Raw genomic sequence first — 144,179 nt, forward strand, 5'->3', positions numbered from 1 at the left:
GCTTTAGGAAAACATCTGGTAGTTTTAAGCACCTTAGTTCAGTAAATTTTAATTTTCATCGTGTGGGAGTGTGGCATGCACACTTTGATTCTGTAGCCATGAGCAGCATGGGAAGCAGGCAAATAATTTTGCTGAGTCAGAGTTAGGAATTAATACAATATACAACAGGAATCGAGCTCTGACAGGGACTTTCAGCTGAAGGAAAACTGGACAGAACAGCAAGGAGTCATGCAGTCAGTTATCTCTAACTGGTAGAGGATGACTGCTGCTAAACACTACAGCAATTCCTGCTTCACCATGTCCAACCACAGCTGAAGTAGCACTGTGCAACCTCCCAGAGTAAGACCACTCCCCACAAAGACACCTCAGAACAACAACGAGAACTGAACTCCTCAGCTGCAAGTCAAAGCACTGTCCTATCAACTGAGGAAAGCACTGAGTGAAGCAGAGAGGAAGACAGAAAAAAAAAATAATAATTTGAAGGGCAACCTATAAAAGCTTCTTCCACTGAATACCCAGAAAAGTTTAACAGGCTGACAGCATAGTGCCAGCTTCTCAAATCTTGATGGTTTGGTAAGGGTACTTTAGGCACATGCTGACACAGCACAGTGAGTGACTTGGCTTTTCGTCTGGTTAAAAAGTGCAGCTCTAGTAACAGAAAGTGTTAGTGAATCCTATTCCTCTTGTGCAGTTCCGCTGTAACATTAGCCCATGCATACTTTCAACACCTTCACCTGTATTCCAGCCCTTATGCTTTGGAAAATAAACAGAGCAGCCCCAGAAGGCCCTACAGGCCCCGTACGCTTGTGTGAGATTCCTCCCACACGAGAACCATGGGGCAGCCATCAAGTCTCACAGCTGGGACCAGAAGACATCGGTGGCTGGAAGTCACCACAGGACCTGTCCCAGGGAGCTGCACAGGGTTGGCTTCACCTCTTAAGGGGGCAAGTAAAAGTGTCGCTCCTGGAATTTCACCATCACTATCAGGAAACAGCATTTCCCCTTCAAAAACAAACCAACCAAACAAAAAAATGCCCCAAAAAACCAAAACCAAGAAAGACAACACCACTGATAAAATTAGACCCTTACTTTGCAAGCTTATGAACACAACTTTATATGCTGTTAACAATGAGCCATTCACAGAGCCAAGGTATTTTGTTTTGTTTTTGACTCCAGGATAAGGGATTGACATCTCCTTCAGTATTGTGTACTGGTCTGGTTTAGGTTTTTTTTCCCCCCTCACCTTCATCACTGATTCCTTTCACCTCCAGAAACTTGTAAGGACATCTGCAAGTGCCAGAGAGGGATTATCTTGCAGCCACATCTGGTCTGAAGGGCAGCAGATATTTTACATAGCAGGGAGATTAAATTAATTTCTATTAAAAAATAGAAGCAGAATCTCTTAAGAAAAGTGCCAGTAGACCTTTAATGGTGCTGGGAACCAGCCAAGACTGTGGGTTATATTTCTCTTGAAAGAATCCTGTATAATGAAGCACACTGAAAAATATGCAGAGAGACTGACAGCAGTGTTTATTTTATTCATGGCATTACATTTATTCGGAGAACAGAGCGGGGAAAAAAGCCCTAAACTGAGAAAAAAGGTAGTCGTCTTCTAATAAAAACAGAAAAACACACAGGCCAAAACCAGAAGATCAGAAAACGTGAGTTCCCTCTGACTGCCTAGGCACGGCTGTGCTGCCTCTGCGATATCCAGTATTTTTATAGCAAGAGTTGGAGCCTGTAGCATACAGCAGGCCTTTGGAGAGAAAGAGCTGATTTTTTGAGGAGGTGGGAAGCTGAAGGAGAGGATGAAAAATTGTATAAACCATGTTTTATAAGCAAAGTTTTAAAGGTCCCTTAGCAGGCTTAAAAAGAAAGATGAAGTACAGTCACCACATTCCTTCTTTCCATGGACGAAATGGGCCAGCGAAAACAACTGACCTCAACTGTTCTAATACTGTGTTTGTTGTTACGTAACCAAACCAATCCCCTGCGCTTCTGGTGGGGAACTGCACGTGTTAAAAAGGTTCGTTTTTTCATTATCCTTCTGAATTTGCTTTATTTACAGCTATTGCTAACATCAGCTAACATGACAACAGTTCCAAGAATTAAACCCTTTCTTCCAACAGCACTTAATTCCTCCATACGACAGAACTCTATATGCAGCTAATTTGGCTTATTCCCTTGAGAGTATTTCTTTAGTTACATGGGTCTTCTGCATGCAAGGGAAAGTTTTGGCTTTTTTCTTTCTTTCTTTTTTTAACAGGAAAAATAATTTCAAGTCTTCCTTCACTAGCTGTAAACTCAAGGCAGGCATATGGTCCCAACTCTACAAAGCCATACACAGCGGAACTAATAAATCCCGATTCCTTGCAGACTTAGCCTTCTCTTCCTACCTTTCCCACCTCACCCCTCCCACGGAGCCCAATGACCCAGCACCCTCCCGAGGGTCCCTTTTCACACCAGCAGGCTTAGCTCCTATTTATGTCCTCGAACTACTGCTTGAGCAAAAGGAAGCAAGTGCTATGCCAGGTTCCATGTGTGCAGACCGACAGATTTTTGTTTGGCCTGTCTCGCCTATGAACTAGCCAAACTTCCTTGGCAATCCCTACCTAAAGCAGAGGAAATCTTTGGATTTAATGTCTCCAGCAAGCCACTAATTTTCATGCAACTGGTATTAAGTCAGCTATCTGTGGGATCTTTCTTGTTACTTGAAGCTAGCCAAAAGATTTAAGTTATTTTTGAGGAGGGGAGAATAGGAGAGAGCACAAATGAAAAAGCAGAGGAAACTATGCTAAAAATATTTTAAATATGACAGCATTCTCTTAATAGTTGTGTTGTACTTCTGTTCAGTTAAAAGGTGACTTGCAGAGAGTTTGACAGGCTTTTGCTACATTTGAAATACTTCAGATCCTGCCAATTTCTCAGCCCAGCAAAACAGGATTGCGAAGTTATCAGTCAAAACATCCTAATACAGCTAGTTACACAGTTGCTAATTATAGTTGCCTACTGACAATCCACTAATTTTCTGGGGAATGTCTGCTTTTCCCAGGACAATAAACCTGTGTGTAACAATTACCGTTTATAACATATGCAAATGTCAGTATTAATTCAGTAACCCCAACCTCTCACATATACCAATGGCTAATATACCACTTGCTTGTTCCAAAACCAGACCATTACAACAGGAAGTAACACTTATTACCAAAGGATATTGTCAGCTGACTGCTGTCAAGTATTTATGAGTTGGGTCACAGTGAGATTACAGCACAGATGATACGTGTCTCTAACACCCTCCTTATCACCTGAACTAGATAAATCCAGTTCTGGGTTTGGCTAGAAGTACCAAAAGTTCATCTGTAGCCTTTTGCCTTTGTTTTGGATTCCAGAGATTTTCTGTGCAGCATCTGATCTTTAATAAAATGGAAGTTTGTCTACTTCTCCCTCTCTGCCTATGTGCACAGCAACTTAGTCTTTTAGACTATCTGAAAATTTTTAACATCTTCATGTTCTAATAATCTCCAAAGCACAGTCAGTATACCAAGTCCTTCATGGATAATCATTTGATTCCTCTGGAAAAGAGAGGTTTTAATTTGATAGTACTCATTTAGTGATTTACTATCCAGGTAAAACAGTTTTTGTTAACCAACCAAGCAAACAACATTCATCTCCACCTTTATCCTACCATTTAAGACACGACCAAGATGGTCAGTTAAACTTGAGTGCAACATCCAAGTTTGCTCTGCAACCAAAGTGTGTGTTAAGTCTGTGTTGAGATACAGACTTTAATTATTGGGCCTCTGCCTAGGTGTGTACGACCGTCCCAGAACACGTGCCCACATTGTGAATTCACTGTACCTGGCTCAGGGTTTTACCACCTATCCCAGACTGCCTTGCAGGATAGTCAAAAGGCTGGTGTCAGACCAAAAACTGGGCTGGGCTCTTTCACAGAGTAAATGGACAACCCAAGGCAATACAAAAATTGCAGGTGGTCACTGGGGCTAATGCATGCAAGTCACAGCAGTCTGTCCTCTAGTTCTTCAGACTGCAAGTCTGAAGAGTCGATCTGGTCCAAGCTTCAGTAGCCATCTCCATCATAAACTTTTCAGTGGTCTTATTCCCTCTCTTCTGTCAATTAACTCAATTCTAATGCTGTCATTTCAGTCCCTCTCAAAAAGCAAAGTCCCTGTTTTATTGAATGTTGTCAATCCAGTAAGCTGAGTGCCAGAGATTTACAGTTGCAGGCTTCCTTTTCTCAAAAACTTGAAATATTTTACTGCACATTCTTGCAAATATTCATGCCAGATTATTCCTAGCACTTTTTAGTTGCAACCACCTTTCTGGCATATTTTGAGGGGGTTTGCGTATTTTCAAGTATTTGGCAAGTCCGAGACAAGGATGATATTTTTACATGTGTCTTAAAGCTACCTTGAGTGTTACACACAAACAAGTACCAACAGTTTCATCGGTGAATATTCATACTGAAAAATCAAACACTTTTTAAAGGCAGCTTGTGCACTCTAAATCAGCTTTCTTGTGCACAGATACAATTGTTTTCTTTTAGTGCTGGACATTGCTATTTCAGCTTTTGCTCTGAAAGAAAGGAACCAGAGTGGAACACAGCAGACAACTCAAAATTAGAAAGAAAGAAAACTTAACCAACATGAACAAAATTCTTAGAACTAAATTAAACTGCAATTCACTCTTTGAAAGATACCTAGCCTAAAAAAAAAAAATCTGCCAAACAAGAATTATTAAGGGAACATCACAAGCAATGCATATACCATCTTGCAATGGCACATTAAGCAGCATTACCTAGAGGCATCGATCCCAAGTCTGCCACCTTCTGGACTTGGAACATTTCATCTCCAGAAACCTTCAGCAAAACAGAATTATAATTAGTTGCCAGGGAGAGGGGAGTCAAGGATCTTTTTCTTCAGATAAAATGTTACAACTAGTAATGTTGATTCTGCCACATGGAAAGTCTGCAAACAAAGGCAATGGAGAAAATTAATGGCTTCCCTTGTGTACATTATCTTAACAGACCTCTTGCATGTAACTATGAGCATGGTTTCAATATAACCCCTCCAGTAACTCGAAGGCTGTGACTATGAAAACTGGAACACAAACCGAAGTAGTTACGTACCCATTTCAGAGGGCAACACTGCTACGTATCAGCTTACACTGACAAGTTGCATCAGTCATTTCTAAAAAATGTCAGCACCACACTCAGGTGCATTGCCATATTTGGCAAAATAAATGTCTAAGGTACTAATACTACTCTTTTTTTAAAAACAGAATTAGGTGCCCTATACCTAAAATTTACGGAGACATGCATGATTTTGAAGCATTGTAACACATTTATACTACCACTTGTAAAGCACTTCATTTGAGAAAATTAACTTCCTTGAGCTCTTTTTTAAGCATTTGAATTTCAAGAGGCATTGATGTACATATGCAAGTCAGAGCTTGCTTCATTCTACTTGTCCAGAGAAAAGAAAGCATGCTAGATCAGATGCTTCCCTCACCTGCACTTCTGCAGCTCCCATTACATGGAATGGCTGTTTATGAACTAGTTACATTTGACTGCAGAAATCTCAGATGTCTGTGAAACCAGAGCCATGTAGCCTCCCACAGCGCTAGTTCAGACTGCTGGCTTTCTTAATTATTTGTGCTCACATTGTCTTCTCCACACAATCTGAGTGGATCAGAGAAGTAGTAATTATTATGAAAGCTGAGGTAGAACAGGCTGGAAGTATTATGCCAATGCTTCCTTGAAAGGAAGAACACATTTCAGTAAAAGTGTGCTTTTGGAATTAAACTGCCTCTATCCTAAGAATACATTATTTATTTTTTAATTAAAAAGACCAAATAACAGACAAGTTCTGCTTTTGGTACTAAATATTCAATTTAGATATTTCATGCAGCTCTACATATAGATTCAGACAACCAGAGTCGGTTTACATCATCAGTAACCTAATAATCTACAGCCTTTCCCTTGTATGTATTTGAACTACAAAGGCTCAGAAACTGATTATTTTATTCAAGCAAAGGTTCTTATCCAAGAAGTTCATTCCCTAACAATATCCTGCCGTTGCTGAAAAGCCAAAGGAGTTGGCTACACCATCTGGAGTAGTATAGGCAGTGAAAGATTCATCTTGTAAGATTAGCTCAGAGGCTCCAGCAAGATGTTTTCCACATGAAACCTTATTATCTCTTTTTTTTTTTTTTTTTTTAATTTGGAGACATTTTCCTTTCAAAAAAAACCCAAATGACAGTTGAACAACAGCAAAGTAAGAGTTACACGGGTGTTCTTCCATTTCAATCCACTGTTACAGTCTTTCTGAAGAAAGTCACTTTCAACTTCAGCATGTCTGAAGATGAAGTCGTTTCCTCCCACATTAGTATCATAGATAATTATCTTAATATGTTAAAAATGTTCTAAATCTCATCTTAAAGGACTAAAATTAATTCTTTACATTAATGAAGTCATTAAAATGTAAAGCATTATGGCAATTCTAAAATGGTAATTGTTTCATGGCCTCACAAGGATTCACCTCTAGAGAAACTATCTACTTTAGAAATCAAAAGCTTAGTTGATTAGTATTTCAGAAGCAAGGTGACTCAAGAAACATTAATAACTAGAACTTTGATCTATGCAGGGAAATATATATGCATCCAGTGAAAGTAACAACGAAGTAAACAAGTAGAATCCTAATTAAATCAGTCTACTCTTTCTATGCATGCTAGGAAAAACCTGTTGCACCCACTGAAGGGAGAAAACACAGCTTTGCTATTGGCAGAGAAGAGGTATTGGCACCACTCAAGAAATTTACCCCTTGAACTTCTCATAACTTGAATTTTAATCCTGTAAATTTAGGACCAGTGCTCCGCTTGGATACAGTATTCCAGAAAATATATTAGAAGGTATACATTTTAATCAGGGAAAATATACAACTGTTTCCTCATTCTCATGAAATATATTACTGTGTACCAAAACCAGTTCTGCTGACATAACTGTTTATGTCTAAGTTATCCCAAGCACATCTCTCTGCAAACGTAGCTACACCAACTTACACAATGCGCGTGCTCTAAACTCCACAGGGGAGCTACATTAGCAAAGGCTGGTACAAAAATTCCCAAGAAAGAAGTTGTCATTAAGGTACACAACTGAACAAGCCAACTTATTTTTCCTATTAACAGAAATCACTAGTATTCTGCTCCCACAGAAACAGTTCTAGAAGGATGATCTTAAAAACCAAAAAAAGCACAGCATAAAGCAGTCTGGATTCGTGTTTATTGAAGCCAGTAATTAAAGACGTCCTCATTTCGCCAGCACTAGAAAGCAAGGTTCCACATGACTGCATACTGCACCTGGTTAAAGCCATACAAGTGGACTAAGGTTTTTTCATACATTTGCAGTCCTAATTGTAAGTTGGAAAAGAAACCAATAAACTTAGTATACAGGACAGTGAACTTTCATTTACAGCATGTATATTGTTAAGTTCATGATGTACAGAGCAGTCACTTTCAACGTAGTTAAATTAAATAAAATACGAAATTCTGTTCAGTTTAAACAGTTTTTTAAAATGCCAATAAAAAAAAGTGCAAACTTAAAATCAAGCAGCATACCACAGCATTTTTATGGAGGGCCAATCTTTAAACTTTTCTATTTGCTTCAAGTTGAATGCTTTTATCTTTCGTTTTCTTAGTTTAAACATGAACAGTAGATGCAGTCACTATAATGCATATAAATATAGTCATATAATAGTTTAAACAGTCTACCATACAAGTGTATCTGCAAATAAAACAAAGTTTCACTTGAAAATGTAAAGGCTGTTTGCAATTTGGCCTTTGGTTCCAATGCTTGAAGACACCAGAATAACAACTGTGCAGCTCACCAAAGTTGACAGACTTTGGCAACCACAGGATGCTACATTACTTACAACTTTCAATAAACTAGGAGCATTCACTTGCAATTAGAAACCGGAAATCTGTTTGTTTTGTCAGAAGCATCTTTCTGCAAAGCTGGTAAGTTATCATACATGATCAGTTTTGACCCATTTTAGCATATTTAACATTTTTATGGAAGTGGAAAGTACTTCAATTTTAAGTTTTAGCCATATAGCTAGAGAAAGTGCTTATCAGGTTAGATGGAAAAAAAATGCAGTTTCAGACTGAGGTTTTCAAACTATATTCCGTTACAATCAGACACTTTTTAATTTTCCTGTCGAGTTGTTGATGTTTTAGCCTCCAATCTCAATTCTCAGTGTCAGAAGGACAGTGTGTAATTACTTCTTCTAGTGTGGTAACTTGCAACTGGCACCCATTACACCAGGAAGTACATCCACGTTCCTCATCAAACATCCACAGTCTTAGTCTAACTGTTACCTAGACAACTGTATAACTTCAGGTCATACCATTTATTTAAAAAAGTAAAAAACAAAGAAAAATATAATATTTTCAACAAAAAAACTGGCACAAATAACATACTCGTGTTAATGTTTGTCAAAGAGGCAAGTAAATACTCTTAGCTTTCTAGATCATGTTTTGACAGACTTACAAGAACAGCCTCTTGAAGTAACATAGGACTTGAAGTTAACATCCAGTACTGTGTTAGTGGTCAATCTAATTATATTTAAGTAACAATATATATTAGGGAAGTTATATCCAGACATCAGATTTAGTACAACAAGTTCATATCAATAAAAAGTAAACTCTGCATAATTCAAATTGTGGTTTTTCCCTTCAACGTTAAGAGCACAGAATATGCTTGGTATTTTTAATTTATGGTAGTGTGTACATGTAAAACAAGCATACCGTATATAAAATCAAAGTGCCATTTCAGTAACCATAGCAGTTTTGTTTGTTTTTACAGAATGATGGTTTTATGTGACCATGGACAGAGCTCTGTTAGAGCAATGGGGACAACCATGACCCATCTTTCCAAATGAAATGCTACATTAAAGAAAATACAAACCAAGTTATTCAGTATGTTCATCATGTACACATTCATACTTTTTAGGTTACCTTCAGAATTGGAGTTGGCTGCACCTGCAGCAGATGTGGTTGGAACTAGGGCCTTGAAAGTTTTTTTTAAAAACCTCCATAGGTGTAAGGCAGGAATCAATTTTAGCTTGGTAGCTAATATTTAGTTACAAAAAGTAAGGAAAAAAAATATATACTGAGAGTGTTCTGTAGCACATTTCATTATGGGAAAATGATACGTCACCCACCATTCTCCATAGGCTAGCCTCTTGGCATAAAAAAAAAAGGCAGAAGCTATCAGAAAACAGGATTTAAAATTAAATACAAATCGCCAAACTACCGATTTTAAAATAAAACCAAACAGTGACTGTTTGTACTACAGTGCACAATAAGTTCAAGCACCTTCTAAAGACACATCACACACTGTGCCAGGCACTTGGATCTAAACAAGTTATAGTTTCTCCCTTTGTCAGCTACACCAGAAAGGGCATCCACACTCTTAGACTTTTTTAAAAACTAAAACAAGATTTATAATAAGAGTAAATTCCCATGATGCTTAGTGTTTGGCCTAGAATTCTCCCATGTAAAGTAGTCTTTTTAAAACAGTGATTATTTACCCTATGTGAAACACAGGGTTTAACAACATTGCTCCTCTCCAGTCAATCCAACATTCTAGTTTCGCACTGATCCAAATCTGTTTCACCTTTTAGGGCTCCATTCCCTGCCTAGGCTTCTTTCACCCAATTAACGCTCTGTTACACCACCACCACCTTTTCCAAGTATATAATGCATTTGCAAACATACAAGTAGCCAATTCCAGTAACTCTGAAAGAGGATTTCATTTCTCTTTCTTGCCTTGTGTGCAGTCAGTAGTAGTATTTTAATAAGAATTCTCCGTTTTGCTTCTCTGTGTTCTTCACAATAGGAAACGCAGCTGCACCCGCTTACCTCCAAAACCAAAAGAATTGCCCTATATAAACTCTAAATGGTTATCTTATACAGAGGGATTTTTATATGCAAACTTCCTGAATGTGCACTTTTTACTGGGACAAGGCAATGATGTAGTAAGCTCATTTCCCCTGCCCCAAGAAAACTGATAGCATCTGCCATAGCAGAAAATTCCTGGTCTTATCAGATCACTATACATAGTTATTTGGTCATTTACATATGCATTTTTTATGTGCTATCAAGCTTCGTTCTCTGTTGGAGGAGAGTTTGTTGTTACCATAGAGTCTGGCTTGCGAGTCATCCTATCCAATTCCTCTTGAACATTTGTCAAAACTGTTTTTTGTCCTAAAAACAAAAAGGACAAGGTTAAAGCAATCTAATTTCAACAAAATGGTTTAACTGATCAGTACAAGTATTCATAAAATCCCTTTTATATGACAATATATTATTTAATTTCTTATTATTTCGCCACCTACCCAAGAACACAAGACCTGACACAATGCAAGGTAATGTCTCTGAAAGGACTGATAAATACTAAGGTTTGATTCACTTCAAGGAGATGAAATGCTGAATTACACAGCAGCCTAAAGCACTAAAATATCCATTATGTATTTTACAGCATCTAACATTAAAAAAACCCCATGTTTAGAATTTTCTATAAAAATCAACTGTACACAATTCTATTACTAGTACTGATAGCAAGGATTTTATTTAAAGCCAGATTTTAACCACAAGTTTTCCAGTGTACATAGGACACCTGCTACAAAAGTCACATTTGTTATACTTGCTGCGTTTTAATATTAAACAACTAACAGGAAGAACTTCTGTATCTGCAGACAATGTTTCCCTTAAAAAAAAAGGGTACATGAATTGCATATTCATGTAGTATCTCAGAGCAGTCATTTCAAAGGACTTCTTCAATTGGAAACAGACACACTGAAGTATTTCATGGAAAGGTGTATCTTACATTTTTATATTAGACTCAAAACTTTTTAACAATTCTCCAACTGAATCATCAGTTTAATTCCCTTATTCTGAAAATTATAAACCCAGAGATAAATTAATAGCTAAAATTGGAACAACATATTCTAATGCTTAGAGCATACAAGCATTTAAGATTAAAAAGCTATATTTTTAGACAAAAAGTAGATTATATAACCATGTACAGCTTCCTTACATAGCCAAAGAATTTAACAAGCATCTGTTTTCCAGCTCAAATGTGTGTGAAATATTAGGTGGATTTTTTCCAGGGTACATGCTGAAAACATTAAGAAGGCAAGACTTGACTGTTTGAGATTTAAGTGTTTTTTTCCGACGTACAAAGACATAACCAAGTTAAAAGGTTAATCACTATAAAGGTTTTAGATTTAAGCACTAGTCATAAGCCACAGTACTCTCCATTGCATTTGTTCAAAGCATGAGTATTTAAACAAAATTTAAAAGTTAGTACATTAATTGTAATATAACTTACAATATGAAACACTTTACATGTAGATTAATGGTACCTTGCAGTTAAAAAAACCCCACCTAAACCCTAAACCAATAAAAAGCACACAAAATTCTTTCTCAAACAAAAGTAGGTCTAAACAAAAACTGTGGCTTTTTTTCTGTGCTAGATGAACTGGATCCTTAATCCTCCAAAATAATACCAAGCAGCTGTCTCCTGCAACTACCTCATACTGGACAGGAAAACCATTGCCAAGCTGCTCAACAATATGTAGGTTTACGTACTCCCCTAACCACCATCATAGGTGAGCACCTATCAAAAGAGAAGAAATATAAGGAGCTGTTAAGAAAATAAAAACTTCCGCTCCGTTATAAATTAAATTGATACTTGCTTTCAGTTTCCCTTGACAAAAATATTGTCAAGGACTGTAATAGCCTTAGTCACCGTACGCTATACAATTTCATGTATTCTCCTTTCCAGATGAGAGTGAGAGTAGGGAACCCTAGTCCTTTATCTATTGCACAGGAACAAAAGGATGAAGGCAAATATTAGAATTTGGAAAAATCTTATTGTGGATATAAATGAAATAACTTTTTAAGTCTAGAAGCTCATGCAAAGAAAAAAAAAAAATCCACCACAGAAACCATGAATTGAAGTTGTTTGAGATATCATGGTCTACACAGGGAAGAAAGACAGCCCAGAAATATAAAGGCAAATAAGACGGGTGAGAAATTACACATTGCGGTCAGTAATAGCATGATGCTGCACTTGATGAAACAGCAGGCACCTTTCAGTATTTAACTGAAGATGACATTCTGGATTAAGAAAGAATGAAATATTTTTATAATGTAGATACAATAATATGTAAATAACACATAATACAAATCATTATTTCATTGTTATCTTCATAATAAATTTAATAAAGATGAATTATGTAATTCATCATGCTAAAACAAACAAAAACCTCAACAAAATACTGATTTGCCATAAGTCAAATTCTAACCATTTTTGAGCTCTCAGAGCACAGAATGTCATATAAAACCCTTCCCCCCAAAAAAACCGTTACTTCCCCTCTCTAGAAATACTTTCAGTTCAAACACCCACACTCCAGCAACTCCTCTGGTTCTCTTACTGGCAATATCATCACTGTGGCTGGCATCAACTATTTTTCATTTCCAGAATTAACTATTTTTCATTTCCAGAATGACTGAGCCTTACACTCTCCTCTAAACATCAAAAACCATTAGTTTGGCATCACCATTAAATTTTACAGGATTTCACAAGTCTGGGATCGGAGGAAGAATAACTATCAATAATTTAATAGTGAAGTAACTCTGGAAGGAAAGCTCCTGAATATGTGATGGGAATGCCATTATCAAAAAGAAACAGTTAAATAACCAAAGCAGTAAATTTCTAAAATCGGGTGGAACAACCATGCATTCTGCAAGACTGAGTTTTGTATAGGTACCAAGCATTCTGATGGGTTTCTTTTATTTTCACCTAAACTAGTGCAATTACTTATCAGCAAATATCTCATACGATGCAGTCATAGGCATACACACAGAACAAACCCACCTGGTCACAATCAAATACTAAATAATTAGTGAGAGAATACCTTCAAGATATCATAAGAAGTAATTCATTTAAACTTGAACTCTGTAGAGATTTCAATAGCTTCACTGGAAACTCTAGTCCAAACTAAATAAACTGCATTTCCTTCAAGCAACAGTTAAGTGTCAAGAAAGGAAGGAATTGTTAGGTAAAAAAAAAAAAAAAATTAAAAAAAAAAAAATCAGCACTTTCTGAATATTACCAAGATTCAAATGTTACTTATATCCCAGCAGTATAACTCCACTCAAAAAATCAAGTTATAACAGGCTTAATAGAAGCCCTGGAGCTGTGAAGTTGCAGTGGTTTAGTTCTTTTATAAAGACCGCACATTTTGGCACTGTCATCTGTCAAAATCTGTCACTTTACTGAGGAGTTTAAAAGATATATGCAGTTAGACCAACGTCAGCCAAATAAAATATTAAAAATATGCAAAACAGGCTGCAATAACAAGTCCAATACCTGATTTCTTGGCTGTACTTTGCACTCCTCCAGCACCGGGACTCCCAGGAGAGCCAGTCTTTTTGCTCAAGAGACTGTTAAAGAAACTAGCCAAGACACCTTCACTTGCAGCATTATCTAAATAAAAAACAAACACATACAGATCACAGAACAGTTACTGCTGGTAAATGACAGAACTTACTTTTTACATACATACATAAGTCTCTTAACAATCAAGCAAATAAACCTCAAATACAAAAGACTCCTTGCTCAATTTAAAAACACTAGTCCTTTGCATTCTTTGGCAAAGTCAGAGATGACTAAAAGCACATTACTGCTCTTCTGGAATGGGGAGAGGGGTCACAAAATTTTAATCTAAATATTTGTCTGCTTTTGTTTTTTCTAAAGTAGAAGCCAAGAAGCAAAGTATTAAATATGGATGTGCAATTCAAAGGTTTCTAAGTCCATTAACAAACTGCACAGACGTTTCCATGCCTTTCATGCCACACTACTTTCCATAAATCAGAACTTGGATATACAGCAACAAGACATGATCCAGAAGTGCAAGAGTATTTATTCCACTGTAAGTGAGGTATGGCACCGCAGTGCATAACTAAAAACAATACTGGCCCTACCAACTTTCTTAATGCACAGAGAGGAAAGAAACCACTCAACAACCTGGAGCTGCATCTTAGGGCTGAGGGAGGGGAAAGGATGTAATTTCCAAGTTACTTCACGTACTATAGAAAATTACATTCAAGACAGCATTTAGTAGAAGAACAGGTTTCACTGGGGATTCCAGAATAAGTGACATGAAGTATAAAACTGCATGCAGTTTAAAGCAGTCCCCACTCTACTAATCCAATTGCTGCATAATAAATATATTTAAGCAACTTATGGAAATAATTAACTCTGTCTGACTGCTTGGCAGTAACAGAACTCTACTTCAACTCATATGAATGACTCAAGAAAAAAAAAAAAGACAACCAAACCTAAAGCTATGTCATACATTCACTCCTGTTATTAAACTAACAATACTATTAGTGAATAAATTCCAAAATCTTTCTACAAATGAGGAGTTTCTTTTTAAGGGAAGTAACACAATAAAAACAGTAAAATACTTATTCATACTTTTAATATTTGGATCTGGTTTCTTAACTGATGTTATTGGTGAGGCACTGGGTACATTGGTGGGACCAGCTCTGCCTTGAGTTCTTGGGGATCCTGCAGGGCCTCTTGCAGGAGACTCCTGAAAAAAAGTCCAAATCACACAAATGAGAGAAGAACTTAAATGCATCAGTTACATACAAATTACTTTTAAAACCTTTATATTGGCACCGTAGTGTATGCACATTGGGGAAAAAAAAAAAACCCAAACAAAACACCACCAGTTATTCTGGGCATGTGCCTCCACTACAAGGATGAATCACTGCAGGAAATTTTTAGTTCAATAATCATCAGATATTTCCATGCTTCCACAATGAATTAGAATGAACTAATTTGTAAGAAATATTTTAAAATATTGCCACTTTTTTTTTATAATTTACTTTCTGCAGTTTGGGGAGATTATGTATTTTACATTTACTTTTACAAAATGACACTCTACAGGTTGGAATCATTCCCTCTTCCCTAGAAGGAAAAAAAAAACCCAAAACACCTCCTACTCTTCTCTTGGATCTACTTACTGATGCTCTTGTAGGCGTTGCTGGCTGTTTGGCAAGGAATGACTGAAAAATCAACATATTAAGAATATTAAATATATTTCAGAAAATATAAAAGAATAAAATGTAGTGAAGCTGACGAACTATTAACTTATTTGATAATTTTTTCTGGTATTTACATGCTTCCTCTTTGATATTTATGTACTTCCAGACTTTCCACTAGAGGATAGAATTAAAGTGAGTAAATAAGCTTCAAGTCTTTTGTCTCACATAGCCGTTCCAGAACTACAAGCCAGAACCAGAGACACCCAAGTTTGTAACCTCTATGATATTTATAATCAACTATACAGGACAGTATTAATAGTTTTTTTTAAACAATAGAGAAGTAAAATAACAAGATACAGCATAGTCATATTTGACACCTTGAAGTCTTTCAAGGCGCTGGCTGGAAGAAAACTGCAATGCTAAGACATTATGTCTAAGAATATTTATATTTTATAGATCAACACATCTATGTTGTGAAATTTCAAATTATCGTCTTGTTCTTCTCCCTTGAAATTTAAATTATTTCTGTTCTCAGCATATTTTCTTTTCAACTTGACAAGACAAGTGGCTGTATTTTCTACTCATATTTGTTAAAATAAAGAAAAGTCTTATTTCACAATTATATGTGAATTTGCATAGCCACTGTAAAGTGGTTATCTAGTGATTTAAATGAGGAATAAGAACTGAAGGCAATAACAACGGAGAGCTTAAAGTAAGATATTATTTAGTAAGGACTTATTTTCATTCTTCCATTCTTACCTGCTGCTTCATAAGAAATACTTGTTCATCTTCTGCTGCCAGCTCTTTATCATGGACTAACTGGTGAACAAAATATTTTGTTATTAGAAGTAAAAACTGAAATTACTGTAATTGTTTTTATGTTTTCGTGATCTAAAGAGAGGCAAGAGAAATCTTTAATACAATTCTTTACTTAAAAAAAAAAATTCTTTTACATTTAAAAGAGTAGTAACACTAAAGAAGTTGTCATTAAAAAAAAAATATTATAAGCTAATTGAGTAAACTAGCATTGATGTCAGCCTGTGGGTATATTCCTAGGAAGATGGGTACTTGGTAAGTAGTCACACTCATCTTTTTAAGTATTAATCTCACCAGCGTCTCTTCGAAGACCTGAAACTACCTTACTCCATGAGACCCCACACTCAAGCGCTCAACCACCAAAAGCATTACGTTTGCTCTTATCAATGGTAACACTGCTATTAGGCAATTATTATTTCCTACCAGTGCCATGAGTTACAAACAAAAGGATTAAACCCTCCCCTTACATGAAAGCTTCAAACAGCTCTTCCCTTTTCCAAATACTGGGGCTCGAGCTAGAAATGTTAAGTGTGTAAGAAAGTCGTAAAAGAAGCTGATACAGACAAGAATACGATCTCATTTACAATTTTTCATATTCCCCATTTTACACATAACCTACTTCTGTGTGCTTATACTCACAAAATTAGCGCTATACAAAATTTATATGGATTTACTGCTCTTGAGAAATGTCATTAACATGAAGAAATCTGTCATTAATAGTATGTTAATGCAATAGTGATATACTGCCATTTTTTACAAGATTTGCCTTTACAAGTTAACCTCAATGCCACGTGTGCACATATGTAAACTGCTGAAGCCCTACAACAGCATTCCCCATTTTCACACATGCAAGAAGGTTCAAAAGAACTAGTTACTTTTGGACTGCTGTTCATTCACTAAGCTGAATGATTTCTGTGTTTGCTTGCAGCATTTTAAACTGGAAAATGAAAGCCTGATGTTTCACACATTTGGATTTTTAAAAAATAAATAAAATCACATTTAGATTTGGAGTTCTTCACTATTAATAGTTCTTAGTAGCCATTCAAGCAAACTGCAGTTATACATCAGGGCGCAGGGAAGAGTTTACCCTTTTTTACCTTTCTTACAGGAGGTTTTACAATGAAGTCCTCATACGCATCTTCTGGTTTCACTGTTGTGAAGTTTTCATGTAAAATTGCAATTTTCTTTTCATTGTCCCAACCAGCAGGTCTATAAAAAAGAAGGAAATCTTTGCCTTTTCAGCCACAAAAAACATTTCTACAGAGACCATTTATTCAATGCCCCCTACTTGAATAAAGCAATTTTATTATAGGTCAGTCCTAATTCTCAGCTAAATTACAAAGATACTAATACACTGGTGTGGTATACTCTGAGTCTAATAACCCAAGTAATATGCACCAAGTTGTTTTTTTTTTAATTCAGGATTTCAGAATATGCACATACTGAGCTTTTGAACAACACAAACCATTCAAGTTATTTTTTTATATACGGTATATGAAGTGTAGCGCTTAATAGACAATAATCTGAAACCATGCTGCTTATACAATTGACTTACATAAAAACTGCATCTTTTTCTACCACTAAGGCAGGTGTGGTAAACTGAAAACCATATGTTTTATGTACAATGTACTTATACAACAGATCAAGGTTCTTTTCCTCCTTAACTGATGTATATATCAAGGCAGCCCCATCTGATTATTTATTTAAGGAAAATTATGTAAGATACAGTTTCTAAATTATAGTCAGAATTTCAAAACAAAATGGACATTTATCTACCAGACCTAATTTTGAGAAGTAGTTCAAGGCAAAAGCTAAAGCCATTTAGTATTCAGGGAGAGGAAGAAGGTACCACAGGAGAAGAGTCATGATACTTTTCTTTGGCATACACAGAAGTTACCTACCCTCCCAGGCACTTAACTCTGAAAAAGTCAAAAACTTAAGAGATAGCAGAGATCTCAGGTTTATGTGAGAATTGCAAGTTCTGATGTGAAAACCAAGAAAAAAAAAAAAAAAAACACTCATAAAAGCGCAAAACATATCCTTTGTAAAGGAACAAAAGCTCCAAATCCCATGTACAATTTAAAAACTATTAAAAAGTTTTATACATCTCTCAACCTTTTCCAAACAACAAATGCTACATAGTAAATAATTAAGTGCCAAGCAATCTTGAAGTGCTATTTCTCAGATTAACTTCATGTGCAATTCAACACTAAAACATATTTCCTTGCTTCCAGATTACAGCAAATCTCTTCTGAGCAGGAAAGGATACATTGTAAGCAGAATCTACGAATGTGTGACTGAATGAAGTCAAAGTGTTCTTCTCTGTAATCATGCTCCTTCTCTAGTACGCTCACTGCATCACACTGGAAGGGGGGGGGGGGTGGAACAAAACAAACCCACAAAACCAGAAAGACAGAGTCATTTAATCCCAGCATATCTTAAAAGGTTTTCCTTAATATTACATACACATATTTACTTTGAGCCTTTAGTTTTAAAATGCCACCAATAAATCACAAGATAAAAGTAATTAATGTATAATTGATAAGGTTATGACTCTTCTGCAAAATTAAAAATTGACACTGATGGCAGAAGTTTACTTTTAAAATAAATTCCTTTACTATTAATCAGAATTCATTTTGCGTGTGTGTATAAAGCATGCCTTCTAGAAGTAAAGTAATTAAACTTTTCCATCGTAGCAAACAGAACTAGAAACTCACTTTTGTACAAACTACCAGCACAGGAATACCAAGGTTGTGAGTCAGCACATTTTCTCCAAGTGGCAAAGAAACATGTTCATCCTCTTGGCCAGAAGAAGGGCCTCTTCTCTGTGGTGAGCCTTGGTAGCCTTCTTCAGGTTCTACGTACTCTTGAAACTCCTTTATAACTATTAAGACAAAGATCTCCTTAAGGTACAACAAAGAAACTAGTTCTTCTGTTTAAGCCATAATTAATCTATGACTGACTGGAAATCTCAACTTTTTTTTTTTTTCCTTTTATAATGAGTCACCCCTTCACACATAATAATTCTCCTCCAACAAAATTTACAGCAAGCTAAATCAAGTGCAATTTGGAGCTACTACAAATAATCAAAGCTAGCTGCAAGAGCTATAATATGAACAAATGCACATTCCTCAACTCAATACATTTCATTATAGGGGAGTTGATAACAGAAGACGTAAGTGTAGTTGATCAACCTAGCCCAAACTCAGAGCAATTTGTACCTATTTTTGGAAGAAATAATGGTGAAAATATAAATGAACACAGAAAACATCAAGCTGAAACAGCCACTCATTCTTATAAAATGTTACTCAATTTAAGTTTCTATTACTCTACATTTCTGTTGCAGGAGTCCAATACTAGAAATATAAAAAATACACTGCATAAATACAGACTCAAGGATTTCTAAATGTTGTCTGAAGAAACTCAGTTATACTCTGGAAAACTACAATGGAGTCCAGAGGAAACTAGATGCTTTCTCTGTTTTCAGTGTTTTAATTTTATGGCAACGATGAGTCTTCCAATAATATTAAACACTATCAAATACTGAAGTGCCTAAGAAATAGTACTAACACCATTTTGGAAGTGCACTCTGACCCCACACATGCTTTATCCAAACTGGGCTGCAACCTACAGCTGTTATGTCTTTTTTCAGGATGAAAGCCACAGACCCCGTACATCTGCCTACTGATGTCTCTGCTCTCAGGCACAGCACCTTCCAAAGGCCCAGGGCTCTCCCTCACATGACAATCCCACCTGAAGCCTCCTCCTCTCTCAGTCACGAGGATCCCTCAGGAAAGAGGCAAGCAAAGCTCCATGATTTGTTCCCACTAAGCCATCTTTATTTTAGAAACAGTGGGAGCAGGCTTACTGTACATATAGTAAGGAAAATTCTCTGAAAAAGCTCTCAATCTCCAGCACATTCACAAAGACAGAGTTGTTCAGTACATCCATCTGCGTGACAGGGAAGGAACTGCAACTGTACTGCAGGCGACCTGATACTTCTGAGGTTTAGGAAGTGGTAAAACTTCAGAGAAGTTTATAATACAAATCCTGCAAGATCAAGTCATTGTACCTTTTCAAAATAGGAACCATTCTTGCAATAGAATTGGCATGTGGAAAGAAGAATAAATCAGAAAAATGCTTCTGTTCAAAGTTGCACAATCTACAATTTTTTATTCAAATATAAAATCATGTGACTCTTGGGGAAAACAAGAGCTCTAGTCCAGAGAAAAGCTTTAAAAAAATCCATCAAATAGACCATAAGACTTTAAACCTCCAATTCAACTTATCCCAAGGTCCAAGAAAATTAAAAAAAAATAAATAATTCAAACATAGTTGCTTTCAAACTTGGGGAGGCAGTGCCTTCTGGTGGAAACAACAATGCTTTCAAAGAGATGCTTTCATCTAGTACTGTTTCATGTTTAGCAACTGGAAATCAAAATTCCATTATACATTCTGCACAGTAAATAGGTTTACTGACTATCTCACAGAAAGTAAATTAATTCCAGAGCATTTAACTAGAAAAGGGTCTAAAAAAAAAAAAAAAACCACCTTATTTTGTTACTCAAGACTCTTCTCAACTCAGGATAGGAAAAAAAAAAAAACAAAAACCTAATGACAAGTGTGTTACAGCAGTTAAAAGAATACCATTTACATCCACTACAATCATTCACATAAGCCTCTCTGATTTAATGATATCTAAAAGAATATTTGACAGTAACTGCTCTCAGCATTATAATCAGACAATATCAGTTTCCTAGGTTTTGTTCATATCTAAATAGAAAATATTTTCTTTACTAAGATATCTATTAGTATAATACCCCTTAAATTTGGGCAAGAAAAGCCTCTCTTGAAAACGAGAAGACTCTGACAACATGATACAAATCATTATCCAAAATACCCCGAGAACTTTACTGATACAAATAACAGCAAATGCAACATAGAAACTTCAGAAATCTGATGGCACATCCTCATGAATTTCTGCTGCATGGGAATGAAGACCATAACCCTGGAGAGCTGAGACTGCCAACTCTTCCCTCTCCCCAAGAGTAAGCAGTACCAAACACCAGGCATCACAGACCACGATCAACACGGCTGTATCTCGCTCTGGCTGATCCATGCACGGAGGGAGAAAACACTTCACTGTGGAGATGAACGGTTGTTGTGGATTGTTAACAACACATATGGTTTGGCATTAATCCCTGACTAGCGACTGAGAAATGCTACAGAATACACTCAGCTTTAGTTAACAAGGGCATACGCTGAATAAGTAACTGCTAGAGTTAAGAGAAGGTAAAAGCTATACCAAGAACCTCTAGCTACTGTATCTTGAATGCAGATACACTTGTTTCTGAATTAAAGTGGTTTAAATATCTGTTAGTGATAGGCTCTTAAACATTTTGTAAAGCTCTCAGTCAGTCAATATCCATTCCTATTCAAAATTTAGTCTTGTTAAATCCAAGTCAACCTGTATCACGAGTGCTGTCAGACTGCCTCCTATGAACAAGCTGCATTCTAAGCAACTAATAAAGAAGCTCACTTCAGTTAAAATGTTTATTTGACACATAGCGATTTAATACTTTTTCCTTACCTCCCGTATCTATTTCTCACTTGATCTCCACTCTCAAACATAAGTTCATCATGCACCCAAATAGCTTGCATAAATGTTTTCTTTTTCCTTTTTTGCTAGTCAGCTATGAATAGTTTCTCTTCCACGTAATTCATATTAAGGAATCACATTCCATAAAGTACAGGGAGTACTTTTTTCTTTATTAAGAAGTAAAGGAAAATTACTTTGGTTTAAATTTTTTTTGAATAGGAAATATAGATACGATGATGCACATAAAATAGGAAGCCAGAAAAACAACTGCTCATCTGACAAATCAGTAATATTCTGCTACCTATCAGTAAGGTTAAGTACTAGGCATTCCCTATTACGTTTGAAAAATGATCACCAGGCAATGTTATGCCATATAAATCACCTATGCCACAGTGTGCTAATTTATCTACCAAACTTATGGCTTGTCTAGGTGAAAAGCCTTTTATTTAGACTTTTGCATTTAACACAGCAAACAAATGCAGGTTTCCAGTGAACTGTTTTGTTCTCATATTACTACTTACTTATGTACGCTACTGAAAGCTAAGTATAACAACAACATTCATGTCACAGGAACAACTGACTCAAAGTACCACCAAGAAAGCAATCTACAATTATTCTCTAGTTTGATTGTCCTAGTAGCAGTAGGAAGCAGTCTTGAAGCACTGTTTAACTGCAATAGGGAAATGACAAACACTACCACTTACTTAACTAGATAGATCACAAAAGCACTGAACAGCAGAACAAGAAAAAAGCAGAAAAATTTTCTAATACAATCATTCCATGTTTACACTCTACAGAGAACCTGAAACTAATTCAGCTTGAAAAGGACATTACTTAATTTTCAGAAAAATACATTGTTATGTTTCAAATCTTTAGCTTCAAACACTCCAGAGGACATTAAGATAATAGCCATTTTACCAGTATACTTCCTTTCTGCATTTCTTGATTGCTGATAGTCTTCTTCTCTGCTTTGCTGTCATAAACAGGGAGGCAAAATTTAGATCTTCCCTGAAATAATTATTCAGTTGTGTGTTATTTAAACAATTATTTATCATAATTGAGCCTGAATTAAATTAGAACATTTGAACTGACATTATTTATCTGAAATCACACTAGCCAAGCTTTTAACAAGGAACTTCCAGAGCAGCTCAGTGATAGCACTGAGTGTAGACAAACAATGATCTGAATAATTCAATTTCTTTCAAGGCAGCTTGCTGCTTCCATATGTGTGTCCCGCCTCCCATTCTGGAAGCTCTTTAACACAAAAGGAAAGCTTCTCATATACCAGATGGAGCCTGGCCGTCATCCACCCAGTAAAGCCAAGAGTCAGTATCTCAAACAACAAACACAAGAGAAAAGGTTGGGTGGAGAAAGGCCACAAAAACCTTGAAAGCAAAGACAAGCAGTTCAAAGTTCAATTCCATTGAGAATGGTGAGCTAACAAAAGGATTTCTGGAAACTGGTAATAAGATCTTAGTAAGGGGAGAAAGAACAACCTAGCAGCACCTTAAATGGATGCTAACGGGATAACACTAGAAAATGTTTCCTTGGGGTCAACAAGAACTACTGGTTACTGGGGCTGAGCGTAATAGCTCAGGAAAGCACTGCAGACATTCAGCTTGGTCCACATGCCCCAGCTTACATCTAGAAGCAAGCGTAAGGCAATATGGTTCTGCAAGCTGAAGTCAAAAGACATATATATCCACGTGGCGTTGTGCTGCAGTGCCAAAATTGTGAGCACAGATCTGGCCTTAGCGACAGTCTGCAAGAACTCAGGAGACAAGCATCTGAGAGGACTTAAGTGTCCTACACATTGACTGAGAAAAGGAGCGAGACGGAAGTTTCGGAGCAGAGAGATTAATGCCCTCATATTACCTGCATGCTCATATTGGACCGAAGTTCACCGCTCAGCCATAGGAGGGCAGCAGAGTCCTGCAAGCGTGTGAATTCGGCAGCTCTCAAATTTTCCTTTTCCCTCGACGCTATTAAAGTGCATGAGAAACTAGGAATTTCTACAATATTTTCATTTAGAAATCTCCAAAACAATACTATTGGAATATCTTCCAAGTTTCCCAAACACGGTGCTAAAGCTTTGCCATAGCTGTAGCTAGCTCCTCCACACACTACACTCTTAGTGAAGGCTGAAAACATTTCTCTTTTTGAAAGCAAAATTTAAATGCACAAACGTCACATTTATTTGGATTGCCATAGAATTTGGTGTGTCTCAGAAAAGCGCAGATCAGGTTAGCTGCTGTATTTTGAGACTAGAACAGCCTTTCTATCTCCCATTTCCAAAAACTGTCTCACACATAAAGGAAACAAAAAAGTTTTTTTCCCTTATAAATTGTCAAAATTTTCTCATTTTTAAAAATATAACCAGTAATCCAACCCAGGTGGCTTCAGTCTAAGCTTAAACTCTAGCTAGTACGCTGCAGGCACAAGCCTTTTGGGAAAGTAATATTTAACATTCAGAAAGGAGATCAGCTATACAAATACATTTGAATGCTCACATGCCAAACAGATTACACTGCTCCCTAAAGTGAAGCTAAGGAAGCTACTAGACAGTATTTGCAAGGTTTAAACACTCCAGTACAGCTAGCCACCAGCCCTAAGCCAAAACAGCAACCAGCAAGGATCAGTCTGAATCTATACTTCAGCTGAAAAGGAATGCATGTTGCTAAGGTCTTTTCCACCGACGGAATTTATTTTGGAGTAACTCAATATGAAAACAGAAAAAAAACTCTCAAGAAACATTCAAAACTATTTTAGGAAGGAAAAGAAGATGCAGGAAACAATACTGCAGTGATGACTGCTTGCCAGTGCCAGATTCTTTCCTGCCACAGATATGCCAGGCAAGAAAGTTAATTTATACAGCATTCCTTAAGTCACAGGGTAGGAATGGCTGCCGTGAGAAACAAGTAGACGTACCAGGATCACAGACTGAGGCTCATGAAAAACAAGGGCAAAGAGACCTACTGGAAGACACACACAGTACAGGAATGGGACCTGGCTTAGATACCAAAGGAAAGCACACAGCTCACTTCATTACTGAATTTTGTCACTCTTAAGAAATGTTACTTTGGATTGAGTTATTTTTTTTAATAAAAAATATTAAGATTTTATTAAAATGGCCTTTTAAAAAGCAAATTATGAAAATCTTATTATTGCAAGATATTTAAACCATTAATTCACCTGATGTTTTGTTAGCATAGCAAAATTGGAAGAGGAGTTTTAAAACCTAATAAAGTCTACTTGAATTAAGAGTTGTAATCACAACTTCAAAGTAATTCTTATCCAACCTATTCTCAAAACACTAATCTGAAGAAATTTATCATTACAAAAGAAAGTCGCACAAGCTACTTGGAAAAAAAAAAAAAAAAGGACAAAAATGTTTAGATGCACAAAGACTTACACTTCTGTTCCATGTCTCTCATCTCTTCTGGAGGAATTTTCATCTTATCAATATGTTCTTGCAAGACACTGGCCCATTTCTGTAAAGACTCCATAACAGTCCAAGGTCTAGACATATCTGCCACAAAGACTACAATGGTGTCTTGCAGGGATTCTGCAGAAACTGCAAACTTCAATAGCCCTTTATGGTATAAGTCTCCATCCAGAATCCAAACGTTACAGCGAGTATGATCTGAAAGGAAAATGTACAGTTGTAACTCAACAGATATCAAGATTTTTATTTGCTAGTCTACAAGTAAACAGATGAGTACATCAATGTTAAATGGAAGACAAAAGCCCAGCTACCAGCAGATCTTGCCTGTTTATTTTTAAGACAGGTGCATGTGTAAATGCCTACAGCACTCAGACAATGCTTTCACTTAACAGAATTTTCTTGGTTCAGAAACTTTTAGTCTAAAAAAAAAATAATTTCTGTTCTTTGGCTTTTACTAAGGACAGGTGACACAACAGTTTTTTTGATACTGCAGAACCTTCCTGAATTTTAAATATGGGTATTCCACATATCCCAAACCAGAATATGTGTGACACATACGTAACTCCAAGTTCAAAAGGGGGCGGTTACAGCCGAGTCCAGTACGAAAGCCTCAGGTGTCCCCCAGGCACTTAAGCTGGTTTAACGTACTAAAGACATCTCACAACAGAAATAAGCTGCAAACAAGATACTAACAGTAAGCAGCTTAGGTTTCTAGCACAGGAATAGGAGGAGCAAACACAGGATAAACTTAAAACCTACCAAAATTTCAAGTTGTGCTACCTGCTTTTAACTCACACTGACTTAACACTGGCTCCTACTTGCAGGCTCCTTACCGAATGAGCACTGGGCAAATTATTTGCTTTTTTGTGTTTCTCCCTCCTAGTGTTTTGATAGCAACTTGACATTTTTTGTTGAAATGCAAGGCAAGAGGGGTGGGAAAAACCAGCTGGGACAGACAGCTGGCATGAGAAGTTTTACCCCAGACTTGAACTCTGGCAAGAATAGAAGAAACTGAAAATGGAGCATCATCCAGGAATGACTTATCAGGTACTCTGAACAACCAATTCTGTTCAAATTTAAAAAAAAAAAAAAAAATTGAAAATAATTACATTATCCTCAGAACATGCTCCTGAAAAGGAACAACTCCATTTGTTTCTATGTTCCAGAGTGTTCCTAGTACCTCTTCCAGAGTATTCCCTTTTCTACTACAGCTGTCCAGAAGGAACAATGGGTCTCCATAGATATTACACACAACAACATGAATTCTGAAATACATGGAACAGCAAACCAATCACAGCAGAGCCCAGATTTTCAAAACAGCTACTGAGCTTCGTAATTGCTCTGCCTCACGATACTTCCCTGCCCTGTGCTTCAAATCTTTTAACTGCACAAAATAAATGCAGTTGCTGTAGCTATCATAACTTCACTCTAAGAAAGAATCCATCAGGATCAAAAACACCAGCTCTAGAAAAAGGCAAAAACTTGACTAAGGAAACTAGAAGGAGAAAAGAGTACAGAGATATATATACTACCCTTCTAATCAGGTCTTAGATAAATTACTGAACAGCTGAGTTACAGACAGATTACATCAAGATGCTGTACGTGGGCAGTCTTCATTTAGCATTTGTTATGCTCCTACTTTAGTGCTGTCAGGCTGTCACAAGACATTCAAACATCAGTTATCACACAAATAGGCCAACAGTTATACTTATAACTTAAAGTCTTCCTTAATTCCAACTGTTCATCTCAGATCTATCCTTTGCAGTAAAGTTATAATAATTGTTACGTATCTAAGAAATGCATCTTTGCATACTCATCAATTGTTTTCCCTCCTCCCTCTCCTCCACTTCAGAAAACTGTCTCATTGATATCACACAGGATTCTTGCAGCACTGGATGTACGAACCTCAAGCTATTGGAGCTATTTCCTCTAAGGACAGAGGAAAAGTCTGGTAGAAGTTTGAAAAAACAGAAAGGAAGCTAGGGCATAACATGAACACATTCACTCATTTACTATTACACAATAGTAAATGAAACATCTATGCAGGACTCTTATCCTCTGCATCCCAGAAGCATCCTTTGTATATTCCCCAAAGCAGAAATCTGCTAGCGAATAAAAACTTTGCAAGCTTTGTATGAGTTAAAGGTTATTAATAGACGTTAACTATGCCTATGCACAACTTTCTCCTTGAAGCAAACATGAACATTTTAAAAAGCTAACTGAAATCTACTTATAGTCTATGAAAGTTTACAACTCTCATCAGCATTTTCATAGATTCTGCCGTGGTGAGCGCTTTGATCACAGAAAAGGCTTTCACACTTTAGCGAGTAACAAAAAATAACAAATATCCTAATTCACTGCTTCTAAGTCACTTTTTAAAGACAATATCTAAAAGTTACAAAGGTTTTGTTTGCTAAACACCTTTGTCCTACGTAAGGATTTCATTTCTGCTAAACATCTAGGATACAGACTGTAACTGGAATACAGTTGGAACTATCACTCAAAAATAAATCAATCTGCTAGGAAGACTGGAAGCCTAGCACTCACATTAAAATGTACTTTTTCAAAAAAAAGATAACATTGTGTGAAAATGAAAGCTCCTTTCTTAAAGAGGTATGACTTCTGATTTACATTTACTACAACTATAAAACTTAAAAATACAGTACTGGTTGTTCACAATTTGGCAAGGACTTGATGGCAAATTCAACTTTGTCAGCACCACATCAAGCTCCTACTTAGTCACACGATGTGAATGCTAACTAGGTCTTTCACAGTGGCGATGACGAGACACCGAAACAGAGCAGACAATCACCAGATTCTACTGGAAAAGCAGGTGATACTTACTAAAGACTATTAGAACAGCTGCTAAAACTACATTTCTAAATCCTGTCAATATTTCATTATCCCTTTAGCCATGAAAAAGATTTTCCAGCTTTGATAAATTTTACTGTAGATGGTTGATTCTGTGAACTGCAACTACATCTCCTGCATTTATTCAAAAGGTATCAGTGGTAATTTGATATCTCTTGTCCAAGCTATGGAGAGAAGCAAAACAGGGAAAAATAATTTTCAAGAGAACTACTTCAAAGATGTTAGCAAAAAAAACTTTTCCCATTAGAAACCAGTGTACCAGCAGCACTTGGCTCAATCCAGAACAACCAGTTCAACTGGAATATGCATATAATATGACTGAGACCAGCACAAACCCAAGGCAAAAAAACAAGACTACTTGATTTTGTTACAAGTAAGAATGCAACAAGAATGCACAAGAATGGCTCTATTTCATGGCACATTTGGCTCAGCCACGACAGCTGTATTGCATTTGTAATCTGAGACAGTTCAACAGAAAGTTCTCTATGGTGTCTGTAACTGCCAGCTAACCCACACAGTATCACCGCAACACCAGTCAATGCAGTTTGTCTCACTTTCTTGCTGTGCATCCTAACTTTAACTCTACCACACCATTGCAAGAGACTATGAAAGCTACTCCAGAAACACATATCCTTTAACCAAATTATGCAGAGTCTCTCTTCTACCTCCAACAAATTAAGATTCTCAGCTCTCAAAAGCAGATTAACCAGCATAGATGCAAAACATCAGCTCATCATGAAGAAAGGCAAAAAATGAAAACTGGCCACACTCCCTGAAAAATTCTGCTAATAGAGGACTGCAGGGCCTGAGCTCCACGGTTGTTTAATATTCTGAGTTAACTTAACAGCTGTTGCTACAAGTGCTTTCATCTAGATGAACTAAAGTGTCAGGTATGCAGAAGCCACCATATGCTCCAAGGATGTTGTACCTGCGGCTAATGATCTGGGAGAATGCTCTCTCTCTCAGGATTGCTTCTCAGGTGTCCCTAAACCTCCTCTTCAAGGAGGAGGCCTCAGCCTAGGTAGAATTTGGGATAGTACCCTAGGAAGGAGATTTTTCAGGTAGACATTCAGTAGCTGACTTCTTGTAAGTTATCCTGAGATCTAGGGAGCAAGGTACTGCATATTACATTGAACGACTAACATCTAACAGAACAGAACCAGCTAATTACCAACACAGTGGTGATGTGTATCTTGCCATCCAAGCTAGCTATGAGCCACTGACAAGAAACAAGCAGACGACAGTGAAAACCAAAAAGTTAGTGGGGACCTGTATTACCCAAAGCAGTCCTTCGAAAAGAGGTGTTTTAGGTGTTTTCTATGCATTTGTTTAACTTTACTATTAAAGAAAAGAACAATTTAATCACTGATTTAATCTTTAAGGGAAAAGACAAAAGTAACTGTAAACTAAGATATGCACCTAGCAATGTAGAGTAGTTCTACTTCAAATGTAGAAGGAACCAGATTCAAATAGGAGAAGACAGGGGACGATAAGAAGCAACACCAAAGGTTTTCCAGTAGATTTCCAAAGGGAGGTGGGAGGTAGACGATGACTCGGCACTATGACCAAAATACTTCTCCTGGACAGAATAAACTCTTCTGAAGTGAAGAAGAAAAAGGCAAAGAGAGCAATGATATCTAATGAAATGAACCTAGGAAAGAAGCTGAAAAGATCTTCTCACTCCACTACTGAGTTTCAGTTACCAGTACAGATTTGACATCCTTGGAAATTCTTGTGGTTTGCTGGTCTTAAACAGGTTGGGGTATAATAAAAAGCAGATACCCTCAAAAATGACTCTAGGATAGTGAGCTCCTGAACGCCTATCTTCAGTTTCTTTATGGCTTCCAAAAATCACAAGTCAATTACAAAGGCTTTGTTCCCAAATCTGTATCTGACCATGTACACATCTCAAGCACACAGAGTTTAAAGAAACAACCCCAAACCTGTCCTAGAGAAGAGTGTTATCTTTGCCTGCTGGGAGGTCCTGACCCACTTTGCTATTTATTTTGCTTGCTCATGACACTAATGAGACAGAAAGGAAAAAAGCATGTATTATTAGATCCTAACACATCCATTAAAGGGGTGCATGAAGACCTGAATTCTCTGGTAGTCCAAAAGGTCTCTTTTTTTCCTGCTACTGCTGCCTGAGTTCTCATGACAGGCTTCTCCTAATCACGTCAAATACTTATCACTTCCAGATACTTAGGAATAGCTCCAAAATATTTCCAAAGTAGGGACATACTTGAGGTTTGATACACAGCACCAGGAAAAATAGCACACCAAACATTTTTCTGCTTATAATATCACCTCCTTTGATGTTGCAAGAAGACTGATGTCACAGTCTGTGTCACTACTCCTATTCGTAGGGTTTGTTTTTCCCCTAAAGTATTTACTTTAAAGTACTAAAGAAGAATGTGCACAGTGAGAAAGCACTTACACCAAGACCCTCAAGAAGCCAGGAACGGCTCAGTAGTTAATATTACAGCACAAAAGATTTCTAGGAACTGCAGGATTAGGTGGCCATTGAAGACACAGGCAATGTACTCATCCTTTAATGGTGCCTAACTTAGTATCTAAAGACAGTTTATTACCATGTAAGCGCAGGACCAATCTCCATAACAACCAGTCACATATGGTACTTAATCACTCGTGCAAGATTTCAGTACATTTCCATTTCCAAAATACCATTATAGGATCTTCCTAGTTCATCTGTTTTCAGGAACACACATGAAGCACCCTCATTGCTTCCCTCTTCTGAACTGAAAACTCAGAAGGAAGTAATGAACAGGAAGACTGTCATTCCCTGTTTCTGAAGTGGGAAACTAAAACAAAGAAGTCCAGCAGTTTGCCCAAAATGAGACAAAATGAAACAAATTTAGAAGCAATGATAACAAACTCACTCCTCATCTCTTTCTGTCCCTAACCTTCCTAAAAACAGGAGTATTCTGACCATCAGACCTGCTTTTAAACCATCTCTTATAGTCATCTCCTCCCATATAGCAGAGAATAGTAATCAACAGCAACAAAGACATGGGGCAAAGACACAAGCTTAAATCCGAGAAAAGGAAATACTGACTTTAAGTTCTGTTCTTCACTCATTCAGCTCTTAACAATACACCTTAGTTACAGTTAACCAAAATTCTGCACACAACCCCTACAAGAAAACATCAAAACCCCACATCCAAAAATCCATACTGAGAATTAAATTCTCATAGATGTATCACTCACTTTCTACAGTCATCAAGTAGTCATATCAAATGACAACATATCTGCTAGTAAGTCAGCATCAGCAAATATATCTACCCAAAAAGTAAACAGATCCTGAGCGCTGCTCAGGTGCACTTTTTCCTCATACACAGGTCAAGCTGGAAGAAGGGCAAGAGGGAAAATGTACACTGAATGTAAAATGCATTCTGCTTCTAAGAAATTGATAGAGCTTCTGAAACACACAGAACAATGCTGGAACCAGCTACCTGGGCATAACCCAAAATACACTGATGAAGCCACAGTTATAAAAAAGCATGTCAGCTACTTAATTACAGTAAAGAGATTACATATAAAATGAACTTACCATCTCTGTCTTCGTCATGAATATTCAGATACAAGTATTCCAGCCCTCTTCCTTTCTTGCCATGCTCTGCTCCCTGTATTTTAGCCATAAGTGTGGTTTTACCTGAACCATCATCACCTACCAGTAAGGTTTTATGAGAAAAAAAATACATTTTCAGAATTAATTTTAAATTTGTAGAAAAGATTTTTCAAAACATACTTAAGTAACCAGAAGTATCCTTGTACGTTCTCGGACCATATTTATTTGTTGGTTTTTTCAAGCATTCCAACGGCTTATACCATGACAATAAGAACTAAGCACTTAATTATTCTGTATTACACTCCATTTGTCTAAATACATGTTACAAATCTAACAGTGTAAACCAAAAAGAAAGTAAACCTACCAGCCTGAAGACAATAATACCATAGATCATATTACATAACCTAATTTTAGCAAACTGATGTATCAGTTTGTTCACATCATTGTTTTAAATACGCTTGCTTTCTACAAAAAAAAAACCAAAACCTCAGCCACCCAACTGCTTACATATGCTACTTACCGAAAACAAGAATATTCTTGCCCGATGGCAATTTAGATCTTGACCGGGTAGAAACTTCACTCAGTATGGAAGACCTAGAAAAACAGCACCATTCCTGTTAGACTGACAGGCAGAGGGACGCGCACGCAGGCAGGCACACACCCCAACACAGCCCACACGCTGCCCGTTTGACAGCGCGGATGAGCTCAGCAGATCTGCACGGACCAATCCAGCTACATTCTCTCTATTTACAAACTAGACATGATGCTACAGTTAAACACTCACGTTCCTTCGAAAAGATCCAAAGTATGACACTTTTCTGAGAAAAGCTTTTCCAATTTATAAAACACAGGCAGCAACACTTTCTTAAGTTTTTCTCCTTTAGAATAGGCCACGCTACTGCAAAGCATTGCTTTTCAACTGATGACTAACTCTTCCCACAATCCATTACTGTATTTTATACACAACTTTTTCTGCCATTATCAGTATTTTTAAAAGCGTTACTCAGCAATAAGCGACGGGAAATCAACAGACGGACTCGCCCGGAGCCCAGCCCGCAGATCTCCCGCAGAGCTGAACCTGCAGCGGGCTCCGCACACCCGCGCAGCGATGCTGCCCTCACGCAGGCGGGTGCGGGGCTTCCCGCACGCACCTCACGAGCCCCTCCGCAGCCGGGAAGGACGGCGTTACTCACCGGCCCCGCCGCAGGCAGCTGCGTGCCACCCCCCGCCGCTCCCGTCCGCAGGGCCAGACCGCCGCCCCACAGCCAGCGCCCATCGCCGCCCCTACCCCAGCTGAGGCAGGGGCTCACGCTCCGCTCCGGCCCGGCCCGGCCCAGCCGAGGCAGGGCTCACGCTCCGCTCCGGCCCGGCCCAGCCGAGGCAGGGCTCACGCTCCGCTCCGGCTCGGCCCAGCTCACGCCCGCCGCGGGAGGGCTGAGGCGGGTCGGCAGAGCAGGCAGACCCCCACCATGACAGGCACGGGACGCCCGAGAGGCGCCTCCAGGATGTCGCGGCCCGGGAGGCGCTCCCCCCTCGCCCACCCCCCGCTCACCAGAGATTCTGCCCCTCCTCCTCCTCGCTGGGGAGCTCGGCGCCGCCGGGCCCGTCCGGCCCCAGCAGCTTCTTCTCCACCAGCACCGGCGCCATCTTGCCAACCGCAGCCACAAAGAGTGACCTCACCCGGGCCCGCCGAGGACCCCGCTCCTTCCTCTCCCGGGCCCGCCTGTGCGGGCACCCCGCGCTGCCGGCCCCGGCCGCGGCTCGCTCCCGCCTCCCACCCCCGGCGGCCACGCCGCCGCTCCCCGCCGCTTTCCGCTCAGGCGGCGCCCGGGCAGCCCCGGCAGCGCTCCCCGCCCTGGGCAGTGCCTCCCGCGGCGGGTGGGGCCGCCGCCGGCAGCGCCCCCTGGCGCCGGCGGGGCCTGCGCAGCGCTCCCCGCCCCAGGCGCTCGGCTCCGCCTCCTGCAGCGAGGCCCGGCCCGCGGCTGCCGGGCAGCCCCCGGTAGCGGCACAGGGCTCTGTGGGCGCTGCCGGCGGGGATCGGTCTGCCGGCGGGCTGCGGGTGGCGCGGAAGCGGAGTGAATGGATGAGTTTGGAGGAAACGGCCTGCTTTCAGTGATTTCCCACTAAAGCAAGCTTTAATTGCCACCCAAATTCTTACACCCCACCGGTAATTTTTGTTCTCCCAATAGAGCAAAAAAGGAAGTTGAAGGGGTTTTTTTTTTCTGTAAAATCACGAAGCAAATCATGTTATCAGGCCATTCAGTTTTTCAAAGTGCCAAAATACTGTGCGAGGTAGCTTAAGCAGCCTAAAAATGGCATTACTTTGTCTTACACAATTATATTTTTATGATGCCCATTCTGTGTGGATTTCAAAGCATTTTATGCAAGAAAATTAATATGATTATCAAGATTGTACATTCAAGAGTCAAAAGGGGAGAAAAAGATTAATTGACTTGCACAAATTCACACAACAGGCTTCTGCTTGCTTCTAGTCCGTGACTCTTCCCTTTTGGATTACACAAGAATGTTTTAATGATGCTTTTCAGCAACTTGCATTAGGAGAGTAGTTAAGCACCAGAAGAGGTTTCCCAAAGAGGCTGTGGGAATTTCATCCTTGAAGATCTTCAGAACTTGGCAAGGCACTGAGCAACTTGACTAACTTTGAAATGAGCCCTGCTCCGAGGAGATTAGGTTCTGCACTCCAGAGGTCCTTTCCGACCTAAATTATACCTAAGACTAGGTAAATTGTCAGTGTTGTGATATTCTAACTTTGTGTCAAGTAAAGATTTATGCCTCACATATTTTCTCCTCTTGAAGTATATTTAGGCCAGAGTAAGACAGTTTACTAATATACACTCAGTCAAAAGTCGAAACAGCAGCTTGTCTAGACTGGCTTTTGAGTCCTTGGAAAACACTTTGTAGAGTCTGCAGTAGACCAAAATCTCCCTGTGGTGTGCAGCGGACTAAAGTATTCTGCGAATACTTGTGCTGATATTTAACTACGTCCTTGAATGGAGCTATTCAAAGCAGCATCTTTTACAGACGCTTGTACATTTTAATAATATAAAAAACAAAGTGCAACAGCCGAAAATATTAGAAGATCTACTTATCATTGGCATAATCTGCAAGTCTTTCAGGTTTTGGCTATCTTGCATTTTAGCATATTTTAAGCATTTAACAAGGTGAAAACCTAGTGCTAATAATTTATTATGGAAAAAGTTTAGTTATCTTAACTACCAATGAATCACTCCTTTATCAGAGTAGATTAAAAATACAAATGAAATACTAAGGCTATCACTGAAAAATCAAGTTACTAAGGCTTTCACTAAAGCCTTCTATTAAAATTGTGTAATTAGTAGAAATGGCTGTTCTGCTTGCTTATTTGAATAATACACCAAAAAATGTCAAAGTGTAAACAGAAGCCAGACTTTTAAGTACCTGCATTCTACTTAGTTCAACACCGAAGTGTTTTATGTAGGTCCAGGAATGTTATCCCAGTCATTAATACCAGTCAAGAAATACTGCAGCTGAGCCACACCCTAAATCTCCTGCCCAAAAGTTCTGAGATTTCCACAGCCCTTCTGCTTCAATTTACTTACTGTACCTATGCAACATTTGCCTAGTATATGAAGCAGTGTTTAACCATACACTTGGTGTTTTCTGTCATAGATATCTATTTTTCTGCACATACAGCACATTAAACACATGACAAAATATAAACATGTCACTGATTCAGAGGAAACAAATTCAGACACAACTTTCACACTTATCAGTTGCTGACATAAAAGATGGATTTTAGCAATATAGCCTTTTCTTACAAATGGTAAAACAAACTATAAAAGATTCAAACAGAAAGCCAAATCGAATGTTAAATAAATCAAATGTTCAAGAAGGTTAAATTTAAAAAACTCCACATTTTACTGATAAAGATGTTAGCTATTTTAGTATTATTTAATAAAAAACTTATCAAATTACATGCAATTTAAATGTACAAAGCATAACAACTCTGTCAGTGAATGTTATCGCTGAAAAACATGAGTCCAAGCCAATCTAAATTCTCTCCGGACTCGTATTGTTGTGACACTACCTCACTGTTAATAATGCTGTTCTTCAACATTCTGCAACAAAATCCAAAATACTCTTGAAAGACATTATTGATGGTCTTTGTTTTTTTCTTGCCTCTATATAATGGAGATAAAAGAGAAAATATCAAAACAAATGTTGACACAAAACACTGCACAACTTCAGAAAACTTTTCAGTAACGAAAAACGCTTGCCCTTAAACACTCCCACACATTTCCAAAGCACAGCAGAAATGCTCTGTTCTCCATCCATAGATAGCATCTCTGTGCAAGGAGCATACATATTAAACACGGTGAAAACTGCCAGAGAAAATACCAGCTTCCTAACAAACATAGCGATTAATGTAAAGTCCTTAACTGAAATTCCTGTCCTCTGTATCCTGTCAGGTGGCACTGGAAGGTTCCAAGGCTCTCTAATATGTTCCCAGTGTAGTTCTCTCTCTCCAAGCACAAGCCCTGATTGAATTACACTGGAGACCATTCTAATGCTTAGCATGCATAAAACTGAACTGACACAGAGCTCAGTCCCACAGATTGCAAAGTCTGATAGCCTGTCCTTTTTTGCCAAGTCAGTTCAGGGTCAAAAGCTGAAAACTGAGTTGACAGCATATATGATTAGTATAAATATAAATTATAATTACTTGCAACTGTAACCTGTAGTATTTCTTGGAAAGATCAACACTTGTCCGTCCTTTCTGAAATGGATAAGACCACAAAATTGAATTCCAGTGATTACCCATTTTTTTTACTCCATTCAAAAGACAGTTAATTTCTTCAGCTGTGAAATCCTTTCTGGTTCTTCTTCTCTTGTTTAAAGTCCTTCTTTTCATGTCCAGGGAACACATTTTATTGTTCTGCAAATATTTATTTAGGTGTAATTAAAAATTATGTAAATTAACATACTATTTAACATTTGGAAGTAACGCATTATTACTGGCAATACAACCTTAACTAGTTCTAAATAAATTATCACTTTGTCAAGATAATAACGGTTCAAGATTTCTTCACTGTCATCCACCTACTGACATACAGTATTTTTCCATGACCTTTACCTTTATTTCTGTCATGCCTACACAGTTTATACCCTTAGTATGTTTCTTCCTTTAGGCTTCTGTTAGTTCTATATAATGCAAATTTTCATTAGTTCAGGAAAAAGCATACCTCCATATTCATTATTCAGAAAGGACACTCAGTTGAAAAATGCTGAACTCATTTCAGGGATAAATCAGTATGACTGGAGTAGAATTAAGAGGGAGGAATAGCTTTTAAATAAGGTTCACTTTGCTACTGGGCTCCTGTTAAAGGCGACTTAAAAAGAAATGATGCAATTCCTAGTGATTTTACTTGGACATTTATAAATACTTGAGTGGATGATTAGGTTTTGCATAACTAACCTCATCTTTGTCAAGTGAATAGATGCAATTTTCTTTTAAGCGCTGCCATTGCTGATTGCACATTTCTTTGACTCTTTGTCTCTTCAAGTTAGCATCTCGGTTTTTCTGGAAAGCTATGAAATTGTAAACAAGGCCACCTCTTAGTTATTTTAACTGAAATCTACTGTAAAACTGAATATAGTGTTGTAAAGGAACATGTATTTTAATGAACTTGAATATGAAAATGTTGCTTTATTAGCAATATCTCATTTTCATTAGACTTTTTTCTCATCATTGACATTAACACATAAGGATTATCCATTGGAAGCAACTAACAAATAATAGGAATTAACTCAAACATCAATACTACTATGATTGAAGGTACAAGAACATATCTATTTAAATTCTGAGCCATTTGTCTCCAAAAGCAAGCACAGGTGCTTTTCTCAATGCCCTGACCTAAATGCAAAACTTGATCTTTAAGTTATGCTTATTACAGAATTAACTTTCCAGTAATACTCACACTTTTCATACGTAGGTATCAAGTTATAATCATCAGTCAACCTATTTTTACTATGTTCATCTCTGTTTGAAGTATCAGATTTGTTTTTCCTAATTGGAGTCAAAAGGATACCTTAAAAAAAATCCAAACAATAAGACATTATACATCTTTCTTTTAAAAGCCCACAACACAGAGGTAACATTTTAGGAATTAAAATTTAAGAGAGAACCATCTTTTGAGCCATATTACTATCTGGTCTTGGGAGGAAAGACTGGAAAATTCAGTTTACTTCAGAAAATATTCACTTTCTAAAGGTACCATATTAGTGTAATGGGCTCTTGAGATGAAATAAAGTTGTTGGGTTTTTTTGCTTTCGGAAATAGGAAACTAAAAATAAATTCCTGATGGGTGGTCTGATTTTTGAAAAGAGAATGTTTTTTAAAGTAATATTAATGTTTTAGAATTTAAGTACTGATTTAGAAAGTTGCTTCAGCCTACTTTAAAATTTCTGGTCATCAATCATAAGAAACAGTATTGGTAACTAGTTGATGAATGTAGTAATGTATGACTGTGGTTGTAGTTCTGCAAGATGTACCCACAAACACCACATTCTGAAGAAAATTCCTTGTGAATTATGTAAAAATATGTATCTGCAGAGTAAGGAAAAAATTATAATCATTAACTTTTTTGCAACATTACAGAGTAAAATACTGTAAAAGATATGTACTCTGCTATTTACAAATGGACAAGTATTGTGTATTATAAAGAATACCAGTTTTTATGGGCAACTGATGGTTCTACAAACACAGGGCTCCTAAACCGCACTGCAGAAACTGATGGAACTTCCCTTCGCTTTTCTACCTCTGCCACGTTAATAACATCTCATTCAACACCTCATAATACAGGGCAGGTAAACAGATCTCTTCTACTTAATTTTCGGGGAGAGTGTTTTCAGTTATTTGCTCTAGTATTTTTGGATACATCAAGGTTTATCCTTTTAGCTCTTTAGCACACAGAGACCCAAGTCCTTAGCAGAGCTCCAAGCAGGAACAGAGACAGGTATAGTAGGATAACATGGCTATAACTGCATAATAGAGTGATGCTGAATCCAGGAACAGGCAACTGTATTGCATTCTGACTTTACCTCTCCATTTTAAAACTTAATACCACAAAACTGGAAAACAGCAGATGGCATGGAAGTAACCCTGACAGGATTCAAAGCAGTATCTACAAAGCAAGTGCCAGATCCTTGTGAACTAATATGCATAACACAATTTCATGATCCTAGAATGTGCATTTTCTGGCCTGTTAATACACAAATTTTTCACAGAATTCATAGGAAAAAAAAACCATAATTCCCTATCCGTAGCCTTCCATGGTAAAGTTCTGCAGAAGAATTACTTAGACAGTACGGGCTTTTTGCACTAATTTCCCAGCCAAGCTCTTACTTTGGAAATTATCCTTTTTGCTCCTAAAAGTTGGCATTTCTGTGTGCAGTCTGTCTTTCTTCACTGGGGTCAGCAGTATTTCTGGAAAATATAAGATGGACACCAGTACAAATGCCAATAAGTAATAACTGTTTAATTTTCAAAATATCTCCTTTAAATCAGAAAAATATAGGGCATTTCATTATTTAATTCTTGCATCCCTAAGTATGTAATATTAGAATGAAATGGCCTTGTGATGTCATCCATTCACACTTATTTCAATTTAGTATATTTCTTTGACTAACTCTGGCAAACAGGACAGAGGGTCATGAAAGTCTATAATGAGCATACATCACTATTGCCAAGAAATACATAAGATCCTCAAAACAAAAGTGGCTAGTTCTGATCTCACTTAGTACAAATAACTGGTAAATCATATCAAATTAGTCAGTTTACAAGAGCAGGGCAATCAGAATCAGACCAAAAAAGTTCAGAACTGTAATTACAATTTAATACAATAGTTACAACTGCTAAAAAAAAAAATCATAATTACTCTCATAAGTTGTGTATCTACTGTTGTTACAAATAGCCAATTTGTGAAGTTCCTTTTTATATCTTTCTTCAGCTTCCAGAATGACTTTGTGACGGTCACACTGGTATGGACAATTTTGCAACATCTTGGTAAAGGTTTTACTATTTAAGGACAGTCCTGCTGTACAACCTGGGAAAAAAATATAAGATATTGTAGGAACAGGAAGAATTAATATAGAAGCCATCACAAATCCCAGCATTTTATTTTGCTCACTGAGATCTACAATTTGACCTCCAGTTTTCCATATACACATCTCAAAAGAGGTTACACTTATGTGTCTTTTTGAAAATACTTCTTGTTTTGTTCTCTCTAAAAAAAAAAAAAAAAAAAAAGTGTTTTCTACATGACCTATGGGACCAAGTTATACTGTACTTCAACTGCAAAAGTACTAAATGAGGCACAGATCCTCTACAGAAGTAAAAATATTAGTGAGATGAGAAGAAAGGGGACTCAGTTGCCTTTGCACATTTATCCAGGAGCCAAAGATGTCTTTGCTATACTTTGACGCTTTCCCTGTGTTGTAACGGTTATCTGTATTAATCTGAATAAATGAGAAGTCCAGCTTAGGTATGAACCTCCTCAAACAAAGCCTTCCTGTTCATTTTTGAGGACAGTCCTAGGGTAATTTATGGTTTGGTTATTCTTGGATGTTTTCACAGTTCATTTTGTCAGCTGAAGGAGAACTTCTGCATTGTGAGAAACTGTAAGAAGGAAACTGGTACATATCTGCAGTATTGTAGCCTAACATAAAGCAGTGATAAAGCTCAGGTTTAATTTAGTTTGACAACTTGGGTTCATATGCCTAAATTATGGGGCTGCTTTTTTTTTTTTTTTTTTTGCTTTTGGTGGTTTTTTTGTTTTGTTTTGTTTTTAATAAAGAGACACAGGCTTGATTACAAAATTCACTTATGATTCTGAGTAATAGAAGCATTCTTATAACCTACTGATAGACCATGTTCAGAAAGTAGAAGATAGGGTAATTGAGGGCTGCAAGCATGGATTACTATAAAACTGACTGCCTGTACTTAATAGCAGTAAGGCAGAGAAAACAGAAGAGCTGAGAATAGTTAGGAGGCTTAGCAGAGGAATACATGAGGGAACTGAGCAGGGCTACATGTTTTTCCTCCCTCTTCCCTATCAGAGAAAGGAGGACAACACCCGCTCTTAAGTATTCTTGTAAGCAGTGTGTCATCTTTTAAGCTGTTGTATATTCTGTTTATTAGTAAGCCTACATTAAGAAAAGATACATAGACCAACACTGGATTATGTAAGCTTTATTTCAATATTTATGTTTTATTTTAGGAGCCGAAAAAGGAAAGGAAGCAGTTAAGAATTACTGAGAGAGTTGGGGCTGTTCAGCCTGAAGAAGAGAAGGCTCCAGGGAGACCTTATAGCACATAAAGGGGGCTTACAGGAAAGATGGGGAGAAACACTTCAGTGGGGCCTGTTGTGATAGGACATGGAGTAATGGTTTTAAAGTAGAAGGAAGCAGATTCAGACTGGACATAAGGAAGAAATTTTTTACAATGAGGGTGGGGAAACACTGGCATAGGTTGTTCAAAGAGGTGGTTTATGCACCATCCCTGGAAACGTTCAAGGCCAGGTTGGACAGGGCTCTGAGCAACCTGATCTGGCTGGGGATGTCCCTGCTCCTTGCAGGGGGTTGGACTGGATGGCCTTTAAAGGTCCCTTTTGACCCAAACTATTCTGTGATTCTATGATAATAGGTAATCAAATAGATGTGTTAAAATCTCAGTAATGTCAGTTCACTTACTGCATTGCTGACTCTTTCTTTTATGGACTCAGGAAAGAAAGATCTAAGATAATATTTACCTAAACACCTTAAATCTGCCATTTTATGGGATGCAGATGCAGCTGAAGTACTTTTTTCTTCCTTTGTTATCTCTGTGTAGAATGAATGTTGATCTAAATTAGGAAGGAAAAAAAAAATTTTAAAAATGCAGCTTATCCTTTGCTGTGGTTATCATGCATCAGCATACTTAAATTGTATTTTCTATTTGTAGATTATTAAAATTTAATTTACATAACAGCAGAAAATCCAAATGAAATTCCTGAAGTTAAATGGATTACATATACATTTTTGTAAATCCAGAATAATTACATTTAATTCAGTACTTTTTCATCACTCTCACAAAGTATATTACTTTAACTTGAACATGGCAAAATAACCCTGTAAACTTACATTGCTTAACTAAGCCCTATAAACTTTATTTCTATTTGGAATCAGATGCTGAAACGTGTGACATACTGGAATAATACTTCTTCTCCATTTAAATAGGTATAACCTGCAGATCAGCTTGGTCACCTGTAAAGCCACCATTCTGGCAAATACTAATCTAATGAAAATTATTAATTTTATAAATTAACAGGAAAGTAAATTATTAATAAAAATTTTATTGAACAGATCCCAGTTCTGTAATAAATATATCAGACTAAGAAGATCAATGTAAATCTGAAAAACATTTATCTTAAATACAGATTCAATATGTTGGAATAGCTTCAGGCAAAAGTCACTCTCATCGGTAGGTTCTATCCCCAATCTTACAAGTACAGAACAAAACCAGCATCCTTACACATTTTCTATTAATGGCTTTAATTGTTCAGTATGGATTGCATTCAGACTAAATTTAAAACATTTATGTGTGATACATTCATTTGAATAGTTTAAAATAAATTTTAATAAGAAAGCTAAAATATATATTAGAATAAAAGTAGAATAAATATTCTCCTGGTATAATGGTATACAATATAAAATTCCAAAACTATGCAAACAGTTAAAAGACATTATACATATTATACATAATATCATCTAGTGATCTATGACATCTGATAAAAAGTAGTGATAAAAGTACAAAAAACTAATTAAAAATCTCATTAAGAACAAAATTACTTAAGAAAGGAATATTTTTAGCTATTTGTACCTGATGTGCATGTCTGTTTCATATTTTTAACAATCTCTGCTGGTTGTTTAAATAAGTGTTCACTGGGAAGATCAAAATGTGAACAAATTAAAAAAAAAAAAAAATCAAACTTCTCAACATACATTTACCTGTAAATTTACACACACACTCCAAAGGCAAAACAAAAAACACATTAAAGATATAAAACTCTAAAAATTTTATTCTAATTATCCAAAGTTACTGGGCTTGTAGTATCCAGCATATAATCACTGTGTGTTAGAAATCTGTTTACCAGAGATGTGATTAGCATTCCTGGCAGTGCTGTTCAGCATGTCTGTTCCAGCATTTGGAATGCAGTGCTTTCAAGGGATGCTGGTTTCCAGGGTCATTTGCAATTCTGGATCATGTAAAGATTACTTAGTGCATATAAAACTTTCACAAAGTCTTCAAAAATACTGTAGCCTTCACCAGGTGTAGCAATTGTAATTGATTTTCTTCTTTTCTTACACCGATTAACTTTTAGGCAACCAACATGCTGCTTTGATATGGTGATCATGCATTTTTCTATGCCACTGACTACCAAATGCTGCAGGAGCAAGGAGCCTAATCCATAGTTATGTTTGAATAACTCTTGTTTTCACAAAAATACATATGCAAGGAGAGAGCATTCCCCCCCCCCAAAAAAAAAAATTCTTAATAATTTTGTGCTTCAGAAGTCAGAACAACAAATAAAGAAGCTGTGTGAAATTATGCTAAATCAGTAGCGAAGCAAAATTTACCTGAATGTACCATGGAAAATATCCTAAGCTCTTGATAATTTCTGTGGTAGTTGCAAAGTTACAATATAATGCATGCAAGAAAATCACATAGGAGCAGGGTCCAGCCAGCCACATTAAAAAAGCACAATAAAAATGTGGAACTCAAAAAAAGAAAAACGTAGTATTGTTCTTATTCTCTCACTGCCTGTCTTGAGGGATATTCCAGATATAAATTGAAGATAATAGAATCCTTGCAAGTTGCCTATTTTTTTTTGTTTGTTTTTCAATAGGAAAGATAACCATAAGAAGTAAAAGAAAAAGAGGAAAATAAGCATTTGTGTGGGAGCAACAAGCAAGAGAACAATGAATGACTGAACAAGGCTGTATCTTTCTCTTTCCGTGCAGTAAAGCAATTGAATATGAGGGGAGAGAAAGGCGGATGGGGGACAAGGGTTTTTTTTTCCCTAGTTTGTAGGCACTCCAGTTTCAATTTTTTGCAGAGCAGTTCTGTAACTGCTGTTTTCCTAGTAAGTGCATACTACAGAAGTCTTTGTGACCAATGGGTCAAATCTTGATCTACTGAATCAGTGAGAATTTTGAGGCAAAAACTACAGATGCTTTTTCATCGCTATGTTGAAGGCATTATAACATGGCCTGTAACAGGCTCTCTATACAATGTCAGAAGCCTACCATTCAGAGAAAAGAATCAGAAGCTTTTATTACTACAATGTCTATCATGTTTGATCTGTGATGTCAAGAACACTTCCACAGAATATTCTCTAGTGAGCCACCAAAAGGCTATGTATTTTTACTAGAAGAAAAAGACATAGTTAGAAAATTTAAAATGGTGACATTCAATCTGGAAATTACTGAAGAAAAGCAAATTAGTATTTCTGCTTAGGTATAAGATACTTACCTTGCTTGAAGAACAGACTGATCTTTTACACAAGCAGTTTTTCCATTTTTGTTGTAACTTTGAAGTACACTCTGTGTTTGCAGTTCATTAACTGAACACGGAATAGTACTCTGTTCACATTGTCTAGTAGAAGCATTTACTGGATCCATAGTGTTTACTATTTCATTTTTCAGTGGAGAATAATTTACAGATGGAGCAAGAACCTGATTATTCAACTTAGAGGTCAACTGTGGACAATGTACTACTTTATGTGTTCTTTCAATATAAATTTTTGGATCAGCAGGATTCACTTCATGGTATTTTGATGCTTCAATATTAGCTTCTGAAGATCTCTCTACAAGTACTGTTCCTTGCACTCTTTCCTGTATTGAACAATACTAGTTAGTGACTATACAAGCTCTATAAGAATACTAATTAAATCTAGTTACAAGATTAACTAGGATAGACCAGTCTAACTCTGAAGGTAAAACAAATTCCAGAGAAGCTTCAAAAACCCCTGACTGAGTTGAGAGCCAACAAAACAGCAGTGCTGCTGAGGTGTTGAACGGATAGTTATTAAGTGATAGTTCCAGGCTGATGCAATGGATTTGCTACTGGTAGAGTCACAGAATCGTTTAGGTTGAAAAAAATCATTAAGATCATCAAGTCCAACCGTTAACAGCCAAGTCCACCCCTAAACCCATGTCCCTAAGCACTACACCTACACATCACCTCCAGGGATGGTGACTCAACCACTTCCCTGGGCAGCCTGTTCCAATGCTTGACAACCCTTTACAAAGCACTTCTAGAAGTGAAAAGATTTAATTAACTTAAGATTCAGCTACATAACTCAAAAACTTCCTTTTCCACCTCCAGAGATATCAAGTAGTTATACAGCACAAGGAAAATACGAAACAACTTTATTTCAGCTTATGTTCACATTTTCCATTATCATCTACCCCATCATACTCCACAATCATGGGCATTTTATGCATGCAAATATTAGAATTATAGATTCAAATGATCAGCAATTAAAAAGAAATCCAACTGTCGTTTCTCAAACCTAAATTATCTCAGTTTTGTAGAAAAACTGGTTTTATAATAAACTGCTTCATAAAAATACAGATGCCTGCATTCTCCTATTGCCCTACATACTTCTAACTTTGTACATTATATACTAACGGTAAAAGTTGCAGGTTGTAGTCTCACACACATCCAGTGTTTTCCCTACTTTTCTAGCCCACACTGAAATTATCTTAAGGGTCTACTTTCTATTTCTCCCTAAACTCTGGAAAGATTTGCTTAGTTTTATCCTACTTTGGTAAACAGGCCAACCTCATTGTGTTCTTTTTCAATCAAGTTTATTCTGTGTAAAATTTCTTTTGCTTTCTTCCAGTAGTCTTGTAAACCTCTTTTTCTGACTTGCATGTCCAACTCTTCTGCATTGTTCAGCTTTAATGAATTATCATTTATTTTCAGGGACAATTGTTCAGCTTTATAAAATATAAAACAATATTAATATTCCAAATTGTATGAAATTAACACCTTAGTAAGTATTTACTATATTTTATTACGCTGAGGGACAGCCCCAATAATTTAATGCAAAATATAACCTCTGAATAATAACTTTTATATAACTTAAATTTACACATAAATGTTAATACACTTCAAATAGAAACTGCAGTTACAAGAGGTGAGCTTGCAATTATAGTTACTATAAGCTGTTTACACAATGATGTTGTGTTCTAAAAAATGACCTTATCATGTACTTAATCCTAACTCTCTAAGTCCTTTACCAGTATGGGTCTCTGTTTTGTTTTTTTTCTTAAAAAAAAAAGAAACTCCATATTAATGGACACAGAAAATCACCACAATCTCTCAGTCTTAAACAAAACTCTCAGTCATGTCTTCAGTGCAAAAATGTAAATACATGCTTTTTACTAATTATCAATTGCGTAATACCTTCCATGCTTTAGAGATTAAACGACAAGGTGTCTTTCTGTTTCATTGGTAGTAATATACAGGTAATTTAAAAAAAACTTAAGCAGGATACTTCAAAATACATCTTACTTCAAAAATAAAGATAGATTAAAAAAACTTTTTTAATATTGCAAAATAATTGTAGTCATGGTGATTTTGTGCTTAATTGCTGGTTTAGTCTCTATATACAATGGCACATACCCAGGAATAGAGTACCAACTGCATAATAAATGACAATGTTAATATTTTGCAGATATGGGAAAGCTTTTAAGAACTGGCCTACATATGTAGATTTCACCGATACATTACTGCAACATCATTGGAACTTCTACTTCTTTTTTCTGCCTAAATGCCATAATCAGTCTATGGCACAACTTTTTTTTCAGAAAACAAACATCTCTTGGAGTACACAGAATTACAAAGCTGCTACAGTCAAAATAATTTAGAAAGTCAACAGAAGTGAAAGATGGAAATAACCTCTGTAATTTTTAAAGCAATAACAGTAAGCTTACTCATTTGTTTGCAGTTTTGCAGCACAAAAGTAGCAGCTTTGTTTAGTTCCTCATCCTGAGACTCCGTCAATACTTGAATCATAAGTGGAAGACCACTGTTCTGGAGCAGTTCACACTGGTTTTCTTCTAAAAAGGACATGAAATATTACTATTTTGTCAGTGTTGACATTTTAAAAGAAACTTTTATTCTGTTGGTTTAATCATATTTCTATTTGAAAGACATTTTCCATTAAGCTTTGTTTCAATTAATTTTTCATTAAAAACTGTCTTTTAAAATATCAGATCTATGACGCACTGAGCTAATTATTGAACTTGTTATTGACATTTAGAGGATGATAATAAATCAGGTTTTTTGAACATAATCCCTTTTTCTTGTGTTTCTGAACACACATGAGAAAAAACAGTAGTATAAATAAACAAAGATCAGTATCTGACAACTCTCCATTCTGTTTGTTTGTACTACCATAAAATACCAAGTCAAGTGTTAAGTTTTCACCAGATATACTTGGGAAAGCCCTGAGGAGCCTAGGAAAAACATTTCAGAGTTACCTACTGCTTACGTTACTTCAAGAACAATACTGCTACATAGCTTTTTAATAACTACGTAAACAGTGGACAGAAGCTGTATATATCAAGGGCCATTAAAATAGAGCTCAAAAAGACTTATTTGGTATGTACATATTGTAGTAGTTTTCGGGGCTGGATGAATTTTACCCGTGACATCTAAGCCCAACTCTGAATTCTTACATAATAGTCTATTTTTTTCTAAACTCTTAAAGATACTGCTAACAGGTTTTAAATTTTAAAGATGGAACATTACAGCAAACATTTTTTTCTGAATATTAATATTACATTATTTAATAGAACTTTCCCTCATGTTCCAGTCTTAAGGAAATGACACCATTCAAGTAGTGTATGATAATTTAGTAGAAACTGATAGAAAAAAAAAAAAGAAAGATCTTACCACAAACTTCAGTACAGTGTCCAATTGTTAGAATGATACTAATCTTTTCTCCTGTATCCAGAGTGTCATTCGACAGCAGCTTCAGTAGCTCTGACACAGTGTGATACTTTGTCAAGACAACACCCATGGCAGCTATTATGTTAAAAATAATTTGAAGAAAAATAAACTGGAGAGTAAGTATATAGGCATCATCCAAGTATAAAATGCTGTTTTTCAAGGGAACTCTAGAGACCTCTAAAAGCCTTGGGCCTGCACAGTTCTTCTCTTGTCTCTCTTTCATTTTAACACTTCAAACTACCACATCCTTCCTCGTGCAGTTATTCTGCCCAGGCTACTCCCCATATCCAGCACTGCCTTTTCTCCTAGATTGTGCTCTATAGAGATGTCGTAGAAGATCCGATAAACAGGGGCTTTGCAAAGTGCAAGCTTTGTAGACCTTTGCTGAGTTTCTCTACATCCTTTTTCAGCTCCAGAATAGAGCAAGAAAGAGTAGAATAAGGTTTGACACATAGACTATCTGCGACAAAAACAGCTAGGAATGTTTCTGGTAGAGGGCAACCTCTGCATGAAAGTGGGAACACTACTACTAGTACATACACACTGAAATCTAATCCTTTCACATACCAGCTTCTTCAAAACTAGGCTCAAAACTAGTGCAGGTATATACTTTTAAACTTTTTTTTAACTTCCATTGGCGAGCATTTATGACAGAAGTGTCAGATATAATAACCACGGCCAACAGCACAGATTTATCATGCTCACAGGTTTCTCAAAATGTTCTGATGGAATACACAAAGACCTCAATAGGATAGCACTATCCAGACAAGAAATGAGAGTAAAGATGTGTTATGCAGGCATACCACATTTGTTCAGCTCCATGCCTGAGTTAAAGCCTCTTAAAGCTTACAAAGCTTATTAGCTTAGGCAGAGGCCTACAGAAACACAGCTCTAACTCCAGGGTCCAAGATGACTGCCACACTCAGCTCTCAGCTTTATTTACATGTAACTAGCGCTAGTATCTTATTTTTACATTTCATTACAGTTTAAGTTTCACTGTGTTTATTTTAGCAACAACGGAAAAGTAACCTATGTCAGGTGAAAGGAATCATTCCCCATATACACATTTGAATTTTAAAAAATCTGCAATATCAGCTGGGATGTATGTAACGTAATTGCCTTTTAGCATCCACTCATATCACTTCTCCATCAAAACCAGGCTTTAAAAATTGCATTTTAAAATTAGCGTATATAAAAAATGGTAGTGGTCTTTTCACTTACAGTCATTAGCAATGCAGGCATCCAAAGTCTTTGTTACTACTACTGCAAGTTTTATGCTTGAGTGACTCATACAGGAATCATGCATAAGCTTGAGGAGAACTTTAGCTAATGTATCCAATCCGCCAACAGAAACAAAATATTTCTGCACATATGCTTAGTGAAAAAAGAAAAAATGTTTCTTAAATAATACAAGTTGCAAATTGTTTTAGCATTTTATCAGTTAGGCACATCACAATTTTTCTGTGCATGTATCATTACATTTCCACCTATGCAACAGAAGTTGGATATGTATTAATCTCCAGAAATGTAGTAATTGTCTTATAAAATAGTTAAGGGAAACACATGGCCGTAGTACATGCATAAAAAAGGCAAACGTTATGTTCAAGTGTTACCTAAGTCATTGTTTTCAGAGATGTAATAAGGACTTGTATTTGCAAAGTACTTTTAATCAAAACAGCTTCTAAATAGTTTTTACTGACCTTACTAAATGTAGGCAGTTTGTGGTTACTGGAAGATTTAAGCAAAATGCAGTGTAAGTAAAGATGTGGAGTATAGTTTTCAGAGGAAAAGTTGTAAGAACATCAAATTAATTTGTAGATATTGACAAAAAGAAATAAAACATTTAACTATTGAATTAAACTTACTTTTACAAAAGAAAAAGGCATTTAAAGCTTGAGCTGCACTTACAATTATTTGCAACTGTGAGACCAACAAATGAACAAATAGGACGAACTATCTCAGGCTGTGTGCAACTTTCAAGCCACTCTCTGGCATATGGAAAAACTGAACAGCAAATGTTTTGATTATCTTCTGTAAAAGTAAAAACAAACTCCAAATCAAAATGCAATGTGAAATTTCAGTTGAACAGTAAAAATGAAAACAAACTGTTGTTACTTTGGAGAAATATTTTAAACTTTTTTTACAACTTTAACAGTAAAACTTACCATTCTGAGGATTGTTAACACAGGCACAGAGAGTACTGCAGATGGAAGACCACAGCTGATAGCACTGGTTAGTATTTTCATCTGACAGATCCATTTCAGATGTGGAAAGAGTTGTTCTGTTCAGAACAATGCAAGCAAGTCACAAATAGTCAAGCAAACCTAAGTCCTAGGTAGTCTGTCATTTTTCTGTTTGAATTGCAACTGTTTACCTGAATAACTGCAGCAGAAGACTAATGCAGCCTGTATCTCTGACATAGGTTTGCCCACTTTCTAAAAAAGAACACATACAAGACTCCGAAGACACATGCAACTTGAGACAAGATCTTGATGTCGAGTTTAATTTACATATACACATTTTATTTCCATTTCTTAAGCATATACCCCTCCAAAAAAACAAAAATCACACCAACACATTGGCAAAAATGTTCAATTTCTTTCTATGTCTATATTTTTTTCTATATATTGTCAGAAAATACTGGTTTGCATTACTTTTTTTTAAACTATAATTTCATTTTTAGAACTAAACCACTTTTCTACTTAAGGAAACCCCAGTGAGCAATGATCTACTTACACAATTCAGGTTCAGTTACATTCAACCATTCATCTTTATAAATCAGTTTTACCAAAACATTACTTACTGAATGTTCCAAATTTCTGTACTGCAGATTGGCAAATAGCAAAAAATGGTGTTATAACGAAGAAATAAAAAACAACAAAAAACTTACTATTATTTGAAACCAGTACTAAGATGACATAAACAGACATTCTTTTCAAGTTCACAGCAGAATCCTTATTAATTAAAAATACCATGAGGTCTTCAAAGAGTGCAGAAGTACACAGAGCTTGTTGACAATAAACTGAAACCAGAAGATAACCATGAAGTCCTAAAGCAAGCCATTCATAATCCTAAATTATTTTTGTAATATAGTAACTAGAATCTCAGTTGCATCCAGTATGTGGTGAGTGGAGACAAAACAGGATTATAAAGCGACTGAGGGCTTCCCCCTGTAGTCAGTTCTAAACCAACCCGGACCTAGGCAAACTTTGAAACAATCTAGGAGTCATTTAACAGTTGCTGCTCAGGAAGAAAAGTAGTACAGATGTCTGGTATCATAAAGACAAGCTGTCTACACAAATCAACAAGGTATTTCTCCAAATCTGGGGATGGACAGTGAAACAGTAGCACCTTTACTGCCCCTTGCTCAAGCTGATTATCTTGTAATCCGATTTTTGAGACAAAAAAAAAAAAAGGAGACAAACCACAGGCAGCAACATGAGATCATATCTCATTCAGAAATAGAAATAACATTACTTATTGTTACCATTACTCTCAATTATAATTCCTAACGTAAATAAAGCTGCTTCCTTTACTATGCAGTGAACACTTGACTTTGCAAGATCATTTATAAACATCAAACCACCAATTTCTCGAAAATATTCGCTTGCTTCACCTATAACAGAAAAAAAAGAACAAAAATTAGAAGTTTTTCTTTTGTTTCTTTGTAGAATGAAAACTTTCCAAAATTTTATAACTTCTCAAGCCTTATATCCTTTAGATAACTTTTTACAGTGACAACCAGCTTCTTAACATATATTGTGAACATAAATTATTGCATTGTTTCTAAGGAAAAATTCTTCTTACTGTTTTGTTGACAAATTGAATAAATAGTGATTAAAGCCTCTTTCTGAGATACAGGGCAATCCATCTGATATTTAAGGCATTCAAGCAGTAAGTTCAGATCTGTTTTCATATCTAAGAGCAAACACAAACAATTTCATGAAAATTGTTATATTTTCTTTATATTATCTATTTAGCATTTCAACAAACCTAGCCAAAAATGTAGTATGTATTTTAAAGCAAAAAAAAAAGTAAGCAAAAATGGAGCTACGCTACTTCTATCCATCTATAAATAACTAACATTCTTAACCTAAAAATATTCCTCTCTATAGTTTGTTATTTCATTTGCATTATTTCATTTGCTAAGCAACAGCCTCCTTTTAATATTTCTGGCCTTTAATTACTAGTAACTATTAGTAAATGTGATGTAAATGACTAAATAATAAATTTGCAATTGCAAGGTGCATTAAGTGTATTTAACTGAATAATAGAGAACCATTAAAATATTCAGAGTGAAAATACAATTGAAAATCTACAGAGTGAATAGGGAAAGAATCCAACAAAGCAAGGCTTGCTATGTGATATTTAGTTACAGAAGGCTTAATAACTTACCACAGCACCTAGAATCTTGAATCAGGTTGTTAGGTTAGTAAGTTAACAGAACGCATTTTCTGGGCACCTACATACAACCCTAGGTAGGTAAACGGCTTTGGAAATCTGTTTCTTAGTCCTTTGGGTATACTAAAAGGACTTAGTTGATAATTATTTGCAACAGTAACAGCAGATATTGTACATTTTAAAAAACTTGAAAGGTTTGGGGTTTCTTAAAGAAGTTAGAAATATAATAAAAATGTGGGTAAATGTTAACCAAAAAAAAAGGTGACTCTGTAGTGGTATTATTTACTATTTGAAGGTTTGTCATTAGATTTGCCCTTTAGCTAGCCAATACAGAATGCAAGTGTTTGTCAGCAAGGAAAATGAACATTTCCCTAACAGCTCACCACTCCATGACAGATCTACCACAGTCTACTAAGACTTGGTAAAACTGGTGCAGATAATAAATGACAAATTACATTGGGTATCTTACCACACTGTTTCTTCTGCACCTTTTGAGTTTCCATTTTTGGTTCTATCTCTGTTCTTGTTCTACAATAGCAAGGAAAAAGTGTTTTCTTTTCTGTTCAGATTAGCAGTGTTTATAATATCATATGAAGTATAAATTAAATAATTTTTCTTAAAATACAATCTTTCTAATTTTCTGGCTTTACTCTATCATCTGACATACACAGTTTAACATGCTCTTGCATGGCAAAGATTTCCTTAGGAAATACAGTATGTTATAGTAACACTGCATTTGTAACTATTATGTTGTTATCTTTTGAAAGTTAACATTTTGCAGAAATCAGGTAATTCCATGTTACCATTGTGGGGCACCAAAAATTTCCCTGTCGTTAAAAATATACCTAGCTCTGTGTCATTTATTAGAATAAATCTGATCCAATTTTCCTTACAATAGGCTGCCACCTTTGTAATCAGGCAACAATGGGCAGTAAGACCACCAAATAATATTATGTAGAAGATCAAGTGTGTCTGACATCCACTATGAAACATTCAGCCTCCTATTGCTACTCACCGAGCCACTAAACCATAACTATGTTGTTTCATCCATATTGATCAAAATTTAAAAAAAATTAGTATGAACTGAGACATTATTTTTTAAACTTTTAGTTCACCAAAGGAATTATCACATTACATGAACTACATAAACCAGAAAAACCCACAACATCAATTCTACATAAATCTAATGTGTCCACATCTGAGAGTTAGTTGAGCAGCAGAGTGAAATTCAGATTTGGAAGCAGAAAGATGGTCCCTTAGCCATGCCCCAAGTACTAAACACAAAAGGTTGATGCAAGCATTACAGCAATCTGTTTCAATCTCTCAGAAATTATTTAGCTCCAGGTAGAAACTTTAAATCCATGATAAATCCAGCTTAATAATGGATGAGTTATCCTTCTCAAAGTAGGCTCTAAGAAATACCAGTGTCATCTTAATGATGACAGCCGGTCCTGCTTTCCATTTAGAGTTACCGATTGTCCCCATTCCTTTGCTGCTTCCCTTAGTTCAAATGCTCCATATGCATCCTTATAGTAGCACTGCTGAAGCACGTGTTTTGAGAGGGAAAGTTGAAAAAGAGTTCATCTTCCTTTACTCTTCCAGAAGTGATAATACATATTTTTTTTTAATGTAAGAAGATTTAATATAAGAAGCACTATAGAAAGATATGTCTTGACCTTTACGGGATCTTTTTCTTTTGCAACATACAGAAGGTACACAAAATAATATTTATAAGCCAGCCTACATTAAAATGCAAATAGCTTGACTCTGTTGTTGCATCACAAGGCAAAGACGAAAAGATAAATAACAGCATTTGCTGCAACAAACTTCTGACAAATGTTGCATATAAAAGAAAGTAATTACCTCTTCCCCATCAGCTATGGAAAATAATCCAGTAACATCCTTTCAAACCTCAAAAAACCCACTCTCAAAAAAGTAGAGATATATTAATCTGTTCGTTCAGCAGCATTAGAGCACACGCCCTGAACACGCAGGGAGGCCGGCACAGGAGGCTGGAGGCCGACGGGAGCGTCCCCAGTCAGTCAGGGCCTGGGCTGCGGGACTCGCCCTGCACAGCCACACCAGGAGACAAACTGCCAGGCTCAGGGGGATTTTTCCTTTTTAAAAACCCAGTGGTCAAATCCCGTATAGTGGAAGATGCCCAGAGTGCTGGGGTCCTATTGAAACCAAAATTCACACCAGCAGCTGAGAATGAATCTAATTTTTGAGAAACACTGCTCAGTGTAACAGACCTTTGAAATCTTCCACTGCTACTTTAGCGTTCATCCCATCCCTCCTCCCTCTCAAATGAGCCATGTATGATTTATACCTCATTATCAGAGTTTGACTTTGAAGTAGAAGTCTTAACAGGTACTCCAGATCACCCCAAATACAAAAAGGAAAGGACATATAAAAGATTTAAAAAGAAAAAATGAGGGGCAACAGCCTAAAGATGAAATAGCAAAAGCATTCTCCTGCCAGCTCTCAGGAGGGGCGGTGAATATCAGGAGGCTGGGAAACAGGGCGAGCATTAGCTACCTGTGGATGCGGCAGTGGCGGTGGCTCTGGTCGGCCACCAAGGCGCCGCCGGGCCCTTCCCGCCGCGCGAGGCAAGACGGAGGCCGCAGCCCCGCCCTCAGCCGCGCGCCCTTCCCGCCTCGCCGCGGCGCGCGCGGCCGCTCGGCCCGCCGCCGTCCCGCCTCGGGAGCCGGTTACAGCCAGCGCCGCGGGCAGGGGGCAGCCGGAGATCGACTTGCAGCCCTCTCCCAGCCTTAGCGCGGCTGCGGGCCCAGGCCAGCGCGAAATCGCTTAGGTTTCAGTGCAGCTCAGTTTGCACGCTCGGCCTTTTGGAAACTAAACAATGCCACAGAACACAGTTAGTCACCACCTCACACCTGCCAGGCACAAAAGGGTACAGGAAAAAGAATCTCCCCTTGCATAAATGAAGCTGAAAGAACCAAGCTTTCAGGCACGCAATCCCTTTCCCTGATGCCCCTGAACAAAATAACACCTATGACAGCATTCCCTTGCTCTTGTCACAGTTAGATCCTTGGACCATCAATGCTATGTTAGCCTCTTCCAACCTCTTGTGACTCTTCCCCCCTCAGTATGAAGAGGGGCACTGATTTGTAAATGCAACTTACCCTACCAAAGAATAGCTGCTGCTTTTTTCTTTCAAAGGTGCATCGGAAAAGTCTAGATGAGGATTTGGTATAATTTTATTTGTCCTCAGGGAAAAAAAAAAAAAAAAAAAAAAAGAAGATAAAATTGTTACAAATAAAGGAACTTTAATTTGCAGGTAATACAGAACAGTCCAGTCAGTGGCAGAACACCTCAGTATTTACAGAATGCAGCAGCAGTGGCCGGCAGCAACATACAAGATCGTTATCCTACAGCTGGAAAGTTGCTGAAGTCTGTGACATTCCACTGTAAATATAGGTATTATTAAAAATTACAAACTGCCCTGTAATGACTTTGATAACCTCCTGTGCAGCAGCTCCTGTAAAAGAAGGAAAAAAAAAAAAAAAAGAAAATATAAAACAGAAGGTAGTTAGCAGGTCATATTTAAAAAACAGTAAAAGAATGTTATTTATCTAGAACTGACTACACTGGAATTATTCCGGAAGCACCTGATACAACTCCTAGGATGAAAAAATGCGTTTTAGTACTTCCCAGTATAGAAGAGGCTCAGAAAGCTATTGCTTCAAAGGTAGCTTTACATATACTTTGCTGTATATACTTTCCATGAACACACAGAGTAAAAATGTGTGAGCAGACACACCCGTGCAAGCTGTGATCTCTCTAAATTAAATTGAGAAGTTCAATTAAAATCATAGAGTCATGGAATGGTTAGGGTTGGAAGGGACCTTCAAAGGCCATCCAGTCCAACCGCCCTGCAAGGAGCAGGGACATCTCCAACCAGATCAGGTCACTCAGAGCCTCATCCAGCCTGGCCTTGAACATTTCCAGGGACATGGGACTTCCACCACCTCTCTGGGCAACCTGTTCCAGTGTCCCACCACCCTCATTGTAAAAATTTTTTTCATAATATCTAATTAAATCTACCTCCCTCTATTTTGAAACCGTTACCCCTTGTCCTGTCACAACAGGCCCTACTGAACAGTCTCTCCCCATCTTTCTTGTAGGCCCCCTTGAGGTACTGGAAGACTGCTATCAGGTCTCTCCGGAGCCTCCTCTTCTCCAGGCTGAACAGCCCCAACTCCCTCAAGCCTGTCCTCATAAGAGAGGTGCTCCAGCCCTTTTATCATCTTCATAGCCCTCCTCTGGACCTTCTCCAGCTGGTCCATGTCCTTCTTATGTTGGGGACTCCAGAACTGGACGCAGTACTCCAGGTGGGATCTCACCAGGGCAGAGTGAGAACCACCTCCCTCGACCTGCAGGCCACACTCCTCTTGATGCAGCACAGTAGATACTTAATATAAGTGTATTGTGTTAATGTAAATGAAGATGTGTACTGTGTTAATTTTTATATGAATACAATTATTCCTTTCCTTTTTTTTTTTTAACTCAAACGCTCTTTAAAGTACTTTATTTTTAAATACATTTTAAAGCTACTAGAATTGATCTGCTGAGATGATTTAAGTTTATTTGGTTTCTTTTACTGACTTCAAACCCTTGCTGTCTCCACTTTTTCTGTATACCACAGGAAGTCACACCTGGAGAATGAAGGGGAAGATTTTGTCCTAATACTATCTTTGACTACAGTCTGTGATTGCAGTCTTGGCTCTGACAACAGAAAATAATTAAAGCAGCGGAGATTCTGACTCAAATATGTGCTACAGCAGGTTGGTTAGTTTGTATGAACCTCCTGGTTTGTATGACATTCTTACCTCCCATGAAGGCAGCAATCGCATGTGGCTCAGCAGCTCCATAGCGACAACTGGACAGCAAAGTAACAGTTAGTATTTTCAGGTCAGCTTTACCAACAAAGTGACACTTAAGATACAATACTTACAACTCATGAACGTAGTCATCTTTTACCACTACAGACAACCCATGTTCTTGTAAGAAACCAATAAGGCATGATTTTAGTTTTCCAATATCATCTTCTACCTGATAGTTGTAGACACCTGGAAAATTAAGTTAACTGTTTCATCACAAAACTGTAACACCACATGCAAAGTTAATGGGTTTAAATGGCAGTGTAAGTATTTCATTTTTCTGAAAAGTTTCTAAGCCAATTAATATATCAAATTATGAATACTACTGATAATTTAATATTCTGTTGATGCTACTCATGGTAATGACAAATTACTGCAAGTTGAACCGATTCATAATCCATGCAACCCATTTCAGTGGTATCAATTCAGATAAATTCCTTAAGTTCCCAAAAAGAAAAAAATTTTCACTTTAATAAAACCACAACTAATGCTGTATTTGTAGTTTATGACTAGTATTATAGCAACTACTGAATCTTTGTATTTCTTTTGATGACATTAAGAAACTTGGGTATTAACATACCTGGATATCTACCATGCTGCTTATAAAATCTATCTACAGCCCGTAGCATTAAGTACAGCACTAGTTCACTGTCTGGGTTATCCATATGGGAAACTGAAAATAGCAAGAGAGCTGGTTAGTTAGTGCAGATTAAATGGACAAATACACGTTTTGCATTACTTGAAAGCAAGATATTTCCCATGTGCTTAAACTGTAAAATCTGCAGTAAAAAGAAATCTTAATGAAAACAGCCGGCAACTGAGAATGTCAATGACTCAACTGTCAGATACACGATTCTGACTCCAGTGTATGATAAAATCATATTGTATGTATTTGATATAAACTGTTCAGTGAAGATATTTACATTTCAACTCTGACAGCTGCTGTAACATTAAATTGGATGTTCCTTAGTTATAATTTTGGGATTCAAAATGCATGCTTCATATATTTAACTGTAATGGCTGTAATTATAAAACAAGTCTTAAATCCCTTAATGTACACCTCAGTAGTCTTTCTAAATACTAACTACTACTTGTATCACATTGCATATTATCAACTAATTCAAGGAGCTTTCACTTAAATTATAAATATTACAAAACATATATATACAACGAAATGTATGCATTTTGTCCAAAACATTCAGGAGTTGTATAAGCTTAATTTAAATTATCTTAAAAACGTATTTCCAGCTTTTTGATTTTTTTTTTTTTTTAGTTTATGTAGGTTCAAAAAATAAAAAGCAATAATAAGTTTGCTAGTTCACATACTGAAAAGATAAGCTGAGAGGGGTCAAGACAAATTATTCTCATGTCTTTGGTCAGCTGAAAGCACCTTTCCAGCTCTGTCAGAAATAACTGAGGTCCACAAAAGAGAAGTTTGAAGAAAATAATGTTTTACTTTTGTGCTACCAAAGATAAAATCTGCAAGGGAAGAAAAAACCCTGAAGCATGCATCAGTCTGTAAGATCATTTTTGAACGTTCAAAATCAAATTGAACTCAACATGCTAGACTTAACCCACACTTCTAGTTGATGTCAAATTATAAAACTGCATAATGAAACAGAACATGTAACATACAATTATTGAAAATACAGTTAAAGTACAGGCCAAAAAGGAGCACTTACTGATTTCATCCTTGTTAAAAGTATTTAAACCATATTCTTCAGACAGAGATCTACATCGTACTACTCGGAGAAAAGCTGAGTTGCTGCCTAAGCAGAAGATGCAGAAAGGAGAGCATCACCTACTTGAATGTGTCACCAATTACTACATCTCTTTACGTCTGTATCTCTAATGTTTTAAACACGAAAGACAAAGTTACCATAATTTCATTTAACACCTCACTGTTTCTTTTGGTAGCGTGCAGTAACAGAATCTATTAAACTACATTTAGGTCTATTATCTGAAGTATTTTAGTGAAATACTTTGTGATTATTACTACTAGAATCTAAACGTGTCCGCCATGTTAATGTAACAGCTCATGCGTGTAGCTCTTCTAGAGCAATTCATCAATCACAGCTATCAGCTTCATGTTTTCTGCTGCAAATGAACATGGGTTCTTTCCATCTTCTGCTACATCTATCGCTGTCTCACATATTCTCAATTAATATTCTAACAGTACAGCTACGAGCGGGAAAAGGTTATTCTCCAGTATCACTGCTATGAAACAACCCAATGTGCAGCTACTTCCTAACACTGAAAAATGAGGAACTGCGAGGTTCTTCAAACTCCCAGTGAATGATATATCAATACATGGGTGCTGTGCTCTTGGCAATGTGCTTACAGGCAGATTTTTCCAGTTGCAAGGAGACTTAGCCAGGCTGCTGTGTGGACACATATACTTATCCAGAACAGACATAACCTAAAATGCCACCAATAGTACTACACACTGCATCCCTGTTTTACCCTTTCAGACTACCGGAAGTTTACAGAGCCTGCACTCTGAAGTCGGTATCACAGAATGGGCATTAGATGCTAATCACAGACAGTAGAGAACATCTGCTACCTGTTGTTTGGACCTGAAAAAATAGCATATATTTTCAAAGCCAACCTTTATAGACTCACTATTGAGACAGACTGAAGATCTGCTACTTCCACTGAAGACGAGGGATGCAACTGCTAAGCACTTACTTGAAAAGCTCAAATATTGAGTTACTGATTAAGAAATGCATTATCATTCAAAAATTTTTTATTATTTCATCATTGCATAAACACAGCTACAGAATCCAAGCATACTCACAAAGTAATTTTAATTCTCTTTCCGAAATGGACTCGGGTGCCTAAAAGAGACAACATACTCATTCCAGTACATACAATAACCAGATAATTTTTTTTTCAGAGATATTAATATATTGTGAAATAACCAGTCGTTCTTGTAAAAAAAAAAGTAATCTTAAATTGTAAATAATATATGCTTGTATGCCTTTTACTTTTATTATGACCAAACCAAAAGTGACAAATAAAACAGACCACAGATATTAAATGTCATTAGAACTTATTTAAGCATTTTGAAGAGAATGAGGTAATTAAGCATTATCTTTTCATACCTGCCTCCTTTGACTTAATTCTGTATAGAATACCAAGGAAAAGATGTTTCTAACAGGATAGAAGGGCCATACATTTGTAATTACCTTGCCTAGGGATTGTAACAATTTAGCAGCATGGTTACCCACAGCAGCGATATCCTTCTTTGCTTTTTCACGGTATCTGTTAATAACAAAGAAGTCTTAATAATTACAGCATAAAGCCATCAACTTCACAGGGAAGATAATTTATTTTTATTCTATATTATAAAGACAAAACACAAGCCACATGAATGCAAGTGAGCTACCTCAAGGACATGAATGCACTTATTACCTCCCTGTATGACACTGACATGGCTGAGCTGTTCACTGAATGTGTGGCTTAAAAACTACATGCATAACGGTTTTCTAGAAACTGGTTAAAATCAAAATTAATATTATTACAAACAGTCAAAGGAAGAATAGCTGTATGTCCTTCATTTGGCTTCTAATATTTTATTAATTCATTCATTTTAATATTTGTAGCCATAGTATATTTGTTCTGTTAAGAACTATGACAATGCAAACATCTCAACAACACAGCATTTAATACAACTCAATTTCAGAGTTAATTTTAAAGAACTGTAATTTTTTCATCTGCAATTAAAACCCTGTAACACTTATTGGAATTGAGAATTGAAGTACATAATGATCTGCAAATTCAGGACTGATACTTATGAAATTCAGATTTACAAATTAGGGTATCTGTGCAAATTCAAGCAATTATGGTTTCGTTTAGCAAAACAGTGATACAGGTTCTTGGCTTTACTGTCATTACATCGAGTAACTTGCATGAAGCAAGATCAATCAGTTATTTTAGACATGTAACAGATTTATATTTTATATCCATCTTTTTAATGCAATTTATCACAGTTCTGAGGAATGTACTTCTAAAATTAAGATTTTGTTTTGATTAGTAAACACTAAGGCACGCAATCCTTTCTCTGGTAGAGGTTTGTTTCAGAATCCATGGAGAAAGTAAAAATATATTAGAAATTACACTTTCCTATTTGAACAATTCAACAGTCCAACTGCACAGACAATATATTTAACAAAGTCTTCACCAAATTACTGTTTGATTTTTAAAGAGGAGGAAGAAGCAATCAATTGCAAAGAAAATGTGGTAACACACTAAGGAAGTCTTTTGTGCCAACAATTTGCGTCATGTCCAAGATGCACAGGAATAGAAAGTTCCTGTTGAGGATATGTGCATTCAAAGGCCTTCCTAAAATCTTGATCCACATTGATGCGGTTTAGAACTTGCAGTTAGTGTTTATTCATACCCTTCCTTATCTACCAAGTAATCCCTTCAAAGGGCATTAATTAGAATTAAGTCTTTAGAATTAAATACCTAGGAAACTAGTGTTTCTGTAACCAGGCTGACACATATGGAGGAGAAAAAACAAAGGCTGTGTTTAAGCAACAATTTGCTTTGGACAGCAGCAACTGGGCTATGGGATCTACTATCTATAGGAAGGTCTTTACTAAAACTGAAACTAAGGAAAGTGATGACTTGCTACCCAACCTTCAGAAACTGGGATGCACTGAAGGCTTAGGCCCTGGTTCCGAACAGCAGGTAGCATCTGTACGGGGAGCAGACAGCCCCAGGCTGCCATACTTCCCACACACCTCCTCACCCTTGTCCCATATACACTTTTTTTTTTTTTAATACAGGAATTCATGCACTTTGTGAGAACTGAAGTCATCACCATTTACTACCATTAGCAACTATTAAATTTCAAAAATGTATACTTACACATTTTGCAATTTGATAAATTTATTGGAGTCTGCTATCATATCAGGAATAGTGCCCCGGACAGGCAAACTCCCTTGCCCCTCATTTGCCACAAATTCCTTTACAGCTCGAGCCAAAATCCAGAAGGAGGGTGACTGCAAACGCACAAGAGACAGTCAGATACACAAACGTTAGTTATGATGCTTTTTCTACATTTAACTTTTACCCTTAATTACTCATTACCTGCTCTGTGAGATTTATGCAGCAATCATCATTAAAAATATCTTGAATGCATCTTGGAATCTATGAAAAAAAAAAAAATGGTTTGTATTTACTTGACTTTAAATTTCCTGAATTATCTCAACACTCACTACATAGGTGAGCAAACTCTAAGTAACCTCAGAGTTTCATATCAAAATCTCTTCTGCATCTTACATAGTCAGTGCTTCTCAGACATATTTCAAATAGCAGCACTGCCCAAGAACTTGCTTCTGATCAAGATGAACGTTACTAACAAAATCTCACCTTATTTCCATCTTCTACATGGAAGACTTAAAACTGGTAGCAACATCAGCAAAAGGTATTATCAGTCCCAGCTGCCCATCCTACCTGCTAGAGGCAGAACAGCAAAAAGACCAGGGAAGCGAAGAGGGGCTGCAAAAGTGAGAGTGTTTGGACTCCTTAACCGCTGCGGTTTAGTCTGGCACACAAACTAAAATAAATCACTAATATCCTGGGACATGGCTTGTACTGGCTCAGATGTCAGCACTAAGTTTTATCTGCTACTTTCCTGGGAGACTTAACGTGACTGTCCAAGCAAGGATCAGCACAGCTCAAATAAAAATGCAATGTAATCTAGAAAGAATTACAGAATGTGCTTTTACCCCATGTAGCTTTTGCAATTTACCATGGATGAGAGATTAAGGAAATTAGAGGTCAATTCTAAACTATGAGTTACTACTTCAAGATTATTTAAAATCAACAAAAACATCACTTCTAATGTTTTTAAGCTTGATCAGTTTATTAAAGGAATTTTGTAACATGTTTCTTCAAGAGGAAAGTACTGAATTTGCCAAGTCAAAGGTCCCTTGCAGCACTTCATTGCTATACAGAATAAATACTACAGCAAGTGGCTTCAGTATAGCACAATATCAACAAACGCCTACTGAGTCTCTCTCCTAGCAATGTGTTTAAATCGGACATCATCCACACCAGTGACTGCTAATTCTTTCTAACTGTACCAAGCACTTCACAGTTTAATCTGTAAAAGAAAGTCTGATAAAGTCTAAGACAAGAATACACTACTAATGAGCTCTGGTTACTGACTTATTCTGTACTTGAATTCCAGTCTTCAGGAAGGAAATGTAGCTTGCTTGCATAAGCAAGGAAATAAAAGAATTTCCATAAGCAATTTCCATAAGCTACAGTGCCACCTAGTCCAGGTCTATTTTACTACACAATTTGAATTTTAAAAATTGTACTAATCCTGTTTTACCTTAATATAAATGATGCAAATGGAATTCCTGTCCTAAAAGTGCACAATATGTTCTGAAAAAATGAGGTAGTTAAAATTTCTTAAATTTTGTCATACAGATGTTTATTTTACCTCTGTAGTATTTAATGCTGTGTTCACATTTTTAATAGCTTCTTCAAAGTTTTCCTCATCTTCTAGGGTCCCATTTTCATTCTTTAAGATACCTTATTGAAAACAAAACAAAACCAAACATAATCCCCTGAATTACATTTCATCATTTAGGTCTTACTAACAGAGCAGACTGGCTTTGGATGTATTTGTAGCATAATAACCAAGCAGCCAAAAACGGAATTACCAGTAAAAGGTACTGATAAAATTAGCTACATATACATTCTGCATACGACTCATTTTCCTGTGATGTTAAATAGAAGTTACTTATGACAAAATTACCAGTTTATTTGTGAGAGAAAGAGAGTAAAGTTTCAGAACTACTAAATTAATGTAGATGGCAGTAAAAAGGTAATTTAACTCTCCTTCCCATCCCCAGTCATGTTTTGTTGGGTTTTTTTTTAGTCAAATTTGGCAAACACTTATGAACCCACATGGCAAGTCAGACCAAGAAATGGACTGCACTGAGAACCCAATTTAACCAAAGGTAATCACTACAGATCAGATTAGTTCCCTGGCCCAACCTGAGGATAAGGATGACAGAACCCCACAGCAATATGCACATAGGCCAGCTTTCAATGAGGAAATACCAAAAATTCTGTTAACGTTTTTATTCTATAATCATTTAAGACAATGTATTTCTAGATCTTAAAAATGCCTCATTAATTTTAGAACCCAGAAAAGGTATTAGACTGAAACATCTGTAAAAATGAAGTCTGTTCACACAGTAGTTACAGTGTATTCAGTAGCTACATAATCTTTCTCTCTATATACTATTTATGTAGAGCCAAAATGATTACCAACAGTTTGGTGGGTCAACTGACCAATCAAATAGTTGCAGTTAAAACAATTTCAGTGTCAAAAGCCACTTTCTTTCTTCTTTGTCACATTTTCCACATTAAAGATCAACATTTTCTACAAGATTTTCTCTTAAGGCCTCTCCTCCCACCCAAATCAAAACATACTCTTGATCTTAAACAGCAAACAGTACGAAGCACTGACAAACTGCATTTAAAAGCAAATCTGGGATCTTAAGATCCACCTGTATAAAACAATCATTTAGAAGATTTGTTCTGTATAAGCCAGCAGTTTTTAATAAATTAACTCTGATACAACTTCTGATTATTTTTCAGATATTGCCGTATATATTTCTGCCAGTATGAGTAAGTGACTCCTAGGACATACATTACCTTGCCGAATCAGCTGTCTGAATGCTTCTTTTTCTTTGTAGCTCTTAGGCAACTGATCACTTTTCTAAATTTAAAAACAGAAAAAAAACATTTTGTCTTTAACATATCTACTACTAATCTCACTGTGTTCAGACTGCTGAACTCTAGAGTCTGTCACTGTTTACATACATTCACTTTATTTCAACTAGTAACCTTTATTACAATTTTCTTTTTTTTTTTACATGTTATCAAAATAATAATCTAGTTTAGAAAAGACATATCTGAAGTAGTAATAATAATAATAGCAATGACATGCAGTTTTGCAATATACCTCATTAAACCATTTTGTAAGATACTTGGCTACAATCACAATCCATGGAGTGTGGCTATGGTCCTGTAATTGAACAGCAGAGAAATCTTTGTCAAGTTGTGAAAAGACAAAAACTGGAGACAAATTTAAAATTCGTTTTAAATGTAAACTCCTAAGATCCCTTCCATTATTGTAAAAACACAGGACATGTTCCAGATTTTGATTCAGAAATAACATTCTCTAACTAGTATAAAACAATTTAAATTATTATTCCTTTACTTAAAAGAAAGGCGGGTAAGTCAAGTTCTCCAATATTTCTCTGGAGTGGAACTTCAGTAATGCACCAATACCCACACTGCAAAGCTCTGCAGCAGTACGTAAGCGTAAAAATAATTCTAAAAGAGACACTGAGGGGGAATCAGTCTAACAAAAGATCAAGTTGTCCAGGAGTATTCCTTACTTCCCAAGACCCTCACTTGCTTAAGATTTAAACACAGACTGTAACATTTGGGGCAGAGGCTAAAAATAGCATCTCGTGCCTCTGCTGAGATGAGACTCGGCACCAAGAAAAGGCACCTGCCAAGAGTTATTTTCGTAGAATCCCTGTTCTATGTCTGCATCCATCATAGCGCAAAACACGTACCAACCTTTTTGGCCATATGATCCAAGTCATAAGACTGAATGTGTTCCTTCAGTTCTGGAAACGGTTTGTCCAGTCTCAGATCTTCTAACGTATTGTCAGGATGAGATTCAACAACTGTGAAAAAAATTACACAGTATATTTTCAGAGTTTTACATCCAGCCTTCAAGACAGAGGTATACAGTGCATCATCTGCTCATTTAGCTGCTTGATTCTCAACTGTTTTGCGTACGGTAACTTTAATGTCAGGATAATCGCCAACGTTACTATTTGTTGCAGTCCGTAATTTCTACGCATTCCTCAAAGAATGCTGCTGGTCATGAACTGCAAACTGCATTAAACAATAGACTAAATACATCACAAGGTAAAGATGGAAATAAAAAAAAAAACAAACCAAAGTGATATTACATATTGAAGCTTTAAACCTTTTAGAAAAGTCTTTATCCCAGAAAACCCTCTAACCTGTATGTTCTTTAATAATGACTCTCATATAACCAACCAGTCCATAAGTCCTGCAGACCAGCAGAGGAATGCTGGCATTCCAAAGAAGCTCAGCCAAGCGCAGCAATGTACTATAAGGAAAAACATTTTTCTTTTTCAGATGTACAAGAGGACAAACAGTTAACTATAAAGTTAACTCTTATACAAGTAACTTGTGAAAGAGAACTTTTCTATGAGAGAATTCTAATATTATCATGATTCTAAGCACATATAAGGTGATTAATTTTATATGTGAATTTACACTAGGTAAGAAATACATTTATCATTAGCTTACTTATATTTAACTCCATCCTCCCAAATACTCCAAGTTATCAATTAAACTTCAATGAGTTGTGAAAGAAAGAAAAAAAAAATTATATCTTGCATTGCACATATGCCTGCAGTTGAAACATGCTTTTACAACTGAATGAAAACAAGCAACTTCAGATGATTCTTTACCTTTCTGGTAGCTGTGTTGCTACCACCACGTTAAACCGATTAAAAAAGGATGGGTCATTGTCTAGAAGTTTTTCTGGACTCTAAATAGCAAGAAAAAAACAACTTCATCAGGAAACACTGAAAATTTCTGAATACACAGCAAATCTGTTCAACATTCAATGTAAAGTATTAAGTGAAACCTATAAAATTACAGTGAAGTTATAAAATAATGTTTAAAATACATAAATTGACTTATGGCAAATAACTTAAGATCTTCTCCCGCAAATGTTGTTTCATCACGAAGCTACTTAAACTGCAACATTACAAAGACAATATACAGCTATGACTTCAGGCTTTTATCACATTGTATAACAAGAAATGTAGAACTAATTTAGGAAAACAAACCTCTTCAACAAAGTTTCCAGAAACATCATTATTCAATTCTTGCAAGAGCTCGGTAGCACTCTGGGCACGACTCTGTTTCAGAACAATCAAAACAACGTTTAATCTCTTGAAATGTAATTTATATAGTATATCAGTACTACATATGCTACATGCTAAAAAAATTTCTTGCTTATAATGAAGTCCTTACTCCAAGCCTTGCTTATCTGAAGAAAAAAAAAAAAAATCCTTTACCAGCAGGCACTTGGTTGAGACTATTTTTAGTAACGTAATTTTAAAAACAAAAATTACATGACAGACATTTATTAATTTCCAGGAGTTACCTATGCCTCTTGTACTCTTGTTTTTGTGATTTTCCCCCCTCATCCACCTCTCTGCTCTTAGCTTTACTCCTTCAACCACAATTCTCTTCCACCTTATCCTTCCAAAGATTTTCTTAGCCATATCTCGTTCATTTTTTCCATTCAATCTTGCCAAAACTGAGCTTATCTTCTCACTTAAGAGCAACTACAAAGTAATCACGGGGAATGCTGTCAAATAATATATATATTTTAACCTATACATACATGTTTTCAGCATTACTTATAATACTACATTTGAGTATTTACTCAATACTTTCACACTTTTAATACACCTAAACTGACATTTGTTATCTCCTTACCTGACCAATATGGCTTTTCTGTAGAAAGAAACTGAAAAGGAAACAAGAGAAAAAGTTTTTTTGAAGAAAAACATTAAAGTTACATTTTATAGTGCAGAATATGTTGCTGACTCTCATATACAAACTGAGTTCCCCCTTAAACTTGCTTTTCTTCTCCCCACCATTGTAAGATTTTCCTCATAATCAGCTTCTTAAGGAAATTTTCCAACAACTAAGCCACAAATCTGAAAAATAACACATGCCAAACTCCTCTGGAAGCCAGGATCATACTGCAGATTCTTTTCTATTAGGCTAATTAAAGACAGATTATTACTCATGTAATGGAATATACTTCCCTCATACGTAACCCCGGGAAGTAGGCAGATATTTGTAGGTATCTACCCGAACCATAAGAAACTGTGATCTAGAATTAGTAAACAAATTATTTTTTTATAGGATTTGTGAAGAGTTTATTATCCTTTCCCCTGCTGCACACAGCCTTTCAAAGCTGTGAAAGATAATAAATGGCTATTAGTCACAGTTTCACAATGATAAAGTAATGAAAAGTAAGTTATTTTCAACACCAAAATTACAGAAAATACATTTAGCCATGCTGAAACACAAGCAAATTTTGCATTGTCCTATCTCAAAATAACAGCAAACAAGTTATTTGTAAATATTTTTATAAAGTAGACCATTGTCTTTATAAACTTGATTTGTGAAGCAAATAGACCTGTAAGATACAAAAAAAGGCAGCTAAAAAACTATGTAAAATTTAGCAGCTAATATCAAAATGATCATGCACGCTGTATATGTCACAAAGGGTCATAACCACAAAACACTTGAAGAAACATATAGAGGCTTTTTAAATTACTAAGAATTTTTAAGGACTTCTTAACAAGTATAGAGATGGAACTACTTATGAAACTCTATTACTTCTCAATTTGTATCAGAAACTAGTAACAAACCTACTTATTTCCAACATCTTCTCCAGACACCTGATTCCCATCGACAATTGTAAATGACCCAATACCTTGGGGGGAAAAAAATGACTATGAATAACGAGGCATTATGAAATTATCAGATACATTGCAATGACAACACAGATGAGAGATCTACTTACCTGGTAGCACTAAGTTTTTGAGTATTTCTGTTCCTGTCGCTGTTGCATTTATCACACATACATGGGCAGATTCTAATGCTTCTTGTCCATGGTCACCCCACAGTCTATAACAGGATGGAAACAGGAATTTTGTGAAATTATATCATTTCAGGTTGTAAAGCCAACACAATTTTAAAAAATAAATAATCACAAATGGAGACTAGCATACTAGTTTCCATTTACTGTTAAAAGGGGCTAAAAAGGACTAACTAATATAAGTTTTCCTTAGGAAAGGTTACTCTGACAAACTCGAAACTTTTTAAAAAGCAACCCAATTTTACTGTCATTTCATTTTCTCCATAGTTATACTCTACACCATATGAAAGCACACACCTTTTTCTGCTGTAACATATTCGACTTTTTTAAAATCATCATGGGTCAAAACATTCCTTACACAAATTCTGTCCTAAAATTGAGTGCTTGCTTTTTCATAAGTTTTATTGTAGGTAATATATTTTAGTGCTTTTTATAATACAAGATGCTGAAACGTACAAGCAGATGGAAATCACTCTGGAAATGTATTTAAGACATCTATAAAATAATATTTAGGCTGAAATCGGGACTTGACAGTACCCAACTGATTTCACACAGGCAGTAACTTTACTTTCTTCAGCTGCAGAAAAGAAAATTACCGAAGAGACTTAGCAAAGCATTTTAACTACTACTAGGAGCTCCAAATGTACGCAAGCATGGAAAAAATTAACCCCTGCCATGCTCTAGACACCGGCTGGCTCCAGCAGAAGCCGCCCTTCCCTCATTTAACTTCGCTCTTTCTGCCTTTCCCATCTATGCCTGCACAGACGTGGGCTTCGGCCAGCAGCTGCGGGAACAAGGGACCGGGCCGCAACAGCCCGCCGAGCTCGGACACGGCCGCCCCTCTCCGCGAAGGGGAGCCCCGGGGGGCTCAGCGAGCGACGACGAGCAGCCCTGTCCGCCCAGCGCGGCCTCAGGCAGGCAGGCCGGCCGCCCGCCGCGCCTCCCCTGGGGCAGGCCCACCGCTTGAACGGGAGCGCGGCCCGTGGGCTGCGGCCCCTGGCTCGGCCTGCAGCGAGAGGAGAGCAAGGCGGGGCAGGGCCAGGCGCGGCGGCGGCAGCCCGCTCTCCGCCCGGCCAGGACGACGGCGGTGGCCCCGCAGAGCCCGTAGCACCGCGGAGCCGAACCGGGCCAGCCCCCGCCGCGCTACCTCAGCTGCCGGTCGTATCGCTGCTCCTTCAGGCTGGCCCGGCCCGCCTGCGCCATTGCCGCACGCTGCTCCGCGCCGAGCGCTGCGCAGGCCCGGGCGGGAGCATGCGCGAGGGGAGCGAGGGGAGCGCCAGGCCGCTGGGGGGCGCTGTGGGGCTGGGCGCGGTGGCGCCCCGCAGGCTCGTGTAGGCCCCGCCCCGGGCGGAGCTGGCCGGTACCTGCGGGCCGCGCCCCGAGCGGCGCTGTCCAGCACCGGCCCCCCTCGCCCTGCGCGGCTCCCGGCGCCGCTGAAAGCGTCCCGCGGCTGCCAGCCCGGTCCCGGCCGGGGGCATCGGGCCCGGGGTTCCCTCAGGCTGCGCCGCCGGGCTGCGGGCTCCGTCCCGTGGCTGCCTTTGTGAGTCACGGGCCTTGCTGAAATCTTGCGTCAACAGGTGAAGGCGTTCCTGCCGAGACGGAGATTTCGCCAAATCCGGTGGGGACAGCAGAAGAGCGGCCGTGGCTGCTCAATGAAAGTGAGGGGGCAATTTGGAAACAGCAGACAAAAAAATGGTGCTGAGAAAGCGGGGCTTGGTGTTCTCAGGGGACACCGAAGCTGATGGGAGTCACAAGCGTAGAAACACGGGACTATGCGATTTCCTTCAGGAATGTATCTCTAAAAATAAGGTGCCGTTCATGGAATTTATGTTCAAAATGGGTACTCCTCTTCAGCTCTCCACCCACTTTCTGGTATGGAGTTTTGAAGCATTTTACAGCAGTCTGAGTCAGAAGTCCTGCAGACACCTGCATTTGGAAAAAATAGGTTCAGAAGTATTTTGCAGAGGTGGTGTACCTTATTAAAGTTATTTCCATTTAGTATTGAGATAATAACATCTGATACCTGCTGCGTCTGTACTTGTGTTATGAAAATCTTTCAATATAAGATCAACATAGTTTGTACTATGAAAATGTATTTTTAAAAAAGATAAAACTTTCACATCTTTAAAAATTTCAACCAACAGCTCTGCCACTACGTTTCAAAACCAAAAGAGAGATTCTAAAATGTGTGTGCATGATTCCAGCTGATTTGTTAGCCCATACGCAGGTATTCTGTTATCCTTTTAACCTGGTTCTCTTTCGTAAATTGAATATGCTATATATCTGCTGGAATAAATTATACAACAGGGCAATTACAATTTAGTGGTTTATACCTTGCAGATGATGTAATACAGCATAGTGCTTCCTCTTTTGTTTTCCCATACACAGTATCTCCTCCAAAGTTCATTTTTCTCAGGCTTTCTGTTTGCTTTGTCACAGTAAATCCTTCCTTCTGTTGAAATTTCAGTGACTGTTGCAATATTTATATGAATGTTCTGTTTACCAAAATCAAAACGTTTTCTCGTTCTGTTCTTGCTATCTGCTACAATTATACAGCTTGAACTCAACAAACTTGAGTTTTATTACCTCAGACTTAGTTCCAAAATACAATCCCCATTTCAGGTATATAGCAGCCAAGCATGCATAGCTTTAAAAGTCAATGACAAGTAATAATAAAAATGGCATGTGGAGGTTGGGAAATTCCTAGGGAGCCAGGTGCCCTGTTCCTCTTTTTCTGCCCCACTTTCACAAGAATGTTCCAAATAAATTCCTTCTTTCCTCTTGGCCCTCTTGGCCCGTATTTTATTCAAGATTTTTCTCTTGCAAAATTGTCTCATATGCACATTTTTTTTTGTGCTCTTCTTCTCAGTCTCTTCTTTACTTAGGGACCCTTTGTTTGTTTTCTGCCTTATGCCAGGAAGAGATTCTCAGTAAATAAATGTTGACTTCTTTCCCTTAGAAATCTCATGAATCTCACTATGTAGCTGTGGGAGAAGGATTACCACTTTCCACTCCCAATTTACACTGGATGCATGAGAATCTCAATATACAGTCATGTTTGCAAAGGAAAACTTGAGAATATAATATTTGAAATTTCTATTGTCAAACAATTGTAGGCAGTCACTTTTTAAAATAAAATACAAAAAAAAAAAGAAAAAATCTGGAATGATTCTCCTTTTTAATGTTTAGTGTTGGCAGTACACCCTCCTGTTTATATTTACATTGTGAAGTATTTTTGTGTAGTTTCTGGATTCATTATAAATTGTTTTAATTCACACATAAAGAACAGATGTCACCTTAGTGTAACTCCCATGTGGAAACTGCCACCATTAGCAATGGCAATGTAAGAAGAGAGATGAGCTGCCTGGATAAACAAGATACTCTTTCAAGAACCTGAGGTGTAGGCAAGCTCTGGAGTGATGAATGTTTTAACATTTAATCTGCTCCTGCCAATGTACTTCAAAGGCTCTAGAGTGAGCAGCCTGTACCCAAACAGACTGTATTTCTGCCATATTTTTTTAATAGGCAATAACACATCAGACACACTCTTATGCACTAAGTAAAGAAGGCACATGACACCTCATTCAAATGTGTATTGCCATTATTAAAGATGCTCAGCAAAGAGAGTTGCCAAGTTACGTAAGCAAATACTCTCAGAGTGCCTTTTAGCCATTCACCTCGGAACCAAAGAACTACTTTCATTTTATATCTCCTAAAATCCAGCTCTGCCCCTCTGTGGTGACGCAGTAATGTACACCAAAAGCATTATCCTCAAGTGACATGATGTCCTTGTGCGAATACCTCCCAATGACTCCTGATCTGTGTTAAAAGACAACTTGCCTTAGAGATTCAAAAATCCAATTTCCTCAAACCTGCAAAGCTAAATATGGTCAACTTCCATTTGGCATTCCAACTTACTTGGAGGTTTCTAACTGTAATGGTTTGTTCATATATAGCAATGTTAATAAAGGGAGCTCAAATTAAATCATAAAGATAATTATTCCATATACAGGCATGGGAAAACTGAAGTGTTTGTTGTTAGTCCAGTATCACAACATAGTGACAGGTTCAGAAGAAGAACCCCTATATTTGTCCTAGGCTGCTGCTCTGTTCTCTCATCATTGCTGTCAAAGAGGAATAAAAGTGTTAAGTATGAAGACCGGGGAAAGCAGAATTATTCTTTAAGGCAGCTTGAAACATTTCACTGTATTGGATGGAACTACATCTGCCTGTCATTCACTGCTAAGAAGACACTGTTGAGATGTAGTCAAGGCCCGTGAAAAATTTGTGGAAATCAGGATTGCTTCACTTTTAGTTCAGCATTGGAGAAATCTACCCCTTACGCACCTACCGCTCTGTTCTTCTCACTTCTATAAGCTTGGCTTCATGAGTGTGATGTACTTCTCCCCGATTCAAGTTAGTAAATTTGAGATCACAATTAGGTTACTATCGCAACTTTTGAAGCAATAAATGGTAATTAGATGACAGAATCAGTGAAAATCCATCCTCAGAGGCAGCCAATATCAAGAGGCATCAGGGTTACAGAACAATGTGATATTTGTATAAGCAGCAGTAGTACCCTGGCTTTAAGGAAAACTTAGTATTTTCCTCAAACAGACAGAAGGCTGATTGGATGGGGGAGGACGTTAAACTGTCATATACACACTGGCTATCATTATAACTAGAATCTTATTCAAGCTATTTTTGTCTTTCCTCTCAGGTACTGTCACTGCCCCTTTTCACTTTTTCTAAATCCAACCATTCAAACCTCCATTTTGTGGAGTCCACTTCCTGCCACGTCTTCAGTACGTTCACTCTTGTCTCAGAAGCCGTCCTCTGCCCTGCCTTTGTAGTCCACATGTGTAGGCATCTATGTGTTTTCAAATGTGAGAAGATAGAAGCTAAAGTGGTGAATGTATGCAGACCTTGGGCCAGCTCAATGGCACTGTGTCCTGTGAGCAAGATCTCAGCCCCAGTTTTCAAGATTCTTTTGAAAATAGTTGCTCTGTATTCTCTATCTTCCATACGGTTTCCTTAATCTGTAGTCTGCTTTTTTTTTTTTTTTTTTTTTTTTTTTTTTTAATGTACAAGATTCCTCTTCCATTTCTTCTTTGCACCAGTAAGTTTGTATTTTTTGTACTTTTTTTTTCTATGGTCTATAATAGCTTCCCTGACTATTTGCATCTGACTGTCTCAAACACAGCACAGAGCCACACAAGAATAAGAACCAAGGCGTCACAACTTCTCGCGGCTGATTTGTCCTACTAAGCAGCAAAGTAAATGGCAGCGCTGCTGTACTACTGCCAGCCCCTGAGCCACCCTGAAGACCCGCGTGTGCGGACCGTGTGGCCCCAGACACACCGGCAGTACCAGCGCCCGGTACCCGTGCCAGGCCTGTGCAGGCACCTGGGTAGATCACAGTTGTTTAACAGAAGCAAACAGAGAAGTTGACCTGAGCAAGTCATTGCAGAACTGCTCTGTGGACACCTTTACAGCAGTTTACATCCCTTATTGAGTGATTTAACTTGCATCAGTGAATCTCAAAGGTTTTATAGCTGAACCCTACGGAAAGCTCTTGAAAAAGGAAATGAATTCTTACAAGGCAGTACCACAACATAAAAGTTGCATAAAATACTTTCATTGATTTTTTTCTTGCATTTTCTTGATTGCATAATAGAAGAATCTCTATTTCTGTATGCCATTGTCTTTGTGAAAATCAATATGTTTATAAAATGTAGCTGTGGCAGATGGCATTTCCTCAGATCTAACAAAATCACTACCAAGGAGCCATTTTTTCTTGCCACAAAGATGTCTTAAGACATTTTACACTTGCAGATTGGGTGTCTCATTGTAGCCTCTTCGTGGGTTTAGCAGAGTGCAGGCAGCTCCTGGCTCATAGCAGATAACAGGCTTCACAGATCAGCTCCTTTCTCTAGAGCCTGCTGTGTTCTGTTCCTTAATATAACCACATTTTTGTATTTTTAAAAAGTTTATTTAGAGTTACAAAGAAAAAAAAAAAGCCAATTTATCCTTAATTGGTGTGATTTTTACCTTGTTTAAAAGTAGCACAAGTAGTTTTTTTTCTGAGATGAGCATGCTCTCCATCTCATCTGAGCACTGACTCCGAAGTATTAATTACAAATCAGGTGGGAACATCATTCAGGCTTGGCGTCTCTCTGAGTCCTGGGACTCCGGTCAGCGCAGCTTCTCCACGCCGCTTCTCCGGCGCTGAGCCGGGAAATAGAGGGGGCAGGAGCCGTGCGCGGGAGGGAGGCGGGGGCCAGCCCTGCCCCGCCGGCGCCGCTTTGGCTGCCCTGTGTCATAAAGGCGGGCGAGCGGCGGCGCCGCAGCGGCGAGCGGCGCGGCCACAGCCCCCGCGATGACCGGCCCGCACGGCTGGGGCTACGGGCGGGATGACGGTAGGTGCCAGCCGTAGCTCGGGGCGATCCGTGCCGCCTTCCCCCCGCCCCTCCCCTCCCCTTTGCTTTCCGGAGCCGGTGCCTCAGCCCTACCGAGCTGCCGCCGGTTCGATGTCTGCGAGCATCAAGTGCGTACAGCAGGTAACCAATTCCTTCATCGAGGGCAAACTGCACCCGGAGAGTGCCACCAAAAGATGCACAAACTTACGCCTGCTGCTTTTCACAGTTGTGATTGACGGCCCAAAACTGAGGGAAGCGGTACTGTGTGGGGTTTTTTCAGGCTACAGATATTACAGATGGGTCCCTTTCCAAAAAGCTGTTACGAAAAGGATTAACTGTGTCTGTTTCTTCAAAAACAAACCTTTTAAGTAAAGAAGATTTAGCAGAGCAGTAATAGATTTTTCTGATCATGTGTGGCTGCTGAAATGGGATATCTAGGCTTCCATAGAAGTGAATAAAATAAGGTATCTGCTATATATTTCTAGAACATCAATAAATTGTACAGATTGGTATAAGAGATCTCTTATAGAATAATTGATGTTTTCTGATTTGACATTTTTTTAATTTAGTCATCCTCCCTTGCTTCCCGCCTCCAAGAACGTGTGTCAGAGGGAGAGGATATGTGAAGCTACTGAAAGATTCCTGCAATAGTGTTTTATAGCACCAGTATCCTTTGCAGAGAAGGATGGATGAGTGACTGCTCTTGTCCCATAAGACAATATTTTGCATAACTTCCAGGAGTTCTCTCTCTTTTTAACAGTAATTGTTTTAGCTGCTGAGTGTCCAACAAGAGTCTTTTGCATAACCTTCAGTGCCAGTCTCTCTCTCTCTTCACAGCAATTATTTTAGTTTCTATGGGTCCAAAAGCAACCTTGAATGCTAAGTGAAGCTGGTTAGTGCTAGTAGATGGTGGATGTTACATGTCTGAGCATCTAGGCAGTAGTAATAAAGCCATATATATTCTTACAAAGCTCCTAAGAGACAACCTATATTGGCTAAGCTTGCGTAACAGCATTTACACCCTAAATCTTCTTTATAGGCAGGCTGAGAAAACATATTATTGTGAAAGTTTAGCTTTTCAGAAAATGCTGAAGACAAATAAGAGTGTAGTAGATAACTGATTTGTTACATAAACTCAAGAAGGGTGAATACCTGTGCTTGATTAAAAAAAAAGTTTCCACTTGTGAAAATATGTGAGAATCCTACAATTAAAACGTGCTTCTTGGGAATCTTAAAGTAAAATCGTTACTATTAATACTTCGGAACATAAGCAGTAGAATAATTTAATTGCTTCTTGCACTACCATACCAAAGTAGAAAAAGAAGTGGCAAGAATAAGTAATTATTTGATACAGATATGGCTTTGTTCTCTCAAACAGTGTAAGAATGTTCCAGCTCTGGCAGCAGAGAAGTGTGTTATTAAATTGGTTTTCTCCTCACTCTATTGAGGTCAGGAAGTAAAAAAAGTCAATTATCACACTACACCCTTCACTCAGGGTAGAGAGATACCATAATGGGCACGAGTGAAGAATTAAGCTGCCTCAAGGATTTACTGCAGTCATAAAATGGTTTTAAAAATAACTGCATAGTCAGTAGCTAAGAGATTGAGTCATCTGCATCTAATTTGAATCACCAGAGCTTTTTACACTATCTTTCCCAGGAAGAATTAAATGCTGTTTCTTTGGGGGAGTGTGTGTGTGCACGCAGGTGTGTTTACACCTGCACCTGCCTTGCAAGGTCTCCAGATATCTCAGCAATGTAGTTACGAACTCTGCAGAAAATTACTGGCACAAGTACCTGAAGATACAGCAGGCTGATGTGCCGTGGCTTCCTCTGTATTTTGTACAAGATATTTGAGTCCCATCTTGTTGCAGCCTGTTTGTCCTAACAAAAACACACCAGCTTAGAATTTAAGTGAGCTTCTCCAATACCAACCTTTCAAGTCTCTCCTGCTCAGCAACCTTTACTTCAAGCCTAATGAAAAACTGTAACGATTGTTTTGTCTATAGCAGGAAGAAAATAATCGTGCCTTCTTTTCTTTCCTTTTGAAGGACCTTCAGAGTGGCACAAGTCTTACCCTATTGCCCAAGGAAACCGTCAGTCACCTATTGATATAGTTTCTGCAAGAGCAGTTTATGACCCTAATCTGAAGCCCCTTATTATCTCCTATGAATCATGTATGTCTCTCAACATCTCCAACAATGGGCATTCAGTTATGGTTGAGTTTGAAGATACTAATGACAAGACAGGTGAGACCAACACACAGCCAACTCACTCAGAATACCATTTTGTGATGTTGTGAGGAAAACAATTAAGTACATCTTGTGTAGCATATTTTATATGGTGTATAATTTCAGCTTGGAACAAGACACATGACCAGAGCCCTTTGTATTTTGTATTCTTGAGCCTCATATTTCTTGTCTTCGCTTGAGTCTCGCTGGCAGTGCAATATTGCACAGCAGAATGCATTAGGAAAAGCTCTTGCATCAGGAAAATGAGAAGTTTGTTTGCAATGCTTCCCTTTTAAATGAAGATCACCAGTTTTCTAGGTAGGGAATCCATGCGTCTTTCCAGCACTTCCAGACCACACCCAGTGCCCAGCGTAGGTATGTAGGCTCCTCACTGCCCTGTTTCCATGATCATCCAAATCAAAGATGCTAACATGCATGCCAGCTCTGTCTGGCTTGCTGCCCAGTTTCCATCCACAGAGGTAGGGAAGAGAAGAGGATTAGCAGAGATCGGGTCATACAGTGTAGTCGTAATTAGTCTACTGCACTAAGTTGTATCTGGACCGGTCACTGTTACCTTGCACTGTTTTCTTCTTTCCTCCCTCCTTCATAGCGCTTCAGTTTCTTTAGAAATTATAAAATCATCAGCTAATTCTGAGTTGGTAGCAGCTAGTGGATGTTGGACTATCTGCAGTTGTGTATTATTCTTGTCTCTTAGCTCTTGGCAGATAATATAAATGCTTTAAACAATTGATTACTTCTGTTAATTCTACTTCCGTGTAGACCTTGCTTTTACATCTGGAGGGTTGGGGAAGAGCATTCAAATAGAGATGATAAAGTAGCTGATAAATGGAAAGAGTATATTTAAAAAAAAAACAAAACAAACAACTGAACAATTTTTAAACCTATCAGCTGATTTGATCTTCCATTTGGGTGTGGTTATTGAGTCTAGCTAAACAGGATATCATAGATATTCAAAACAAGTTGTTTTTTTTTTTTTTTTCTGTGAAGTGACTTGTTTGTGCTGGTAACCCTTTGAAATAAGGGCTGGGAGTTAAAATTACAGTCACTTTGTTTTAAAATTTCTCATCTGGAATTAATCTAAGAAACTGTCCAGCTGAATATTCAGATTTTTAAGTATCTTTACTGAATTTGAAATGAAGACTGGATGTGCATTTTCTAAAACCTTACTGCAAAGATCTATCAGGCATGTCACCCTACAAAGAGAATTTGTAAAATATATCTGGGAGTATTATCTTAGCTTGCTAACTACTTTTGTGCAATTCTAAGCTGAACTATATCTATATAATGGTGAACTTTATTTGGCTTCAGAAGTTTAAGAACATAATCTATTACTCTGTATTTAGAGATATAGACCTGGAGCACGTGCAGGAATGGAGACCTCTGCCCTTTCTACACTAAGCACGTGCCTTGTTTTAACAACACTTTAAAGGAAGAAGACTGCTAGGAGTGGAAAACATGGTTTGAAGTGTTTTTAGTTGTGTTGAAATAGATCTAATGACTCACAGCTCTGTGTAAATGGCACAACAGAATTTTGACAGTAACCCATCATAGATAGATTTCTTAAAATAATATTTGAGACAGGTGATGCATTCCATTGCTAAGTTTAGAAGAACATACTAGGAGATACTTGTGCTCTTAATTAATTTAAAACCTTTGCTTTGGCAAGGCCAGTTTCTTGTACAAAGGCCAGCTGGAACTATGCACGTGTGGTAGCACTGTGCAAGCCCCAGCTTTAATATTTTTAATAAAATGTTATGGACTACACTAAGAATAAGTGTTTTACAGATACTAAATGTAATTTTATTTTTCTTTAATATAAGACTTTGATCAGGTTTTAATATCTATTGGACAAAATTTATATGACTTAGGGCCATATAAAATTTCAGGAGGATTATTGATGCTGCTGATAAACTACCTTCTATAGGTAGCATCTTAAACATTTATCTCTTCTTAAGTGTTATTTCTAAATAATGTATGAAGTTTCTTAGTAGTGTTTCCTCATCTTTATAAGGCGACTTGAGATTCTCAATGGTACTGCGTAGAGTACAAGCTATTATATTACCTCTAATGGGATCAGGTATTTCAAGGAAACGGAATCTAGAGAACCTCCACTGGAACTAAAGACATAAGAGAGCTACTTACCTTGAGAATTGGGTAGACAATTCACCTATCTACACTTCCACACAAAATCTCAAGTAGCATTGTCAAAAATATTTTAGGTACATGAGTTTCAAATTGCAATTTATTTGTTAGTATTCAGCTTGGATTTATTGTGTTTAATAGGAAAGGCATAACCATAACAACAGCTACCACATCTTCATATGTCAAATATGCTTTTTAAAAAAAGCTACAAAATTCTGTACAAGTAGCCACTCAATGTTTTCAATTTTTTACATGAATTCAGGTGCTTTCCATTAAGTAACTCAACCCTTCTAAATGTCTGGATGATGCATCTCTTTCATATTAGCAACTGGGAGATGTTGCTGGCTTTTCTTACTACTATGCCAACAGTGGTTAGTTTTTAGAAACAGTAAGCTAAAAAAAAAAAGCCAGAATGCTTAAGTTTTTTCCTTTCCTTTCTTATTTCTGCCTAGCAATCAGCGGTGGTCCCCTTGAGAATCCATTTCGGCTAAGGCAGTTTCACTTTCACTGGGGGACAAAGCACAGCCGGGGATCGGAGCATACAATCGATGGCAAACCTTTTCCCTGTGAGGTAACCATGTGTTTTTACAGGTGGGATTAATCCATGCAAATGCCCCTTAGGATTCTGATTGCTTACTCACTATGCTTAGGTCAGCACAGACTTCAGTAAGAATTACATGACCATGCCGGTGCTACCCATAGCTTAGAAATGGCTTCAGCTGGGGGCTCTAGAGAGAGGCCTGCTAAGCTGGGACAAGGCACAGGCCTTTCCCAGTGCAGTCTATCCCAAATGCTACAGTAGTGTAGTATCCTGGAGGCTACCAGTGAGTATCGAAGCATAGCGCTTCATGGGATGAAGGCCTGTACCAGGAAGGTTAGATCTCAGATTAATGCCTGATTTGTTTCCAGTTAAGGCTGATACCTAGAAACTTTTCATGTCTGCCCATGCTTATGGACTGGTCCAAAAGATTGAACCTGCTCGTCTTCCCAAAAATGCCTTTGGAGCAAAACCTACATTCTATTACGAACAACTATTAGTGCCTGTTAACATGAGACAACCTATGTTCATGGCTTCTATCACTAACTTGTTTAATTCCTATTTGTTATTTTTCTTTAAAGCTCCACTTAGTTCACTGGAATGCTAGAAAATATGCAACATTTGGAGAAGCAGCAGCAGCTCCAGATGGCTTGGCAGTAGTTGGTGTTTTCTTGGAGGTAAGAATCACAAAAATAGCATGTTTACATGATGAAAAGTATGATGCTGTCAAGTGTTTGAGAACCAAGCCATATATTTAAGAAGTGTTTAAGGAAAACAGATGAGTTATTGGAAGTGGTAACTCATAGCAAATTGCTGTTAAAATTACTTTAGTAGGAATGTTGAGATTCAGATAAGAAAATGGCACCTATTCAAAGCATAATTATAGTAATTCTTATTTAACCTGTCCATTCCATTATTTTAGATTGGGAAAGAACATGCCAATATGAACAGACTCACTGATGCTTTGTACATGGTAAAATTTAAAGTAAGTTTTAAGCTCTTTAAATGTATTTGTTTCTCGGATATTGTTTAAAAATCAAGCTCATGTACATGTTTGAGACAAAAATGGAAAATTGCTCACCATAAATCCTCCCACCATTAGAACATTACTGCAGTTACACTGTCCTCTTCCCCTAAAGTTCATCTTATTTGCCTACTCTCAGGTGCCTCCCTAGGCTATGCTCACCCCATTGGTCAGTCAGAGGTTCTACCTTTCCCAGATTATCTAATATCAAAGGCTCCATGACCCTTCACACTCAGAAAAATAATCCTTTTCCATTGAGCTGAGCCTAGCCTTGAACAAGTCAAAGCCAGCTGTCTGCCTTCTGCTGCAAAGCTCTCTGAGGACAATATTAATGAGGTCCTGAGCTAGTCTATTCTTGCTGTGACACCTGAAGGCAGTCTTTAACCAGAAGTATCTGAGGGCTTTGCTGAATATTGCTACCTCCTACAGTATCCTAAGTGCAGACTGCTCAGACTACTACAAATGTTATCCTTTATGGATTTACATGAGGTCAATGCATTCTATAATATGCGCAAGTTCTAATATACAAAATAAACTATATCTAATACTTGAGTGGGCATATTATTTCTTGCTCCTTTGTATATTCTTCTGAAAGACAGGAAATGAAGGCAGTAATGCAGCAATATGTAGACTGCACGCATACTGAATCATACTTTAACTGATCTCTTCAACTTGCAGGAAAGAAATAGCTATGCCTCAGCTGTAGTGATGGAAGGTCTGCCGGTTTGCCACTGGGAATAAGCTGTTCATTTTGTTCCTCCTGAGCGATTTTACAAACAATTGGACAGTGCTTTTCCAGTGACTGAGTACCTTTTAGATACTCTTACAGGCTGAAAAAATCTTGCCCTAGCCTGTGGTAGTTAAGGCAATTATTACTTCAGGCAGCACCTCCTTCTATTTCTACTGGTCTTTTGATTAATCCGCCTTCCTCTACTTTAGACTTGTACATTTGATTTTTAAAGCCAGTATTTGTCCTAGCAGACAATGACTGTTTGGGGCCGAGTTTTCTCTAGTTTCAAACTTTCTACTGACATAGGTGGGAAGTATAGAAAACAGCAAGTAGTGAGACAAGGAATTCTGCCATGGTATTATCTATAGCTCACACTGAACACTATACAGCACACACTTCTGGCATTATTTTTACACCTTCTATGATAAGAGCTGAACTTTGGTAGAGGCAATGGGGCAAGTCCAGTAAGGCATCAGCAGGTGTCACAATTGACATGCTACTCTTAGATAATAGTTGTTATAAGGCAGCCAAACCTTTATAAACTTTTAATTTCTCCTACTGTCTAATATTATTTTAACTTTTTTTCTCTTTCAAAAAGACTTATTTAACTTGCATGTAAAAGTAAAAAGATAAATTTCAAGTATAATTTTCTTTTTTTTCTTTCCCAGGGAACAAAAGCTCAGTTTAGAAGCTTCAACCCCAAATGTCTCCTGCCTTTGAGTCTAGATTATTGGACATACCTTGGTTCTTTGACAACACCACCCCTTAATGAGAGTGTAACATGGATAGTGCTGAAAGAACCCATCAGAGTTTCTGAGAGACAGGTAAACTTTTGATACTCTCACAGTTCTTGTAGGATTCAACACGGGATAAATAGGCAGTGACTGTTTTGACTTGCAATGGGGCTAAGTTAAAAGACCATTAGCCTGTGAACTATCAGTCTGTTCAATAATCTGGGCTTCTGGTTTTTTTTTCTGTTAATACTCTCTAGGATCTTTGCTTGAACCTGTTCTATCAACAGACTGTAATATACTAAATACTGTGCTTTGGTCCTTTTAAAAAAACATATTGACTGGCCTTTTAAGCAGTAAATTATTTCACTTGAATTTACAGCTGGAAAAATTCCGCATGCTCCTCTTCACCAGTGAGGAAGACCAGAGGATCCAAATGGTGAATAATTTTCGCCCTCCTCAGCCTCTTAAGGGGAGAGTAGTTCGAGCTTCCTTCAAGGCCTGAAGAAAACTGGTAATGGCCCTAAGATATCCAAGAGCTTCCACATCTAAGATACAATAAATGGAAACTCTGGTCTTCAGATCACTGATGGAACACATAAGATATCCATTTCCATGAACACTTTACTTGGAGTGGGGACAATCTCCTGATTTTATGTTTTATTTGAATTGCTTATTCTTTTGAGAAATGGTATCTTTTTAACTAGCACTTTTAAACATAAGAGATAGTTGAGTAAACTAGAGTGTTCTCCAAGACCTGAAACTTTAAAAATTAAGATTAAATTAAAATCTCACTTAATATAAAATCAGAAATTATGTAGTGATCTACTAGTACTGATGGCCATAACTTCTAATTGTATAATTTAATACATGATGAAACAGTAGTCAAGAATTTTGGACAAATTGAGCTGACATTTTCCTTCCTTTCTGATTTAAAGATTACTTTCACCGTATTCTTTTGACACATACAGTGCATATGAGTAGCCCTAGAGACTGTTCTTTACTCACCTCAAGTAGGCATTGGTATGAAAATGACATATGTATTTTAAAGTTATTGTTCTAAGATGGTATTGATAATTAATTTAAAATAACAAGGTAAATGGTATGTTTAAAAGCAGGCCATTTTATTGCACAGCGTTGTTCAGAAACTTTGCTTTTAGCCCATGCAGCATACGTAACTGTAATATCCTTGTCAACTTGGTTAAAAAAGAAAACAAACAACCTATATCAATTCAGGTCTGTCTCTTGTGGTTCTCAATTGTTGAAATTCTACCTCAAGTAAGCGATTTGCTCTGCAATACAACCTCCTTCATTGTCTGCCCTAAAGAAAGTAGATATTTTGTTTACTGAAGGGACCTAACATGGGTAGACTTTGACTGCACTGAATGTGTATAGCTGCACAGATCATGCCCTGGCTATGGCAGTCTGTCAGGGATACTCCCTGCAGATATGAGGTTTCATCAGTCCAATGTCCTTTTTCGCTTTCAAAAGAAAGCTGCTTTAGAAAAGCCATGTGTTAGAACTACTGCTTCTGGAGCTTAGTGACAAAATTTAGACCTGTGTCTCTGGTACTAAATACAGCAATCCTATGTGTAACTACACAGTCTATTTTCAGTTACTTTAATTCTAGGCTTCAAATGTTCTACTTCATCTGTATAATTCAGATAGAAATTGTTGATGTTCACTGGTTTTCATTGGCTTAGATGGAGAAATCAAAGATGCACACTGTAAAGGGAAGTGGGGGGGGGGAAAGGGGGAGAACTACTACTATGGGCTGTTCTCCCTCTTCAGAAAGTGAGACAGACACTTGACGGGAAGCACAGTACCAGGAATGGAAGATTAGAATTCTAGACGTAACTTGTCTACACTCTTTTTCTGATACACTGACCTAAAACTTTCTGTTCCTCAACTTCCTCTTATATAAAATGAAGGTAACACTGACCTACCTCACAGGGATGTTGCAAGGGCTAATTCAGCATTGTTTTAGATGTGAGATTCTTATACAGCAGATGCTAAAGGAAAGAAAATCATTACAAAATGCAACGTTTTTAACTATTATGAATGTAATTTTGCTAGTAATGCAAACTGATATTGCAGAAAATCTCTTTAATGTATATTAATTTCTTTAACAAATGAATTAAATGAGACTTTAAAATCAAGTGTGTATCTCTTTGTCCTTTAGTTGGAACATACCTACTTCTACCTAGTTACAGCACTGTTTTTCTTGGAGTTTCATTAACAGAAATGCTGTTTGATATCTGAAACTGATGCCTGTATTTCAGCTCAAGGAATGGTTTGATTGTCTAACTTCAGTTTCATAGAAGTTTTGATTATGCTATAATAGAATAATCTAAACACAGGTAAGAGTTATCCCTCCCATGTTTCTGGCTTTTAAGTTCTGGAGAGCCTTAAAAGCTTAATAGCCTAGAAGCTATTTTTAGTCTATTACAATTCTTCACGTCCTTTGGTACTAACAGTTTCTACTTCAGCTTAATCCTTTCACTCAAATTCTGACGTATTTTGTGCATCTTGAATGACTTCTTGCCCAGTCAGTGTTAAATTACCGTTGTAATTAATCTTATGTCACTGTTAAAATTAAAACCTACATGAAGAGACTTATTTTAAAATGTAAAAAGGCTTTTAAAAGAATCTTGCATATTTGATAGCCCAAACACACTTTTATTAGGGGTAAATTAAAATACTTTCCTGATTAAAATTTAACCAATATTACTTACCATACGTAGCTTAATCAGGCTACCAAAGTCCTGCTGCATTAGTATTAGCACGTACTAATGTGCCGAGCAGGTCACTGATCAATATTTTCAGTGGTTTTTTTTCTTATTCTAATCATCTAGGTAGGTTTCTCCTTACCTGGCCTCTTACAAAAGGTAAAGAGGACTTGTATACAAAAACTGTCAAGCTTTTCCCCAGCTACCACTCAGTCTGATAAGTTTTATTTAACCATAGAATGTGTGCATTCTGTGACCTTGAACATAGTACTTAAGCTTCTTTAAGTGTGGCTTACTCATGAACAACAGAAGGATAATGTTTAGCTCACAAGGTTACTGTAAAAGCTTAGCTATTGTAAAGAGCTTTAAATGCTGAATCCCCCAAGGTGTTCAATTTCTAGGAGAAGCTTAGCTACATCTTATGTCAGAAAGGTGTAGTTGAGTGTATTTACGCTTTTGTTTTCAGTTGTTGGTATAAATAACATGATCTGTTTTTACAGTGGTGAAGGAAAATATAAAAGGAAGTATTTTATATTTCTTTCTTCAAATCTTGGGCATCCAATAAAAAAGCATAAATATTTAAGTTTTTTTATGGCTTTAAAGCTATAAACGACTTCCTAAAATTGAATGTACTTCATCTATTTTGAGATTATAAAAGCAAGCTGCAAGAAATACCAAATACTATACAGAACAGTTAATTTTATTCTATGCTCAGTTAATAATACAATTAGTATGATGAAGGTATAGTACTCAGTTAGATTAAGCTTTGTTACACTGTCCTTTCCCTGTAACGGATAATATAGCCCTCCAGTAAAATAGCAAAAGTAATAACAATAAAACTGATTGTTCCCCACTGATCTAAGTTATTTTTCAGAAGGGGTAGAGTGAAGATCTTCACTGATAAATCTCATTTATCAGAGTTCTCCTAGTAATAATATTCTGAGGTACAAGGGACTATATGCATTTGTATTCTTCATATAGATTCTTGACTTGTTAATATATTGGTTGAAATATAGTTAACTTGAGAGCTTTACAGCAAGAACTTTTTTATTTCTTTTACCAGTATTATTTGATCTTGTTATCCATGAGATGAGGATAATGAGACCCAAGGACTGTGTAATGTATTTATAATATGCTTTGAGACCCTCAGAAGATACTAACTGTAACAGTACAAACTTCTGTTATTAAATAATTCTACTTTTGATCTGAGCTATATTTCAGTGCTTGCATATACAGACACGACCACCAGTTTACAGAAGTGCTGCATTCTGCAAGATAGGAATCAAGCCAGTGCTACCAGTTTGCTTGTCTGAACTCCTAGCAGTATTCTAGCTAGCACCTCTAACATAAATGTCCCCCTCCAAGGCAATTCGTAGGGCCAAATACCTGTGCTATGCATCAGTACTTTCTGATGATTTGCAGAAACTTCATTTTCTGTGTTTTCCTTCTAAACTGTCTTCCTCTGCACACAAACATTACTCAGCAAAGCTCCTCCATTGAAGTCTTTCGCATTCTAGAATGTGCTATCCTTATCTTCAACCAGCTATGTTAAAGGAAAAATAGCAGTTGAATCTAACTACTCCAGCAAGACTTAGCCTAACTTGTAATAGGATCGCAGTTGTCATGATGGAGAAAACACGAGGCCTTATATTTAGGACAGTGACTGAGATTGCACAGCTGTAAAAGCTAGACTAAAGATGCCATCTAGTGGCTTTCTGTTTCCATTTCTTACCACAACGCTTAAAGCAATTGAACACCTAATGCTTAAATAATTTCTAAGACCAATTCAGTCAACAACAGGTGAGAGAATTTGACTTCGACAATTGTTATTTTGAAAGGTATGAGTGAGTGTAATTGAAATTCCTGTGCTGGCTTGAAGCTCCTTTATCACATAAAAATCAATCTTACAAAAGAAACTCAATAAATCAGTTATAATTTTTTGTTCCTCTTTTCACTGATAGAGTTTGGATAACTTCTGCCTAGTTAACTGCACACTGTTAACTTTCACTATTTAACTTCAATAGCTACAGTTAAGGTTCAACTTAGTTTTTTTTCCTATCCTCTGCAAACAAATATTTTTAGGCAGTTTCAGTGATACAGTTGATATGATGTAGCAGTGATCTATAATGATAAATTTTATGATGAGTGTAAATTAACCCAAACATAAGCATCAGGGGAAAAGTGTTGCAAGGTATTTTGTCACCAGATGGTGATTTTGGTGGTGTCCAAAGGTCAGAAAGATAAAAAAGGGAGCATTTCAGGAAAAAAAGCAGAGATAAGCCTGAAAAAATGAGATGTTATCTTATACCTCAGATTAGCTGTTTTCCTCTCGGAATGCCTTCTGCATGCAAAAGTGACCATTTAATAAAGACACTGAGTATCAAAACATGTTGCTCTACACTGTCTGTAAGAGTGGGGGGGTCTCAAGGATTTTCTCACTTATCCTGAGGTAAGTGAGAAACTACAGCACACTGATGAAACGTGACTGACTGTAACAGAACTTCCCAATTTGCATGGCTGTAAGGCAGAGAATGTTTATACCTCTGATGTTCCATTTACACTGCTACTTGCATTACATTCAAATTTTAGTAACATTTCAGCCCCTCACTCCAGGCTGTGAACAGCAACACAGTAATGCAAACCGTCCTTTCATTTCATTTCACATGAATACAGCGGCATGTTAAATGCAGCAATTCAGGAGTCAGCTCAGCCTGTTCATCTGTTGGAGGGGAAGAGGGTGGAAGGAGAGCGAGGAGAGGAATATAATTACTTTTCTACACATGCACACTTTATGCCGAGCCAGAAGACTTTCCTGCACTTGTAAGCTGTCTCCAATAAATTTAAACTCACTTTTACATTGGCACAGAGCCTTAACTGAACATGTATTTCAGTTTAACTCAAACCAATTTGAAGCCACGTCTGGTGAAAATTATATATGTGGAGTTCAGATCCAATTACAGCAACAAGATGGGCCTTTGCACCAGACCAATTACATTAACTTAAACTAGATCTGCAGTTTAACCCCTGCAACTTCATATACAGACACGCTGCTTAGCCTCTGCTGTAACAGCAGAGGTTAAATTAAATTGGAGAGTTGGAATGGCATTTTTCCTGCAGTTGTTTGTTGTGTTTTCCTCTATTCATTGACATTTCTAGCAGCTTGTTTGCTTTCCTAAGCATTTGAGTATTTGTTTTTTGTTATATAGGAAGATCAAAGGCTGGAATTTGCTGTAACCAAACTAGGAAAATGCAATTGTTTTAACAGACCTAGAGGAAATTTGTTTTTCCCAGACTCATTCCTATTTGTTTGTTTATGAAAAGAGATCTCTGCATCTAAGGTGCTAATTTGTGAAAATTCAAAAAATCGAAATATGATATACAACAAATGAAATGTATTTCACTCTTCAAGGGGCAAAATACATAGAGTAAACAGCTGGCATTTTTAAAGGGTCTGAGCAGGAAAGTATCCAAGTGTTTTGTGGACTGGCGTTGTATTAGCTTCCTTTCAAAAAGCTGGTTAGCTAGACTGTTGTGCTTTTAGTGCCAAGGTAAGTTCTGACTCAATCTTTACTTTCTACAACCGACTAGAGAGTCTTCATTCAAAGGATCTACCTTCCTCCGCATGACGGTCGTTCATAAATTTCCAAAGGGTTTGGATCTACAGCTATTTTCTAAAGTGTATCGCTAGGCTAAGTCTTTCTCTCCATTTCAGGAAAACTTCTACTATACCACTTGTCTTTGGATTCAAATTGTGTTTGTTACTAGTCAGCTTTCTGGAAAAGGATTAGTTAGTTATTAGAAATGTTATTATGATTTTTAACTTGCTTCAAACTTATTTGATGTTTCTGTTCTTTGTGTGTCCCCATAACAAGAAATGTTTATCAAGCCCGAGGAGTCCCACACCTTTCCTGAATATCCATTAGTTAGGGGAAAATAATCCATCATAGCACCTGCTGTGAAGGAAGCAGTAACTGATGTGCATCTGTTTGCAGCTTCTGGAAGCAGAAGCTGTATATGTTGCACCAAGTTAGCTACAGCCAGTTGCCGAAACAAACAAGAGGGGGAAAAAAAAGTTATGTTCCATGGGAACAAAGGAAACCCCAAATATCAGTGTAAGGGAAGTCAGGTAGAAAGCTTTAAGTTTCCCTGTCCAGTTAGTCACAGAATTAGCCTCCTTTTATAAAAGGACATGAAAAATTAGAAACGGCTGTTCTTCCACCATCCAGATACATTCTGGCTGTCTCTTGACCTCAGCTAAAGACCTGATTATCCCAAACTGTCAGAGCTATACCAAGCAGAGTTTCATATGCCATTTCCAAGTGATGCATACACATGACCTCTTTTGCCTCCTATATTTTTTGATTCTTCTGGACAGTGTTGGCTTTTCAGGGAGAAAGGGTGATATAGTGCTGTTAGGAGTCCAGTTACTGTGGAATCACAATTATTTGAACTTCAGTTAGCTAGAATTCTTTCAGCAACATAGATGCTTGCTCCCAAAGTTAAGTTGGCTGCTGCTTTGTTCAAAGCAGAATACTAAGTGCTAAAAACCTCAAGCAAAGTTTATGATTTGTGGGACATCTCCCTGCACCCCCTCCCAAGGAGACAGTTTTTCTTATCAGTTTTGCAGACGTCTATGTCCAGTTCTGTGTATGAAAATGCTCATTGTGCAAATCCGCTCTGTTACTACTGAATAATTAAGGTACTTCTGTATTAACTTACCCGAATTACTCCAGGTATATCAGTTTATGGATCTTCTATAATACTTCATTAATTTTTTAAAAAATATTTAAAATTCAGAACAGCCTGCTGAGATATGTCTTTGCAGCTTTGCAAAGGCTGTACAAAGTAATTTAATTTTGTCTTTGTAAACAGATTTTGGGAATTGATGAAGTAGAACAAATGCAATTATTTCTGTGATGGTGTCAGCATCTTCAGTATATTGTAATTTAATCTTAGCTCCTCAGATCATTCTTAATGCTTTAAGAATGCATTAAGGAACTCGATACAGCTAAGATAACGAATAATAGCAGTCATTTTTGCCTTACTATTAAGATCATCATAAAATCTAAAATTAAATCAAGGCATAAAAGATCACAGAACAGTAAACCTAAGCTTATTTCGAGTCCCTGTATGCAATGGGAGGTATGCAATATAACAAGAAAGAAAGCAATTTCTTAATATTTGTTCATCCCTCAAGGTCAGAAGTAAAGCCACCATGTGCTTGAGTGGCCTGATCACAACCTGTTTAATGCAATGGTCTTTCTCAAGCTGACCTTTTGGGCTCAAACAAACACTTCATTTTGTCTGAAATCTACTGAAGTCTGCTGAAACTCTCATTTGCTTTAATGGGAACTGGATCATGGCCTAAACAAGCAACATAGGCATGAGGACAAACACGTATTTCCAAAGAAAATCAGACTCGCTGACTTTATATGTCAACAGAAAAAATTATGTCTTGAAAAAATCTAAATATAGCATTTGCTACATTATAATCTATCACTGCACTTTACTACAATGCCCCTGGAATTACACTCATTTGCTTATAAATACTGGTAAGAACTCTCTCCTGGCACAGGACATTTGATACTGAACATTAGCTCACCTATAAACAAGGAAGTAAAAAAAAATATTAGTTTTATTTAAATAAACTTGAGTTGTAGTTTTCAATGCAAATTAACAAGATACAGCACTATGGCAACCAAGCCACTGTTGCCACAGAAATTTGCCATTTTAATTAGATTTCCTGAGGGCAAAAATACTACAAACCTGAGCAATACTGTTTCTGTCCTCAAATCATACCAAAGAGTAGCATTTCTACTTTTTAAAACTTTAATTATAGATCACTCTGGTTCATCAGTATAGCCAAACACTCCAAAGCAGAATCTAAATCTCAGTTCAACTTAATATCCAGTCCTGTGAAGTGCTTGATATAAACATTGAAACAATGAAAAGCGTTACGTTTCTTGGAAGCCTTCAATATGGTACTCCTTCTTGTGCTTAGAAAATATGGAATGAAAGCAACACCTTCTTCTGCAGAAGTGTTAATTGCTCCACCTTCATTTACAGATTTCCTACATTACTTCAGCTTATGCATATGAGTTTATGAAATCGCTGCATGAACATGTGAGCAACAAATAATAGCTTTCAGTTGAAGAGAAGCACTTAAAACATGCTGGGAGCACAGGAAACCCAGAGCCGTCAGGTTAGTTTTTAGGCTGCTGTTTGAGGTTTTATCACTGTTGAAAATGGTACAAAAGATGAAAAAAAAATCAGTAGGTCAGAATGAAGAGTGCCTTGAGACCCAGGAACTACTGTTGGTATGTCCAAGCAATAGAGCAAACCAAAGAGATGCAGGTAAGGGCTGCTGTGGGTGACCTCTTTCAGCTCAGCAGATTTGCCAGACAAACAAAATAATTATGTCAAACTTAAGATAATTGTTTTCTTGTCTCCTAAAATATTGTCCTGAAATTTTTCTTTAAAGTGACATTCTACTTTTTTCTCTTGGTTTGATCTTCCATTTGACATGAAACTATGTTTCATTGTATTAATAAAAATGAGAAACAAACAAAAGCTCAGACTCATGAAGATGTTTGCACATCCTTCGACTGGAGATAACCTGGGAACACATTTATCTTATCTACAATACCTGCAACACACTATTTAAATGAAAATTGCTTCAGTACAAGCCAGGAAAATTTAAAAATGCACTGGTAGCATCAAAGCCTCTCGTGACTTGTGAGCCTCTGCTTTTGCAAAATCACTCTAACAGGTTAAAGCAAGGACTACTTAGTACCCAATCCATAATATGCAATAACTACTCATTAACCACCGTGCACTTTGGGCCCATTCCCTGTCTTGTTACATGGTATAAAACCACCTAGTATAAGTTTTAACCAAGACAAGCAGACACCCGGAAACAAACAAAAAAAACAATAACAAAACAAAAATAAAAAACACCAAAAACGGGGAGCCAGCAAAACGAGCCTTTAGTTTTTATTCTCCATGATTTACAAGGCACATAATTTTGAGCCTCAATCAGGTGGTGGGCTCAGCAGAGTGTAGAATTGTATTTAAAAAAAAAAAACAAACCAACCTACCGAAAATCCTAAGGACTCTCCCTGAAAGGAATAACCTTTTGTTGAACTCTATTAATGGGAAAAAATTCTTGATGATGCTTTATTTTCTAACGCATCTCATCTGCTTGCTTTTACTGCTCACGTTATTTTTCCGCTTAAAAATACGCAGGAAAGCGAGAAGCTCCGGGCTGAGGCCGCCTGACCCCCCCTCAGTACCTCGCCGGCGCCGTGAGGCAGCCGCGGGCACGGCTCTGCCGACAAGCGCGGGGCAGCTGAGGCGACGGGAGGCTCCGGGGCCCCGCCCCCGGGATCCTTCCTCACTCCTGGGCCTGGCGGCAGCTCCGGAGGGAGCGGTACCTCGTCCCCCGCAGCTGCGCCCGGGCTTGCCGACAGAGGAGCCGCTGCGAGAAACGACCGGCGCTGAGGCGAAAATGGCGGAAGGGAATGAGCAGCCGCGCTCAGCTCCGCGCGCCTGACCCGCCCCGCCGACTCCTGACACGAACGCGCGCTCCGCCCCCCGGCGCGGCAGTTACTCGGGGTGGGGCGCCGGGGGCGGCTCTGGCATCGGAGGCGCGGGTTGGGCGGCGGGGCTGTCAGTCAGCGGGCACCGCCCGCGCCGCGCTGGCGAGTCCGGAACCTGCAGACTGCGGGGGTCGCGTGGCGGCTGCTGCGGCTGGTGGGTGCGCCCGGGGTCCTGCGCGGGGCGGGGTGTGGTGGCGGGAAAAGAGCGTCGCCGCCGCCGCCGCTGCCAGTGGGGCCCTTCGGCCGCCTCTGGGGGAGTCACGCCGGGGAGCGCCGCGCCGCGGGGGCTCGCCTGGGCCGCCGCCCTTCCGCTGTGGCACCGGCTGAGCGGGGCAGAGGAAGCGGAGCCGAGGCGAGCCGGGCCTGAGGAGTTTGCTGAAGGGGCAGCCCCTCGCGGCAGCGGGAGGACCGAGTCGTGGGGGCGCGAAGGCCGTGGGGCGGCTCCGCGGGGAAAGGCCCGCGGGGGTGTGCGAGCGGTAGGGGCTGGCAGTGTGTGTGATGGGGTGTGTGGGGGAGTGGGCGTGTGGTGCGGGGGTAGGGGTTGGGTGTGTAGAGAGTGTGCGGGCAGTGTGGGGAGCGTGCCTGAGGGGAATGGGGGGGTTTGTAAAATTAAATGTAACGGGTAGATGTTGTTTTATTTGAAAAAGGGGGGGGTCCTCCTCGATGAGCCCCCAGTACTCTGACTTCAGAGCAGCAAGCGGGCTGTGTCGCGGGGCAGTGCGGGTTCCAGTGATCGCACCCGTTCCCCCGAGGAGGAAGTGCCGCGTTTGGCGGTGAAGTGGAGGCCTGCCAAGCAGGGAGCGCGAGGTTTATGTAATTGGCCCTTACCTAATGGTCTTTAGCACTTTGCTTTTTTTAGCACTGCTGCCGTATTTTAGCGTGGCTTGTGCTGGAATGGCTAATGGGTGCGGGTGGGCGTGCTGGGGAGAAGCAGTGGAGTCTGGGACTGAGTAGGAGCCTGAGGATGTGAAAACTGTAGTTGCAAGCAGTGAGTAGGGGTGGTTCAGAAATGTGTTCCAGGATTGATCGATACTACCTGACCTTAGGCAAACACATCTCTAAATGGTATTACGCAACTGCTGCTAGAAAAAAAAAAACCCACCACCTTGCTATCTATGTCTGTCAGTCAATTAACCTGAACAGTAAGTTTGTTTAAAACACTGTTTCTATCGTCTCTTTGAGACAAGAGCGTGAAAGTTGTCGTCGTTTCAATCTCATGTGGCTCAGAAGAGCAGGAAGAGAAAGAAGAAAAAAACAGGATGGGGAATGGCCTGGGAAAGGCTGGCAAACGTGAAGGCTTGTCTTGCACTGAGTTTAGCTGATGCTGGAGTTAGCAGTGTCAGCTGTCTTCCAACTAGCTTTATTTTGGTTTGTTTGTCTCTGCAGTTCAACAAAAGGTGTTGGTTGTGTTGGAGATGCTAGTGTCTCAGGAGACTGCAGGTAAGCCTCGAGCAATGAACTAGCACCGCCTTTTCCATCTGCTGTCCTGACATCAGCAGAAAAATTATGCTGCGTCTTTGTCTGTCCTCATAGAGTCCCCAGAATTACAGTGGTGTGGTCCTTGTCGGTGGAGGCTTATCTGCACTTTCCTGTTGTTAAGCATGGGGGGTACAATTCAGAAATGTTTTGTGACATGTTACTTTTGTTTTCCAAATGGAATTTCAGTGAAGTCCTTGGATTGTATCAGTAGGCCTTTTGTTTAGAATAGTTCGAGTTTGTTTTTAGCTCCTGCTGATTTCTTAGAACAGTTTTTATGCAACTGATTGGGCTGGCTTCATGTTATTTTGCATTAAATGCCCTGGTAAAAAAACAATATTGCAGTAGTAGATACCATCTTTGGCCTGAGACCTAGAGCACATAGTGCTACAGTCCACTCGAAAGTGGTTCAGTGCTCGAAGAAAACTATATTGTTCTAACTGGCTGCTAGCATGATCTTTTGGGAGTAATTGTACTTGCAGTGCTACTATACAGGTAGCTTTGAAATCCACGGGGCAAAATTCTGTTGTGGAGTAAGCACCGGTTTTATTTAGCAATTTCCCACAGGTTAAATACCTTATTTAAAGTGGGAGACAATATGATGGACTTTTCCCATGGTAACTGAAGACCTTTAGCTGCTCAAGGGCCCTAGGTTTTAGTGCTGTTGGCAGCAGAGCTCCTCACAGCTACTTGTTCTAATCGCACTCCAAATGAACAAGCCAAATTGTAAACCTGTAAATGCTAATAATAAAAAGTTGTCAATGCAACTGTGCTATAACTTCCATTGCATCAAAGTGCACAGTGCTGTGATAAATGCATTAATTTACCAGCAGTAGAATCTGCCTTCAGCTGTGCAAAGGTAAAAAAGGGAGCTAAAAGGTTAAAAAAAAAGTGTCAAGCTTATAAGTTGGAGCAGAATTGGAAAGGTAGACGAATTCATTCTAGATGTAAGGATCATGGCAATTCATATAAATCATCAATTTGCCATATCTTTCTGTTTTTCCATGGGGTCTGAGTACTGATCTTCTCTTGGTTTTGCTATTTAGAGTGTATTAATAGAGTTGTACTCTAGCAGACTTTTAAAGTTGTGCATTGTCACTTAAGTTCCTATTTTCTAACTAATTGGATGTGTTTGTTCTGTGTCATATCAGATGAGGCTTTTCACTGAACAGTTTTTATGATTACATTTCTTTTAATGTTGGAATTTCTTCTTAGCCTTGCCACAATGAGGATAAACATGCCTGGAAAATAAAAGTAGTTTTTCTGAGGAGATAACTGGAGAGGGGCAGTCATATCCTAAGCTAAATTCACCAAGGTTATAATTAAATGATGGAAATTGTATCACTTTTAAGATGCCTCTATCTATAGCAGTCTTTGGGGAAAAAAAAAGTTCTGAATATTTCTGTGAGCTCTAGACTTGTTTTTATACTGCTATATAGAAAGCTTCTTGTGAACCTTCTACATTTTATACCTTTCCTATTCTTATATTCCAGACTGTAAGGACGTTCTGTGTTATTGAAGGAAGGTGCTCCTATCTGTGGAGTGACTTATGATGTCAAGAACTGTTTCATCCTGGATCTTAAGCTCAGCAAGAAACAGCATTGTTTTACAAGGAAAAGGACGTTTATACTCCATCTGTATTCCAAATAGAAACAAGATAAAATGGAAGCTTCTTTTCTCCAAAACATGTCTCTACCCTGCTGGGAGCTGCAGCTTAGACAATATTTTCACCTTAAAAAAAGCATTCCGACACACTTCCACTGAAGAAGAACAATTTTCTTTCCAGTTGTCTCCATCACAAATCAATGATATACTCAGAGCAGGTGAATTATCCCATAAAGTACTGCATTTGAATGGTAAAAATGCAAATTCTGTGTTGAGGTTTGAAAGCAACCAACTGGCATCCAACACCCCTAGTGAAGATCGCAGAAGTGCAGCCACTTGCTTGCAGACCAAAGGGATGATGTTTGGAGTCTTCGATGGTCATGCAGGTTCTGCATGTGCTCAGGCAGTAAGCGAGAGACTACTTCATTATATAGCGGTTTCTCTGATGTCTCGGCAAACCTTGGAAGAGATTGAGCTTGCTGTGGAGTGCATGAAACCAGTTCTGCCTATTCTGCAGTGGCACAAGCATCCAAGTGATATAGAGTATCGAGAAATAACTTCACAATATTTTGAAAACCTCCGAGTTTACTGGCAGCATTTACTGGACTTAGATGCTGAGCCAGGATTTAGTTTAGAAGAAGCTATGATATGTGCATTCAAAAGGTTAGACTCGGACATATCACTGGAAGTTCAGGCTCCTCAGGAAAATGAATTGATGAGAAATATTGCCCTTCAAGTAGCTTTTTCTGGTGCAACAGCCTGTGTAGCTCACGTTGACGGTGTTCACTTACATGTTGCAAATACCGGTGATTGCAGAGCAATTTTAGGGGTTCATGAAGAAGATGGAACGTGGTCTACTCTCCCTCTAACTCGAGATCACAATGCCTTCGATGAATCTGAAGTTAGAAGACTGAAGAGAGAACATCCTAGATCTGAGGAGAAAACCCTATTTGTCAATGACAGATTACTGGGGATTCTCATTCCCTCTAGAGCTTTTGGAGATGTGCAATTAAAATGGAGTAAAGAATTGCAACACAGTGTTATCGAGAATAGCTGTGATGTTGAGGCTTTAAATATTTATCAGTATGTTCCTCCAAACTACCATACACCCCCTTATTTAACTGCAGAGCCTGAAGTCACATACCACAAATTAAGAGGCAAGGATAAGTTTCTAGTTATTGCTTCAGATGGACTATGGGAGATGCTAAGTAATGAGAAGGTTGTAAAACTTGTTGCTGGACACCTTGCAGAGCTTAATGTGCAGAAACCACAACTGGCTTTTGAGAAACCAGTTAATTTGGGTTATATGCACCACTTGTTACTTCAGAGGAAAAACAGAGGCATTGCCTCACTTGATCAGAACATAGCGACTCATTTAATAAGGCATGCAATTGGAAGTAATGAGTATGGGGAGGTGGACCAAGAGAAACTTGCTGCAATGCTGACACTGCCTGAAGACCTTGCAAGAATGTACAGAGATGATATCACAGTTACTGTGGTGTATTTTAATTCAGAAACAATTGAAAATTACTACAGAAACAATAAATAGACTTGCACTGCTGCTGTTCTATACCACTAGCCAACTTTGATACCAAAACCATTATTGTTTTTTCTCTGATAGTGAAGCCAGTGTTATGGTCTGAAAGATCCTAAAACTTTTTGTTACATACTAGTCTTGAAAATAACTTTCTAGAAGCGAGTTTGGTGAAAGTTCCCTGGGTTTCCAGGTCTGTACACACTGAAGAAAAAGGTTTTGGTAAAAGTTCACTGAAATGTAACTGAACTAAAGATTGTTGACCCAGTTCTGATTCTATGAGAACTACTGGTAAAACTTTCCAAATGAACAAACAAGACAAATTTATCTCTGACTGGTACAGTTGGATAGAGAGATGGATAATGCTTGTAGATGCATGGAGTGTAAGAAAGACTCTGCTCTTGTGGAAAATGAGTGGTGTCCTATTGAAGCACTGTAACTGAATTAAATAAACAAACTAGCAAACCTTTATTTGATGTGTCAGATACTTTAACGAATTGCCCTGTACATGTGAAGACAGCACTAAAGAAGGCTGTTCAAACAGCCCTGGGATTGTCAGACATGTTTTTTCCTATTTTTTTTTCTTTAAGCTATAAAACAAAATCATATTTTCATTTTACAGGTCAAATGTACATGAGGGACTTCAGAGTTCCCTGTTTAGGAATTAACAGTACTAGACTTAAACATTTAAGCATCTAACTTGCTTAAAAAAAAAAATAATACCCTTTAAATAAGTATTGATCTATGAAGTGCTGTGCATCAAATCTACCAACTGTAATTTAAATGAAGTTTGACAGATCCAAAAGTTCAAAAATTCATCTAAATGTAAGTACAGCACAAGAGAGCACCTTTCTCTTCAAGTTTGACTTAGAAGAGAAAAATAACAGTGATGACAAGTTAATGTTCACCAAAATATGTTTAGTCTTTATTTTACTCTTATTCTTGCATTTCAATGTCAGCTTTTCCTTACAGGTGCAGAGTTATTTTCTCCAATGAATGTATATCCTAATCTCTGAACATAAACTCTGTGTGTTTTACAACAGTTTTGTTTTATACTGTGCTTTCTAGAGTGTCAATCCAAGTTTGCAAATTAGCTATATTTTTCTTAAATGTCACCTATGGTGTTCTTTAGTGACTCTTTTCCTTGTTTACACACAGCTGTAACTGTTGCCCGCAAGGATGCGCGTTCTGGGAATATAGGACTGTTGCTACCAAGTAAGAACTTGTGTGGGTGCAGCAGAGCAGATGAAACACAAATTCCCCTCCCCCCGCCCCGAATTTCACTTAAAACATAAAAGTTCTCCTTTTTGCAGTTTAGCAGATGCAAAAGTACTTAATTTTTTCTCAAGATCTTAAGTAGATGGAATCTTGGAGCATATACTAATAGCAGTTGTGGATTTGGGACTTTCTATATAATTTTTTCTACAGATAAAAATTATCAGTGCTTTTTCAGGCATTTAAATAATCTGTTTTGAAGATTGATTAGGAAGAAACTAAAACTGTTTAAAAAATATTCATGCTTTTGACTATTTAGAATTGACCTGTAATTCAGTGCTACAATTCCAATCACTGAATGCGTCCTTAAAAAACCTCTGTTCTGGAAAACCTATTTACTCTTAAGTTTTTGGTCTAGTACATATTGGAGTATATCCAGCAATTCAAGCTGGAGGTAGGTAGCCCTGTTTTTCAGATACCATGAGTAGGTATATTCCTCTTTGTGTCAACAAAACAGGGTTGGCTCAATAAATCTGACACTTAGATCTTCGTGACAGGGACTGCAGGAAAACTTAAGTTATGTGCAAGATGTTACAGAGGTTGCTGAAATTCTTGTTGCTTAGGTCCAATTTAGTTTTAAGTGTGCCCTCATCCATAAGGCTGGTACTGTGGAAACTGAGATTTCATCTGTCAGAAAAAGGCAAACAACGAAGGTCAGGCCCTGTGTTAACTTCAGGAGTAGTCCGATCTACCTACAAGGCAGTTGGGTGAGAAGGGGAGAGCTCTTCAGCAGCATTCCTGAACCATTTTGGCTTTAAGTGGTCTGTTTCCATTTGCTCTTAAAATCCTTTTGTGTGATTAGTTACGTATTTCATTGCTTGAAATTTCTACATAAAGCAGTCATAAAGCACTTCTAGACTACCTCTTAATAGAGAAATTATTTAACAGTGTAGCTAGAGGAACAAAGGGGCTAAACCATATTAGAACTGATGGGAAGTGATACATTTTTAATGAAGATAATCTAGAAAACTTTTGATGTAGAGCAAACCTGCAACTGCAAATGTAGTGTAACAAACCAGCTAATATACAGCCATAAAATAAAAATAAGCTGTTTTGTTCTTTTCACCAGCCAGTGGTGAAATCTGTGTCATCTTTTGAAAGAGTTACTGTGGCACTATATCATCTAGGTGTTGCTCCTGGATATGTTATTGTATGTAGGTTGTTACAACTGCAAATCAATAATTATTGCTTTGGGGAATGTGTTTGACAGTAAGGAAAGTACTATTTCTCATTTCATGTTAGTTTTGCCCAGTTTAACATGCAATGCTATAATTATCCTACAGTGGAAAAGCATAGCATTAAACTAATTAGAGGGTTTGGTTGGGGTTTTGGTTTTTGTGGTTTTTTTTTTTTTTTTTTTTAAATGCAAATTGTGGATTTAACTGCATGTTCCCTGGAAGTTGTTGCGGATCAATGAAAGCAACCTATCCATACTTTTTGTAAGGAAAATAATTATTCTGCCTGTTTGAATTGGATCATAGACATTTTCATCTCTTAAGTGCAAACAGAGCTAATAGGCATTAATAAAAGTAGTATTTTGCAACTAGGAGAATCGATAATGTTTAAATGAGCGAGCTAAATACATTCATCTGCTCCTGCAAGGACAATGATGTGAAGATTTGATAGCACATTTCGATGCAAGTCCTACAAGTATTGAAATATGTTGGAACAAACATCTTTACAGGCATTTGGTTTGGTTTAGGTTAGATAGTTCTGGTTGTGTCTGTTTTCTTTATTTCCAGAGAAGGAATAGTCAAAATCAGTCACTCAGATTCTGTGTCTTATTGGCATTATGACTCTTTAAGTAAAACATCTGAGGTGAAGCACTGATGTAAATACTAGGAAAAATAAAATTTTCTTCCCTTAAACTTAAACCTTTGGTTGAAATACAAGTTTCTCACACTTCTCTTTTTTTTTCTTTTTTTTTTTTTCTCTCCAGAACCAAATTATTCCTAAATTATGATGCTTATTTAAATTTAAGTATCCAGGCCCAGGCCTCCATGATGTATTTGGAGTTGGGGGGGGGCGAGCCTGTCTTTTTTTTTTTTTTTTTTTTTGGTAACTTCTTTGTAAATAGTGAGGGAGGTCACTGTTTTTGTAAGTGAAAATATTAATTTCACACTTAAAACTACTCTTTATTAAATGGCTGAAAAACATAATGTTTTGGTTGCTGGAATCTGACATTCTTTCTGCTGAATACTCATATGAAACGATGCTAGATTCCGGCTTAGAGAGCATAAATGTTCAAGCTGGGGAAAAAGTAAATAGTTTGGTAGGTGTTGTGAGTTTGCTTAAATGTTTGTAGCTCTGCAGTTCTCCCACAATGGAAATAATTCTTAATACGTAAAAATAAGGACGTCTTGATGCTATTGAGGTTCCACTAAATTAACCAGTTAGCAGAGGGAGCATGCGTTTGCTAGCCAAAATATCCAAATTGTCCTTTAGCCAATTTGGCAATCTGCTTAAAAATACTTTGATAGGCTCACATGCATGTATATGTTCATCAGCAGTTAAAACATCATATTCGCATCAAGTGTGTGTTGTAATTGTCTTAAAAATAATGCAAAAAACCCTACATTCAACATCTATAGAAACACTGAATAAATCCTTGAGTTACAACAGAGCAGTAGCCAAGCAAGTGTTCATGTACTTCGTCTTTGAGGCTTAACTTTATTTCCATTAATTCCAAGTGTTTGTCTTTTTGTGGGGGTAAAGAGAAAATACAATTATTTGGGACAGATTTTTTTTTTTTCCTTCCAAAAGAAGATATTTGTCTAAATTTTGAGGAAGTTTTTTGGTACTGTTTTAGTCAAATAGAGATTCTTTGTTCAGAGATAAAATTATACTGATAACTGAAAGTAGAAGTGTGCACACCTTATAGTTTGGTCAGATATCTATCGGTCACATTGGCGGTGCGTGCTCTTTACTACAACAGGTTTAATACTTCAGTAGAAAGTAGAAAAGTAAGAATCCAAGGCATGTGTTTCTCTTGGGGTTACAAAGCATGGTGTGACGTGAAAAAAAAAAAAAGTTTTTCTTTCTTTATATCTGTTGTGGAGAGGTTAATCTTTGAAGAAGTATTATTGTCAAATAGAACACTTGAAATTTTACTAAATCTTTGTCTTTATCCCAAATAACTGGTTCAAACTGCTACTGTCAGATCTCTCCAGTTGTCAGTCTGATTTCTTAATGCATTAGTTAGTTGCTGCTCAGGGACTTTACAGCCCACTGGCCTGCACTACAGCACCATGCTAACAAGCGGTGGGGCATCTACCTGATTTTGCTTTCTTTAAGCCTGTGCTGTCAGGCACTCTTGGAACGCTTTGACTTAAGCTCTTTAACAAACTGAAGGAAAAAGATGACTGGGAGCCAAACAATTGTGGAAAGGAAGCAGAATTATGGTTTCTGTTAGGGTTAAGCAAACTTAACTGGCCACTTCTCAGTTCTTAAGGAGAAAAAAAAAAGTATGTTTTTTTTTTGCCTTCTGGCGAGCTTTTTTGAATTAGAAACAATGCAGATGGGGAAAATGTGGTCAATGAGTAATGCTTAAAAGGGTACTGGGACCCTGGGCAGCAGATAAGTCGGTCATAAAGCATACTTCTCATGCCTCCCTACTGAAATTTTGGAGCCAATCCTATAGGGACATGTTCCAGAGTGAGTTGCTTAGTTCAGGCTCTGACTTTATACTTCTCTCAAATCAGCCAAAAAACACTAGCTGTGGAAATAGTTCTTCCTGGCTGTAGGCTATTGAAGTGCATTAGAAACCAGAAGCTTACTGTCAGCTCAGGGAGTTTCTGAGCTCCAGTAGTGGAGCCTTTGACGTGTTCTTTTATATTTTGCTTTGCTTTGTGCTCTCTGAAGTGGACTTTGTTGCTCTGAGGTGGCTCTTGCATTACGACTGCATGCTCCACAGTTCTGCGGTGTTTTTCTTAACAAAAGATATCAATTTCAGTGCTTCACTGAGTAAATCTTTGATTTCATGTCTGCAGAACCGAGATTGGCCAGAAGATGTCATGCGAGTTTTGCAAAAGGAGAGCTGTGTTAAGACTTCAGTCTTTCTTCGCTATTATATGTGTAGGTAACATACTGTTACGCACCGTGCTGGTGTTTGGGTTACAGAGTTGATCCTCCATGGATGTGCTCCACACGTGGACTTGGGTCAGGTTCTGATCTCAAACCACTTTGATGTATTAGCTAATCGGATCCTTGCTGTGCTCTCTCTCTACTGAAAGTGAAATCTAGTTGTTTGGCTAGATTTTCAGAGAAACTAGGTCATGATTAAAATCTCCCAGGGTTGGGCCTTGTGTTGCATCATCTTATTTTAAACAAAACAGAACAGCTATCTCTTACTGTTTCCAAGCCTATGTAAAGCAAATGAAAGCTATGCATCCATTCTGAATTCTTCTGTTGCCGTGCATGAAGAAACCTACTGTTTGCCAGTGGTTTTCTTCGCTGTAATATCCCCTGTGAACTCCTAAGGCATGTACACAGGACCTTTTTCTCATTTGCAGAGCTGTGTTTATGAATAAGAGAGAATTGTTGTATTTTTTTTAAACAGGCCTTTTTGAAAAAAAAAAATATGCCTCACTGCTGAAAAGGTTAGTTATTTTTCTTATTACTTTGTTTAAAGTAAGCCTTACGTCTTTGAAATCTTTGGCTACAGTAGAACAGATTGCACTAGTCAATAGTCTGAAAGTTCCTCTGGTAACAACATGCACAAGAGAGTGTAGAACTCTTTGTAAAACCCACAAAACCAATGCTACATTGCTGCCTTTTTTACAACTATGTTACCAAAAAAAACGGGGATTCAATTTCATTTTGAGTTCAATTTCTGTGTGGTTTTCCAACCACCTGACATAAAAGTAGGCGTACTCGCTTGTCTTCATTTCCTTTTCTGGAGTGCTGGTTAATTTTTTAAATGTTTTTTTTAATTTTTTTTTTTCCAGTCAGGCTTTTAGAGGCATTCCAGTGTCATTTTCAGTGAATGCTAGTAATAAATATTTCTACCTTATTCACCTGCTAACTCATCTTTTATTCATTCTGCTGATGAAAACAATCTCCCATGAAACTTCCGTTGCTGAAAGAGTTCAAAAACTTTCTCATTACAGATGAAATAGATCCCTTTTCACCTTAGTGTAAGAATTTTCTATTACTTTGTTACACAGTTTTGAAGAAGCTGGGAATTGTAAAGTTCTAATGTTTAACTAGGGCAACAGAAATAATGCAACCCAGTAAATGTATCAACGGGTGAACCTGCACTTACTTTATGCTCTTATTGCAAAGTGCCGATGTTGTACCAAATCAAAAACTCAATCCTTATATTTCCTTAAAACTTCAGAGGTGTAGATTGCTGCAGCTGTACCTTAAGTCCCTACACCTCAAACACTGGTGTGCTTGTGTTACGGCAGTGGTACCAAACATGCAGGAGAATGGTTACTTGTAAAGTTTTGTGTCTTGGGAACTAGGGCTGAGAATAAATTAATTGCAATGTGTATTGATGGAAAAAAAGAAGCACCCACGATACTGACTCCCTTCTTTCCATGTAGGGTAAAAGCATGCTTATGTAGGAACTGAATGAAATCCAGCTAAGTGATAATTCTTTTTCTTACTTGAGCTGAAATTGCTAATCTATGCAAACTATTGGTAGCATGATCTCAGCTTAATTCATAGAATCATAGAATAGTTTGGGTTGGAAGGGACCTTTAAAGTCCAACCCCCCTGCAAGGAGCAGGGACATCTCCAACCAGATCAGGTTGCTCAGAGCCCTGTCCAACCTGGCCTTTGATGTTTCCAGGGATGGGGCATCCACCACCTCTCTGGGCAACCTGTTCCAGTGTCCCACCACCCTCACTGTAAAAAATTTCTTCCTTATGTCCCGTCTGAATCTACCTCCCTCTATTTTAAAACCGTTACCCCTTATCCTATCACAACAGGCCCTGCTACAAAGTTTCTCCCCATCTTTCCTGTAGCCCCCTTTAGATAACTGGAAGACTGCTATAAGGTTTCCCCGGAGCCTCCTCTTCTCCAGGCTGAACAGCCCCAACTCGCTCAGCCTGTCCTCGCAGAAGAGGTGCTCCAGCCCTCTCATCATCTTTGTGGCCCTCCTCCTAGCAAATGGCTTAGCTGTAATCAAACAGCTTTTATAAAAACTGTAAATTGCTGCAGGAGTTTAGATATCTAGATACAAATGTAACAACTAGTAAATCCATTTAAAATAGGTTGTAGTATTCACCAGACCAACTGATTTATGCAGCCTTATATGTTACATATATATGTGTATCTAAAAATCACACATGCAACCTACAGATGAAAAGCAAGAACTTTAGGCAAACTGATGTCCTACACAGTCATGACTACAAGCATTTTGCTACTTTAAATATATTTTTGTAATATGAAAATGTTTTTTATTCTCTGTGAAGAGAAAGGAGAAGTATGAATGTGCATCCATTTAAACTTTTAATTTTATCTGAAGAGGTTTTCTGTACTTGACTAGATGAAATCTTAGGCTCTTCAAGAGGTTTCCTATGAACTTAGACACGTGACTGCATGTTTCTGATATGTTCCTTAGGAACATGTCAAAGTCTGGCTCTGATTTTCAAGATGGTGTTGAATTAAAAGAAAACATGCCAGTAACATAGACATAGCTTTTGAAATCAGATCTCTTCAGGCCCTGGTCAATAGGATCATTATCCTCTCAGCTGTGGCAGCGGATGAACCAGTAGAGCAGAAAATAAACAAACATCCACCTATAAAAATAATGGAATTTTTTATTTCCTGGCCCAAAGGAGAAAATGCACTGTTGTGCTCTCCCTTGAGATCACATAAGACTTCACTGCTGTAACATCCCGGGACTCAATCCAGAGCCACTTGACCTCTCCTTGAAAAACTTGGAAAGAGTAAGAGTGTGGAACTCCTAGACGTGTGCACTCTAACTGCAAAAGAGATGTAGTTTTAGATGTGCGATACCCATGGCTCTGATTATTATATGTCTATATTCTTACGGCCATGCCAGAAGTATTTTAGCTATTGGCTGATAGAGTTTGTGTGTTTGTTTGTTTTTTAATTGCTGACCAGTTCTTGAACTTTGCTTTTTTTTTTGGTAGCAGAAATAGCTTAGATCAATAACCTATTAATAACCTATTCAACCCCGAAGTTCTATTCATCCTCACTCTCCAAACGAGGTATTTCCATTGTTCATTATTATCTGCTGCTTCCATTTCGACCCTGAACTCATAAATCATAAATGAGCTTGAAGTATTCATTTCCCTCTTTCAGCACTACCTTTATCTACTATTTGCTGACATGGCTCATTATAACCTATTTTTGAGCACAGTCAGACCCTGTTTTCTGAACAAATTAATTCATTGTTTGAAAGGACTCTATAAACAGAATTTAGGGGCCACCAAAATAAGAAACTCTAGCTCATTAAGATCTCAGCTGGAACAACGTAATCTGATATACAGAAGTTTTGAGCTGATGAAATGAAAGCAAAGACTTAGCTAATCGGTTCTAAAACTTTAAATTACGCATGGGCTATTTTTGTATTACTGTTAAGGGTGATAGAAACCATCTGGAAAAGAGATTCAAGGTAGCATATATTGGAAGGAGAGAAAGGAGAAAAAAAAACTAGGGTAGTTAATACTAAGGAAAATATATGAAGTGTATACAGCGGGATAAACAAATGACTTCCCATATCTGCTCGTATTCTGAGCTATCTTCTTCAGGTGCGGCTTGCATAAAATTAAAATCTTGTTAACCTCTACCTATCTTCCTCATATGTAAGAGGCAGATATGTCTCCTCTAGCAACACTTGGTGCTGAAGTGGTGAAGTAAATTTATGGATATGTGACTCTCTTTCAATATCTCAAGTAGGATTACTAATGGAACATGCATGAATCCTCTAAACTATCTAGTCTCATGGAAGACTAAAGGCTGACTGCATCAGCCCCAAAATGTGTCCTCTGAGAACACTGTGATTAACTGTGTGCACGTTCTGCTCTGATAAGTGTCACACACAGTGCCTTCCAAAAGTTGGAACTCCGGTGCTGGGGCATGCATGAAGACTTTTCCCTAATTCTTCCCTTACTGGCAAGCTTCAAACATGGTTGGATACCAAACTAAGTCAGTTAGTTTTATTATCATGAAATAATATCCTAAGTAATGTCTTTACTTCCTCTTTCCTTACTGAGAAACAGCATACTGTGCAGAGTGAAGACCCTATAATCTTGAGACACAGTAAGTAACTGAGGAGGAGCTGTAGACCATTTTTCTGGGATACTTGCTATTTAAGAATTACATTATCTCACTGTTTTCTACCATCCTCCCAGCATATCTTAACTTAGCTTTTTTACTGTGTACTGAAACCAGGTGAGTACGTGTTGCCTCTAGAAGCAACAGTTTACAGGAAAAAACTGATGATGTGATTTTCTTTATAACTTATATATCTAAAATCATTGCGCTTCAAATAAGTGGCCTGTGAAACATGAATGAGATAAAACACATGCAGGTGTGGGATGGGGTCTTTGAGTGGCAGCAGACCATATAGCTTTGGTAATTAAAAAGTTAGGGAAAACCAGCTGTAAAGAGCAATTTGTGACTGTTATGGAAGCGTGCAGCTTGGAGACCCTTGTCATGGTTGTCCTGCTGTCTCCTATATGTAATGTACAAGAAAGTACATATACTGTAAATATCTAAAAAGGAATAAAGGGTAGAAAGGGAAACTGGTGAAGAAGTGAGAAAATTTGCTGAGATCAGATCATCTTAGGAGCTGGGAATCTGGCAGTATGTAGTCCCCTGCTGCTAGTTCACAGCTCTTAGCTCAGACTCTGTCACATAGCATAGACAGGCCTTATGGAAGTCCCATTTCCTCCTCCTGAATACGGAATAATGAAATTTCTTTGACATAAGATATTTTCTTGTTCATATCTAGAACTGCAAAACTAATCTAGTTATACTGAGAATTCAATGTTTTGAGAGGACCATTTAAAGAGATACTTTTAACTTTGAAAAATTCTATTGACTACAAATCTTTTTTGAAATAAACCAACATCTAACATTTGTATCTGAAAGATTAAGACAACTTTGGTGGGTTTACAATACTGCATTAAGAAAAGAAATAGTGACAATAGGAAGACAGACAGTTAATTTTCCCAGCTGTTTTTTTCATGTCTTTTGACATGATCACGGATATTGCTGAACTTACAGGAAAAAACTGCAGGTGTTTTTGTAGCCTCACTCATAAACCTAATAGGAAGGACACATGAAGTATCTGAAATTACAGTTAGATTTTGTGTTTGTGATTTGACAAGATGCCTTTTCTAATACAGTGCAGATTTTTTTTTTTTTTAGAGAAACATGAATTATTGTCAGTCTCAATACTCGCAGCCTGCATGGTTTATGGGATTTAATGGGATGTGGGGTGCTCTCTCATCAGCAATGTAAATAGATTACAAGGCTCAGTGATGCTGTAGAGCATGCAGTACAACGCAGAAATACCTGAGCTAACTCCAGAGCTAGATAGTAGTAATTTGGCACTTTGCTGGATTAATTTGCCTCAATAAAAGAGGAAAATTTACTTGGGTAGTCAGAGTCTGCTGCAGCCTGACTGTGTCTAGTATATCTAGTATATGTCCTGTCCCCTGCTTGCACATTGTTTCCCTGGAACAACTATCTATAGCATAGCACTGCCGTCGTGGATGGGATAGTGACATGAAGTGGTGGTCTAGATGGAAGCCAGTTCTTAGACGTAAAGGCAAGGCTAACATTTAATTTATGCTGTTTCAAGTCTCTGGAAGTGGTTCTATATAACTGACAGATAAAAACTCTCTTTATTTTCCAGAAAGTATTTTTTTGACTAAGCATTTTGTGGTAAAATTAGAGCTTTTAAAATAGATAACTAGTGCCTTCTCAAGTCAGAAGAAGGAAAAATAAGTTCAAATATCACTGTATCCTTCTTTAAATTGTGTCTTATTACAATTTTCTATCCCTTCTCCAAAAACTAAAAAAAAAACCAACAAAAAAACAAGCTCCATGAACACACATACTATCCTCCCCAAAACAAGCAAGTATGAATGGGCAATCTATCTAAGCGGACTGTTTAAGGAAAGCAAAGTAACGTAAATGCATGCACTGACCTGAAAAATAAATTTGCTATGCTTATTTAAAAATTACTGAAGTATTTATTGCATGCTTATCTTTTTCCTTTGGTCTCTATGGATTTGTAAACCTTATGTTCCTTCTTGCAAAGGATGTGTTGATTTACATTGTAAACAATGCTTATGAAAGCATGAGGTTAAAAATAATATATTGCCTACGTTTTTTAGGAATACACACTGGATACTAATTTTGCTGAGATTTGTTGTTGTGTAAGGAAAGAATGTATTTGATACAGTGGGAAAAGAACAATCACAAAGTACAAAACATTTACAAGCGGTACTAAATTGGGATTATTCAATATGAAAGTCTCAATGGTGTATCTTGCCTTCTTATCTTAGCGGATTTAATATAATAATACACATCCTAAAACATATATACTGTGCTCACAGTCACTGTTTTGAATCAAAGTTACCAGTCACCTTTACTTCACTAAATAGTTCTATGTATAGAAGTTGCCCTACCTTATTAGTCATTAGCAGCCAATATAGCCTGTTACCATCTGACTCATACTGCATTTAATTGGATACTGATGGATGAGTGAATTGTTTCAGATAAAATAAGAAACTGCTTACAAATGTTGTTGTGTTAAACTACGCCCTTTTGCTTTGTAAAATGTCTTGTTAATAGGTATAGTATTGTATCGTCTAGGTGACAGCACAATACTTTCCCAGAGCACTTCAAAGACTGTGTCCTTGGGAGTTGGCCAACTTCAAAAGCCTGGATTTCAAAGTTGTGCCAAAACAACTTTGGTGCACATGAGACAAATACTGAGGTTAGGTCACTGAACCATCTCTGGCCATGCAACTGTTAACCAAGACAAGCTAAGGAGCCAATTTTAGGAAGCTGTTACATTTCATAGTCTTAAATCTTTTAAGGATGATGATTCACAACCTTTATTCATTAATGGGCATCTGATTCATTGCTGGTTATAGTGGAAATAGATGTTTATATTGCAGTATAATTGTTCATACTGCTTTATAAAGACTGTGCAATTATTTCTATTATTGATGTCTATTTGGAGGATTTACAACTTGTCTGTAAAACCTATAACCTGCCAAGGTTACAGCATTAAAGCAATCTCTATCTGGAAGTGATTTAAAGTAGTAATTTTTAATTTATGAAAAGGTTTCTCTTCAAAAAAAGTTTCAAAGCATGCACAGCCTTTTCAGTAGCATATAGAACTCTGACTTTAATTTTAAAATGAAAAATGCAGTAATTTTCTGTTGTTTTAGCTAAATGGAAATGTTTCATAGTCCCACACACTCTGATTTTCACAGGATAAAAATTGGAATGTTTGGAGGTGATCAACAAAATATTACAGGGAAATAAACCCTGCAATTATTTTTTTTTCCCCCTCAGGAAAGGGATGAAAAGCCTTAATTTTCTATGAAAAGGCAATTCAGAACTTCCATCAGTGCTTTTTAAAGTTAAATGGCTCATTCAGGAACATCTTGGTTAAAATGAAGTATTAATTTTTAAAGGTTCACTGTCCATAATTTGAGCAGACCAATTCAGACTGAATCATGACAATACAGTGCCATTAGTCTGTAAGGTCACGTTTGTTTTGTCTGACCTCGTTAAGAAACTTGATACTTGTGCTATAACTGCACTTGAAACATGCTGCTTCCTGCACAGTAGAAATTTGGATTGTTCTTTATTGAAAGCTTGCTCATTTCAAATCCCTTTATGATTGGTCACTGGCTAGAAGCTGACTTGTATTAGCAATCATATGGTGGGATGTTTTGTTTTGCGTTGATTTTCTTTTTCTTTTTTTTTAGTGTTAGTGCACATTTTACTAAATTACCTGGGAATTCCAGGGGCCTAGCATCCTGTTGGGAGAGCTGAGCTGACTAATGGCACCAGATTGTGAATGTTCTTTGGCAGTTTAAGATTAAAGAAACTGACTCATTTTGGGATACTTTTATTTATAATAAGAAAAAAAATAGTAAAAGCAAATCTAACATTTAGCATTTATTATTCCTATAATTTGATCCAAAATGCTTTGTTTAGCTTTCGGATAGTCTTTGGCAAGCAGTAACTATTAGTTCTCCCTTGCTGAACATGTCTGTTTCAGAGACTGAGACTGCTAAGACAGGATGTTACCAACTTTGCAAAAATTACTGTGTGTTTTGGGCTGATGCAGTTTATGCCAATGATACTGTAAAATGATTATCTGAGAACAGATTTGTCCTGGTCACTAGGGCAGAAAGCTTTCCCTGTTGTTATGAATTGATTGTTAGAAATGACTGTTCCATATTAGTTGCAATGTGTACGGAGTGGGTGAAAACATGATGTTAAAACCTGGAGTTTTAAAAAGATGCTAACCATAAAGTTCAAGAAAATTGAGAAGTCTTAAAGCCAAATGTTTCTGATCTCACTTTTCAAATATAAAATCTCTTTTCTTATACCACTGAGTATCTGAAGAAGACTTCAACTAGCCAAGTAAAATCCACTTGTATTGGATAAGGATTGATGGTCTCCAGCACTATCACTGGTGTGGAAGCTTTATCTTGGTCACTTTCCATAGGTTCTCTCTGAAGTTCCATCTCTGACATGCAACCCTCATATCAGGAACATTTGAGACACGTGATTTTCATGATGTACTTTTACAATTCTGATAACCACTCTATTTGTATTCCATGTTTCTTTTTATTCTTCAGGACTTGTTGTTTCTTTCCCATGACTATCATTCAAGTTTCTTAAGGAAAAATTTCATTCCATGTGAAAGCACTTTTTGGTTGTAAAAATGCAAAACTGGGAGCAAAACTTTTCCATTAGTTATGTTCAGGAGATATGACTGACTAAAGTTATATTTATGTGAACAGAAATCAGCTGAAGACCTCTGAACATGCAAAATACTGCTGAGGCTCTTCACAGTATTCTCCTCCTATTGCTGGAACCCTGACTGAAATACTGCATTTTCCAACTTTGCAAAGTTCCCAACTGTACCTCCAACTTTATTTGCTTTTCCCACTATCCTCTATGCATTTATTTTTTCATATAAATATTACTGATTGATATGAGATGTTTCACCTTTTGTTATTGCCTTCTGAAATAGAAATTGATGTCAAGATGGAAGTATTGGGAGTAGGAAAAATGGGCTCATATCTGTTTATATATATATATATATATAAAAAAGATATCTTTTATTGTTGTATTTCTTTGAATTGGGGGGGGAAACGCTCTCTATTGGCACAATTTTCTCTGACAACTGTGAATTGCTTACAGAGAAAGTTAGAGAGTAATTGCAGCAGTGAATTAAACATGACTCTTTTCTACCACACCTTAAACTGGGCAAAAATAAATGCTTTTATGTTTGTGTCCAGCTGCGCAATATAGAATGCGAAGATCCCTAATCTTAAATTGTACTTTTTAGATGCTTTGGCAGTATGTATAACTTTGCTCTGATACTCTAATATCAGACACCACTTATCCACTGCTATATTTCTATGTTTTTTTATCTAGCGTTTCACCTTCTTAGAGAGAGCACAACAGAATTAATGAGATAATCTTACCTTTTACAAGGAATCAGAAATGGCAAAGTAGTAAGATGTACTAATACTACCTTTAACCTAAGGTACAAAGGATTTTAAACCTTAATTCTATGATAGGTTTTGTTTAGTTCTCATTAAATTTAACTCAAAACTCAGTTTCAAGCCAACAGTTGTCCAGAAAAAGACAGGGAAATGGAACAAATAGAAAATAAATTGTTTACAGTTCAGAAGGTATGTTTTCAGTTAAAAACACAACTGGATGCATATGAACTTGTAGTAATACACAGTTGTCAAATAACTGTACTGTACTGCTTGCTCTGCCTCAGCAATTGTACTTGTTACTTTGGGTTTGCTGGGGAACAGGGATATAGTCTCAGCCAAGGATACAGATTTAAACATTTGACTTACTTGCTAATAAGGGCTTTTGTATGGTATCCGAGATTATCTCTGTTTTACTGGTGAACAGAGGAATAACTTCTGTGGCTGCTATTTTGAGTTTACTTGCGTATCTTTCTGAAAAGACCAATGACAACGTGCTTTTTGACACTTCAAAAGTCTCTATTGCTAATGGCTAAGCGTCCATGTCACTCGGAATTTTTCTTTACTGTAGCTGTGTGTTTGTATTCTGGAAGTGGGGGGTACTCTTTAGATGAAAAAGTACCAGTTGAAGTTACCACTTCAAACAATAGTTCAAAGATACCTTTGTCAACAAACAATTTTAATGCAGTTTTTCTTGCATATGTTTTCAAAATTGCAACTGAAAATCACAAGATAGTATAAAACTTAGAACGGGTGCAAGCAGAATGCATGCTTTTATTTCAGTGTGATTTTCTTCTTACCCATATTTGCATTGACCTCACCTTTTGAAGAGAAGAGCCAAATTCTCTGCTACCATTAATGTCTGAAATTCTGCTCAGGTCTATAAGCCATCTTATAGAAAGGCACCTGGCTCTCTTGAAGCAAGGATGACTTGAATAGATTCTATGGCTAATACAGACTATTTTTTTTTTTTTTAACTAATTTCACAGTAAAAGTTTCCCATGTTTTTGAAAAACAAAAATACATTTTTCAACCTTCAGTCTTGAAGACTGAAATTTTTTTTTTTTTTTTTAATCTATGGATATCCTCAAATCATGTCCTTCTAAGTATAAAAGCATAAGATTTGTCTGGTAAAGCAGCAGCACTGCAATTAGTTCTACATGTGGAAACGGGTTATTAATGAGACTGATCCACGTAAGAGAGCAGTGTTGGAACTGGAAGTATAGAAACACACAAACAGTTTGTTCAGGTGGTGGAAAAACAAGTTACAGAAGCAGCATTTAATTGTGTCCCGCTGCAAGAACAGAGACATGCTATAACCCAAACACTGGGGTAGAAAAAAGAGTAGAAGTAGTAGCTGTTCAAATTTAATTAGGCTTTCAAAATTTGGCTAGAATGCTCAAGCAACTGATCTAAAGAGAAACAGAACAATTCTGTTTTGGTGATATGACTGCATATGAAAGCAAAGTAGGTAGCTCACTTCACTACAATCAAAATGAAATGCAATATAATAATATATTTTTCTATTTTGGCTAAGTTTTTGTGCCTGTTCTGCATGTAATAGGTTGACAACCTATGTTGCAAAAAATGTGTCTTAAGAGCAAGAATGTATTCTTTTTTACAGTTCCACTTAGGCAAAAGACAGATCTTCAGTCACCTTACACTTCTTTTTTTTTTCCAAGTATATCTAGGAAACAGAAGTTGAACGAAATACAAGAAGGAACCATGTCAATTGTGGGTAGAATTTCCGACTCTGTGTGTTAATCAAAGGAAGAAAAGATGATTGTGTAAACAGTCTCATTGTCTGGAAACAAAGGCATCTTTCTAGATTTTTGCTTTAGGAACCAAACATTTGTTTTGCTGGTGCTTCACAACTCGGAGCATGTGGGCAAGAGAGCTTGTTTGAAATACAGTGCTATGCATCGTCTGCTTTTACAGTTAAAATATCACAGCTCTTCCAGAAAAGAAGCAGTAAATCTACTGTCAAAATCTGGAGATAAGAGGAGCAGAGGTACTGTATTCAGAAATGCTTGTCTTCAATAAAAGGTAAAAATTTTCTGGTTTTGCACCCTTTGCTATGAGTGGATAGGGCTTCACCTGCAGGACTTATCTTGATTTCCAGCAAGGAAAGATAAAGAAGGCACGTTAATGAGAACTTGTACCAAAAATGTGTTTCTAGTGCATCTATTTTTTAGTACAGATTATTTAGACTTTTATAATTCTGACTATGGAAATACTTAAAACTAGGTAAGTATACTGTGATTCCAACCTTTATCCTGTGCAGTTAGAAACTTGCTAATTTACACTGCATTCACATCTGCTGAAAAGTCTATTTATGTCTGTTTCTGGAAAGGGAGGATTCTTCCTCAGTGAGCTAAGAAAAGGTGAATACATATGACTGTGTCAGTCTAGAGAAATCCCCCAGCTCTGACTGACAGCTGGTGCACGTACTACACAGATGACTAGAACTATTCAGTTCTCGGTAAGCCGCCTACTGACTACTTATCTGCCTCTTGCTTGCCAAATGTTAATTACACAAATGTCTGTCTCTCTCTCAAGTGTATATGTTGGGATTGTGGAGCATTTGACTCAATGCTAAACATGTACTTTATCAGTCATCTAGCCTGCTGTCAGCAGAGTCCTCATTTCCACCTAGCACATCAAACTGGGGATGAGAAAAGCCTCCCTAAAGATTATGTGCTTGACAATTTGCATGGGATGTACTCAAACAATGATGCTCACATTTAACATCAAGTTGTTTTTTTGTTTTTTGTTTTGTTTTGGTTTTTTTTTAAATCTTGGAAACAAACTGATAACACTTATGTGTAAAAAAACCCGGTCAAATATTGTTTAATGCTGATAGTTGTTTTGATTCTTCCCCTTTAAAGGCTAAATTACAGGGGATTTGAGATATTAATTAAGAGTCTGTACTACTGTCTGTAGCTTGCATAATGGCATTCACCTTTTTTTTTGGTGTTATTTCAGGCTTAAATGAAGATAGTTCAGAAGTACTCCCCTGTATCTGGCAGCCTGCTGTCAACTGCAGGTTGTGTGCATTGTTCCAAGTATTCTTATTGTGTGCCTGACTCAGTCTGAGTAATGTAATCATAAATCTTATGTATTTAAGATATATAAATAGCGTTTCCAGTTAAAAACGGACAACCAAGCCAGTAGAAAAAGAAAAGAATCAAGACTTTGACCTGTTGTTTGGAGATATTCTTATGCCATTGGGGTCACTGAATCCAGACAAGTTTAATGTTCTCAGAAACTTAGCTGAGGTATTTATAATGTATCAGAAAGTTCTCCACAGCAGATTATAACTATCATCCTTTGAAGTGAATATGTAAACTGATATGTCAATAGTAAGATGAGTAGTAGTCTGAACCAGAGTTTGTTTACAAAGCAAATTACTTCGCATTAATGCTATGAATTTAGTCTGCTAGCTATTTTGCAGTAACTCTTAAGACAGCTCTTTAATGAAAAATGGTGTGCAGTGGAATGCAATGCCATTCACTGAACAATATATCTACCTACAGCACGGCACTGAAGAGCGACCAGCTTTGACTCCAAAACCAGCAAATAGTTACTGGGGTGCAATGCTGTTCTTTAGTAAAACAAAAGTTGGTGGGACCTTTTGTACAGTGCTGCGCTGATATGACTGCTTCACTTTGTTTCTGGTCACAGCAAGATCTGCACTGTCTTTCATTTTAAGGTGAAGGCATGCCCTCAGCTCAGAGCATCGTTGTGCATTTTGACAGATTTTTTTTTTTTAAGTGTTAGCACATAGGAGGCAGTATAAAATAGATAATAAATAGTATTTCCTTACCCTGGCTTGATGGTCATGCTGTAGACAAGCCTGTTAGTCATTCCTCAGCAAAGACTGTCTGCCCTAGAAGAGTTTAGCAAAAGAGGTTTCTTCCACCGTACTTTTCTAACTTTCAGATTTTATAAAATTAATAAAAATGAGAGAAATCCAGGGTATGACAATGCAATTCCTCTCTGATAATGGTTGCATCTCTCTTAAGCTTTGATACTTAACAGTATTTTAGAAAGTTTTCTGACAAGTGTCAGAATTAAAAATCACTGCTGAATTTCCAAAGTAAAGGAAGGGAAATTTCTCCTTCTCAAAACAGCTCATTGTTTCACTATATATTTTTATGTTGCTGTATTCTTGTTGACAGTGTAAGTTATGACTCTCTATTAATTTTAGTTGAGCCTGTTTTCTGTTGTTCTCCCAAATAAAGCTGTTCTGGCAGATACAGTACAAGAAGATACATACTGTTCTATGGGCTGTTCCCTGTAGTCAGACCTGGCTGTGGAGACCTGAAAAAGGCCAAGAAGAAATCTGCAAAACCATAGGGACATACATAGACACATATATGCATATACATTTTATATCAGTTTTTAGAAATGAAACTTACTTCTCTCACCTTATCCAAAAAGTATAGTAACTTTTGCATCCTTTTATTTTCTTTCGTCCTTTTCATTTTAGTGTTTACAGGAAAAGTTTCCATGAGAGGTTTTAGTCTCTCTTTCAGCCTTTGAAATGGTCACATGCTAAAAGGAGATGGAGATTATGTACAGAGGGAGAGGAACAATTTATTAGTTGGATTAACATCCATGAATAGATTCATTACCATGCCTTAGGCGAGAAGTCTAAAGGACTGAATTTTTACTTAATGACGAGTGGATAGTAACATTAGTGAACAGCTAAAAGAAATAGGTATATGAACCTCTGTATTGTAGCAATTGATGCCCAGGCTTTGAATCTAATCTGGTCAGATTTTCAATCCTTTCAAAGTAATTGTGAAATGAATTGCATTCAGTAGTCTTAAAAAGTATACCTTGAGTATACCCTGCTAAAATAGGACAAGTTGGAATCATCCTACTTTCAGCCTTAAGCAGCCTTACTGCACTGGTATTTAGGATCATATTTATTTACAGAAGAAATAGGGTTCTATTAACAGACTTCTTGGGCAATTCAATTTTAAAATTATTTCAAATATTGATCAAGTGTCCATAACATTGATTTTTTTTTTCTTTTTTTTCCTTTCTATTTTTATTACTAGATTGGCTGTTAAGTCGTATTGATCAGAAAGGGAACATCAGCAAGAAACCTCAACAAAAAAAAAAAAAGCATTAAACTGAGAGCTGGGGATCTGTTCTGGTTTTTCTGATGATGAGCCATGGATTTGTTTTTGCTGTAGTTCTTTACTTTCCCACTATTTGTCTGTCCTGAATAATGTATAGGGAGTGATCTCTTTTGCTTTATGTCTGTATAGTGCCAAGTACAAGGACTAGAGACTTTCTGAACTGCAGGCATTAAAGAATAGTAAACCATACCGGTAACTACCATTCCAGCTACTCACTCTGAAGGTAAGAGGAAAGCAAATCTTCAGTCCCATAGAACTGAAGTAGTGCTGAAATGAGACCTCATAAAACTAATATTTTCTGCCACAATTTAAATTAATATTTGTTGTAAATCATCAAGTTAGGCAACCAACAGCTTTCAAATAAAAAGTAACTCTGTAGGCTGATATGGGTCTTTGCCAGCTGAATTAATGGCCTCTAGCCTTGGAGATTTTCAAAACTCGCTGGGTAATCTGTCACTTTTTTTAAACACTCTTGTTATAAAGAATATTTTTCTTATGCCTTTCCCTTGTTGTAACTTGTGGCTACTGCTCTTTGTGCTTTTGTGGCATCCCTTTAAGAATAGTCTGTTGCTGTCTTCTCTATAAGCCCCACCTTTAGGTAGCAGAACACAACACTTAAATTCCCTTTTGGCCTTCTCTTCTCCATGCTAAACAAACACCATTCCCTCACACACTACGTGTTCAAGCCCCATACCATCCTCGTTGGTCTCCCCTGTACTCCCTCCCGTGGAGAACTGGGAGACCCCCAGATATGGCCCCTCACATGGTCTCTTCTCTCTTTTTTTTTTTTTTTTTTTTTTTGTTTGTTGTTGTTTTAAAGCTGTCCTTCCAGAATGTCTACTTGTTTCTGTCTCCTGCTATCATGTTTTCCCAGGTAAAAGTTGATTTGATAGTCTTGTATTGTAATTGTATCAGCTGCAAATGACACTGTCGTCATGAAAATTATAATCCTTATTTAAAAAGATCTTACCAGTGATATTAAGATTTATAAGGACCAGAAAACTAAATGACCTCCCAGATTCTGTATGTACTATGGTAAACTAGGTCTAATCTGGCAAGCATTTCTTAAGCTAAGGAACATTTAGTAGCAATACAAATTTCATTGAGATTCGGCTCTGGCTACAATAGTAAATATCAGGAAGTATAAATCACGAGAATGTTGACAGCAATGACTAAATCAGGTGGTGCTGCCAAAATTATGCTATTCTGTTGTCCAGTTGTACTGAACTGATGTGAGATAAAATAACAAGAGCTCTGCCTACACAGCAGCTTCTAGTGCTGTTTATGGCTGGTGGAGTTGTATTAGAGGTAAATTATGACTTTAAGAAACTATGTTTGGATAAGGACATCTTCAATGTGCACTATGAAAAAAATTGTGAACTTTCATCTGCCAGAGGGTGAATTTGGCATCTGCCATTAGCATCACATTCTCTTATTAAAATAAATAAATATATATATCTCTGCTCCAGGTCATTAAATCAGGAAATACATAAAAATCATCCCGTGGTTGCATTTCTCTTCTAGTTAATTCAATTCAAAATTATTCTTTTCAGTTACATTAAGTATCTAAACATCATACATCTTAGAACTTCTTGAAGTCGCAAGTCCTTAATACCCCAGCAACAATTTGGAAAACCTCATGTGATAGCACAATCTCCATTTTCTGGGTCAGCTGTTTCTCTAGTGAGTACAAATATATCGTAGAATAAACGTATTTCCCTATCTTTAAGAAAAGCCACAAGTACTCTGACGCACCTGAGCTGTGTGTAAAAGTAGTCATGTAGGCTAAAGATCAGGAAAGTTTCTCCAAGCCTCTGTGCCAAAAATAGCAAACGTTTGGTATCTGAAATCAAAGGGTTGCTATAAAAAGATGCCTCTAAGCCTGTGGAGTATCCATGTCATTCGTCAGGAAGGTTTATTTTTGGCATGAGCGTTGACACTGCCACTTACAATCAAGGCAGATAGAAAGTTACTGAACCGTGAGCTCCAGGAGCAATGTTGCACAAAGGGCACTGTGACTCTCACGTGAGGAAAGCCAGGGAACGTTACTGTCTAAGAGCTTTGTATCTTAGGGAAGAAATGATAATTATATAACACAGAACTATATCATTCTTGGTGACTTCTTCTAAGATCTGCATTTCCCGGAACAGCTCAAAAGCCCTACATGTGGTGACCCTTTCTGTAGGCCAGAAGGGCAAGACACTGCATTGTTTATCAGTCAACAGTGGTTGTTTAAGTGTCAGAAGACATGTTCATTACCCAATAACAGAGTTTGAAGGCTCTGTGCTATCAGAGCCTTTTTTGACACCCATACTTGAACTCTGGTACAGTTGGGGTTTTTTGATAGTTGGAAGTAGAAAGCCGTGTTTCCAAAAAAAAAGTTTGTATCTGTCCACTTTTCTGGTCCTCAGTACTATTGTATTTGAGGGCTTTGCAATCTCATTCTCAAGAACCCCTGCAAATATTTTCAGGCAGCAAACCAAGGCATAGACAAGGCAATTACTTGTTCAAGGTCACAGAAGAAATCTCTGCTGGAGCAGGATGTGAAAGCAAGTTTCCTAAGTGTGGCTGTCCTCTGCAGGACTGCCAACTTCTGACAAAGGGTATCCTTTGGTAGAAGACTTTATTCTGACAGATAGGCTGAGTCAATTTATTTTGCTGGACTTCTGGAGTACAGTTGTATCCAAATGCCGTCTTCTGGCCAGAATGTGCTGCAAATGGCAAGATGCCATACCAGTGTGCTGGGGAAGAAGACATAACACTGAGAGAGCAGAGTGCAGGCTGGCAGCTCAGCCAGCTGGTCTTCCTGAGCACTGCTGCCTGCTGTAAAGTCCATGCTGCCTGATGGTATGTGCCTGGGCAGAAGAGGACTCTTGGTGATCCCTAGTCTCTAATTTGCACAGGTGTAGTACAAGCTAGGATCTAGGTCTTAGTCCTTTTCCTATTAATTGAAACTAACGAATTATCTGGCTTCAAATTCCAATTTCTTGCTGAGGCTGAGAAAGTCTGGTAGGTCTCACTTTGTAGCAAATAGGCAAAAATTAGCTGATGCTGTCACAGCAAATATTTTGTATTGCATATTATCTCTATATATTCTGGTTTCAGGATACATAGTTGAATATAATATTTCCTAAGTTTAATAACTTAGTTTTACACACATTCTTGGATTCTCAGAGAGATCTAAGTCCCCTCATTCATTTATTGAGGCTATATTCAGCTTTTGCAGATGGTAATAACTAACTCTGCTCCTGCTCTTCTTTTTCTCCTCTTAATAAGTTTTCTTTTTTTTTTTAAAAAGTCTCTTCCCTAAATAAGGTTTTCTCTGCTCACCCTTCTTTTCTGATCCTCATGAGCACAGCAGATCACATCTTTTTCCATTGGATACACTGTGATGTATTATTTAATACATCTTTTCAGGACACATAGTTTGGTCTGGCTTGGCAGCAGAATTTGAAGAGCTTCCTGCAATTACATGGACTGCCTGGGAGTTCTGCAAAGATCTTTAACGGTTGGTTGTGTTCAATTTCCACCTCACTGCTTTTGGCAACACTCCTGCCATGCACAGACACTTTCTACAGGATGGAGGCTAAGGAAAACATCAGAAAAATGACAAGAAACAAAGCGTGTGGGGGACTTCTGTCTTTCCCACAGATTATTAGAAACAGAGACATAGCTCTCTGACCAAGTCCTTTCCTTCTGCAGGGTTCTGTTGCCATTTAGAGCCGCGCTACTATTGCTTCTGATTCTCTGGGTTATATGAAATCCTTTTTAAACATTGAAAATATTTACATCCAGTCCTTGCATATATTACTCTGTGTTTGTTTCCAGCCTTGATGTTATATCTTTAAAATTATGTAAAAAGCTCAGTTTTCTTCCTTTCTAATTGATTAAATAGACTAAAATAAATCTTTGCAGTGTGAATACAGCCTGCTTCTAGTGCAAATGTGAAACAACTCTACCAAAGTTAGTGAATTAAATGAATTCAAAACCAATTTAATCAAAGCAAAATTAGGCTTTGAATACTGCCGACAACAAATTTTCAGTTACAGGTTGGTAATACAAATCTCTTTCTGCACAAACACTGAAAAATTTAAATAAGTCTAAACTCAAGACCATTAATTTGCCCCTGAATTCCTGTAAAATGAAACCCCTGCCAAGTTTCCAGAGAATGTGTTTGATAAGGACTGGGCATCCTTGTGACCTTACTAAATACTCTCCTAGTGTGGGAATATATCTTACACACTGTGCCCAGTAAGAATAGTAACATTGCTAACTTTGTAACAGATAGCTAAAAACAGACTACTTCACACCTTGTGTAAATTATTCCAGTATCTAGTGGATGATGTGCAAAAACTAACGTGTGAGACTAGAGGTCTGATTTTAAAATGAAAGGGTATGAGAAAAGAGAGCTCAAATGATGACTCTTGGGTAATTAAAACTGTCTAATCTGGCTCCTTTCTGACTCTAAAGTTACGAGTGAAGGTTTACATTGCGATTCAGTCCATTAATGATGAATAATTGGATAGACAACTGAGGAGCTCACATCACCTTATTTCCAGAGTTTGCTGATGGAAAAATAGCACTTCAGAGATTAAAATTTGAGTGACATGAAAGGTATAGGTGATATCACCAACAAAAATACCACAAAAGTGCCCTTCCACATTACGTTGGGATCTAGAAGCACTGCCCTTTCTTCTCCCTCCTCTTCCCATGTATTTTATATTTTTTAATGGACTGCAACACTGCAGAATCTGATATGTAGGTACAGAGGCCTGAATGCTGTGTTAACAATGGCAACGGCATTATTAGTTTGGTAAGAAAATTTGTTAACCTCTAGTTTCTAAATCAAGCACAAAAGGTGGTTTTGAGGGTAAGCTATTTAATTCTAGTTGTATAAACTCTGCTGTGTAACACATTAAACACACTTTATAAAATTCTACAGTTAAGCCCAGGTATATTGCTAATTTAACCTATTATTGAAGATGACTTTGCAGACTTTCTCTATAGGTGTATTCTAGTGTTAGACTGCAAAGTTCACTTGATAACAGGGCTTGGCAATTGTATAGTAAACTAAAAAAATAAACTGAAAGAGTACAATTTCTTCTTGGATTGATTAGATAGCCAGCAAACCAATTAACAGAGTTTAGAGTGAATCTGCTGTATAAAATAGACTGGGACATCCAATCAATACACCCACTTTTAAAAATTAGTCAAGATTGTGAAGACTGACAATGCACTGGCATGAAAATGGTCACTGTTGTTTATATTTTTGAATAGTCTTGACCCAAAGCTGTGTCTGTATTTGATGTTTCAGTGAAAACCTGGGCTGACTTACTGATAACAAACTTTGTAATAGAATTACGAATCTTTGTTTTTGACTCAACTCAGCCAAATTTTCCAAATGGCTATGACCGAGTCTGGCTTTCAGAAATTCCTGCTTCACACTTCAGGAGTGATGGGCCATTTGAAAATTCAGAATAAGCTTTGCCAATTGGCCTATTTCAAAGCATAAGAGTACTTTAAGTTTACATTACATAAGAGCTTGGGGAAAATAAATAGATGCAGGTGTTTACAGTGTATTTGCACTGAAAACAGGTATGTTCAGGGATATATGTATTTTACTTTTATAGCTACATGGCTCTCCTGCTATGTTGCTTTTCTTGAGGATTTAGAAGTTCTTAAATGTCGCTGAAATATTTCAAGTCCCAGCTTTATTATTTAGTATTTTTAACACAAAAATCTAAAAAAATTTGTAATGTTTACATCACAAAACAAACTTTCACTGAAAGTTCCTATCCTGTGGTTGAATGGATAGCAAGATACTGTATTTTGTCACGAACTTGAGAGGAAATTGACATTAAAGTGTTAGAATTCATATATTCTTGTCCTAAATAATTCACATTCTAAAACATTCCTTCATATTTTATAAGATACATACTCTCTCAAACATCAGAAAAATCTCAGTTTTCAATCAAGCAAACTATTTATCTCGTCTTTTCATGCTTTTTTAGTGCAATTACTGTTTTGCTTTTTAAAAAGACACCATTTATAAAAATGATTTGGGAACAAAATAAAATTAACTGTAACTACTCTTCATTACTATACGACATCTTCCCAAATTTACCCCAGCTTTTCTGTAGATACAACTGCAAGATGCTCATTCTGCTAAAAATTGCTTGATACACTCCATGCTATGCAGATACAATTTTCAACTGGAGTCTGCAGTGTTCTGGGAATCCTTGCATAATCTGGAATGTGCTATAAATAGAACACGCACTCAATGGAAGGAAAGCGTGACTTATTTTGTAACTATACGCTTGCCACAGATCCAGCTTCCATCCAGCTTCCATCCAAAGTCAAACTGCTCTTGTCAGGACTGCCAAGTTGTCAGTTACACAGAGAAAGCTCTTGCAATGTGCAAGGTGACTTTTCATACTAAAGGGAGAGGGGGAGGAAGGAGGTTTCCCTTCTGCTGAGTAACAGGTTCCAGTCCTTTTACTAGGCTGTTCAGTTTGAGATACTCTCCCACAATGAGATCAGACTGCCTGTTTAAGAAGGTCTCCTAGACACTGTCCCGATGGAGGCCATAACTCAGGACAGTGGCAGGAACAGGGAGAGGATGCAACAGCAACGCAAGGATCAGTGCCCAAGTCCAGATTTCTGTCTGGTTGATTGGTTGCTTGTTTACATTTTTTTTTTCACATGCCAATGTCTGATGGGCATTTTGGAGGAAGATCAGATCTGTGACCTCATCATGTTTTGTGTATTCCTTAGGTCTGTTCTTTTAAATCTGAATCCATATGAACGACTTGCTTTTGCTGTCCCTGTAGAAAGCTCTGAAATACAAACCTATTTTGTGTCTTTCTGCTCACTCTGTCTGTGAAAGTCAATTCCCTCTTCTCATTCTCTTCTGCGAATGCTCCTCAGTCAGGTCATCAAATAATTGCAAAGTCTTTATTCCCAATAAGCTGAAATGAAAAAAATCAATCTTTTAAATATAATTTCTCATGAACTCCAATGTATCAAAAGATCTAATCTTAAACATTGCTGAAGTATAAATCAAATTGGAGGATGATAGGGAGATGGACATATCCTCGCTTTCTGAATGTGTCACTGAAATTACTGAATTTTGAAACTAAGAAAAGACCAGAAAAAGGTCATTTTGTGTTTCTGTCATCCTCACTGAATGTGGTAAAATGTTACTTTGTAGATAAACCATTATTACAAAGCAGCCTCTCTTGATGACTTGAGAAGTTATGGTGAGGTCACCACAGCAGAGGGAATCCTTATGAGCCTGAAATTTATGTCGCAGCTCCCATGCACCTCTTTTCTTTCCTGCCAGGAAAATTTTGTGTGGCTGCACCACTTAACTATTTCTATTTTTAATAGACCTCCTGAGTTTACTGGCAGTTGATATTACCGAAAGCAGACCTTATCCTGCTGCACCCTGTGCTTGCGTACATTTGGGCACATGTCCAACTCAAGGGGGAACATAAGACCTCTTTTGCAAAACTGCTCAGATGTAAGCTAGACTACAACAGGATTCTGGAACAATGTTACAAGATACGTATAAACTCCAAAAATATATTTGGAAAGAGTTTCCAGGCACATGGCTGCAACTAGGAGGAATACTGGCATTTTTCACAGCTCAATTTGTTTTGGTCACACGCAAAGAGAATCAGCCACCAATTTCAAACGAATCCTGTAAAAATCCCACCTCTAGAAAGGAAAGCTTGTATGCAAAGCACAATTTTAAGCTGCTAGGAAAGAGTCATTAGAGTAAAAGATATATAAAAGTTTGCCTCTTAAGCAACTATGATTTACAATTTTGAAAAATAAATGAAATAAATACTTCAATACTTTGAAAGTTTGGAAGCTCCAAGAAACACTCATAGAGCCTTATTAACACTGGCCAAATGTACTGAGCCCTTCAGTCTGAACTGTCAGCCCTATTCAGCTCAAATCAGAAAATCCTAGTGATGTTGCCTTATCCCAACTTGTGTGGTCACAAAGTTAGCATAACATATACCATCAAACAAACTATATTATTGGAACCTCTTATTATTATTTTCTTACTAATTCTAGTAATTTTCTGCCATTTGGATTAAAAAAAATATCAGACGGGTACTCTAGTCTCAGAAACGTTTATTCTTGCTTTTAGTAAGTAACTAGGAAGATTACTCTGTTTCTTACTCATTGGCATAATGCTTTAAATTTGATCCAAAGTAACAGGAAAGAAAAATGTGACATGTATTAAAACAGAATTTTGGGATCCAGCTGAACTTAGAAAAGAGAAATACCTAAATTGCTGAAGGGCTCTTTAACATTTTCAGTTCCCTTGGCTTTTCTGAAACGTCATATATGGGCACAGCAATTCACACAGCTGGACCTTCCCAGCGTATCTTCTTTGATGGTACCAGGCTCCTTCAGAAGTCTCACAGCTCCTTTGAGAGGCAGGAAAATATTCCCCATGGTACAAAGAGGGCAGGCTGAGGTACTGAGAATGGAAATTAACTGGTTGTGTGCAGTATGCCTCAGGTGCCAAGACCTCCATTCTACCTACAAGATATATCTGAAATAAGATTGGAAAGGCCCCTGGCATAGTGCATATTGCATTGAATCATAGGAGAAATTATTTCCTGTGGGGCTGAAGAGGAAGAAATGTGACATTAATGTGCAGTTTGGGCCATTCAGAAGATTAGTAAAAATACGCTATAAAACTATTAAACCCTAACAAGAGATAACAACAAAGTCTGTTTGAATTTATGAAACTAAGTTAGTAGGTAGGACACAAATGCTAATTGCAAGAAGCATTTTTGAGGAGTCCAGTGAAAATACCAGACAAAAGACACTTACTTGTTGGAGACTTGCTAGTGCCAGGCACTATTCAGTTTTCATATCTAATAACACATTTTCTGGCAACTTTTAATCTGTTTTCCAACAATATCCAGGAAAGGTAAAAAAGTAAAAAGAGAATATGAGCTGGATCCAGAAAATCTGTGCCAGGCCTTCCCATGGTACACACTGAACTTTCCCTTCCATCTGTCTTTTGTCAGTGCCTCTGGAAAACCTACAGACAGTAGAAATGTCTTACACTCTGGAGGTCACTGTCTCTGGAATTTGTTAGACAAGGTGGTTAAAATGCTCTCTTTGAGGACAGTGACTTAATTCACTGTTCTCAGCCGAGGAGAGAAATGAGGCAGTTGATCCTCTCCCAGATTTGCCCTCTGAGAGAAGAAGGAATCAATAGAAGTCCTAGGAGAACTCCACTGAACTTAAAGAATTTATAATCACAGCAGGTCTGGTCCATTGAGACTGTAGTCTTCATAATAAAATAATCAACCAATCCATCAATCAATAAAATTTTCATAACTAGTTCCTTAGCCTGCTTCCTGTGCTCTCTACCCACACCCTTGCTTTTTAGTTCTCTTCACAGAAACCCTGTGGTTACTTATTTTCTGTTTATTTACTTAAAGGTACACGCTAAAGCAGATTCTTACTTTCTGATAGTACAGATTTATGTTGACAGCTTATTGGTATAAACATTGTTAAATTCTAAATGCAGTCGCAGATTTATTCTGGGAAAGGACTTTTTTCTCTCCTAAAAGCACATTTATTTAATGCTGATAGTAATTTTCTTTATGAAAATGAGATTTATATTACCATATTATTAGCAATAACATTGTCTTATCTTCCTGAAGATGGGATAATTTTAGCCAAATTTGACAAAAAAAAAAAAAAAGGAACTCTAATTCATAATTAAGTTTCAATTAAAATGAAGGCTGTTCAGAAGATAAAATCTGCACTAGTGTCATCACTGAGGGAAGCAGAGGTACAACCTGAGTGTCACACACTCTATTTAGCAGAGGCCAGCTAGGCAATCTACAGGCAAGTGCTGTCAGAGGATATTTTAGAACATATGAAGAGAGAAATTGCGTTAATGAGATGGTGCAGGTGAGCATTTGTGGAGATAAAGAACACAAATTGATAGAAAGCAGGCCTCTTGTTATTTCCAGTGCTCACAGAATAACTTGTCTTCCAGCAGCAGAGTCTTCAGAAGTTTGGAGACCTGCAAAGATGCTGGAATTCTTCCAAAGTGTTATGCTTTGACTCTCACCAATAAAGAAAATTGGTCAAGCAATAAAATGAAAAGCTGCTTTTGAAAATTTGACACAGAAGTTTAACCTCAATAATTTAGATTTCATTTCAGCAAGGTGCATACATATATTCTGAAATATATACTAGTAGTAAACAATTGTTTAAGTGCCTTGCTGAATTATATCCAAATATCATAAAAAGGCATGTGTAATATTCGTCACTACAAAATAATTATTTTCCTGAATTATTGTAATCTTTATTCAAGTAGCTTTACAGTAATAGTTTTTTTAAGATCTTGGTAGAAAACCTGAAACCCTTATAAACTCATATAAAGCTGTATCCTTGACAGTATCCAATATCTTGGCTTGACTTACAGTATTGGAAGTGTGATTCCCAAAATAGCATGTGGCTGACAACCAGCTGATATCTAACTAGAACATATTCTTTTCCATTTTATCATGTATACGATTTTTCAAAGAAGGTTAGTTGGTTGCTGTAACCATGAGAGATATTTCCCATATGAAGCAGGAACGGGCAGTAAAAATTGATTAGTGCTAAAAGAGACGAGGGTTAACCAGAGTTATTGAAACTAAGTCTCTGTTTTTAATGTTATTATACCCAGCTTTGGAAGTTTTAATCACATTCATTGTACATTGAGTCTTTCTGGGTTTTGTTGAGCATCTATAGCAACGGTGACAGCAAAGATTGTCTGTGCTCTTTATCAGTTCTGACTGTGCTCTGATTGTAGTTCAGTCAGGCCGTATTTGTAACAAGGCTCAAGCTAGAGTGAATTTTTTATTTCTCTTGATGAACCACGATTGCTAGGAAGCTATTGTTTTCTTCAGACTTATTGCTTGGCTAGTATTTAGAAAGAAAGGCCAGATCCTTGATCAGTAGCACAGTATTTCCTCCAGTTGCCTGTGCAACCATGATCAGGTAATAAACAACCATTTTACTTGATCTTTCAGAAAAAGAATTTGACAGTTAACAGGAATCTCTAATCCACAGAGAAGTCAAATCCTATGCATTTTAACAGTCTTGATTTGTACGTTGTTTTTTCTCATCAACTCTTACTCTGATTTTATATAATAGATTTTACTGCTATAATTTTAGAGGAGAAGAGTGTATGGAAAGTGGCTAGTTACATTAAACTATCAGTGAAATTTGTAATGTGCCTGTGTACTGTCATGTAGCAGAAGGCAGCTATGAAGCAGGTAAGGCAAACTGCGAGTAGCTATCACTTGCTTTTGCATGCACATCGCTTTTGGACAAGCTGAGAGTTACAGCTTGATGCAAACAGAAAAAGGTTTTGTGATTGAGCCAACCACTTGCCCATAATTTCAAGATTGCATATTACTAGGAAACATTAACATTTCAGTATTATACAGAGAACAAAACCCCGTGAAACCTCGGTTACTCTAATAGAGTAGCTTCAAAACAGACTTAAGTGAAATGCACTCTCAAGAAATTCTCCTGAAATGAACAACATGCATTTCAATTAAGTGAAGTGGGACTCACTTCCTCAACTTTTCTTTATTTCTTCATCTTCCTAAAAAATGTCTTCTATGGGCCAACATGTTTGTGGAATACTTACGGAGGGAATCTCTGTTGACATCACTGTATGCATAGGCACTAAGTGTAGCCTCAGACATCTCATTGCTTTCAATGTAACTGAAATTTTACCCAGAGTATTTACTGGGAAAATCTAGATTAATAGGCCATTTATGATCCTATCAGACATGGCAGAGATAAACATACTATAAACACATAAACAGGCCATCTTATAATTAATAGGTTTCTGGTTTTCTGTCAGGTTCCTTTGAAAAATGTAATAATAGAAAGATTTTACTTTATTAAATCAGTGTTTCTTGATGTATAGAATAATTTTATATTGGAAATGAGATAATTATTAAGTTATTATATGATCCATTTATAGACAGACATGTCACCGTGCTTATCGCAAATTCCTGACTGTTAGGAAAGAGCAAAAGAAATAATTTCAGGTTACATTCAAGAAGGTATCTAACACAGAGAGAGGTTCTTTGAGGGATATTCTACCAATATAAACCTTTTCAACTTTAAAAAAAAAATTCTGATGTTATGTAGAAGTGAAGTTTTGAAAGAATATTTTATGCAGCTGCAATGCTGCTTTCATCTGATCTACATGATATAAGGAGAAACTCCCAAGTTTGACTTCAGGGAAAAACTCTGCCACTTGAGGCTTGATCCATTTAAGAGATTATTAGTTCAAGGAGAATCTGTTTCAAATAAACTCACTCACAACATAAACAAACATCTTGCAGTGTTTTCCTTCTCACCTAAATAACAAGGGTTTACTGCTTTAAAACATTTATACAACTCGCTCTTTGTGTCTGTTTAAACTCCACAATATATTTATGTCCACGTATCTTCACACATAGCTCTACTGAGTATATATCTACTTTGTTGCATTATGAAAGGTAATTTACGTTTTGGGAAATCAATATATTGGATAATTCTTATCTATCATCCTGAAATTAGATAAATAAGGATTGTTACTGAAAGATAATACATTTTAAATAAAGCCGTTAGGAAGAGAATTTGTCCTTAACAGAACATTAACTGTTAAGGAATGGTGGATGGTGAAACTTGGTAGTTTATAATAGCACTGAAATCAGATGCAAAAATTGTCTGGAGGGAGGTTGGAAATGGCTTTCAATGTTTCTTGTGAAAGCACAGAGATAATGCTCATTGACCATGGTTCTAGGGTGGCCCAACAACACCATCAAGACCAAACGCACTGACCATGCCAGCAATCAGCCCAACAGCACGCCTGTCAGGCACCCTCTGAATCACACAGGGACACTACTTCTTCAAGCATGCCCAGCAGCTTAGCAAGGCTGGTAGGCTGCCTGGCATGCCTGGGCTGGCTGCCCGCAGCCTGCCTGCCAGCCTGGCCCTGCAGCAGTGTGCGGCGATGGGCACTGCAGGCAGCTGCTGCTCAGGAACCGCACCAGACTCAGCACTGCCTTGGAGAGTGCCGCTTTGGAGTCACATAGACAGAACCTACAACAGCAAGCAGTTATGGATATATACAGGAGTATCTAAATTTAAAAAAAAAATTATGTGGATACAAATGGGCTTATAATAACTCTAAAAGGGAGACTTATTAGCAGCCTGAGATTAATGCATTCTAGAAAGTCATAGAAAATTGTTCTAAAAAGCCTCAGCTGATCACCAAGTTCACCTCTGAGCTACACAGCAAGAAAACTATCCTGTGCCTTTCCTCACCAGTGTCCTTAAAGACTTTCAGTACTGGAGACTAAAGTCTTCCTAGGTCAACTGTTCCGGAGTTTCACTGCTATCACTGGAAAGTGTTTCTAACGTCTAACCTGATGGGGTTTTTTTTTCCTGCTATTTAGGGTTTTGTTTCTTCTCCTGTCCATCCCAGGCAGGACTTCACTGCCTTCCCAGTATTCACTGCTTTAAGCAATACAATCTCATTTTGTTCATTCTTGCATAGAAATTAAAAGATCCCTCATGTAGTCCTCCTCTGAATTTTCTTAATCTCAGCTTTGTTGAAGAATGGCCTCCAAAACTGGGGCCCAAAATGCATTCCAGTCATAGTTGCACCATTGAAAAGTAGAGTGAAAGGTTACTTCATGTGTGCCTTCCAGACTACACTTTCATTTACCTCCTAGCATGCTATCTTCCATTTTTTGTGACTGCATTAACAGTGTTGACTCATGTCCAGCTTATGAGTCACTGAGACTCCCAGGTTCAGCAACAGTGTTGCCTTATTGTTTATTCCCCGTCTTCTATTTTTGCAGTTGACTATTTCTGTTTGGAACAGTATAGTACTTACTCCTATGACCTGCATTTCTTTTCAGACTGCTTTCCAAATTTATGCTATGCACTTGCAGTCTCTCCTAGCTTGCTAGCATTTGCAAATTTAATAAGCAGTCTCTATTCCATCTTCCAAGTCACTACTGAGAACAGTGAGCAGTACTTGTCTGGCACAGACTGCCGCAGAATCCAGCATAACCCCTTCAGTTTTCACTGGAATCAAGGAAGATTGCAATCTCAATATAATTTCAAACAGTTCTGCACCCCTCCTACAGCAGCTTCATCTAGAAGACACTTCCTTCTGTGTACGTTACACGAGATAACAGCCAAAGCTTTACTGGAGCAAAGACATTTCATTTCTTACAATGCAGATATATAAAGCATTTCCTTTTGCCCTACAGAGCCCAAAGCAATAACATTTTGAAAATCTCTTCGGCTCATCCTAGCAAAAATCCTTGTCTTGAACTAAGAACGTCTTTCAATAGGCACAATTTGTAACATTTTGTAAAAGTGGCTTTACTTTAAGATACATATACTTAATTATATGGTCTTCAGGTTACAGACAGACATAACTTTTCAGAGGAAACAAGCAAGCAGAAATTAGGAGATTATCTTTACAGAGATCTTGAATTTAATCATAGTATTGCTCACAAGAACACAGATGCTCAAGTAAGAGTCATGTGGAGGATGGAAACATGCTCATCAGCAGGCTAATGGCATCTTTAATTGCTGTCCTTACAAACAAAATTGAATCAGCGGAGAGGATTACAATTCAGTTTGGTTTATAGCGTGAACAAATCCTGATAATATTTTAGCTATTTTAAAGAAGATAAGCTCCTAGGAGAATATATCCTATATTCTCGTATATATTGCAGAATATAAACTGCAATTATATTCTATCTGGGACAGGGAATGACTCATTTGGGTCTGTGTCCCTTCACTTTTACATATATGTAGCATTATGGGATTAGTACATGAGTGATCAAAGAAAGGTTATCTCAGCTTGGACAATCCCCTTTCTATTTGACATCTGCCAACCAGTAACAGTGGAAATGGTGGGGTTATAACACAACCTGAGACATTGCTTATTTCTACTGAGACTTATCCAGCTCATTATGAAGTCTTATGCAAATATGTGAGCAAGTTATCAAATTATACTACTTTATCAGATATTCCACAAGAGCTTCAGCCTGTGTGGAATTATGACTGGCCTTCAAGGCCAGATCCCTTGATCTCAGGAGTAGACTTCACAATTCAGTGCTATTGGAGAATTTGGAAGAGCAAGCAGAAGGCATCTGGAGAGTTGCATGCTGAGCAGGAAGCTGCGTGCTATTTTCTAAGGAAGTAGTGGAGACAAGCTGGATCCTGCACTCTGCATTGCAAGCAATTTTATTCTCTGCAGTCAGGGATCTTCTGTCCATTCAGATTCCACAGCTCTGATTCCTCTTCTGAATGATACCACTTCTGCCCATTCACTCACAGAATAAAGCAGGGCTTCCTTTTTTATCTTGAGAAGTTCCTTGAGGAAATGTATTGGTGGTATCTCCTTTTCTGGTAAAGGCAGTTGCTCAGGAAGGAAGTATGAAAATGTGTGTTATTCATCCTTTTTGCTTAAAATATATCAGAGTGAAAGAGCACAAGACTGATTTCCATATTCCCTATGCTACAGACTTGTTCCATCTTTATGCCCCTATGAGAAGAGCAGGGAAAATCATAGCTAAAAATGTCAGGCATCTTCAGATGGTTAAAAAAAAAAAACACCACCATTTTGGTGCTGGGTAATAAAAGCTCAACTTTTATTTTAGGTAACAAAGACCTGGATCCTCAGAGATTTATCTTCCTAAAACCCATTTTACTTCCGTGGAAGTTTAATGAGAGTTAAGTGCCAAGATAGTCTCATAAATATGGGCAAGTGAAGACTTTGATTTGCTCTGTCCCTCAGTTTTGACCAAAAGACACTTGGCATTTAGCAGGATCACTCTTGGAGTGGCAAGTAGGGACAGAAATAAGTGTTTCGTCTTCCCTGTTTGATTGACTATTACAATTTTTCTTCAATTATATGAAGTTATACGAGAGCACCCAGCATCTGAAACTTGACTGTTTCAATGTATTCTGGATTAGCCTAGGTTACTTGTTCCCTTCTGAGCTGTTTATGTGCTGTTCCCTTGTCTTTGCTGTTGGGCAAATGCTAAAAATAAGAATTTGCTTATCTAATTTGTATGGATCTTCACAGTGTTTGTGATTTCACTGTCTCCTTTCCCCTCGAGCAGTGGACAGATTTTCCAGACCTTATGACTATGGACTATGCATTCATTGCTGTCATAAGTCAGAGGACTTTTCCTTTCAATACTGACATGTCATATTAAGACATCTCAAATTTTTCCATAGGGAATAGTTACAGATTACTGTTTCTGTTTGTTCTGATTGGGCTCTGGACCTCTAACTCTGATCTGATTATATTTATTTCCAGTCCTGGAAATCCAATTAACACCTTGTAAAACTGTTTACTGTAAGCGTGCCTAAAAATGTGCCGATACCTATGAACTGAATTTTTGTTTTTCTTTAGATTAGATGGGTAAATTGTATTTGGCGTCAGATTAATAACTTGTATGACAGAACAAGAATCAGGGTAAGCTTCACTTTGTTGTCAGCCCCTATGCTAAAAGCTCTGCTAGAGATGCCATGTCAGAGAAAGATCAGGTTATTCTGCCTTCAAGCCTGTCTTGTCACTGCCCATTCTACCAGAACAACTCAATATAAGTTCCTGTTTGTCAACTGCAACACTACTTTTAGAAAAAGGAATTGCACCACAGAAGTCACCAAATGAGCTTTTTTTAGCATGGTTTGAATTTAATCAGAATAGGCACAAATTTCAATTATCTCTGTCATGAATCAGTAGAAAGCTCTAAAAAGTAATCTCTGGATGGCAGTTTGAGACATAGAGACAGTTGTTACACAGATACAGTTGTTTATGTACCCTTGCACACACCCAAAATATGCAGACAGTTTAATTCCTGTTTTAAAAGGTCTAATATAAAGTGTATTTCACAGCAGAAAGTATGAGAGTCAATACTGGTGTTTACAATACTGAGTATAGGTCCTAGGAGTACCTTATCTGTATATCTTCCCTTATTAACGTGGATCAGTAAAAGAAGTTATGTACCATTAGCAGCTTATGGATGGCAGGGCATTCTTTCTGTATGTCCCTTTTTTTTTTTGAGTCCAACTGAGGAAGTACTATTGAAAAACAACAGAGCAATAAGCTATATTGTGATAGTTTGAAACTTCTTTGTATCCTGGCTCCAGCTGTAGAATTGTTTTATCATTGAGCTGCTCAGCACGTGTGGCATCAGCAAACGTGGCAAAACAGAGCAAAGAGAGCAACTGAGTGACAGTACTGGCTTGCAACGGTCACAGGCCTGTGGTGGTCAGGGATGACTGGAAGTTTTGTCAGGGCCAAAGAAGAGAAAGGAATTCCTTGCAAACATTATAAAATTAGCTGCAGGACCAGTCAAAAAACAAAAGACATGGGCTACAGAAGACAAATAAATAAACTGTGATATGGAGGAAAAAATAATCAGGGCTGAAGGAAGAAGATGGTGGATCCTGGAAGACTGTAACCTAAGCCCAAAGAATATGCAAAAATCAGTGACAGTGTAGGCATTCTGGTCTTTTTTAGACCTGTATTGTTAAGTGACTTAGTAAGTGCATGTGTGGACCTATTTACTTCCATGATTACATAGTCTCACGGTTGGCATTTTGCCTCTGGAGGAGAAGACCTGACACCACGTTTGAATAACAAGCTTTTGCTCAGCAAATGCACTAGAGATGTCCTGAACACCTCCACACACACACATTTGGAGCCTACCTGGACCAAAAGCAGTTTAAGAGCATATGAGCTTAACATATAGGGACTTAGTTTAGCACCCAGTTTAGTAACCAGCAGGCAAAACTTCTAGTTTGAAAATAGATCTTTAGCTAGATTCTGACTCCAGCTGCACTAGTATCAATACAAATTAATTTCCAAGACTCTGACTGAATTTGTCCAGTAAATTCATTGTCCTTGAAATCAGAATTTGGTCCTCCCTGTGCAATCTCAGTTTTATTCTAGGACAGGTCAGATTCTTTGAGGGAATAATGGAACATCTAAGACATCTGGCAAATCTCCTTTCTGACAGTGATTCAGTGGTAAAATAGGTCACTGTAGTTTAGGGTTGCTTTTGAATCCATGAGATACGAGACACAGGAGCCTTTTCTAATACAGGATACTGAATCCTAGGGGCAGTGAGAGAGATATAACAGAGCTCTAAAAAAAGAAATTAAAAATATTTTAAGGCTACAAACCCAAAGAAGATTAAATTAATTAAATACTTCTAACTAATTCAACACAGTGTTGGCTGCTATTTACAAGTGCTTGAAAGGCAGTACAATTCAGGTGAAATAGTATAGTACAGTATATAGTATAAACTTTAGCATAGTATACAGCACACTGACCACTAGCTAACGCTCTTTTTTTGGACACATTAGTTTATTAAAATGTAGAAATAACTAATGAAAAGTTTAAGAAGGAAGGAAGCAAAGAAAGTAATTTTTTTTTAAGATGAGAAATAGGAATCATGTCCTGACAGTAATATTTGGAATTGTTTGCAAGCAGATATAGCTTGCAGCATTTAAAACAAGGTAGATAAAACACTATTCTTAACAACATGAGTTTTTTTCTTTAGATAGAGAATTAAATTCTGGTTCCAGCAAAATCAGTGGCAACTTTTGAGGCCATCTGAAATTATCCATAGCTTGCAAGAATGATTTCTGAAGGTACACATGTCTAAAGCAAGTGTATAGCCTATTCAGACAGCAAACTCAGAGATTTTTAAAAATCTGTTTAATGAAAAAGTACAAGAAAAATAATGAGTAGCTGGAATTAGGTCAAGGCCTACAACAAAATATTTAATTTGGCCTCAATGAAGGGGCCTGGATTTATCATTTGCTGTTAATCTAGGCACTCTGCTTGTCCTCATTTATCTTCCCTTCAGAGCTACTGAGAAGAGCTTCAGAAATACATTTCAGCACATTGTGGAAACAGTCTATGCTCACAGGCCGTAATGAAGAAATAATGTAATTAATTGTTGTTATGTAATGGCGCTTGGCAAATTAATGTGGACTGCTACAGAGTGAATAAAAGCTAGTACTATTTCTAGAATACCACTCAGAAACAACTTGACCAAAGACCTGGAGCATCCAAACACATGACTGATGGTTTTTTTTTACACAGAAAACATTGACATCAATGGCTGTGTTATAAGGAGGACTCTAGAGATTAAGAGCTCCTGTATCGCTGCTGAGTAAGGACAGCACAGCCTGTGTACGGTACCCAGCTGCCTCTGTCACAGTCCTGCAGCCCCTTAGTTCCTGTCATCTCTGCTAAGCTGGCAAGAGCATTCTGTTAATTCCATCAGCCCCCTGGAGATGAAGTGATGTGGTCTGAAATGAGGCCACCCAGTGCACTGCATAGGGAAGCATGAAGTACAAAATGCTACTTTCCACTGAGATGCATTCCTAGCCAGAGCCACAAAGCTCTTGTGTATGGATATTAAGAATCATCTTTTGAAGTTAATAACCAAAGACTTTTAGTGTATACTCCTTCCTTCCACAGTATTGCAAGTTTAACCGCAGCTACAGTCCATAAATCTACACAAGCTGTAAGGGCCTTGCAAGGACTGCTGAACAACTGCAAGCAGACACATGCTAGAGCATTTCCCGCGTGAGGCCTTACACCCACGAAGGCATGGGGTGTTGACAGAAAAACTGTAGTATCTGTGCTTGGTAAAGGAGGCTGCTCAGGGAGTGCTCACTTTGAGAGAAGCAGTGGGTGGGATGAAATCAGGAAGGCTGCCAGGCTACTCTGTGACTCAGAGAGGGAACTCCCACCTACGCGGGGGGAATTCGGAGCCAACAGGCAGAAAAGCTGAAGCACAAATTGTGGGTAGCTTAACTGGCTTCTGTCACACCCTTCGGAGATCTGATCCTGTACTAGCAGAGCATGATGACATAAGCCAGCCCTTGCTTGTTATCATCCCCATCTTTGTCCTAAAATATTAAATAAAATTAATCTTTTTATTTTTGTAAATGGGTCAACAAAACAATATCTCTCTATCCTAATGACTAAGAGATGCGAGTAACCTCTTTGCCTTGGTTTGGGAAATTTTAGAGTAGATTAAATCGTTTGTTGCTATTACTGCACGCTTGCATCACAAGCTAAGTAGATGAAGGTATTTTGAGGGGATGGCTTTTTTCTTAATTAAGGCTCATATAACATTTCCAATATACTATCTTTAAATTTTTCATCTGCTCATTTACATTGATTTTTAAATTACTTCTCCCTTTTCTATTTGAATAACAAATTCCAAATAACAAATTTAAATTGCTATTTATAAAATGCAATGGGTGAGTTGGTGCTTTTGCTGACTACAGTTTAAAGTTTACTCAGTTTTGAACCTTCATGTTTAAGCAGTAATCATTTCTTTCCTGTTAATCTTATTGTGAATCAAAAAACAGCTGCATTGATAAGAAAAGCAATCGGATAAATCTGATTTTACACTGGGGACTCACTAACCTGTAATTTGATGTCTGATTATTTGCTTTTGCCTGCTTACTTTTTTATTGCTGGTATTTTCTTCCCTTCAGGACTCTTAGATTGAAGCTGCTCACCAGAAAGCCCACGGAATAGCTTACAAAGCCTTAATACCTGAATATTAACTGGCATTTGCAGCTCAGCCGCTGTGGTGCTAGAAGTCCTCCTAAGCTCGACTCCACTGAGGAGACAGCCATGCACAGTTGATCTGAGTGAAGGGATGACCACTGCTGCCTGGCCACGGGCTGCTTTTCTCATCTCTGTGCTCTGAAGAAAGGGGAGCCGAAGGACACACTGGGCTTCAGACAATAGCCAAGTGGCATCAGCACGGAGGAAGATGAGATGAGAGGAAGTCTCCACTCCCTGCCCTGGACCCTGCCTGTGGCCACACAGGGCTCACCCAGGCAGGCCAGCACCAAGGCCTACCACCACCCTCAGTGAGGTGAGGCAGCCATTTTCCCGACCAGTGCCCCGCTATGAGGCAGCTGATGTCAGTGTCTGTGACCGCTCCCTCCCAGCTCGAGCAGGCAGCCATCTTCCCCTCAGCAGTGTGCTCTGGGACAGCTGCAGTCTGTGAAAACTGCCAGAGAAACAGCTGTCAGTGCCTTAAAGCCCTAATGGCTGTGACCACCCTGGGAGACTGGGGGCTCCACCCACACCCTGACCACTGGCCCTGGGCTCCATTTAAGCTCAAGTGTGGGCTATCAGCTCCCCCAGAGCTGTGAAGTGGTAACTCACCCATAGCTGTGCCTGTTCATCTACATCCTCACACATGGACTTTCTGCTGTGTCTTCAGACCCTTCTTCTCACTGTGGATCTGCCTGGTGAGGAGGTTGTTTTTCCTGCCAGTGCCTGGCTCTGAGGAGGCTGTGCCACTGACAGTGAGGCGGCCATCTTGTGCTGCAGAGCGCTCTGGGGCAGCTGGCTCTGCGGCTGAGGAGAGTGCTGTCTGACGTGGATGTGCCTGGCCTGAGGCAGCTGGCAGCTCCCCCAATGGCACAGGACCTCTCAGGAGCACCAAGGCAGTAGGTTGATGCATAATTTTGATACCCAAATATTAAAATCCCACCTTGCCAAAGGCTGTTTTCTGCCATTCTAATTGTCACTCTCAAGGAGGCTGTTTGTGTGTAGTAATGTTGCTGTGATGCAGTAGTCCTGCCTTAAAGAAAAGCTTTCAGCAAATGGAGGGAAACAAAGGGCAAGGTTTGAACTAGCCTCACCGTTGACAGCCATTTTGCCTCTGTTTTTCTGCCCTTTCTGTGAGTGACAGGGAGCCCTGGCTAGCAGGGAAGGGAGTCTCACAGTTACCTTTTCAATGCCTTCCTGATTTAGCTTTCTTTTTTAAATGTGTGCTCTAGATGTACTTGGGCAAAGGATAGGAGGAAGAAAAGGAATAAGGGCAGTTTTTTGTACTCGGGGTTTGTTAACAGTATCATCCATGAGGTTACTCTTTTTCTTACAAAAAGTCTGCTCAAGCTAGTTGATCACTCAGTTTTAGAGACACACCTCAGTTGCTAACTTCAGACAGAGGTGCATGCTTTTCCTTAGTCTTTGAAATAAGGTTGGTTTTTTTTTCTAATTTTCAATGCATAAGAGATTCCACTTTCAGCTCCTGCAGCAGTAGTGCTATGACTTGTATGTAAACATATGAAAGCACAAAATGTAGAGACTTTGGTGGTTTTTTTTTTTAAATTTTTTTTTTTAATTGAAGAGTCATGCAGATGATATGCAAAGATATCAATTATCTATCTTATGAATTGCTTGCACAGGCAGTTCTTGTGGCCACAGAAAGGCTTGGCTTCTTTAACCATAGTAATTCTTCTCCTACTCTGGTGTTTTGCACACAATATTTATATGATTACTGTTCTAACAAGGCATTTAGAGTACTCGCTATTGCAGTGTCTTCTCAGGGCTTCTTCAGATGAATTCCAAACTAAAAAAGTTCAGTGGCTTGAACAAAGGAAAGGACTGATTTTACCAGTTAGGTTTATAGTTGATAAGTGTTGTGATATTAATATTTTGCATTAGGGTCTGTTTCAAAATGTTTTTATTTCTTTTTTTTTTTTTTTTTTTTTGCCAAAAAGGGTGACTTTGTTCTACTGAGGATGTGCTATTTTTGAGAATGTATGGCGAGGAGTCAGTTTTTATTTCCATGCTATTTCCATTCATATTGTACCATTTAGGACCCCAGCTATGATCCAGGATTCCCAGTGTGCCAGGTGCAGAATGAAAATGTGTTCCCAGCCTCAAAGGGCAGGGTATTCATTAACTTTGCTGTTTCACTTTACTGGATTCCTTTTGATTAATATTTTTTTTTGTATATTCTTACTCTTTCTAATTCTGCTTTGGTTACTGAATATAAGCTTTTTACTAATCTCTTTATCCAAGAATTTCTGAGCTCTAATCCCATGTGTGATATTCACTCAGTGAAGGCAGAGCTACTGACTCACTCATGCTTAATCTAGGGAAATGTGTCATCTTTTAAAACCTATTAATTGTCACCACCTTATGTGGTCAGCAGTGAAGGAATATTCCTTTGGAATAAACTGTGACCATCTAAACCACTTATGCATTTATTTCTAACATTATTTTAAGATGGATTGGCTCCCCGATCTTGTTCACCGCACGTTTGGCACGTCAGTTGTATTGGCACAGTGGAAGGAGCAATGTGGGTGCAGTTGAGAATAGGAACTGTTTAAGTTGGCAGTATTTGCAAGAAAATAGCATGAGGAACCCAGTTAGGGTATGTGGGCCCTATCTGGATGCCTGAAACAGTTGGCTCTGCCTAGTAAGTAGAGTAGGTGGTGGGAAGCAGTCAAAAGATGTCTGACTGTTGGAGAGACTGTCAGGCCTCAGGACAAAGAGAAAGTTAAAGTCTAGGTGGAAAAGATATTTTCCCTGAAGCAGACTGGCAAATACTGTTGCTAATCTTGTTCCCTGCTTGTCTGTGGCTGCTTGCTGTACACAAGAAAAGGGAGATGTTTGGAAGATCTGTTCTTTCAGTGACAATGCAATTTTATTGAAATCTAAAATGACTGTGAAACTGCAACTTCAGGATGCACATTATTAATGTATTTTTTTTTTCATTGAAATTGTAGTGAATGATCTTTATCTTCAGACAAACTAGGTATTTGTGAGACGTTCTCCTTCCCAGGCACAAGATATGCAGACAATATGGTAATAAGGCACCTTGTACTTGAAAGACAGTACTAGACTGAGTGAAAAGTAATGCAGATCATCTAAAAAGATCTTTGAGAGAAACAAGTAGTGCCATTTTCTCTGGAAGACACACTAATGTAACTTGTCTGTCTAAGGATTTGCTTCCTGTGGTTGATAGACTTTTGAAGTGAATTCTAGAAGGCTGAAACTTGATATGAATCCATATTAGATGGTAGAGAAATGACGGAGGAGGAGCTGAATGTGCAGTTAAAAAAGCTGCAGCTTTTTTACCTACAAGTGAGGTAGATCTAGACTAGGGATAATTTAGTGCTGAAAAGAGTGAGTTCTAACTGAAATATCTCCTGTGTTTGTAGTTGCTCAAAAATCTCTTGTCCATAGGGTTCTTTTATATCTAAAAATAATGGTGCTCATATTCTGTCCTTTCTCTACTTTTCTGCTGTCTGTTTTCATGAAACCTGCAGGGCATGTGCTGAATTGCAGTTGAGGAGGCCAAAAAGGCATTGATTTATAAACAGAGAGCCTCCTCATCTCACCATATTATCTCCAGCTCTCCTACCTCTCCCATAACCTTTACTGCAGTTCCTCAGATCATTCCTATGTTTTCTAGGGTTCTCTGCTCCCCCTCACTAGCTTTTCATTGCAGTACACTCAGCTGTCTCATGTTTTCTGCTTGTCTGTGTTTGGCCAGCTGGCTGAGTTACACACAGTATATACTGTAGCTGATCTGAGGCCATATACATGGTGACTGAACAGTCTGCTGTCCAAGGGTTGCGTGATTTTTCTTCTTTCGGCCTCATAATTTGCAGGGGTTGTCACAGAAATGTAATATTATTAATAAGTTAAATGTATGTGAAATCGTCCACTGGATTAAAAAATTGTTTTGAGACTGACAGATGCACAAGTGATTATATATAAATATGTAAGTGCATAGATGCATAAACTTCAGTTCTTTAAGAAATCAGTCTATATGTGACTTCAAAGAAGCTTTTTCATTTTACCTGAGAGCAAGATCTGATGTTATGTGGTGGTTCTACAGGGTAACTTATACGTTCTAACCTTACACTGTTTCTCAAGCCTCAACATTTAATACCCCAAGTCGTATGTGCAAGGGTAACCTTAGACCCAGGTCCTTAATCTCTTTTTCACTGTGGCTTCCACTGTTTGAAACAGTGTTATGGCTCACATGAACAATCCAGTAACTGCAGCATACAGCTACCACGCTCCAGCCGAGTGGTGGCAGTGGTCTTGGTGCATGCTGTTTTCCTGCAGCACGTGGGAGGCAAAGCAAATTACCTTAAGCTTTTGTTAAATGGGTGGAAAAGGAATCTCATGTACTTTTGGTAAGGAATCATAGAATCATTCAGGTTGTAAAAGACCCTTGAGGTCATAGAGTCCAACATTTATTAAGTCTTGGTGTTGGAGAATATTCCTCAGGGATCTCCCTACCTGCAGGCCTGTTGCTGTACTCTTCCCAGGTTATTGGGCTCAGTGAACCTATGATTAGACCCAATATGGCTGTTCTTTTCCCCACCTGCAGTTTGGGAGGAAAGCAAGATGGGATATTATAACAGTACAAATTACTACTAGAGAAGAATACATTCTCATGAAATGTATGGAATCTGTAGCTTTCAAGTAAATAATTACATTTAAATAAAAATGTTAGAGTGCATATATGTATGTAGAATAGGTGCATGAGTTGATAACATTGGATACATAATTGCTGTATTTACTTTATTAGCAGTCTGTATGGTTGTGCATTTTAGTGACTGAAATACGTAATTAGCGATATTCCTAGATATGGAAGGAACTGTTTAGCAATCTTGAAAATGAGGAGAAAGCTTCCAGGAGAACATTTTGCCTTTTGAAACAGGTACTTCAAGAAGGGGATTTCTATTGTTTCCTTAAATTATTACAATGATTAAAATATTTAAATATATAGTATTTCTGTTTAAAATTGCTGCCTTTTACTTGCATATGACACTATATATCAAAGCTTGAATGTTCTCTGTTGTATACAAACAAGAAGAAAATTACCCAGGACTAAACCTCTGTTTTACAATTACTACACTAACCTTGCCTGTTAAGTACAAGTATTAGACATAGTAGGAATATTTTTATATTTCATATCCAAATGCTTCAATTGAGATGATAAGCCTTGTTAGGCTCCCAGCTGCGCAAACAAAAAGGAATCTTTGATCTAAATAGATGACAACCTGAAAGATTGGGGTACGCTTGAATAACCTGACTTTTCATTTAACCCCAGAGGTGATAACATTTGTTGAAGGAGTTGAGAATGTGTTTTTTCTATCACAGATTTCTATTTGAGTGTAGTTACTAGGCCAACTAGTCATATCTTTGTGAGATGGAAACTTGAATATTTTTGTAGGTACAAAAAAAATGGAAGTGTGTATCCATGTGTACATCTAGGAAAATATTATAACTCCACAAATCAGATACTAATGGATCATTACTGGTTTATTGAGTGAATTAGACTAACAGAACATTGTTAATATAGATGCATTTGTACATCAATTGAGAAGATCAAGATGGTGCTTACAAACCTCTGTTTCATTTCCAGAGCAAACATTTGCCTTATTTAAGGTGTTGCACCATTCTGGGGATGGAAAAAGTTTAAAAATATACTTCATGTTTACATTCCTTGTACACTAGTGGCTCTATTCTCATTTTTGGTTTGTTTATTTAATCATTCATTGCTCATTTTTAAGCTACTTTTGGACTGGAAACTTGTCTCATTTGGCCCCTTTTTTAGCTGGTGTTATTTCTGGGTTTAAGTATTGCACATTTCCACCATGAAAGCAAAAATTATGTATGGGAGATTGAGAGGCCTTGTCAAAATCATCAGCATGTCACTATAAGCATCTGACATTTGAACTGTCAGGCTTTAGATTTAAAAAAATGCAATTTCAGCTCCCCTAACTGCTTCCTGCTTGAATGC

The 144,179-nt window shown here is 37.7% G+C and overlaps 5 protein-coding genes across 10 annotated transcripts; 2 read left to right on the forward strand and 3 right to left on the reverse strand.

The window, feature by feature from the left end:
- Window positions 1–7,275: 7,275 nt before the first annotated feature.
- On the reverse strand, window positions 7,276–33,198 carry DYNC1LI2 (dynein cytoplasmic 1 light intermediate chain 2). Its single transcript, XM_086758383.1, has 13 exons — window positions 33,011–33,198; window positions 31,979–32,052; window positions 31,441–31,557; window positions 24,966–25,196; window positions 18,672–18,838; window positions 18,224–18,317; window positions 17,510–17,645; window positions 17,052–17,163; window positions 15,898–15,957; window positions 15,118–15,159; window positions 14,564–14,681; window positions 13,454–13,570; window positions 7,276–10,281 (listed from the first exon to the last, which is right to left on the reverse strand). Exons 1-13 carry the CDS (start codon window positions 33,103–33,105, stop codon window positions 10,175–10,177), a joined length of 1,470 nt encoding a protein of 489 aa, XP_086614509.1. The 5' UTR covers window positions 33,106–33,198; the 3' UTR covers window positions 7,276–10,174.
- A 2,384-nt stretch (window positions 33,199–35,582) lies between these two features.
- On the reverse strand, window positions 35,583–55,181 carry TERB1 (telomere repeat binding bouquet formation protein 1). The gene is made up of 21 exons (XM_086758048.1): window positions 55,066–55,181; window positions 52,392–52,450; window positions 51,329–51,439; window positions 51,009–51,137; window positions 50,412–50,543; window positions 49,896–49,956; window positions 49,687–49,802; window positions 49,430–49,552; window positions 48,743–48,895; window positions 47,465–47,596; window positions 46,501–46,626; window positions 45,344–45,501; window positions 44,030–44,391; window positions 42,377–42,438; window positions 41,268–41,360; window positions 39,396–39,563; window positions 38,864–38,944; window positions 37,437–37,547; window positions 36,935–37,047; window positions 36,182–36,394; window positions 35,583–35,639 (listed from the first exon to the last, which is right to left on the reverse strand). The coding sequence occupies exons 2-21, from the start codon at window positions 52,423–52,425 to the stop codon at window positions 35,610–35,612; spliced, it is 2,508 nt and encodes an 835-aa protein (XP_086614174.1). The 5' UTR covers window positions 52,426–52,450; window positions 55,066–55,181; the 3' UTR covers window positions 35,583–35,609.
- Window positions 55,182–55,189: 8 nt separating this feature from the next.
- Window positions 55,190–69,844, reverse strand: NAE1 (NEDD8 activating enzyme E1 subunit 1). 4 transcript variants are annotated; one of them, XM_086758050.1, is made up of 20 exons: window positions 69,744–69,838; window positions 68,522–68,625; window positions 68,371–68,431; window positions 67,420–67,450; window positions 66,762–66,833; window positions 66,378–66,457; window positions 65,901–66,010; window positions 65,446–65,555; window positions 64,820–64,882; window positions 64,510–64,573; window positions 63,284–63,375; window positions 61,921–61,980; window positions 61,699–61,832; window positions 60,012–60,087; window positions 59,621–59,660; window positions 58,506–58,592; window positions 57,404–57,496; window positions 56,898–57,012; window positions 56,773–56,822; window positions 55,190–55,421 (listed from the first exon to the last, which is right to left on the reverse strand). In XM_086758050.1, the coding sequence occupies exons 1-20, from the start codon at window positions 69,797–69,799 to the stop codon at window positions 55,312–55,314; spliced, it is 1,608 nt and encodes a 535-aa protein (XP_086614176.1). In that variant the 5' UTR covers window positions 69,800–69,838; the 3' UTR covers window positions 55,190–55,311. The 4 variants fall into 4 exon arrangements, with proteins under 4 accessions (XP_086614176.1, XP_086614177.1, XP_086614179.1 ...); XM_086758051.1 differs by lacking the exon at window positions 68,371–68,431 and having other exon boundaries at window positions 69,744–69,844; XM_086758053.1 differs by lacking the exons at window positions 68,371–68,431; window positions 69,744–69,838 and adding an exon at window positions 69,053–69,114.
- Window positions 69,845–74,963: 5,119 nt separating this feature from the next.
- CA7 (carbonic anhydrase 7) lies at window positions 74,964–82,936 on the forward strand. Its single transcript, XM_086758058.1, has 7 exons — window positions 74,964–75,015; window positions 77,066–77,263; window positions 79,861–79,979; window positions 80,528–80,623; window positions 80,869–80,931; window positions 82,369–82,524; window positions 82,814–82,936. The coding sequence occupies exons 1-7, from the start codon at window positions 74,976–74,978 to the stop codon at window positions 82,934–82,936; spliced, it is 795 nt and encodes a 264-aa protein (XP_086614184.1). The 5' UTR covers window positions 74,964–74,975.
- Window positions 82,937–92,849: 9,913 nt separating this feature from the next.
- PDP2 (pyruvate dehydrogenase phosphatase catalytic subunit 2) lies at window positions 92,850–97,844 on the forward strand. Of its 3 annotated transcripts, none has more exons than XM_086758442.1 (2): window positions 92,850–92,912; window positions 95,728–97,844. In XM_086758442.1, exon 2 carries the CDS (start codon window positions 95,784–95,786, stop codon window positions 97,386–97,388), a length of 1,605 nt encoding a protein of 534 aa, XP_086614568.1. In that variant the 5' UTR covers window positions 92,850–92,912; window positions 95,728–95,783; the 3' UTR covers window positions 97,389–97,844. The 3 variants fall into 3 exon arrangements, with proteins under 3 accessions (XP_086614568.1, XP_086614570.1, XP_086614569.1); XM_086758444.1 differs by lacking the exon at window positions 92,850–92,912 and adding an exon at window positions 93,098–93,234; XM_086758443.1 differs by lacking the exon at window positions 92,850–92,912 and adding an exon at window positions 94,158–94,198.
- Window positions 97,845–144,179: the final 46,335 nt, after the last annotated feature.

Source organism: Chlamydotis macqueenii, chromosome 13, assembly GCF_036417535.1.
Source record: "Chlamydotis macqueenii isolate bChlMac1 chromosome 13, bChlMac1.mat, whole genome shotgun sequence".
In the NCBI taxonomy this organism is placed as follows: domain Eukaryota; kingdom Metazoa; phylum Chordata; class Aves; order Otidiformes; family Otididae; genus Chlamydotis; species Chlamydotis macqueenii.

What these genes read in the sequence shown, in the direction of transcription:
- TERB1 (XM_086758048.1), bottom strand. Translation starts at nt 52,425, where the DNA reads ATGGAAACTCAAAAGGTGCAGAAGAAACAGTGTG. An exon ending in TTCAATTTGTCAACAAAACA is followed by an intron (nt 51,138 to 51,328) that starts GTAAGAAGAATT and finishes TTTCTGTTATAG; the next exon opens with GTGAAGCAAGCGAATATTTT. An exon ending in ATTCACTTGACAAAGATGAG is followed by an intron (nt 36,395 to 36,934) that starts GTTAGTTATGCA and finishes AAATATTTGCAG; the next exon opens with AACAATAAAATGTGTTCCCT.
- CA7 (XM_086758058.1), top strand. Translation starts at nt 74,976, where the DNA reads ATGACCGGCCCGCACGGCTGGGGCTACGGGCGGGATGACG. An exon ending in GCAAACCTTTTCCCTGTGAG is followed by an intron (nt 79,980 to 80,527) that starts GTAACCATGTGT and finishes TTTTCTTTAAAG; the next exon opens with CTCCACTTAGTTCACTGGAA. An exon ending in TGTACATGGTAAAATTTAAA is followed by an intron (nt 80,932 to 82,368) that starts GTAAGTTTTAAG and finishes TTTCTTTCCCAG; the next exon opens with GGAACAAAAGCTCAGTTTAG.
- NAE1 (XM_086758050.1), bottom strand. Translation starts at nt 69,799, where the DNA reads ATGGCGCAGGCGGGCCGGGCCAGCCTGAAGGAGCAGCGATACGACCGG. An exon ending in CGATACGACCGGCAGCTGAG is followed by an intron (nt 68,626 to 69,743) that starts GTAGCGCGGCGG and finishes ATCCTGTTATAG; the next exon opens with ACTGTGGGGTGACCATGGAC. An exon ending in GCAGCATGGTAGATATCCAG is followed by an intron (nt 57,013 to 57,403) that starts GTATGTTAATAC and finishes TTAATTTTCCAG; the next exon opens with GTGTCTACAACTATCAGGTA.
- PDP2 (XM_086758442.1), top strand. Translation starts at nt 95,784, where the DNA reads ATGATGTCAAGAACTGTTTCATCCTGGATCTTAAGCTCAGCAAGAAAC.
- DYNC1LI2 (XM_086758383.1), bottom strand. Translation starts at nt 33,105, where the DNA reads ATGGCGCCGGTGCTGGTGGAGAAGAAGCTGCTGGGGCCGGACGGGCCC. An exon ending in GAGGAGGGGCAGAATCTCTG is followed by an intron (nt 32,053 to 33,010) that starts GTGAGCGGGGGG and finishes CTGTTTTTCTAG; the next exon opens with GTCTTCCATACTGAGTGAAG. An exon ending in TCGTAGATTCTGCTTACAAT is followed by an intron (nt 17,646 to 18,223) that starts GTATCCTTTCCT and finishes ATAAATAATCAG; the next exon opens with ATGGGGCTGCCTTGATATAT.